General features: G+C 41.9%; 13 protein-coding genes, 3 long non-coding RNA genes and 1 other non-coding gene across 25 annotated transcripts in view; 3 read left to right on the top strand and 14 right to left on the bottom strand.

The window, feature by feature from the left end:
* The window catches only part of LOC123501342 (protein FAM43A-like), a 46,466-nt gene extending 41,392 nt beyond the window's left edge, over window positions 1-5,074 (bottom strand). Inside the window, exon 1 of the mRNA XM_045250128.1 lies at window positions 4,849-5,074. The gene's annotated coding sequence lies outside the window, so the exon portion shown is untranslated. The remainder of the gene's footprint in view (window positions 1-4,848) is intronic.
* Window positions 5,075-11,093: 6,019 nt separating this feature from the next.
* Window positions 11,094-27,708, bottom strand: LOC123501638 (nuclear cap-binding protein subunit 1-like). 3 transcript variants are annotated; one of them, XM_045250588.1, is made up of 17 exons: window positions 27,484-27,708; window positions 27,188-27,373; window positions 25,826-25,914; window positions 24,734-24,919; window positions 24,017-24,197; window positions 23,531-23,745; window positions 22,804-22,967; window positions 22,330-22,455; window positions 21,822-21,993; window positions 21,463-21,530; window positions 20,710-20,847; window positions 20,268-20,371; window positions 18,511-18,746; window positions 16,606-16,796; window positions 15,407-15,644; window positions 14,623-14,736; window positions 11,094-13,206 (listed from the first exon to the last, which is right to left on the bottom strand). In XM_045250588.1, exons 2-17 carry the CDS (start codon window positions 27,222-27,224, stop codon window positions 13,093-13,095), a joined length of 2,373 nt encoding a protein of 790 aa, XP_045106523.1. In that variant the 5' UTR covers window positions 27,225-27,373; window positions 27,484-27,708; the 3' UTR covers window positions 11,094-13,092. The 3 variants fall into 3 exon arrangements, with proteins under 3 accessions (XP_045106523.1, XP_045106524.1, XP_045106522.1); XM_045250589.1 differs by lacking the exon at window positions 27,188-27,373; XM_045250587.1 differs by lacking the exon at window positions 27,484-27,708 and having other exon boundaries at window positions 25,826-25,926; window positions 27,188-27,366.
* A 1,147-nt stretch (window positions 27,709-28,855) lies between these two features.
* On the bottom strand, window positions 28,856-33,836 carry LOC123501642 (ribosome maturation protein SBDS-like). Its single transcript, XM_045250594.1, has 6 exons — window positions 33,585-33,836; window positions 32,730-32,847; window positions 31,924-32,026; window positions 31,233-31,372; window positions 30,456-30,587; window positions 28,856-29,807 (listed from the first exon to the last, which is right to left on the bottom strand). Exons 1-6 carry the CDS (start codon window positions 33,725-33,727, stop codon window positions 29,676-29,678), a joined length of 768 nt encoding a protein of 255 aa, XP_045106529.1. The 5' UTR covers window positions 33,728-33,836; the 3' UTR covers window positions 28,856-29,675.
* Window positions 33,837-34,348: 512 nt separating this feature from the next.
* On the bottom strand, window positions 34,349-37,491 carry LOC123501644. Its single transcript, XM_045250598.1, has 3 exons — window positions 37,044-37,491; window positions 36,550-36,720; window positions 34,349-35,688 (listed from the first exon to the last, which is right to left on the bottom strand). The coding sequence occupies exons 1-3, from the start codon at window positions 37,338-37,340 to the stop codon at window positions 35,596-35,598; spliced, it is 561 nt and encodes a 186-aa protein (XP_045106533.1). The 5' UTR covers window positions 37,341-37,491; the 3' UTR covers window positions 34,349-35,595.
* Window positions 37,492-38,642: 1,151 nt separating this feature from the next.
* Window positions 38,643-39,713, bottom strand: LOC123501645. The gene is made up of 3 exons (XR_006673692.1): window positions 39,467-39,713; window positions 39,265-39,365; window positions 38,643-38,671 (listed from the first exon to the last, which is right to left on the bottom strand). It is a non-coding gene; the product is annotated as an uncharacterized LOC123501645 (long non-coding RNA).
* A 2,950-nt stretch (window positions 39,714-42,663) lies between these two features.
* Window positions 42,664-45,369, bottom strand: LOC123501640. The gene is made up of 3 exons (XM_045250593.1): window positions 44,914-45,369; window positions 44,452-44,622; window positions 42,664-43,907 (listed from the first exon to the last, which is right to left on the bottom strand). Exons 1-3 carry the CDS (start codon window positions 45,208-45,210, stop codon window positions 43,560-43,562), a joined length of 816 nt encoding a protein of 271 aa, XP_045106528.1. The 5' UTR covers window positions 45,211-45,369; the 3' UTR covers window positions 42,664-43,559.
* Window positions 45,370-53,070: 7,701 nt separating this feature from the next.
* Window positions 53,071-60,103, bottom strand: LOC123501637 (histone-lysine N-methyltransferase, H3 lysine-79 specific-like). The gene is made up of 5 exons (XM_045250586.1): window positions 59,976-60,103; window positions 58,888-59,001; window positions 54,805-56,816; window positions 54,321-54,500; window positions 53,071-53,642 (listed from the first exon to the last, which is right to left on the bottom strand). Exons 2-5 carry the CDS (start codon window positions 58,979-58,981, stop codon window positions 53,331-53,333), a joined length of 2,598 nt encoding a protein of 865 aa, XP_045106521.1. The 5' UTR covers window positions 58,982-59,001; window positions 59,976-60,103; the 3' UTR covers window positions 53,071-53,330.
* On the top strand, window positions 56,782-58,683 carry LOC123501647. The gene is made up of 2 exons (XR_006673695.1): window positions 56,782-57,363; window positions 57,503-58,683. It is a non-coding gene; the product is annotated as an uncharacterized LOC123501647 (long non-coding RNA).
* Window positions 60,104-60,720: 617 nt separating the features above from the next.
* Window positions 60,721-68,547, bottom strand: LOC123501473 (probable cardiolipin synthase (CMP-forming)). Its single transcript, XM_045250320.1, has 9 exons — window positions 68,392-68,547; window positions 66,673-66,797; window positions 66,083-66,365; window positions 65,402-65,527; window positions 64,802-64,939; window positions 64,179-64,308; window positions 63,508-63,593; window positions 63,215-63,375; window positions 60,721-62,312 (listed from the first exon to the last, which is right to left on the bottom strand). Exons 1-9 carry the CDS (start codon window positions 68,545-68,547, stop codon window positions 62,213-62,215), a joined length of 1,305 nt encoding a protein of 434 aa, XP_045106255.1. The 3' UTR covers window positions 60,721-62,212.
* On the top strand, window positions 66,676-76,762 carry LOC123501643 (probable glucosamine 6-phosphate N-acetyltransferase). 2 transcript variants are annotated; one of them, XM_045250595.1, is made up of 7 exons: window positions 66,676-67,058; window positions 68,411-68,569; window positions 70,305-70,467; window positions 71,779-71,841; window positions 74,796-74,926; window positions 75,193-75,254; window positions 75,724-76,762. In XM_045250595.1, exons 2-7 carry the CDS (start codon window positions 68,546-68,548, stop codon window positions 75,983-75,985), a joined length of 705 nt encoding a protein of 234 aa, XP_045106530.1. In that variant the 5' UTR covers window positions 66,676-67,058; window positions 68,411-68,545; the 3' UTR covers window positions 75,986-76,762. The 2 variants fall into 2 exon arrangements, with proteins under 2 accessions (XP_045106530.1, XP_045106531.1); XM_045250596.1 differs by lacking the exon at window positions 68,411-68,569.
* Window positions 76,763-79,901: 3,139 nt separating this feature from the next.
* On the bottom strand, window positions 79,902-87,172 carry LOC123501639. Of its 3 annotated transcripts, none has more exons than XM_045250591.1 (16): window positions 86,917-87,172; window positions 85,926-86,127; window positions 85,435-85,586; window positions 85,062-85,291; window positions 84,698-84,826; window positions 84,510-84,612; window positions 84,195-84,289; window positions 83,764-83,870; window positions 83,505-83,607; window positions 83,193-83,370; window positions 82,866-82,963; window positions 82,461-82,694; window positions 82,126-82,229; window positions 81,622-81,847; window positions 81,427-81,536; window positions 79,902-81,191 (listed from the first exon to the last, which is right to left on the bottom strand). In XM_045250591.1, exons 2-16 carry the CDS (start codon window positions 86,090-86,092, stop codon window positions 81,146-81,148), a joined length of 2,082 nt encoding a protein of 693 aa, XP_045106526.1. In that variant the 5' UTR covers window positions 86,093-86,127; window positions 86,917-87,172; the 3' UTR covers window positions 79,902-81,145. The 3 variants fall into 3 exon arrangements, with proteins under 3 accessions (XP_045106526.1, XP_045106525.1, XP_045106527.1); XM_045250590.1 differs by having other exon boundaries at window positions 85,926-86,112; XM_045250592.1 differs by having other exon boundaries at window positions 85,107-85,291; window positions 85,926-86,112; window positions 86,917-87,171.
* On the top strand, window positions 82,694-84,926 carry LOC123501646. 2 transcript variants are annotated; one of them, XR_006673694.1, is made up of 5 exons: window positions 82,694-83,061; window positions 83,205-83,625; window positions 83,728-83,878; window positions 84,120-84,315; window positions 84,453-84,926. It is a non-coding gene; the product is annotated as an uncharacterized LOC123501646 (long non-coding RNA). The 2 variants fall into 2 exon arrangements; XR_006673693.1 differs by having other exon boundaries at window positions 83,205-83,878.
* Window positions 87,173-88,129: 957 nt separating the features above from the next.
* On the bottom strand, window positions 88,130-88,202 carry Trnar-ccg. The gene has a single exon. It is a non-coding gene; the product is annotated as a tRNA-Arg (tRNA).
* A 3,780-nt stretch (window positions 88,203-91,982) lies between these two features.
* Window positions 91,983-97,857, bottom strand: LOC123501497 (chondroitin sulfate synthase 2-like). Its single transcript, XM_045250349.1, has 11 exons — window positions 97,009-97,857; window positions 96,670-96,821; window positions 96,121-96,276; window positions 95,868-96,004; window positions 95,439-95,544; window positions 95,149-95,315; window positions 94,787-94,918; window positions 94,295-94,400; window positions 93,813-94,043; window positions 93,445-93,595; window positions 91,983-93,003 (listed from the first exon to the last, which is right to left on the bottom strand). Exons 1-11 carry the CDS (start codon window positions 97,697-97,699, stop codon window positions 92,696-92,698), a joined length of 2,337 nt encoding a protein of 778 aa, XP_045106284.1. The 5' UTR covers window positions 97,700-97,857; the 3' UTR covers window positions 91,983-92,695.
* Window positions 97,858-98,040: 183 nt separating this feature from the next.
* On the bottom strand, window positions 98,041-102,995 carry LOC123501498 (E3 ubiquitin-protein ligase TRIM9-like). Of its 2 annotated transcripts, none has more exons than XM_045250350.1 (8): window positions 102,639-102,995; window positions 102,373-102,516; window positions 102,125-102,229; window positions 101,407-101,723; window positions 100,773-100,959; window positions 100,487-100,623; window positions 99,966-100,080; window positions 98,041-99,271 (listed from the first exon to the last, which is right to left on the bottom strand). In XM_045250350.1, the coding sequence occupies exons 1-8, from the start codon at window positions 102,693-102,695 to the stop codon at window positions 99,101-99,103; spliced, it is 1,233 nt and encodes a 410-aa protein (XP_045106285.1). In that variant the 5' UTR covers window positions 102,696-102,995; the 3' UTR covers window positions 98,041-99,100. The 2 variants fall into 2 exon arrangements, with proteins under 2 accessions (XP_045106285.1, XP_045106286.1); XM_045250351.1 differs by having other exon boundaries at window positions 101,407-101,711; window positions 102,639-102,994.
* Window positions 102,996-103,650: 655 nt separating this feature from the next.
* On the bottom strand, window positions 103,651-105,726 carry LOC123501499 (oligosaccharyltransferase complex subunit ostc-B-like). The gene is made up of 4 exons (XM_045250352.1): window positions 105,527-105,726; window positions 104,884-104,957; window positions 104,277-104,494; window positions 103,651-103,896 (listed from the first exon to the last, which is right to left on the bottom strand). Exons 1-4 carry the CDS (start codon window positions 105,666-105,668, stop codon window positions 103,878-103,880), a joined length of 453 nt encoding a protein of 150 aa, XP_045106287.1. The 5' UTR covers window positions 105,669-105,726; the 3' UTR covers window positions 103,651-103,877.
* Window positions 105,727-108,294: 2,568 nt separating this feature from the next.
* Window positions 108,295-114,272, bottom strand: LOC123501605 (EGF domain-specific O-linked N-acetylglucosamine transferase-like). Of its 2 annotated transcripts, none has more exons than XM_045250539.1 (13): window positions 114,107-114,272; window positions 112,920-113,096; window positions 112,678-112,771; window positions 112,402-112,514; window positions 112,143-112,291; window positions 111,703-111,869; window positions 111,268-111,365; window positions 111,046-111,142; window positions 110,736-110,815; window positions 110,403-110,612; window positions 109,837-109,970; window positions 109,386-109,488; window positions 108,295-108,721 (listed from the first exon to the last, which is right to left on the bottom strand). In XM_045250539.1, exons 2-13 carry the CDS (start codon window positions 113,088-113,090, stop codon window positions 108,545-108,547), a joined length of 1,593 nt encoding a protein of 530 aa, XP_045106474.1. In that variant the 5' UTR covers window positions 113,091-113,096; window positions 114,107-114,272; the 3' UTR covers window positions 108,295-108,544. The 2 variants fall into 2 exon arrangements, with proteins under 2 accessions (XP_045106474.1, XP_045106475.1); XM_045250540.1 differs by lacking the exon at window positions 114,107-114,272 and adding an exon at window positions 113,609-113,999 and having other exon boundaries at window positions 108,321-108,721.
* Between the last annotated feature and the right edge of the window lie 728 nt (window positions 114,273-115,000).

Genomic DNA, 115,000 nt, shown 5'->3' with positions numbered 1-115,000 from the left:
ACGTGTTCTCAAGGCTCTAATGCTTCTTCCCAACAAAAATAAAAGCTTCTGATTCCCCATAACAAGAAGAAACAGAATTAGAATGCCCTTTTATAACTACAATGCACCCAAAGACACTTACATTCCATCCTTTCCTTGGCTAACTCTCTCAATACCTGCACGAGGACTGGCATTCAACTTAACAGCCAAACTCATATTCTCAACCTCACTCCACTATTTCAAAAGGCTGTACTTAAGTTTACACGTGCTTTTTTAAGGTGTTTTTACGGTTCTAGAGGCAGAATGACAACATTTCTACATTATCAACTGGAGAAACACTCTTGAAAACGCCGCTAATCATCTCTGGCCTTGGAAAATAGCCGCGGTGAGAGAGCAAAGCGTTTTTAAGATGCTTTTACGATTCTAGAGGCAGAATGACGACATTTCTACATTATCAACTGGAGAAACACTCTTGAAAACGCCGCTAATCATTTCTTTGGCCTTGGAAAACAGTCGTGGAGAGAGAGCAAAGCGTTTTTAAGGTGTTTTTACAGTTCTCGGGCAGTGACAAGATTTCTGCATTATCAACAGGAGAAACACTCTTGAAAACGCTGATAATCATCTCTGTGGCCTTGGAAAAGAGTCGTGGAGAGAGAGAGAGAGAGAGAGAGGAAGGGGGGGTTCCAGCACTCCCCCTTGCCATAAGCAGTGTTCCTCGTGTCTTGAAGGTAGAGGGCAGCGTCTCTCGTGCAATAAAGAGTTGGATCCTCTAGGCGTAGGATCTGACTGTCATTTACTGCCAGTATAAAGGTTCAGATCCGCCTTGTTATCTACTGTGTGACATTATCGTGCAGGGTTACAGAGGAGGAGGAGGAGGAGGACGAAGGGTTATGGAGTACAGCTAACTTCTCTCTCTCTCTCTCTCTCTCTCTCTCTCTCTCATACCTTCAATAAATCAAATAAAAGGACAAGATAGTAAAAACTGCTAATAAGAATGACTATTATATATTTTTACACTACACATGTTTCCTTCAGTTGTGTGTGTGTGTGTGTGTGTGTGTGTGTGAGTTACCAGGCGGAGAGGGGAAAAAAAAAAAAGGCGGGATTTCCATTATTCTCTGTAAATCCCCATACTATTTTTATCCCTTTATCTCCTCCCCATCTCCCCATGCACGCACTCCCTCTCCTTCCTTATCTCCCCACCACCCTCACAAACACAGCCTCCCACCCAACACACACACACACATCACCTAATCTCTCTCTCTCTCTCTCTCTCTCTCTCTCTCTCTAACTTTGCTCTACTCCCTTACATTCCTCATTTTCTTTCCCGTAACTTCATCTCCCCACAAACACACACACTAAACTTGGAATAAATTAATTTTCTTCCTAACCTAACCTAACCTAACCCTATGCTAATATAACTTAACCTAACCTACCTTATGATTCCTTCCTTCCTATCTTTCCTTCATTCTCTTACTTCCACCTGTCTCCTCCTCCTTCCATCTTCCTTTCTTTAACTTAACCTTCCGTACACTCCTTATGATTCCTTCTTTCTCATCTTTCCTTCCTTTTCATCCTTCCACCTATATCACACACTCCTCCTCCTCCTCCTCCTCATCTTCCATCTTCTTTCCTTCTCCCTTCCTCCATCTTCCTCTCTCTAACTAAACTTAACCTAACCTAACGTAACCTAACCTTTTTTCTGATTCCTTCTTTCAAATCTTTCCCTTCTCTTATTTCTACCAATCTCACACATCCCTCCTCCTCTTCCTCTTCTTTCCTTCCTCCTCCTTGCTTTTCCTCTCTCTAACCTAACCTAACTTAACCTCCTTATAATTCCTCCATCTATATCACACACCTCTCCTCCTCCCCCACGTCCTCGTCCTCCCCCAGTCAGAGTTGTAATGCGTGGTTATTGAATCAGGAATGGTTGGTGATCTGAAGCCACGCCGCCAATAGGAAGGTTTTATCTGAAGCCTTTAATCCTCCTGCCGGTGTCGTGGTGATAAAGAGTTTAATTTTATGACTCTGTGTGTGTGTGTGTGTGTGTGTGTGTGTGTGTGTGTGTGTGTGTGTGTGTGTGTTACTCCTGTTACTATTTCTTTTTTCTCTATCTTCTTTTTCCTTCTTTTCTATCTATTATCACCTCCTCCTCATTTTCCTCCTGCTCATTCTTCTTCTTCTTCTTCTTCAATTTATCATCATCTTTGTTTTCTCCTCCTTCTCCTCTTACAGTTAATAATCTCTCTCTCTCTCTCTCTCTCTCTCTCTCTCTCTCTCTCTCTCTCTCTCTCTCTCTCTCCGTCGCTTTTATCTCCTCCTCCTCTTTCTCTTTCCTCATCTTCATCTTAATACCATCTCTCTCTCTCTCTCTCTCTCTCTCTCTCTCTCTCTCTCTCTCTCTCCTCCTCCTCCTCTTTCCTCTATTCCACCACCTACCTCTTCTTTCTCTTCTTCCTCCCTTATATTCAATCCTCTCTCTCTCTCTCTCTCTCTCTCTCTCTCTCTCTCTCTCTCTCTCTCTCTCTCTCTCATTCCTCTTCCATCCTCCTAAATCTTCCTCCTCCTTTACCCAATCATAATCTTTCTCCTCCACGTTCATCTTTTTTAAACTCCTCCTCCTCCTCCTCCTCCTCCTCCTCCTCCTCTTCTTCCTCTGTACTCGGTGGCTCAATGGCAAACTTCTCGCCTAATAAAACACACAAGAGCCGAGAGTTCGAGTCCTGCCCATTCCTTTGCTTGCTGTGTGTGTGTGTGTGTGTGTGTGTGTGTGGGAATTCCTTATAATAATGCGGTAAATGGGCTCTGCTGGCTGATAAAAGGCCTTGAGAACTCCACCACCACCACCACCACCACTATCACCGCTACCACGGCCACGACCACCACCATTACCGCTACCACCACCACCACCACCACCACCATCACATCCTTTCCAGGAGTGATATGTTACTTAGAATAGTGAGGTTAGTCATTAGTTAGTCTAGAAATGGTGGGAAAGAAAGAGTAGTAGTAGTAGTAGTGGCGATGATGATGATGATGATGATGATGATGATAGCAGTAGTAGTAATGAGTGAAAAGAAAAGAAAGGAAAGGATGAAGAAAACAGTAATAATAACAATAAAAACGAGAGAGAGAGAGAGAGAGAGAGAGAGAGAGAGAGAGAGAGAGAGAGAGAGAGAGAGAGAAATTATGCTAACCAGGAAACAAACAAGGAAATAAAAAGAAGGAAAGAGGAAAGGACGGAGAGAAAACACACACACACACACACACACACACACACTGCGTAGTGTAGTGGTTAGCACGCTCGACTCACAATCAAGAGGCCCGGGTTCGAGTCCCGGCGCGGCGAGGCAAATGGGCAAGCCTCTTAATGTGTAGGGTCTGTTCACCTAGCAGTAAATAGGTACGGGATGTAACTCGAGGGGTTGTGGCCTCGCTTTCCCGGTGTATGGAGTGTGTTGTGGTCTCAGTCCTACCCGAAGATCGGTCTATGAGCTCTGAGCTCGCTCCGTAATGGGGAAGACTGGCTGGATGACCAGCAGACGACCGAGGTGAATTACACACACACACACACCGTTAACTATTACTACCAGCACCACCACTCCTTCCTTTTTCCTTCTCAAACAAAACAGGATAAAACGAACATGCTGAATTATAGTCATAGATATTTTTATGCACACACGCACGCAAGCATATCGTTCAAAGCTCGTCTGTCCACCACCACCACCTTCACCATTACCACCATCATTACAATACCTCACCCATCCTCTCTCTCTCTCTCTCTCTCTCTCTCTCTCTCTTCATCCCCCTCAAAAAAAAAAAAAAAAAAAAACTGCAGCCCGCCCATCTTTTTACATTTCACTTTCCTTTGAACTCCTGACTGTCTGGTGGTGGTGGTGGTGGTGGTGGTGGTGGTGGTAGTAGTAGTAGTAGTAGTAGTAGTAGTAGTAGTAGTAGTAGATTACAACCAGTAATTAAGACCATCACTACAACTACCAACTACTACTACCACCACCACTACTATTAGTACTACCATCACTACTACCACCACCACCACCACTACTACTACTACTACCACGACTAGTAGGTCAGCGTGTACGTAGAGGACGACAGGATCCAGGAAGTTGTAGTGTGTGTGTGTGTGTGTGTGTGTGTGTGTGTGTGTGCTCTCCTTGTACACATCCACGACACCACGCCCGTCTTAGTAGTAGTAGTAGTAGTAGTAGTAGTAGTAGTAGTAGTAGCAGCAGTAATATCAGTACTAGAAGAAGTAGTAGTAGTAGTAGTAGTAGTAGTAGTAGTAGTAGTAGTAGTAGTAATAGCAGCAGTAGTAGTGTTAAATAGTATCACACGACAATACTTATCATTAATAATTACACCACACCACACACTATCATATTATCTAATTACAAACGCCGCTATAATAATTACATATTATAACGAATTACGCCGTGAAAATTATACAAAAACATTATTACCATTATTCATTCGGATTCAAATGTGGAAGGAAGGAAGGAGGAGGAGGAGGAGGAGGAGGAGGAGGAGGAGGAGGAGGAAGAAGAAGGAAGGAATGAGATAAGGAACACGAAAGAATGAATGAGGAAAAGAAGAAGGTAGAAGGAAAAAGAGAAAGACGAGAAAACAGAATGAAGGAAGAGACGTGGAGAAGAGAGGGCGAAAAGAGGAAGGAGGAGGAACATCAAGGAAATGGAATGGATGAAATAAAAAAGAAACAAAAAAGTGAAAAAAAATGGAAAAGAATGAAAGAAAAGAGGAAAGTGAAGAAATATGAGAATGAAAACAGCAACAACACACATAACGAAGTGAAAGAAACTGTGGGTAAAGTAACACACACACACACACACTCACCTGTCTTCAGCCCAAACAGGTGTAGTTCACGCGTAAACCAACACACACACGCACACACCTGCAGTTAACACACACCCGAGCACCCTTCAGCACCACACCTGCCAACCCACTAGTTAACTTTTCCACAAACTTTCCCGCACTAAAGCAAGGGAGAGTCTGACACAACGGACAAGTAGCGCAGCACACCCTCCCCCACCAGCTGCCAGCGACACACTGACGGCCACACCTGACGAGCTTTCTCCCGCCCGACCCTCACCTGAGACACGCCCGCTCATTGGTCCACCTCGAGGGTCCATGTTACAAAGCTAGGTTCTGATTGGTCCATCACTCTGCCCTCCTCTTCCCCTCCCCTCCGGATATGTCTTAGGGTCTAGGAGGGGGGGAGGGGGAGGAAGGGCTAGGAAGACTTGAAGGGTCTAAACAAGTCTTATTTTTTGAAGGAAACTACCGTAGATTTTGACAAGAGGGGTATTAGATAAGTTAGAAGTCATTGTTCTTTCTTTCTTCTTCTTCTTCTTCTTCTTTCTCTTTTTTCTTTCTTCTCCTCCGTTCTTCTTCTTTCTTTCTTGTAGTGACCTTATGCGCTATTTTTTTTTTTTTCACTATCATCACAACTACAGTACGGTAAATGGTTCACATCTATGTATTTCAAATGTACACTACAGAAAGGAAGGATTCTTTGCAAGCTTGTGACTTAAACATTGTAGAGATAACGTATATTTCTCTTTTTTTTTTTTTTCTTTTCTTTCTTCCTAAGCATCTTCTTGTCTCATGATTATTGGCTTTTTATTATTTTCTATTGTTGTTGTTGTTGTTGTTGTTATCATTAAGGTATTTCATGAACGTGGGATAAAATGAAGATACGAAAAAAAATATATTATCAGAACATCACCGGAATCATGACACTATCCTTGAGAAACACTAACCACATTGCAATCCTTATCTGACTCAAATAATAAACACGAATGGAAAGCAACAAAGATACAGAAACATGACTGACATATCAACAGCATCCTAAACGCATCCTCACAATTCCAATAATGGCTTTTACTCGATCCTATAGCACAAGAGGCAATGGAAGACTGCATGGAGATAGTAAGCTGCGCAGTGTTTTGAAGACGCAGAGGTTGGATACAACTAGATTATTTCTGGCTAAAGTATCAACAGCATCCTAAACACATCCTCACAAATCCTATAATGGCTTCCACTCTATCCTATCACAAGAGGCAATGGAGGACTGGAGATGACAAGAAGCTACGCAGTGTTTTGAAGACGCAGAGATTGGATACAAACTCGACTATATTTCTAGCTAAAGTATAAATGATATCCTTGCAAATCCTGTAATAGTTTTCACGCGAGGCAACGGAGACAGGAGATGATAAGAAGCTACGCAGTGTTTTCAAGACCTAGAGATTGGATACAACTAGACTATTTCTGGCTTTAGTGTCAATAACATCCCAAAAACATTCTCACAAATCCTACAATGGCTTCCACTCAATCTTATCACAAGAGGCAAAGGAAAGTGGAGATGAAAAGAAGCATGCGCAGTGTTTTGAATACGCAGAGACTGGATACAACTAGACTATTTCTAGCTAAAGCATCAATAACATCCCAAAAACATCCTTACAAAACCTAATGGCGTCTACTCGATCTTATCACAAGAGGCAACGGAGAATGGAGATAATAATTGGTGAGCAGTGTTTTCAGGACGCAGAGTCTGGATACAACTAGACTATTTCTGGCTAAAGTGTCAATAACATCCTTACAAATCCTATAATGGCTTCCACTCAATCCTATCACAAAAGGCAATGTAGAGGAGATAATAAGAAGCTGCGCAGTGTTCTGGGGACGCAGAGACTGGATATAACTAGACTATATTTCCACACAAAAGCCTGACACACACGAGTAAGGTTACACATCAATTACGGACAGAAGCAGTGCATGGCTGCGAATTAACATGGCTTCGTTTCGTCATAAGTCAAGGAAACACTCTACAGCTTCTTTCACCTTTCTTCCCCCTCCCTGACGCTGCATGTACGAAAAATAGCGAACACTCCCAAGGCAATGCAGACACTCCAGACACACTAACCTGATAACCGATAAGGCTTCTTAAAAAATTATGCAACGCCTTCATTCTCGAACATTTCAACATTCTATCTGGTTTCCTTCCACTGAACCCAAACAGGCTCTAGTGGAAGTTGTCATGGTTTCCACGGGTGTTTCCATGATGTTAGTGATTTTTTTCTTTTCTTTTTCATGTTAGAAGGGGAAAAGCTGACCAAGGACAACATAAAACGGAAAAAAGGGCCCACTAAGTTGCCAGTCCCCTTGCAGTTTTGTTAAGTGCATACATTGTGTAGACTCAGATGGGCGTTTTAACCCCTTCAGTACCATGTCGCGTTTTCGTATTCCTTCTGGTTACTATATTTGGCGATTTTATATAGCTTTAGAAACTTATGTGGGGATTAAAATAGTGAAGACTCTGGCCATTAATCTTTTGACCTCCATAGACCTTTCCTAATGTAAATAAAATCGTCTAATCGTACACAAATTTCAAGGTAGAAATGCATCTCAGTACTAAAGGGATCAACACGTTTTTTGTTTATGATTAATGGATAGTTTAGTCAAGCTTCTACATTGTGAACAGGTGTTAGAGTGTAATCTATAATCACTTAACAGGAATAAATATGCATTACTATAAATAGGCTGTAGAGGAACAAATCATGAAATTCCAAAATGTTTCCAGAATTTGAGTGATAGTAGGCCTATACCAAAAATCTGCACAAACAGTAGGCTGTAATGAAATATACTGCATTATAGTTTTCAAAGAATGTTTTCACGGTATTGGGTGTGAATTTAATGAGCGTTTTCCGTCACTAGAGGGAAAGACACACTTGAGAGCATGGCAAATAATAAGTGTGGCTTTAAAATAGTTAAAATTAAACGTGATGAGAGATTGATCAAGGGAACAGTGTCAAAATAAGGGGTGAGAGGCGGTGGTGAGGCGAGGCAGGGCGAGGCAGGGTGAGGGCGGCTCGTAATGGAGTCAGCCTTGGCGGGTAATGGATGCAGCCTCGCGTCCTGCCTCTCAGTGTCATAATGCCCCCCTCCCCGACATTGAAGGAAGAGGAGGAGGATCAAAGCCGAGAGGAATATGATTGCGACATGGCATAACATTAAAAAGAAAGAAAAAAAAGAAGAAAATAAATCATTTTTCTCTTTTTCGTATCCTGTATCCTGTATCTACCTACGTTTATAACTATCATAGTATTCATATTTCAGTTTCAATAGTGATGCTTATTTGAAACATTTACTGATCTCCTCACAGCTTCTTTGGAGTTATCAATTAGGTTCACCATCAAGTAGGCTATCGCTGGGACCACGAAAACACCCTTGAAACCCTATTACTACATAACTTCCGCTTGAACTCGGTAAACTTAACCCTTTTAATACTAAGACACATTTTTTACCTAGAGATTTGTGTACGATTAGACCTTTTTTTTTTTTTTTTGCATTAGGAAGGGTCTATGGAGGTCAGAAGATTAATGGCCCGTCTTCACTATTTTTAACCCCCACATAAGTTTCTGAAGGTGTATAAAATCACCAAATAGTAAGCAGAATGAATATGGAAACACGTCATGGTATCTATTGAAGGGGTTAATCCTTGAACTACTACTAAAACCATGAAAATCCTCCTGATAATGTCCACTAAAGAACCTGACAAGAAAAAAAAGAAGTGAGAAAGAAAGAAAGAAGGAAGGAATTAAGGAAGGGAAATAACAAATAGGTAAACCAAACAGTAATATAGAACATGCGTCCACTAGAACCTGGGAAGAAAAACAGTAGGAAACAAAGAAGGAAGGAAGAAAGGAAGGAAAAAAACAAATAGGTGAACCAGACACAGTAATATAGGACATGCGACAACCATAGCCAATACAGAAGACACACGTGATTCATGAGTAACAGAAGCATGTGACTCATCCATGCAGCCAGCGCCCCTTCCTTTCTCGTGGCCACACTGGTGTCACACAGTAACACCGGTGATGGTGTGATAAAATAATGGCTTCCTTGTGTGAGAGAGACGCCAGATTGAATTCCTTATCCTTTCTTTGTTCTCATTCTTTGTCTTCCTTACTCTACCTCTGCGGGCAGGAAAGTCGGGCATAGAAACTGATTTTTTGTTTGTTTTACATTTACCTATTCGGTTTTCACTTTCATTGGTAGCTTCTTCTATTTGTTTGTTCGTTTTTACTTTTTTATTTTCTTTTGGAATCGCAGGATATGTTGACCTTTATATCTTTCTTGTATTCTTTCTTCCTCTCTTTCTTTCTTTCCGGAAGCAGCCAGCAGAATAGGATCTTTATTTTTGTCAAAATTTTTTTCTATCCTCCTCCTTTTCTTTATTTCTTTATTATACACTTATTTCCCGGAGTGGCAGAACTGACTTAACTTTACATTCTTATCTATTTTAATTATTTATGACCTTGGCCTGCCTCCTCGCTTAGACTGAAACTGAATACACGAGAGCAACACACACACACACACACACACACACACAGCATAAGTAGTACGCATAGGCATCCGTTACAAGGATGCCACTGGTGCTAGCATGCTGCGGGGGTGCCAAGTGCAGAGGTAGAATATGGCAGTAGTTAGTTCAGTCATGGCCAAGCGTACTGCGTCACTATAAACAACCAACAAGGAAGCTAGTCATTATTTTCCTTGCTATGTCGTCGTCTAAGATGGTAACACTATGGGTATGTCAGAACTTCAATTAATGGGTTGATTATCTAGCTTCCTTTTGCCATAAAATGACTAAAATCCATCAAATAACTAAATCTTCTGTGTTCACTCCCACTGCTTCGCGCCTTTCCCTCAATCCTAAGCGTCTATCAGATTACCGGGTGTTATTCTAGTTTTCAAGGGTATTTATGTGATTACAGTGATATTTTACGCTTTCTATACTTTTTGGTAAGCTTAAGTGGGTGTTATTGTAGTTTTCAAGGGTATTTACGTGATAGTTTAAAAATTCTTTAAGAGGTAGTCAGGAGTTAAAACTGAAGGACGAAGCAAATACAGCATTCATAAGACGCAGCTAAAGCCTTCATAAGACACAGAGATAGTCAGGGGTGAGAGGAAATGGACTAGGTAACAAAGGTAAGTGTGGTAAGATTCAAGACTTTCAAAACAAACTAAACAGTGGGAAGTGCGGGAGGGAAGGTTATCGTTTATTTATGACCACCACTTCTACTTTTATAGACGTGGTACGAATTCTAGGGCGGTAGCGATGTCAAGGCCACGCGTCCCTCCTCCCTCTGCTACCCTTCCTCTCTCTCTCTCTCTCTCAACTATACTTCCTTGTGTATCCACCTCCTCCTTTTCGAGCTCGTTTCTGATTTTGTTATACCTGATAACTTATTCTATTGTAGTCACCTACCACGTAACAAGACAATATGTATTTGAATTGTCTTTGTTTCCTGAGAGAGAGAGAGAGAGAGAGAGAGAGAGAGAGAGAGAGTTTTACTAGTTAACCTTCATAAATAAAGAAATAACCTCTGCTGTAAAAATGTATGCTCATCTCTCATTCTTATTCTTATTATTTCTACCAATCCCATCTTCTTTTGATCTTGAAATACCCGATATTGTAGTACTTTCTTTAAACACAACTATTCCTGAAATAGCCTTTAGTCTCTGTTCTACACTTGGTGAAATAACACATCCGTTTTTTTTTTTTTTCCTTTTTTCATCAATAAGACGTATATATACACACTTCTATAATGACATTATCATTACAATTTCACTGTAGTATGAGAAAAAAAGAAAACAAAAAGATAAAAAGATATGGTAGGTATATATATTGACTATAATATAAGAACAATGATAATAGTAGAGGCGTAATATAGTGTGAACAGTGCACACTTCATCCTACTCGATCCCCTATAGCACTGCACAACAACACTCCGAGGGTTTCATATATCATACATACACACGAACACCAAAACTGGACTTGAGAGAATCTTGAATAAATTTTAACTTCTCTTTCGTCTAACACAAAATATCCACATAAACATGGCAAAGAAAAATAATAATTGCTGTGGTGATATTAATAGCATGTGTTGTAACATTTCCCAAGACTGTGTACTCTTAAATGTTTAATTTTCATATTTTTTTCTAAGACTACAGATTAACAGTTTCTTCTCAGATGTATATATTTTTTCATTGTTGGTGCAGGATTCTTGCTTGACAAAAAAAAAAAAAAAAAAAAAAAAAAAAAAAACTTGAAAACCCTCCCACATCCTTCATTAAAGTCTGTTAAAACTTTAGGATATTTGTTAAACTATTCCTGGAATCGTGCAAACTATCTTGAAAACCCTCAGACAACATCTTTATTGATTCTTAACCGCCTTCCTCACTTTGTCTACTTTCAACCAGGCAAGGGAGCTCCACTGTAATCTGGTAGCTAGACTATTAACACTTACACAAATATTACACAAAATTAAATAGATATTGTGGAAAAAACACTAACACAGGCTGAATATAATGATATGTGTGTGTGTGTGTGTGTGTGTGTGTGTGTGTGTGTGTGTGTGTGTGTGTGTGTGTGTGTGTGTGTGTGTGTGTGTGTGTGTGTGTGTGTGTGTGTGTGTGTGCTAAGTGACATTGTGATCATACACATACATAATCTTGCTTTTCATTTCCAGTGGTCCAGTTTCTCCCTTATCTAATGTACATGCAGTTCTCAATTCTGTCACATCTCATTGCAGTATATTCCAATTATGACTTTTTCATGACAACCTGCAAACATTTATTATTACTCAACATCTTAGTGTTTGTGTGTGTGTGTCTGTATGTATGTATGTAAGTAAGTGTGTGTGTGTGCATGGCCATGAATGATGCATCAGTAGCAAGGCTCAGTCCATGTCCTGCAGTCACAATGAAGTCTGATTCACTACAACACAGCCGTCATCCTGCACACCAGACACCTCTCAGGCAGGCATTCCACCACACTCCTCTCACTACAATACTGATGACACAGGATGGTTTATTTATAGGCCTGTGTTTCACCCTCACTGCTGCTACTGCCCATAACTGCATCAAAATTCCTTCTTCACTATTTACTGCTCCTATAAGTCACACCTCATCACCTTACAACTACAACCCAATGCTAAAAAGTGACACCAGAAAAGTATTGAATTGCATCTCATTTATAGGACAACTGACGAACACACATACAGACGCACCGCTCCAAACACATCACAACTGCACCTGCTTGGCCTGAGTGATGTGACTGGGGACACAAGATAGACAGTGAGACAAAACCAGTATAATAAAGTCAGGAGGATACAATGACAGGTCTTAGGATGGAGAACTGTGAGTATAGGATGGAAAGTAGTATCAATACATATCTACAGCGAGCCTGAATAGAGTGAGGGTGAGACTGAGAGATGGATAAAGTTTAGTAAATAGATGATGATGCAAGAATAAGAGGACGTGTAGTGGAGATACAGATTATGTAACTCCTTCACTGTTTCTTGATAAATGCTTCCTATTTCACAAACCACTCTGAGGCAAACCTATACCCATTAGTCAACATTATATACTGGCTATACACTAGAAAAATCTACTCTTTTTAACACCTTCCTTCTTTTTGTGGAACTTTATTCTAGTGTTGTAAATTGCTGCATATCAAAGTAAAAGGGTATTAAATGAGAACAGTTGCAGGAGGACAGGAATAAGGTGAGATATGTCAGGATTAAAAACATTGGGGGATTCACAGCATTGAGAGAGACAGTGAGTGGTGAGTGGTGAGAGATGATGGGATGTAGATGCAGGTCAAGAAGTGTTGAAGCAAAGGCATCAAGATGAAAAATAGATAAAGAATAAGATCAAAACAGGTAGTTATTCAGAGCTTTGAGAAATGCCAAGTGAAAGATGACTGAGTAGAGATGCAGAAAGGGAAAGTGTCAAGATGAGAAATAGATGAGGGGTAAGATTAAAACAGGTGGTTATTCAGAGCTTTGAGAGATGTCATGTGAAAGATGACTGAGTAGAGATACAGAGGAGACCAGGGATACCACATGTAAAACAAGAGTGTCCTAATAGTGAATGAGTGAGTGAGAATGAGAAATGAAACACATATACACAAATCAAATATAAGGTTACATAAGGAGAGGATCAAAATGAGAGACTCCACAATGAAACAAGAGATGGGGGGGATCCAGTGAGTGGAGGGTGGGTGGCGTCTTAGGAGCGGAGGGCCACAAATTGGTTGAAGGCGTCCAGGATGTGAGGCTCCAAGTCCTGGGTGAAGAGCAGCGTGCTGAGGGTCTGGCTGTACCTCTCCACTTGTGTGTTGTGCTGCGGTGGAGTAGGAAATGAGAGTAAGGTGAGGTGAAGCTGTCAGATGCTCGATAGCCTTAGCTCATCACGACTCAGCATGCAGGCTTGTCTCATTCAGTATGTATATTTGCAAGACAAGAAAAATGAGCATCAAGGAGAACAGACCATAAGAAAGACTCATCAACCAGCCAACAAATCAGCGTAAAACAAAAAGGCAATGATTGGACGCACGTTTGTTTTCTAGGAATATGATCTTTACTTACCTGACCAACCAACAACCACACAAGCATTCACTAACAGCCTTTCCTTAATCCTTCTCACCTTACCTTATCTAACCTAACACCAAACCTATAAACACAAACACTCCATGGCCTGTATTCTGAAATGCTTTGCTCTCTCACCATCACTGCTTTCTAAAGGCTCCAGTTGAAGATACTCGTGTTTTTAAGGATATCTTTGTGGTTCTGGTGATGGATTGGCAAGACTTCTAGTTTATTAAAAGGAAAAACTGTCTTGAAAACCCAGCTAGTTGTCTCTGTGGCCTTGGAAAATTGTTGTGGTGAGAGGGGGAACGCATTTCTGAATATCGGCGCATAATACAGCCAAGAACCACTACACGCCACCTAAGCTGATCTACATCACCTTCTTACTAACCTAACCACCACAAATGCAAGCACTGCCCCCACCCCCCATGGCAGAGGGTGAAGGATATGCAAGAGTAGCGACCACATCTTGTAAACAAATCCATCTTACACCTCACGTCCAGTACAAGGTTGTGGAATAATGTCAAGACTGAATTTCTAACAGCGCTGCCTTGCATACTAAACTCAAGAAGGCTCACACACAACAGGTGGCAATAAAGCATAGTCCTTATATCAAACGTTTCCAGGAAGTGGTGATGAGCAGTGGCCTTAAGTACCATCATCATCCATAGTATAAATTGTGATGTGCAAGAAATAGATATGAATTCCTTCTCATCCCTGTTTTTTCTTTCTCATAGTAACTACACAAATATACATTCCTCCTCCTCCTCCTCCTCTTTCTTTCTCACAGCTACCACACACAAGCTTCCCTTCATCTAATTGTCTTTCTTTGTATTCTCAATATTCTCCTCCTTTATTTTCTTTCCTCCCCACAAAAAAACAAATCGCCTAAAGTTAAGATGGCCCTATTTCCTTTTTCCTTTAAACACACTAATTAGAAAGCATCTTCAATCATTCTTCTCAATTCACACATCTATAAAAATCAGAACCTAACCTTAACCCAGTAAAGACAATCCTAATCAAAAAGCATTTTCAATCATTCTCCTCAATTCACACATCTACATTGTCCAAACCTAACCTCAACTTAAAGAACACAAAGATTAAAGAGGCAAGCAAAAGGTAAGACACAAAGTACAAGCAGTGAGTAAGCAGGGAGGCCGTCAGTACTCACCATCATGAAGATCTGGTGCAGGCGTCCAATGGTCCACCTGTACCAGTGTGTGTTAAAGTCCCGGCCATCTGTGTCGCAGCGGACCAAGTGCTCGGACAGTATCATGATGAACCTCTGTCGGGGATTGTGAGGGAAGGTTGTGAGTGGTGTGGCATGGCGGTGATGGTAAGGGATGAGGGACAGGAAGCAAGAATAATGACTGGTAAAAATAGTACAAGAGAAGGAAAAAAGTGATGAGAAATGAATGAATTGGAAAAGAATGAATGGAAATATATGATAGGTAGTAGGGTGGTGAGAGTAAGGGATGATAGGAAAGGAAAGAAGGAAGAGTAATGAATGAAATGTAAAACAATAGAAGATGAAGACTAGTAAAAAGGAGGATTAGAAATGAATGAATGGAGGATATAACAAGCTTAATTCAATACTGTGGTGGCACAAACAGGTAAAACAAACACACACGTACACACGCTCAAGAACAAAAACACAAAAGATTGATAAAAAGTGTCAAAACAAGCTTAACTCAATATTGGGACAGTATAAATAGATAAAACACAAACACATACGCATACACACACCTCCATCTAACCCCCTTCTCCCTCCCTCTCTCTATCCATTCATGACAATATAGAAAATGCAACACACATGCACACAAACACACCTGGAAGATAATCAGGAAAAAGGTTCTTCTGATCAGCATACACACACTTCCATCTAACCCCTCTCACACTCTCTCTCTCACTCTCTATCCATTCATAACAGTATATACAGATCAACACACACACACCTGGAAGATAATCAGGAAAAGGTTCTTCTGATCAGCCTGTGCAGTCTCCAGTTTCTCCTCCATACGTTCAATCTCCTCCTCGCTGGGACGGGGCCGCTGCTCCTCGTCATCGGAAGAAGAGTCGTCCGATTCATTGCCCGTCCTCCTCTCCCGCGCCTCATTCACCTCCCGCTGCAGCTTGGCCACGTGCTTGTTCATCTTGCGGATTGTGCCGTGAAGGATCTCCCAAATGTAGTTCCTGTGTGAGATGTTGTGTTGTGTTGGTTTAATATGTTTGTCATGTCCACCTTACTATATGCAAGTGTGTGTGTGTGTGTGTGTTTTCTTTATGGAAGAGGGGAAGCTGGCCAAGGGTAACAAAAAATATAACAAAAAAGGCCCACTTGATAACCAGTTCCCAAAACAATTACTAGAGTTTGCCAAAAGTCTGGGGCAAATGTCTTGCAACCTCCCTCTTTAAAGAAGTAAAGTCGTAGGACGATGGAAATACAGAAGCAGGCAGGGAGTTCCACAGCTTACCAGAGAAAGGTGTTGGCTTAATTTGTCTACCATGTCCAGGTTAGAGAGAAAGAGGGGGTGTAGGAAGTGAGTGGGGAGAAGAGGGGAGTAGGTAGGTGAGGGATTTGAGTGGAAGAAAGTTTGCTAGAGAGAGAATTGAAGGTAGAAACACGTAGGGACACTAAGAAATGTTTAGTCTCACTCATGTCCCAGCCATTACAGATACTAGGTGTTGTCTTGTGTTACTTTCATTTGCCTCACTCATGTCTTGGTTACTACTGATAGGTGGTGGTGTATAGTTTAGATTTTGTGTCACTTGTCTCTCTTTCTCTAGGACTGTGTGGGTTATTATGGGATTACATGCACAGATGACTCCCTCCTTGGGGGGGGGGAGAGAGAGAGAGAGAGAGAGAGAGAGAGAGAGAGAGAGAGAGAGAGAGAGAGAGAGAGAGAGAGAGAGAGAGAGAGAGAGAGAGAGAGAGAGAGAGAGAGAGAGAGAGAGAGAGAGAGAGAGAGAACAGCTTTCCTACACTTACTTTTACTTAGAGCTACATGTCAACATCCCTCATTGTGTTTCTCTAGCAGTCACTTCTAACACTTCTCTTCATTTACACAGGAAAGGAAAAATTACAGGTGTTTCTTACTTTGTGAATTCCAAAGTCATTTACACAGGAAGGGAAAAAGTTGCAAGTGCCTCTTACTTTGTGAACTCAGAGGTCATTTCCTTGCTGAAGATCCAATTGGCCATGGTGGCACAGCTGACGATCTGTGTGCGCAGGAACTTGTCGCACAGCATCACCACCATCTGCTGGTGTGTGGACCACACGTCATGCATCTCCCGCAGCACTATCAGCTGACCCTCCTCGTTGTTACCCACGATGCTCTCAAACACCTGCAGGCAACACGGCAGAGCATGGAGGTGTGAAATGGAAGCATACACATGTCATCAGGGGGAAAATAATACAAATAGAAGCATACACATGTCATCAGAAGCCAAATAATATAAATAAAAACATACACATTGTCACCAGGCAAGCAATACATATAGAAGCATAAATCTGTCATCACAAGACAAGTAATACGATAAGATTAATCAAGAAAAAATTACTGAAAACCCACATCCTCATTAATACATGGATAAATTAAATACAAAATGAGAGAAAATGAACACACACAAAAAAAAAAAAAAAAAAAAAAAAAAAAAACTTGAAAAAACAATACATACACCAAACACATGTTACAAAAAACACAACAGAAGCAAGAAATACAACTACCACCACCACCACCACCATCATCACACCTACTATAGTCTGTTCACTTTAGTCTGAGTCGTGAAGCCGAGCCTCATTTGAAAGGAGGCCGCTGATTGGCTGGCCCCCTCTCTCACTCACCTTGTGTTGAAAGGCTGCGTCACGAATGCTTTGTGGTACATGCTTTTGTTTTATGCGTTATATTTCATCTTATACACATAACAGACAGTTTCTGTTGGTACCGTTACACTCAACAGTAAATGCAGAAGCTTTGATACTCGGGGAAAAACAATTAATAAGCAACTATAAAGAAGTTTTAGCGAGTTGAAGTGGAAAACTTTTCGCGACATCTTTATAACACGGTTTACTTATCATCATATCCTTTGGACATATTTAAAGGAATGCTGTTATAAATTATTGCATTTCATAAAAGAATGTCTCCTGAACGGTATGCAACTTCCAAATTATAGTTAAAAGATAATGTAAGCGAAATAGAGAATTATTTATGGGAAAGTATGACTCGCGAGGAAGGGCGCGGTGGAGTGCCACCAGTGAAGACACACTGTTGGTTCACCTTGATCCAGTTATAACTGGATTACGCTCCCACCGCGACCACTCCTCCGTGCCCTTCCTCGCGAGTCATACTTTCCCATAAATAATCCTCCATTTCGCTTACATTATCTTCTAACTATAATTTGATAGTTGCATTCCCTTCAGGAGACATCCCTTGATGAAATGCAATAGTTTAAAGCAGCATTCCTTATAATATATACACAGAAAATGATGATAAATAAACTGTGTTATAAAGTTATCGCAATGCAGCCTTCACTTCAACTCGTCAAAACTTCTTTATAGTTGCTTATTAATTGTTTTTCCCCGAGTATCAAAGCTTCTGCATTTACTGTTGAGTGTAACGGTACCAACAGAAACTGTCTGTTATGTGTATAAGATGAAATATAACGCATAAAACAAAAGCATGTACCACAAAGCATTCGTGTCGCAGCCTTTCAACACAAGGTGAGTGAGAGAGGGGGCCAGCCAATCAGCGGCCTCCTTTCAAATGAGGCTCGGCTTCACGGCTCAGACTTAGGTGAACAGACTATAGTACACTTCCTGGCCTCTTCCTAACTCCTCACAACAAAACAAAGCAAAAATTTCTTAACAAAAAATATAAATAAATAAATAAATAAATAAATACAACCACCATCACCACCACTATTAGCACACTTCTGGCCTCTTCACAACTCCTCACAACAAAACAAAACAAAACTCTTCACAACAAAAATAAATAAATAAATGAATACAAATAATGATAATAAATAAAAGCCTAAATACCTAAATAAGAACATCACTCACCTTCAGGAACTTGGAAATACCAGCAAAGGCGTGGGAGAAACTCTTTGAGCCGAGATGCAGGATTGTCTGTAAGAACACCTGGATCTGGAGCGGGTTGTGTGTCGGCTCAGAGTCCTCGTTCTCCCTCAGCGGATTGGGCAGCTCAGCCAAAGTCTGCAGTACCTCGGCCGTTGACCCCTTTGCCCTCACCACCGACTCCAGCCGCTGTGCCGTGTCCAGGCCGGGCAAGTCTGCGTCTGTGTGTGTGTATGTTGGTGAATTAATGCATTAGTGATGTGAGGTATTGGTGTGTTTGTTAGTGTGTGTCTGTGTGTGTATTGGTGAATTAGTGCATTAGTGACTTGAGGTATTGGTGATGTTTGTTAGGTTACATTCATGTGTGTATATTAGTGAATTAGTAGATTAGTGACATGAGGTACTGGTAATATGTTTGTTAGTGTGTGTGTGTGTGTGTGTGTGTGTGTGTGTGTGTGTGTGTGTGTGTGTGTGTGTGTGTGTGTGTGTGTGTGTGTATTTACCTAGTTGTAGTTTTACAGCGCCTGGCCTTTATGCTCATGTGGCCCCGTCTCCATATCTACACTTATCCAATCTTACTTTAAAAGTATGCACACTCGTTGCAGACACTACTTCTTCATTTAAACTGTTCCACGTCTCAATACATCTTTGCAGCAAACTATATTTTTTAACATCTCTCAGACATCTTCCCTTTCTCAGCTTTTTACTATGCGATCTTGTGCTTCGAATGTCATATTCTTCTCTCAGGATCAGTTTCTCATTATCCACTTGGTCCATTCCGTTGATCAATTCATAAACTTGTATCAGATCTTCTCTCTCCCTTCTTTGTTCCAGGGTTGGCAGATCCATAGCCTTTAGTCTCTTCTCATATGTCATCCCTTCAAATTCTGGAACCATTCTTGTAGCCATTTTTTGTAGTCTCTCTAACTTCCTTGTGTTTCTTTTTATGAGGGGTCCACACTACTGCATATTCCAATCTGGGTCTTATTATAGTACTTATCAATTTCTTCATCATTTCTTTGTCCATGTAGTGAAATGCTACTCCAATATTCCTTAGCAAATTATATGTTTCTCTAAAAATTCTATCAATATGGCTTACTGGTTGATTGTTTTCTTCCATCGTCACTCCTAAGTCCTTTTCCTTTTTTACTTTCTCCAGTTTTACTCCATCTCCCATCTTATAGACTCCCATGGGTCATCTTTCACTCTTTCCCATTTCCATGACATGGCTTTTGTCCACATTGAATTCCATTTCCCACTTTTTACTCCATTCCCAGATCTTAATTAGGTCTTCTTGCAGTATTTCACAATTCTCTTTTTGCTTTATAACTCTGCACAGTTTCATATCATCTGCAAACAGATTTATGTAGCTGTTCACTCCTAGCATGTCGTTAATATAAATAAGGAAAAGTATTGGTGCCAATACTGACCCCTGTGGCACTCTGCTTTCTACTGCTCTCCACTTGGACTTCATATCTTTAACTACCGTCCTTATTTCTGTCCCCCTCAAATAATTTTCAATCCATCTCAGTGTGTGTGTGTGTGTGTGTGTGTGTGTGTGTGTGTGTGTGTGTGTGTGTGTGTGTGTGTGTGTGTGTGTGTGTGTGTGTGTGTGTGTGTGTGTGTGTGTGTGTGTGTGTGTGTGCGTGTGTGTGAATTAGTCCATTAGAGACCCTATTTTGTACCTCTCCCTACTTTCCTCAATAAACTTTATGACACTTATGAAACCAGGACTCCCTTACCAGCTGTGTCAATGGAGAACTTGTACACCGGCTCTGGCTTGAGGGGCACAAAGCAATCAAACTGTTCTGGCACCACCTCAGCTATCCTCTGGCGGTACGACAGCCTGCAGGATGGATATCGGGGTAAAAAAAAATGTATAATCTGTGAAGTTGTCTGTATGTAAACTTAATTGAACTCTTTCACTTCAATATGCAACAAGGGAAGGGAAGAGGAGAGGAGACGAGAAGAGAAGAGAAGAGAAGAGAAGAGAAGAGAAGAGAAGAGAAGAGGAGAGGAGAGGAGAGGAGACAAGAGAATTGAAGAGAAAAGGAGAGAAGAGAAAAAGAGAGAGAAAAAAAACTAAGACTGCAGGAGTTCCAACAGAAAGAAAAACAAATAAAAAAATTATAGAACAAAAAACCCAAAGACATTAAGAGTTAATAATAATCACCATCAGCTTACCTCATGGCCTTCAGCAGCACCTCAATGATGAACTTGGCCCTGGGGTGCATTGGGTCCAGCTGTGCTGCCTCCAGCCAGTCATCCCACGACCACTTGAATTGGAAGTTGCTCAAGTGGTACCCAAACCAGTTCACAAACCTGCCAAACACCAATACAGCCCGTAACATTAGACACTTTCATGGGGACACCTACAACTGGTTCTCTTCCTCCTCCTTTAATGATATTGTTACACCCTTCCTCCTCCCACTCCTCACTCCACAATACTTATTAACCTTAAAACTAGAACCACAAATACACCCTTGAAAACTTATAATTTATACAAATACATCCTTAAAACTGTTAACTTCCACAAAAACACCCTTGAAAACTGATAACTTACATAAAAACACCCTGGAAAACTTAATACCTTCAACAAAAATACCCTTAAAAACTGGTACCTTCTACTAAAACATCCTTGAAATCCGGTAATGTCCACAAAAACACCCTTGAAAATTGGTAACATCGACAAAAACACCCCTGAAAAATTTGGTAACATCCACAAAAAACGCCCTTAAAAATATGGTAACATCCACAAAAAAATCCTTGAAAACTGGTAATGTCCACAAAAACACCCTTGAAAAACTGACAACTCCCACCAGCACTAATTAACATGATGAAACACAACACATCAATTAATACACTCAAAGACAAGACCAATCCTTCAGCCTCTCACCACCACCACCACCATAACAGGTAAAGGTCCTCAACACTCACCTATCAAAGCAGCAAACATTCATGGTGTCTATACGGTCAAACAGCAACTCTACAGCCTGTGCTAACACCTGTAGGAGAGAAACACACATTACCATCACAATAAGAGATAAAAAGACAACACACATACTGTCACGTGACTTGATTTCACATAAGATGGAGGTTTCAAGACATTTATCCCTTTCTTTTAGCTTTCTCAAACCTGCAAGGGTAAATAAGTGGGCCTTTTTTTACCATCTGATTTTGTCTTTTGTTAGTTATCCTCTTACATAAAAAATAAATAAAAATAAACAGAAAAAAGGGCAAGAAAACAGACAGAACAAGCAAGAATATAAAAGAGAAGTCCAGGCAAGACAAGGTACCTGTGGCATTGTGGCAGGTTGTAGCTTGCACAGTTCAATGAGGAGGGAACCATAGCAGATCTCCAGGTAGCGAGGCACAGGGAGGTGGAAGAGCTCTGCCATCACCACCTCCACTATCATGTACTCCAGCGGGATCTTGTGTTTCAGGGGGAAGTCCAGCAGAACAGCGGCACTGTGGGTTGTGGTGAGGGTGAGTTTTAAAGGAAACACCACACACTCTCATCCTCTTCAAAACATCAGCCCTCACACACACACACACACACACACCATCATACTGTAGCCCTCACAAAAAACACTAGCACACACTCTCGCAAACCAATCACCAACACACACACCAAACACACTATTATTCTCTGCAAAACAACACCACACACACACCAATTATACTGTAATCATCACTAAAACACCAGTACACAATCTCTGGCACACCCAAAACACACTTCCCTTCAAATCATAGTGGTGATGGCCAATACAGAGATGAGTATTGAAAGAAGAGCCAAACACTCACCACTGCTTCCTCTCCAGATGGTACTCCTTGATAATGTTATGCAGGTGCTCCTCTATCAGGTAGCGCTCAATGGAGTGGGCACCGGGCAGCACAGGACCCTCGGGACAGTCTGTGTAGTCAAACAGCCTGCCGGGGAAACACATAAAGGAGACATCATTTAATGCATGGAGAATACTGCCTTGTGATGTGGGAAGGGTTGTTTGAAATTACAACTTGGTTACATATTAAGAAATGCTTTGCTCTTTCACCATGACTATTTTCAAGGGCTACCGAGATGAATAGCAAGGTTTTCTACAGTGTTTCTCCTGTTGATAATGTAGAAGTCTTGTCAATCTACCTCTAGAACCATAAAAACATCTAAAAAAAAAATTCAAGTAAATTTAGATAAAGCCTTTTAAAACTGTATAGGTGAAGCGCAGAAATGTTTGAGAATATGAGCCTTAGATGTATAATGAATGAACAACTAACACACACCTGAACACCACCCAGGGGAAGGTGTAGGTGTTGTCCGAGTGGTGTGGCGGCAGGGTGATCTGTGGGATGTTGTGCTGCAGAGCTTCACACAGGATGGAGTCGAAGGCTACATAGGGCCTGGCAATGTGCTTCTCTTGCCAGTTGTCTGATCGCAGTTTGCAGATCTGATTGAAGAAGGGAAGATGAAAACATGGGACTTAATGAGGCTGAAGATGGAAGGAGGCAGATTTGATGTGCAGACTGAAGAACAAAAATACAGGACTTAATAAGGCTGAAGATGGAAACAGAAAGCAGATTTGATGGGTAGAGTAAAGATGGAAGCAAGAAAATGGGAGCAGTGAAGATGATTGATAAAGGTTGTAATAAGAAGAAAGAACAAAACAAAGGCTGTAATAAGAACAGACTCCCATGGACAAACACTACAGATAAAGGACAAAACAAGAACTAACACTACCACTAACAAACACTACACTACAGATAAAGCACACACAAGAAAACCACCAGACAAACATTACCGACAAAGCACAAACAAGAACTAACACCACCAATGACAAAGACTATGCTACAGATAAAGGACAAATGAGAAAACCATCATAAACACTAACGACAAAGCAAAAACAAGAACTAACACCACCAATGACAAATGCTACAGATAAAGAACAAATAAGAACACTACCAGACAAACACCACCGACAAAGCACTAACAAGAACTAACACCGCCACTGACCTGCGCCCACAAACAGTCCAGATATTCCTCCTGTGGATGTGGCCGGTCAGAGCGCCACACCCTGAGTCCCGGCATGTGCTTGCGGCTGCGTTTCCTGACGTAGATCTCGATGTGCTTCAGAAGGCGCTCTAGATCCTGCTCCTTCTTCTCGTACAGCTCCCTCCCCACCCAGGGTAGGCAGCTCAGCACAGCATATACGTAGGTGTCACTGCGCACTGACACACACACACACACACACAGATATTATTCACTCTCCCTTTTTCAGACTAGAAATTCAAGTTTTTATTGATGATATAAAGAGTAAATTGGCAGTAATGTATGAAAGAGAATCAATGAAGAGAGAGAGAGAGAGAGAGAGAGAGAGAGAGAGAGAGAGAGAGAGAGAGAGAGAGAGAGAGAGAGAGAGAGAGAGAGAGAGAGAGAGAGAGAGAGAGAGAGAGAGAGAGAGAGAGAGAGAGAGAGAGAGAGAGAGAGAGAGAGACTTACCTTGGGGCGAGTTGTCATCCCGAGCGGTGTCAAGGAAAGTGTGGAGGAGCTGGAGGAGGGAGTTGGTGGAGATGACGTGACAGTTGACCAGGTCGGCAAAGAATCGAAGGACGTAACGAGCGGTCTTCCACATGCACGCCTTGACAGCCTCCTTCAGTTTGCGGGCCATCATGTCCACGAACTGAGAGGTAAGGAAGAGGGAGCAAGAAAGATTAAAGAACGTGGTGAGAGGTGAGGAAAGGGAAATATTATACAGTGAGAGGTGAGGGAGAGGAAAATATTACAGTGTAGTTCAAAGTATTGAGTAAAAAGCATTGACACAAATAAAAAAAAACATAAAGTCAGTTTTTGTGGCATGAAGAATAAGAAGCTTTGGGAAAATTAGAGAAAAAAAAAAAAAAAAAAAAAAAAAAAAGAAAAAAAAACTTGAGTGTTCAGAAAGTACAGAGAAAGAGCAATGTTTTGTTTTATGTAAGAGGGAGAAACAACCAAGGGCAACAAAAACTAGCGTTGGATAAAAATGCCCCATGATGATAATAGGAGCCATCAACTTTATTTTATCTATCTATTTATTACTATTACTTCTTTTGCTATTTGGAAAAAAGAACCAACATTACAAACAACATAAAGCTTCCTAATATTCAACAGAACAAGAAAAAGAACAAAAGAATCACCACCACTGCAACCACCACCACAGTGACAAGCCGACCACCTCACCTCGCCACCAAAGTTGTAGTTCTTGGCGTTGAGGAGGCCGACAAGGGTGGTGTAGATGGTGGTCTTCTCGGGCATCTTCACAGCACAGTCACTTAGGATCTTGAGAATCTTGCCCTTGTAGTTGTTGATGTCGGCCTCCAACACGCTGGCCAGCCCCTCCAAGTTGCTCTCCAAGGATGAGGTGCTCTGAGGGGGATGAAAATGGTGTGTTAGTGGTGTGTGAGTGTGTTAATGGTGTTGGTGGTGATGTGTGAGTGTATTGGTGGTGATGTGTGAGTGTGTTGGTGGTGTGAGTATGCTGGTGGTGGTGTGAGTGCATTGGTGGTGATGTAAGTGTGTTGATGGTGATGTAAGTATGTTGGTGGTGGCGTAAATGTGTTGGTGTGTTAATGCTTTCACTGGAACATGAAACCATCAAGAGCACCAGAAGCAATGTGTGAAGCCTTTATAAGCATCGATAAGTAAAAAAATCTCTTGAGGTGCTCTGCCAGGGGCTTCGTTTCACTTTTATGCTTGAATCTCTTATTCATCTTCACCAAAAACCCCCACATTTACTTACCCTTCACTTTACAACACACGTACAAAAAAAACTGATCTGCATCTTTTCCCTCGCTAAAAACTCACTTCCACACTAAAGTTTCCTCTTATCGTCATCAAAAACCTCACATTTACTCACCTACACCACCACACACACACAAGAGAAAACTCATATCCTGTATTTTCTCTTGTTAAAAACTCACTTCTACGCTAAAATTTCCTCTTATCTTCACTAAAAAGCTAACACTTACTCACCTTCACTTTTCTACACACACACAAAAATAAAACTCATCAGTATTTTTCCCTTGTTAAAAACTCACACACTAAAATTTCCTCTTAGGGTCACCAAAAAGCCTCACACTTACTCACCCTACACTATTTCCTCACCCATAAATCTCACCTCACCATTTCATTCACCAAATCTTAATGCCATCCCCGGTAAAGAAGATTAAATTAAAAACAAACTAATAACACAGAAAAATAAATGAGGGTAGCTGTTAATCCCATCCCTTTCAGTTTACCTTCCCTCATGGTCTCCTTTCCCCAGCTACTCACCTTCTCTCCAACCCTGATGATGAGGGACTCCAGACGGTCCTCAATCTCCACGGCATCAGTGCGGCGCCTCTTACGGGCACTGCCGGAGTCTGCGGGTGAAGCTAGTGATGTCAGGGCAGGAACGGAGAAAAGCAAGTTAATAATGATGTAAATTTGATAAGGTAGAAAAGTGTTAAGAAAAATAGCTGATAGTGGTGATTATATGTGACATGAGACCATGAAACAGGTAACATCAGGTCAGGAATAGAAGAAAGTAAGTTAAACACGCTCCTACGCTCTCTTAACGCAACACCCTATGCTTCTGGTATCATATCGTTACGTAATCTGTCCTCCGCCAACGTGTTTCCATTCCACAACACACAATCATGCTTAGTAATGTTAGCTGCAATTGATGATGATATATATGTGATGCAAGACCAGAAAGCAAGTGACGTCAAGGCAGGAACAAAGGAAAGCAAGTCAATTATGATGTAAATTTGATGAGGGCTGGAAGTGTTAAGGAAAATAGCTGGTAATGATATATATGTGAAGTGAGACCATGAAGCAAGTGACATCAGGCCAGGAAAGAAGAAAAATAGGTTAATAATGATGTAAATTTGATGTAAGGGCAAGAAATATGAAGAAAATAGCTGATAATGATAATATATATGTGACGTGAGACCAGGAAGGCAAACAAAGTAATAATGATGTAAATTTGATATGAGAGCAAGAAATGTGAAGGAAAATAGGAGATAATGATGATAAGTATGTGATGTGAGACCAGGAAGGATAGGTACTAAGCTGATAATGATGTAAAATTTAATGTGTGGTCAAAAAATGTTAAGGAAAATAAGTGAAAATGATAATATATATGAGATGTGAGAGCAGGAAGGGAGAAGGTCAAGTAAGTTAGAAAGTAAGCTGATAATGAGGTGAACTTGACATGAAGCCAAGAAATGTTAAGGAAATACATAGAAAGGAGAGAAGAAAAAAAAAAAAGGATAGGAAAGGGAAAGTGCATAATGAAGGGAAAATGAAGGAATCTGACAAAACAAAATCAAACAAAATAATAATAATGATAAAATAACCTTATGAGTCAGTATATCCTTTACTATTAGTTAGCCAGCCACACACGTCACTCCTTCACTACCCTTAGCCAGCCACAGCCCGCTACGTGAGTAAATACAGCTGGTACACTGAAAAAACGTCACTCCTTCGCTAACCTAAGCCACCCACAGCCCGCCAGGTGAGTAAATACAGCAGGTACACCAAAAATATATTAGGCGAATTTCTCCCCTCTGGTTCACCCCCGCCGCTGCCTGGCCTATTCATTCTATTTCATCCAGAACACTAAGGTTATATCTGATCATCATGTCCTCTCACCATACTCCGACATCTCATCGAACTTCCGGCGACTCATGGTGGCGGCCTCCTCCTCAGGTCAGCAAGGAACGTAACAAAATGAAATGCTGAGACGCCACGCCACGACAGACACACACTGAGCAGGGGACGTCACTTCGGCGCCAGGGCCAGGCTGGTTCGGCTCACACTCAGTGTTGCCAGATTTTTCTAATGAAAAGTAGCAGAAGTACGCTTGAAAAGTAGCAGATTTCACAACGGTGTAGCCCAATACAAAAAACTACTACCTAATTACTTTAACTTTTATATTTTGTACTTACCACTATCCGCTCACATTTCCTTCCATGGGGTTTGGGAGGGGGAGAGTGGAGTCCTCTTTCACGATGTACGATTTTTTTTTTCATAAGTTTTCTCTGGCTTGTTTTTTTTCTATAAATTATTTACATTCTTATCTAAATTGAACCAAAATATTTTTCACTTCTTCCAACCATTTTTCAAAGACAGGGTTCTTCAACCAAGCATTCTGAAAAGCTTTATCGTATTTTGACCATTTTTCCATTTTTTATGAACTGAAGAATGAAAATTTCACAAAAAGAAAGGAGGGCAAGCACCGAGCACCCTTTGACAAACGATACATCATTCATAAGTAATACGCGTTGCAGGGGGCGAGCGGCCGAGCTAGGCGAGACACGTCACGTACACGAACAAGAAACGATGTCATCAGCTACCTACTCACCACAACAAAATAATCAAAAGCACCATAACTACTCCGTTCTAAATGTTTCAGTTATTATTATCACTATTGTTATTATTCTTATTTTCATTATGGTATTATCGTCATTATTATTGTAAAAATTTAGACAAATTACAAAAGTAGCCTAATAGAGTCATCAAGCAGCCCAAACATATCATAGAGTAGCCCAAAAAATCGCAAGTAGCGAATTATGAATTTAAGTAGCACATACCATTCAAAAGTAGCCCAATTCGCTACTTTTCGCCCAATCTGGCAACACTGCTCACACTCATAATTGCCAACTTTCACTTATATACTGCTTGCCATTAGGTCACATCTATTAATTAACTAATTTATATATTTATCTATTTACTTATTTTATGTATGAGGGGAGGACTTACCAATGGCAAAAAAAAAAAAAAATAAATAAAAAGGCACACTCATCTGAATTTTATCTAGCAATGTTTAACCCTTCAGTATCATGACGTGTTCCCATTTTCATTCTGCTTATATTATTTGGCTATTTCATACAGCTTCAGAAACTCATGTGGGGGATTAAAATTGTGAAGAGTATGGCCATCAATCTTCTGACCTCCATAGACCCTTTTAATGTCAATAAAATGGTCTAATCATACACAAATCTCTGGGTAAAAAATATGTCCCATTATTGAAGGGTTGAATAAAGTATCACCTCTCACGTTGCTTGAAGGCTGGCAACTTTTATGTCAAACAAGAAACTCCTACTGCCGTTTATAATGCTGTTATAACCGATTACATTGCTGCTTATATGTATTGTTGCTACTAGAATAATGATGTTAGTTGTTCGTCACTTCAGAGAGAGCCTTTTGAATGTAGAAATTTCATCAGTTTGTGCCAAGAACCATGAAAACATCCTTAAAATCCGCTGGTCTGTTTTTCAATTGTCAAGTGGGTAAAATATTAGGTGAGTAACATACATATTATAAGCATTATGTCTTTAGTTAATATTCAACAATATACACTTTTGTTAGTCAATACAGTAATATATATTTTCAATTAATCAGAACACACAACTCCCACATACAATCCTTTTTGTATCGCAGTGTAAAAAAAAAAAGTGCTCTTTTGTGGTGATATCTATACACTAACTTCCTTAATAGAAAGAAAAGAACACATTTTTATTTCAAATTCATTATTGGGACAGTTTGGTGAATTGCTTAAACCAAATATCACATTACACCAATTATTCATTACTTGTAAATTCCTGTAATATGTTTTTTTTTTTACCCTATAGTAATACATATATTATGACCCTGTATACAACTCACTCTGTAAAAAGAAATACACTAGGCAAGAAGTCAGTCAAATAACAAAGCATAGCAAGACACACACAGCTTCCTCTGAGACTGTATGAGTGGGAAGAAGGAGTCTGCTCATGTGGATGTGGTGTTCAGGAACTTTAACTCTTCTTCTCTCCTTCTCACTCTCTCTCTGACTAATACATGTGTCAATAAGCTGTACCTTTCAGTGCATAACGTTAAAGTTGTTTCACATACTATCATAATTGGTGAAAGGGAAAAGACAAGTGCACGCGCATGCACACACACACACACACATTGACATTTGTGAGGCATGAGGCAATACAAATTTGGGCATGAGTACATATCACACTGGCACCACTTGATACTGGAGTGGCAAACAGCACACATCACACCTCGCTACCCATAAAGCTGCACAGGCACTCCTTGATTTCCTGGTGCCCTGCTTGGCTAGTATGGCACTCTGCAAGCACCTGATGGGTTAGGTGAGGGCCGAGTCACCAGTGTCTGTCATCTCCTTCAAGGTCAGCACTTCGATGGTTGCACGGCCTTTGGTGGGACCAATGATGGCCTCCTCCAGGGTGCGGAAGTGGCCAGGATCAATGAGACCCACCTGTGAAGAAAAGCCAAATGAGAAAAGGTCTTGTGAAGAGTAGCAAAGTGAGAAAAGCCCTGTGAATGAGTAAGCAAGTAAGAAAAGGTCCTGTGAAGAGAAGACAAGTAAGAAAAAGTCTGTGAATGAGTAAGCAAGTAAGAAAAGGTCCTGTGAAGAGAAGACAAGTAAAAAAAGTCTGTGAATGAGTAAGCAAGTAAGAAAAGGTCCTGTGAGGAATAGCCAAGTGAAAGAAAGTCCTGTGAGGAGAATCTAAGTGAGAAAAGGTCCTGTAAAAAGAAGGTAAGAGAGGAAAAAAAGAAGGCAAGTGAGGAAAGATCCTGTGAAGAGTAGGAAAGTGAGAAAACATCTGTGAAGAGTAAGTAAAGTAAGAAAAAGGCCTCTAACCAAAGGCCCTTTATTCTGAATAACACAGGCTGAAATCTACCAACAGTCATTTAAGTGGCATGAAGAAAACCTGGCTGTAATAATTTCAGACATTATATATTCTATGTATCTTCTGTATTTATCATTCTTATACACGCACTATGGGTAGAGGATAACAATATCTAGTAGTAAGAATAATAAAAACACAGTAGCGATATTAATACCTTGTTGTTACGCAAGACAAAGGCAACAGTGACAGTAAAGGCAGACAAGAGCACTCACCAAGTTAAGGTCTGGCTCAAATGCTTCCGATTCTATGGTGATGTACTGTGACACTTTCTCCCTCAGCTTCTTGGCCTCCTTGGCGGGAATGGTCATGCGAACCTTCATCTGGGCGCGTTGGATCGGGATTACCTAAGGAGGGGCAGAGGGGGAAGGCCAGTGAGTGAGGTAGTGGGTAACAAGGGTAGGTTAGGCCTAACTTAATATATTACACATCAAGTCAAGATAGTCAAAAAGGCTCAAGAGGACTTTTAGTCTTGAATACCTTGCCAGTACACGCCAGCCATTCCATTCCATCCACCCCAGCCCATGCCACACCACCATGCCACCACACTGCCACACTGTTACACCAACACACCCATACCCCAACCCTCCCCTCCCCAATTAAACCTGCAAAATCACCACACCACACCACCACACTGCTACACCAAAACATATCCACATCAACACCCCAATCCTCCCCATGCCAAATCACCACACCATCACACTGCCACACCAACACACTATCACAACAATGCTTGCATTCTCAAACACCTCTCTGCCTCACCTCCACTATTTAAAATCAAATACTTTATTTAAATTTATACGAGTTTTTCAAGGTACTTTTTACGGTTCTAGAGGCAGAATGATAACATTTCTACATTATTAAATGAAGAAACACTCTTGAAAATCCTGCTAATCATCACTGTGGCCCTTAAAAATAGTTGTGGTGAGAGAACAAAGTGTTTCTGAATACAGGTCCAACTCTCTCCATGCCACAAAGCCACACCAACACACCGGGGCAAGCTGCTTGATGACGTCCAGTGCCTGTTGTTTGTTGTTGCGTTTTGGGTTGAGGGAGAAGTGGATGTCTCGCATGGCACTCTCAATCATGGACACTGTGTAAGGCGTCTTGGTCTCTGGATTGATGCACTTGTCTGAAGGAAGAACAGGAATATGAGGATGATGAGAAGGAAGAGGAGAAGGGGGACTTCCCTGTAAAACTTCTTCTTCCTCCTCCTCATTAGAGACAACAGAGGGAAAGGTAAATTAATGAGGTATATTGTAAAACTTCCTCCCCCCCCTCTCTCTCTCTCTCCAGACACAACAAAGACAGAGGTAAATTATTGACATATACTGCAAAACTTTCTTCTCTCTCTCACCAGACAAAACAGAGAGTAAAATTTTTGAGTTATTCCTTAAAACTTCTTCCTAACCAAAGACAATAAAGGGATTAGAGGCACAAGTAAATTATTGAGGTATACTGTATAAAGGTTGAGTGAAATTATTGAGGTATACTGAACAGAAGGTGAGGTAAAACATTGAGGTATATATTATAGAGAGGAGAGGAAAATTTTTGAGGTATACTATATAGAGGGTGAGGTAAAATATTCTGTATAGAGAGAGGAAGTGAAATGATTGAGGTATATTGTATAGAGGGAGAGATAAATTAGTGAGATATTCTTCCAAACTTCCTCTTCTTCCTCACCAGACACAATAGAGGCAATCTCCTTCACTGAGGCTTCCTGGTTGGCATGGCGCTCCTTGTCCGACACCTGCAGCTCTCCCTTCTCCAGGATCTCCAGGCATATCTGAAAACAAAACACATCATCACCACCACAATCACCATCCTCCTCCTTCTCCTTCTCCTTCTTCTCTTCCTTCTCATTCTCTAGTTCCTCTTCTTCACCTTTTCCTCCTCCTTCATATCTTTCTCCTCCTTCTCATCTTTCTATTCGTCATCCTTGCCATTTAACTGCCTTCCTTTCACTGTCATATGCAACACCTCACTGCACTAAAAGAAACAACAAAATCTTCACAAACACTGCCAAAATAGAAATAAATCAAAACAAAAACTTCATTACCATCACCATCATCTTCATTTAACTCCCTTCAAGACATTTATTCCATCATTCTTTTGGCTAACTCTCTCTCTTGAACCTGCTTGGGACCTGGCATCTCAGTAGACTTTTTTGTTTAATTTTTTTTGGTTGCCCTTTACAGATTTACCCTTCTTACATATATGTATTCTGGAATTCCCTACCTACTTCTGTATTTCTAACTTCCTATGACTTGAATTTATTTAAGAGAGAGGTTTCAAGACATTTGGCTAACACTTTCAGACTTGTAAGTTGTAACCAAGAGGGCCTATTTTTTAATTATTTTTTTGTTTTGTGTGTGTTGCACTTGGCCAGTTTTCCTCTCTTACACATATCACACACAGACAAAAAAAAAGAAAGAAAGAAAGAAAGATAAAAAAGAAAGACAGGGTAGAGTGGCAGCCAGGAAACTCACTGCCCGCTGGTCTTCTGTCTTGAAACACTTGAGCAGCTCCTCCTTCTTGGCCACCTGCCCCTTTGAGACATTGGTGAACACTGTCTCACTCTGCAGCACCTCATCCAAGTCCTTCTCCCTGCAATGGTGTGTCTGTGTTAACGACTGGTGGAGACTGACTGTGCTATGATATTAAGAGTTGGTACAGATTGACTATGCTTTGTCAAGAATTGGTGGTGATTGACAATGCTTTGGTATTAAGAATTGGTGGAGATTGACTATGTATATATTAACCCCTTCAATACTGGGACACATTTTTACCTTGAGATTTGTGGACGATTAGACTATTTTATTGACATTAGGAATGGTCTACGAAGGTCAAAAGATTAATGGCCACGGATTTCACTATTGTAATCGACACATAAGTTTCTGGAGCTGTAACAAATTATTAAATAATAAGCAGAATGAATATAGAAATGCACCACGGTACTCAAGGGGTTAAGAGATGGTGGAGATTGACTATCGTATGGTTTAAGAATTGGTAAAGACTGACTATGCTGTGATTTTAGGATGAAGTGAGGAAATGTTTGTGGGTTCCTCTGAAAAAGCTTCCTACTTCCATACTACTCTTCTTATCTCTATATTCAAGATTTTAATTAACTTTTATTTATTTTACTATTGCAGCTAACTGGATGACTTAACGTAATGGACCTAGTAACACACACATACAAATTTTCCTCGAACACTGTTAACTGAGCTACAAAAACACAACCCAACAAATCAAACATAAACTACAATGAACTAAATGACAATTAAGCCACGAACCAACACACACACACACACACACACACAGGGAAAACAGCAGCAAATACTCACACTTTCTGTCGCCAGCTGAGAACTTTATTTTTGTAGCAAGCAATTTCGAACCTTTTGCCTGCCTTTTTCACCCTCACCACTGCTATATTGGTGAGGCGAATCTGGTTAGTGGGTGTGAAGATCTTCCCGCCGCTCCTACTCATGGCTGTCACTCAATGGCAAGGCTGCTGTGAGAAATGAACACACGTGATGCAACAAAACAATTAGACGCACACACGCACTGCTTCTTGACAACTCAGAGATGTACTAGTTCGGCGTATAGCAGTTTTCGGGTCAACTTTTGATATAATTTAAGTTACTTAGCAGGTAATGACAATTATCTGATGCTTAGCTAAAGCGATGTTTGTTAATCACCTCCGTCTGGTTTGATCAAAGAACAGCTTTCTTTCAAACAAATTGGTTTATTGTTACTTCGGTCGTCGCACCTAATTAAGTTTCCGAAGAAGACACGCGTTACCTTTATTTTTTCTTTGATTGTAAATGAACACATGGAATAAGCGTCACATTTATTTATAGCCTATAAGGCTTTAGGTAGTGTGCTGGTAAATGTTGGAGAGTGGTGACACTGTTGCCACTCCTCATCTTCGAGACTAACAAAGAAAACAGCAGGAATTACATTTGTTTGGCTGACTGAGATAAAAGTCACCTGGGCCTTCATTACCTTCCCAAAACCTGATTCTTCGTATGAATCAGATTTACTGTATCATTGGTCTTCATCTATGCTTTGGACAAACTACTGTTGCAAAGGTAAAGAAAACAACAACTATCACCTGTATCCAGAAATGGATTAATCCATTTTGTATTCATATTTTTATGGGGTCACAGGGCGATTAATTAATGTATTAATCAAGAGAGAGAGAGTTCGCTTAGTGTTGTAAAGGTTTGATTTTTCTTCGGTAAGTTAGTAATAAGGACTGAGAGTGAATGAGTGCAGAGCGTTTGTGTCATGTGAAGGGGAAATATTGACTACGGTAGTTGGTTTAATTTTGTGGTGGTTGTAAAACAAATACCAGAAACATTATTATTATCATTATTTGTCCCGTATTTATTGGATGTATAAATGTATATATGGAAATGAAATCAGGAATTCAAAATTATCGCGACCAAATATTGAATCAAATACATGTTAGATGAGGTTTTTTTGGGATTATGTTGTAGGTGAACAGAATGCGTCATATCGTCTCTTTCCCTTCCAGTCCATACTTCGTTCCAAGTTCTTTCTTCACCTCCACTTAAAAGCAGAAGCAGAAACATCTCCAGTCATCATCACTGTTCCAACTTAAACTGTGCTTCGTTTATTTATTTTTTTTCTTCTTCTTTTATAGATCGAGATGGTAACCCTATTAACATTATCTACACACACACACACACACACACACACACACACACACACACATAATACTGAAAGTACTCTTTAAAAGTGGTACATTATAATTTTAATCACAAAGCGAGTAATGAAGGCAATAATATAGCATTTACCACCACTCGACCACCACTACTTCCCAAACTAGAGATAATGAAAAAAAAAAAAATAAATAAAATAATGATAATAAATAAGAAAATTAAATAAAACAAAAAACAAAAATAATAATGGCAGGAAGCAGGAATGAGGTAGACATGTTCATAGGTAATACACTCATGTTTCCCTTCACACACACACACACACACACACACACACACACACACACACACACACACACACACCTTTCAAGTTTCATCTAATATAGGGATCAATTCGACGCAGACGAGTTTGACGCAGCGAGTTTGACGCGGCGACGGCTGACGGAGAATAGGAAGGGAAGACCCACTGTCCAGATATACCAGATATACCTGGACCGTGGGAAGACCTATTAGTCCGTGTTCCGAGAGGTATGAGATGCCCTGGAATCCATGTAGAAGGAAGCTTGAGGGTGGCCTTGAAAAAACATGGGGCAGTACAGGAACACCACGGGAAGGAATGGAGACGGCGGGGTGCTGGGGACGGACGCCTAGGATGGTGGTGGGCCTGCGACTACGGCTGGTGGGATGGGCCACTTTGCTGACGGTCCATCTGGAAGGCTGGGTTATTCTGCCCACCTTCTTCCAGCATATCATAATTCATCGTCTGTCGAAGGATATTTTAATTGGTGTTTAGAAAGGAAGGACTGGTTGTGAGGAGACTGAAGAAAAGAATATAAAGAATGAATGTGTGGGAAGATCAATCATGTGTACCTACGTGCAATGTGGTTGAGTGAAAATGAGTAAACGAAATGAGGATGATGTTTGTAAAGGATGGTATGATAGTATTGTCATAAAGCTCAATGAATTATATTTACGTTAATTAAGCAGAAAACACATGAACTAGGTAGGGATGCAATAAGTACGCACGGAAGTACGTAGATAGTCCTGTTATAATAATAATGATGATGATGATAATAATAATAATAATTATTATTATAATAATAATAATAATAATAATAATAATAATAATGATAATAATAATAATTATCATTATTATTATTATTATTATTATTATTATTATTATTATTATTATCATTATCATTATTGTTATTATTATTATTATTATTATTAAAATTATAATTATTATTATTATCATTATTATTATATTCTCTGATTTCTATATGGTATATGGATAACATCTTCGAGGGAACACAAGAAGTATAGGTTATGTATTCGTCATGGGTTATAAACATTTTGAACAAGTTTAAGCAAACACAATAAACTTAAAACAAAATACTAGTCTATTGCCTACATGTGGGTTTGAACTAAGCAGGCAGGAAAATAAATGATAAATAGAAATGCGTAGTACAATGAACAAAAACAGGCGGAATGACGGATCGACAAAAGAGAAGATGGTAGGCTACGTAAAAAAAAAAAAAAAAAAAAAAAAAAAAAAAAGATAAATTAAATAAATTAAAAAAGAAATAAGAAAAAAAAAAAATACTTGTAAATGTTTTTCCCTCACCTTTGGTTTCTTCTGGCGTTGCTGGTGTTTCCTGTAGCCCATGTAGCCACCTACAGCTACCAGCACTACTACAATCAGGCCACCAATCACGCCCAGCACAATCGCTACTACATTACTGTCTGCTGGCCCGTCAATTTTGTCCGTCACTGTGTCCAAGGCAGAGTCAATCTCCTGTAGTACATACAAATTGTTAATTAAGGTGTTATCAGTTGGATCTTACATATTCTTACTTATCTAATCGTGTATATCTCAATCTTTTTCTTGACTTGTTACACATTTTTGATGGTGTTACGCAATAGTGACTGAAAATGTTTAAAGACTAATTAGGAACAGGATTCACTATACTGAAGACTTAATCTGTCCAGGAATTCCAAGAAATATGTTCCTCATTGTACTTGTGAAGTGCAATAATTTGTTGAGAGAGAGAGAGAGAGAGAGAGAGAGAGAGAGAGAGAGAGAGAGAGAGAGAGAGAGAGAGAGAAATAAAAACTCACCTTCTTAACATCCTCTGTCTTCTTTTTCATTTCCTCTTTGTTAATTTGGTATTCATCAATAAGTTCTGGGTTCTTCTCCACTTCGTTGACCACTTCCTGAAGTTTCTCGGACTGGTCAGTGAGGGTGTCCAGCGTTTCCTCGGTAACGTCGCCATCATTGATCTGCTTTGTCACTTCCTCTATTGTAGCCATGACTTCTTTTATTCTGACGCAAAGGTCATTTGGATCAGGGTTATCCTCATTCAATGGCTTGCAAATGTCGTCTTCACTTGACAGCAGCTTTCTTTGTGGGGACATGTGGCTCTTTGAACCCGCGGAGGATGGTGTGGCGGTGGTGGTGGTGGTGTCAGTGGGTGGTTTAATGGTGGTGGTGTCAGTGGGTGGTTTAATGGTGGTGGTGTCAGTGGGTGGTTTAATGGTGGTGGTGTCAGTGGGTGGTTTAATGGTGGTGGTGTCAGTGGGTGGTTTAATGGTGGTGGTGTCAGTGGGTGGTTTAATGGTGGTGGTGTCAGTGGGTGGGTTAATGGTGATGGTGTCAGTGGGTGGTTTAATGGTGGTGGTGTCAGTGGGTGGTTTAATGGTGGTGGTGTCAGTGGGTGGTTTAATGGTGGTGGTGTCAGTGGGTGGTTTAATGGTGGTGGTGTCAGTGGGTGGGTTAATGGTGGTGGTGTCAGTGGGTGGTTTAATGGTGGTGGTGTCAGTGGGTGGTTTAATGGTGGTGGTGTCAGTGGGTGGTTTAATGGTGGTGGTGTCAGTGGGTGGTGTGATGGTGGTGGTGTCAGTGGGTGGGTTAATGGTGGTGGTGTCAGTGGGTGGTTTAATGGTGGTGGTGTCAGTGGGTGGTTTAATGGTGGTGGTGTCAGTGGGTGGTTTAATGGTGGTGGTGTCAGTGGGTGGTTTAATGGTGGTGGTGTCAGTGGGTGGTTTAATGGTGGTGGTGTCAGTGGGTGGTTTAATGGTGGTGGTGTCAGTGGGTGGTTTAATGGTGGTGGTGTCAGTGGGTGGTGTGATGGTGGTGGTGTCAGTGGGTGGGTTAATGGTGGTGGTGTCAGTGGGTGGGTTAATGGTGGTGGTGTCAGTGGGTGGTGTGATGGTGGTGGTGTCAGTGGGTGGTTTAATGGTGGTGGTGTCAGTGGGTGGTTTAATGGTGGTGGTGTCAGTGGGTGGTGTGATGGTGGTGGTGTCAGTGGGTGGTTTAATGGTGGTGGTGTCAGTGGGTGGTTTAATGGTGGTGGTGTCAGTGGGTGGGTTAATGGTGGTGGTGTCAGTGGGTGGTTTAATGGTGGTGGTGTCAGTGGGTGGGTTAATGGTGGTGGTGTCAGTGGGTGGTTTAATGGTGGTGGTGTCAGTGGGTGGGTTAATGGTGGTGGTGTCAGTGGGTGGGTTAATGGTGGTGGTGTCAGTGGGTGGTTTAATGGTGGTGGTGTCAGTGGGTGGTTTAATGGTGGTGGTGTCAGTGGGTGGTTTGATGGTGGTGGTGGTGGTGGTGTCAGTAGGTGGTTTAATGGTGGTGGTGGTGGTGGTGGTGGTGGTGGGTGATGGAGCGAATTCCAATAAATTTAGAAGTTTATTGAGTGTGTTCTGGATTTCTTTCAGTTCTGTTTTCACCTTTTGCAGTAGCTCTTCATCTGTGTTAGAGAGAGAGAGAGAGAGAGAGAGAGAGAGAGAGAGAGAGAGAGAGAGAGAGAGTCATCATTGTGGTAAGAGGTAATAAAAGTATCTCAATATGCATACATTTACACAGGTACAACAAAGCATTCTTACATCCTCCCCTCTATGACAGTACTAGTGTTTTGATAACTATCTGTATTCAATCACCACATTCTGGGCCACATTGTATAAGTGTTTTATAAGTATCAGTTTGGGGCTTTAGTTACTTATAAAGATTTTTTTTACTCACATTAGCTGTTTATGTATTGCTGTGAGGTTGTACAATATCACTTTATAAGAGTAAATTAACTTGACACATCAGCTCCACCATAAATGTTTGTGAGTCTTCACTGTTCAATAATAACAACTTCCCAGGCAGCACACTTTTTATGGGCTATCTTGCACAAATACAAGTCTCTGAAGCTCCTATGGACTATTTCATTTTAAGTTTTCTCAACCTTTTTCAGAAAAAAAACTATCTCCTAACATGTAAACTCACATCTCAGTTCCTTTCACCCACTGTCTCTGACATGCTCTGAAAAGGAGTTCAATAAAATCACTAGTGACTTACAGGTATCCTGAGCTTTGGCTGGAACATTGGTGCAAGACAGTGCCAACATTGCCACCACCATGGCCACCTTCATCCTTTTTGACCAGATTCCTTCCATTTTCCTGAAAGACACTTGGGTTAACACTTTCTCAATAAATATGGCATTCCATTTTCACAATTTGCAGGTTGCTAAGCTTTCTGTAAACAGGCAGAGTTCCTTTACCTCACTTCCTCTTTCCTACACCAAGGCTGAAGCCAGCTCCACTGCTGGCCACTGAGTCTGCTGCCTGTGTGAAGCCTGGGTGTGTAGTGGATTTGGGCAAGGGTGTATCGCAGCGATATACGAAGGTGATAATTCCCTTGATCTTGCTCCACTCTTATCTGTCTTATAAACACTGAGTTTCATAATGGCATGAGAACTAGCATTGTAATGATATCCAGTTGTTCAAGCTAAGTGGTGACGTCACATTCCACGAATCTTATAAAAGAAAATAATAAAAGAAAAAAAAAATGGTATATACACATGTACACCAGACCATTCATTCATTCATGTATTAGTTTATAATCAGTTTAGAAACATGGAGTTTGCTAGACTTCGTAGCATTACTCCTTGGAGCAACAGGATATACATAAAGATCAGATCATAACCTACCTTGTACGTACTTTAGGTAGTGAACCGAACATAAATTATCCTTTCACTGGAGGCAGCATGTGCCATGTTATGCTGGCTCCATCCAGAAGGTCGTGTGTTTTACTTGGTTTATGACAGCCTTGGAGTTTGTGCCACTTTTTGTGGTTGTACTGCACATGGTCTCCTCCGCAACACACATACTTGTCGTGTCTTCTGCCGTACATCACCTCCAGGTCTTCTTGCGTTTTGCCACTGGTGTTCCTCCAATTACGTATTTCCTATGAGTACGTCATACACAATTCAATCTTCAGTTAGTTTTTAAGGGTTTTTAAGCAGATATCCCAAAGGTACTACTTACATCTTCTGGTCAGGTTAGAGTCCACCTTCTAAATCAGAGACATGAATCGAATGTACACACAGGGCATAGAGAGTGTTGCCTCATAATGATCTGCTCTGTAGGAGAGTGCACAGTTTGATGTGTGTTTTTCCTGGTAAAATGAGCAAGAAGGACTTGGATGGACATATAATTACTTTTTAAATATTATGGGAAAAGATAATCATAAATTTCGTATAAAATACAGGAATTTCTCGATTTATGCATGGGATACGTTCCTGAAGGGATTGTGTAATGTGAAAATCGTATAAAGTGAACATGATTACTGAATTCAATTTTACACTGTTAGAGGTTCACCTGTATATATATATATATATATATATATATATATATATATATATATATATATATATATATATATATATATATATATATTTATTTATTTACACACACACACACACACACACACACACACACTCTACTGGCAGCTGTAGGTAACATATTGGAATAGTACATAAACAGTTTGTGATTTACTGTGTGAGATCCGGTATTTGCTTTTATAAAAACGTTTTGCCTGTGATATTGATATTTGCGGTGCTTGCATATGCATGATTGTTTGGTTATTGTATGGGCGTTAATTCTTTTAAAATGGTGGGGCGATAATGAGGGAGGGGACGAGCTTGAGGGAATTTACTTCAAGTGGGAGAGCATAGTGAGTGAAATTCGTTAGTTTCTGAGACATGCAGTATATGTTAGGCATATTATAATCTACTTGTGCTATTTGAAATTTAACAATGTTTCTTGTACTCTGTTTTTCTGCCTGTGCTAACATCAACTAAAAGTAGTATCGAATAACTGAAATTAATGTGTATGTTAAGAAGACTTACTACGAATTGTCTCTCGCCATCTTCATATTTTTTCTCTTCTTTTCTTCAAACTAGTTACTTCTGTGTAAATCTTGTTTCTTGCTGTATCATAGACACATACTCTACATATAGTGCTATATTTGTGTCAGAGATGAAAAGTTTAATATGTGCTCAGTATAAATGATAAATGCGCAAGAGTCGGGGGTAAACATTTACATTTAATTTTCACGATGTGAAGGATAAAAGAAGGGATTTTTTTTTCTCTCAAGTCTGTAAATGCAATTCATGCTGTATCCATTCAATTATATCAATATTTTATGATCACATGATATTAGGATGGTTTAAGAAGAAGAAAAAAAACTTTTACGGAGGATATTTTGTGGATGACTCTACCCGATATTTTGGGTTGACTTGCATAACTCCGCCAACTAAATAGGCTCCACCCACTGGCTTCACCCTCCACTGAAGAACGGTATGCATGACAGTCTCTTTCCTTATCTTTCCTCCAAGGTGCCTTTCCATTAAAAGAAGTCCATAGGGTAATGACGGCTCGACCATGGGTGGGCCATTCACCGCAGCTTAAGTGAAGTAGATGAAAATTCAAAATCAAAATAGCCCTGTGGCTGGAATACCTTGTATAGTTAGACCGTGGTCCTGTGGTTGTATGTTGTCATTTGTCATCGTACTGTTTTATTGATGTACTTTCGAGTAATATTTTATCTTAATCATGTGGGTCGTGTGCCTACCGTGCTAATTTCGTACTGGAATTGTGAAAAATGGTCGATAACAACATGGTATATTGTTAGATGGTTATTGTCATATGCTCGTTATAGTCTACTCTATTTAATGGCTCATAAGACGCACCCAGTTTTGGCAAACATTGAAAAAGAAAATAAATAAATAAGAAATAAATAAATGAGTGGATTAAATTTCTGAATACGAAATGAAGGATTTCACCTAACATTTGAAGACTCTCACATGCATTTAGATCATTATTAGATCCCAATATTTTGCACTCAAAAACTTTGATATTTGTTAATAGCGTATACGTACCAATCCTGTTGTGAAATAAAAACATTTCCAATAAGTATGACTTATTATATATTGTTACCTTGAAAGAAAGTTGTTTTGTGGTGTGGTACCAGTCATCACTGTTTATATATGCCGGAAGATGTCTGGGGGATTGATTTTCGAGCCTTTTTTTTTTGCCATAACTTGCCACCAATCACTGCCTCGATGCTGAACCTTGATTGGCCTCATATGATGCAGGCTGATTTCCTAAGTTTTTTTTTTTTTTTTTTTTTTTTAGAAAAAGATCGTCTTACAAGGCATTAAATATGGTAATTGTTTTATAGCTATCGTGTAACTGTCTGGTGGCTGTTGTGAGCTGTGGGATTAATTGGTTATCGTGTGAAAAGTGCAAGTCATGCTCAATCGTGCGGCGTTCGCCTCTCATCGTGCTGCGTGAGACACAATTAAGCTTTAGTGAGAGCGATTGAGTGAGAAAGTGTGTGGAGAGCGTGCTGTGGGACGGGGAAATATTAGTCATAGGTAGTTGGTTTAGGTTTGTGATGGTTGAAAAGCAAATACCAGAAACATTATTTTTATTGATAGTACACAATGTGCATTCAATACTAGCAAAATAATAGCGCAGTTACCGTATGGATAGATGAGCAAAATATATTTGAAGAACAGATGATAGAAGTTTAATTGCCAAAAGTTTGCATTGTACAGTACATGAACAACAAACAGGCAGGAGGAGAAGGAGAGCAGTGATACATAACTTAATTACAGTGTCCAGAGTATTGCAATGAATAAAATGTTGTATGAAGTTTGAACCACTAAACTGAACGTCATTTGTTCCGTATTTATTGGTTGTATAATTGTATATGTGCAAATGAAATCGGTAATTCAAAATCATCGTGCCCAAATATTGAATTAAGTATATGTTCACAAAATAATGAGATCGTTTGGGATCATGCTGCAGGTGAACAGTATGCATCATATCGTCTAGCTCTTTCCCTTCAGTCCATAGCTAGACCTCTCCCCAAGTTCTTTCTTCACCTCCACTTCAAAAGCAGAAGCAGAAACACCTCCAGTCGTCATCACTGTTCCAACTTAAACTACATGCACTTCGTTTATTTCTTTTCTTCTTTTTTTTTTTTTTCTTAATTTTTTTGAGATAGATCCAGTTGGCAACACTATTGACATTATCTACACACACACACACACACACATCTCATAATACTGATAGAAGTACCCCTTAAAAGTGATACATTATTCTCAACACAAAGCGAGTAATGAAGACAATAATAGCATTTACCACCACTCAACCACCACTACTTCCCAAACTGGAGATAACAAAAAATACAAATGATAATAATGGCAGGAAGTAGTCTAGGAGGAGTCAGGTAGACATGCTGAAAGGTAATACACTCACATTTCCTCTCTTCATGAACGAACACACACACACACCTTTCATCTACTAGGGATCAATTCGATACAGACCCTTAGGCCGTGAACTTGACGGAGGATAGGAAGACCTGTCCGTGTTGTGAGAGGTGTGGGATGCCCTTGAACCCATATAGGAGGGACGAGAAGCGGAGTCTGAGATGTATCCTGTTTCCTCTCCGTAGCTTGAGGGTGGCCTTGAACACACACGGGGCAGTACAGGAACGCCACGGGAAGGAATGGAGACAGGGCGGGGTGCTGGGGACGGCTGGGATGGTGGCGGGCCTGGCTGTGGTTGGTGGGATGGGCCACTTTGCTGACGGTCCATCTGGAAGGCTGGGTTATTCTGCCCACCTTCTTCCAGCATATCATAATTCATCATCTGTCGAAGGATATTTTAATTGGTGTTTAGAAAGGAAGGACTGGTTGTGAGGAGACTGAAGAAAAATATGTAAAGAATGTGGGAAGATCAATCATGTGTACGTGCAATGTGGTTTTGTGAAAATGAGTCAACGAAATGAGGATGATGTTTGTAACGGGACAGGAACTAGGTAGGGATGCAATTAGTACACACAAAAGTACGTAGATAGTCCTATATATTATTATTATTATCATTATTATATTCTTTGATTTCTATATGGTATATGGATAACATCTTCGAGGGAACACAAGAAGTATAGGTTATGTATTCGTCATGGGTTATAAACATTTTGAACAAGTTTAATTAAACACAATAAACTTAAAACAAAATACTAGTCTATTGCCTACATGTGGATTTGAACTAAGCAGGCAGGAAAATAAAAATAATAAATAGAAATGCATAGTACAATGAACAAAAGCAGGTGGAATGACGGATCGACAAAAAGAGAGGAAAAGTTGGTAGGCTACGTAAAAAAAAACGAATCTTGTAAATGTTTTTTCCTCACCTTCTTTGGTCTCTTCTGGCGCTGCTGGTGTTTCCTGTAGCCTATGTAACCACCTGCAGCCACCAGCATTACTACAATCAGGCCACCAATCACCCCCACCACTATCACCGCTACATTGCTCCCTGGCCCGTCAATCTTGTCCGTCACTGTGTCCAAGGCAGAGTCAACCTCCTGTAGTACATACAGATTGTTAATTAAGGTGTTATCAATTGGATCTTACATATTCTTACTTATCTAATCGTGTATATCTCAATCTTTTTCTTGACTTGTTACACATTTTTGATGGTGTTACGCAATAGTGACTGAAAATGTTTAAAGACTAATTAGGAACAGGATTCACTATACTGAAGACTTAATCTGTCCAGGAATTCCAAGAAATATGTTCCTCATTGTACTTGTGAAGTGCAATAATTTGTTGAGAGAGAGAGAGAGAGAGAGAGAGAGAGAGAGATAAAAACTCACCTTCTTAACATCCTCTGTCTTCTTTTTCATTTCCTCTTTGTTAATTTGGTATTCATCAATAAGTTCTGGGTTCTTCTCCACTTCGTTGACCACTTCCTGAAGTTTCTCGGACTGGTCAGTGAGGGTGTCCAGCGTTTCCTCGGTAACGTCGCCATCATTGATCTGCTTTGTCACTTCCTCTATTGTAGCCATGACTTCTTTTATTCTGACGCAAAGGTCATTTGGATCAGGGTTATCCTCATTCAATGGCTTGCAAATGTCGTCTTCACTTGACAGCAGCTTTCTTTGTGGGGACATGTGGCTCTTTGAACCCGCGGAGGATGGTGTGGCGGTGGTGGTGGTGGTGTCAGTGGGTGGTTTAATGGTGGTGGTGTCAGTGGGTGGTTTAATGGTGGTGGTGTCAGTGGGTGGTTTAATGGTGGTGGTGTCAGTGGGTGGTTTAATGGTGGTGGTGTCAGTGGGTGGGTTAATGGTGGTGGTGTCAGTGGGTGGTTTAATGGTGGTGGTGTCAGTGGGTGGTTTAATGGTGGTGGTGTCAGTGGGTGGTTTAATGGTGGTGGTGTCAGTGGGTGGTTTAATGGTGGTGGTGTCAGTGGGTGGTTTAATGGTGGTGGTGTCAGTGGGTGGTTTAATGGTGGTGGTGTCAGTGGGTGGTTAATGGTGGTGGTGTCAGTGGGTGGTTTAATGGTGGTGGTGTCAGTGGGTGGTTTAATGGTGGTGGTGTCAGTGGGTGGTTTAATGGTGGTGGTGTCAGTGGGTGGTTTAATGGTGGTGGTGTCAGTGGGTGGTTTAATGGTGGTGGTGTCAGTGGGTGGTTTAATGGTGGTGGTGTCAGTGGGTGGTTTAATGGTGGTGGTGTCAGTGGGTGGTTTAATGGTGGTGGTGTCAGTGGGTGGTTTAATGGTGGTGGTGTCAGTGGGTGGTTTAATGGTGGTGGTGTCAGTGGGTGGTTTAATGGTGGTGGTGTCAGTGGGTGGTTTAATGGTGGTGGTGGGTGGTTTAATGGTGGTGGTGTCAGTGGGTGGTTTAATGGTGGTGGTGTCAGTGGGTGGTTTAATGGTGGTGGTGTCAGTGGGTGGTTTAATGGTGGTGGTGTCAGTGGGTGGTTTAATGGTGGTGGTGTCAGTGGGTGGTTTAATGGTGGTGGTGTCAGTGGGTGGTTTAATGGTGGTGGTGTCAGTGGGTGGGTTAATGGTGGTGGTGTCAGTGGGTGGTTTAATGGTGGTGGTGTCAGTGGGTGGTTTAATGGTGGTGGTGTCAGTGGGTGGTTTAATGGTGGTGGTGTCAGTGGGTGGTTTAATGGTGGTGGTGTCAGTGGGTGGTTTAATGGTGGTGGTGTCAGTGGGTGGTTTAATGGTGGTGGTGTCAGTGGGTGGTTTAATGGTGGTGGTGTCAGTGGGTGGTTTAATGGTGGTGGTGTCAGTGGGTGGTTTAATGGTGGTGGTGTCAGTGGGTGGTTTAATGGTGGTGGTGTCAGTGGGTGGTTTAATGGTGGTGGTGTCAGTGGGTGGTTTAATGGTGGTGGTGTCAGTGGGTGGTTTAATGGTGGTGGTGTCAGTGGGTGGTTTAATGGTGGTGGTGTCAGTGGGTGGTTTAATGGTGGTGGTGTCAGTGGGTGGTTTAATGGTGGTGGTGTCAGTGGGTGGTTTAATGGTGGTGGTGTCAGTGGGTGGTTTAATGGTGGTGGTGTCAGTGGGTGGTTTAATGGTGGTGGTGTCAGTGGGTGGTTTAATGGTGGTGGTGTCAGTGGGTGGTTTAATGGTGGTGGTGTCAGTGGGTGGTTTAATGGTGGTGGTGTCAGTGGGTGGTTTAATGGTGGTGGTGTCAGTGGGTGGTTTAATGGTGGTGGTGTCAGTGGGTGGTTTAATGGTGGTGGTGTCAGTGGGTGGTTTAATGGTGGTGGTGTCAGTGGGTGGTTTAATGGTGGTGGTGTCAGTGGGTGGTTTAATGGTGGTGGTGTCAGTGGGTGGTTTAATGGTGGTGGTGTCAGTGGGTGGTTTAATGGTGGTGGTGTCAGTGGGTGGTTTAATGGTGGTGGTGTCAGTGGGTGGTTTAATGGTGGTGGTGTCAGTGGGTGGTTTAATGGTGGTGGTGTCAGTGGGTGGTTTAATGGTGGTGGTGTCAGTGGGTGGTTTAATGGTGGTGGTGTCAGTGGGTGGTTGGTGGTGTCAGTGGGTGGGGTGGTGGTGTCAGTGGGTGGTTTAATGGTGGTGGTGTCAGTGGGTGGTTTAATGGTGGTGGTGTCAGTGGGTGGTTTAATGGTGGTGGTGTCAGTGGGTGGGTTAATGGTGGTGGTGTCAGTGGGTGGTTTGGTGGTGGTGTCAGTGGGTGGTTTAATGGTGGTGGTGTCAGTGGGTGGTTTAATGGTGGTGGTGTCAGTGGGTGGTTTAATGGTGGTGGTGTCAGTGGGTGGTTTAATGGTGGTGGTGTCGGTGGGTGGTTTAATGGTGGTGGTGTCAGTGGGTGGGTTAATGGTGGTGGTGTCAGTGGGTGGTTTAATGGTGGTGGTGTCAGTGGGTGGGTTAATGGTGGTGGTGTCAGTGGGTGGGTTAATGGTGGTGGTGTCAGTGGGTGGTTTAATGGTGGTGGTGTCAGTGGGTGGGTTAATGGTGGTGGTGTCAGTGGGTGGTTTAATGGTGGTGGTGTCAGTGGATGGGTTAATGGTGGTGGTGTCAGTGGGTGGTTTAATGGTGGTGGTGTCAGTGGGTGGTGGTGGTGGTGTCAGTGGTGGTGGTGTCAGTGGGTGGTGTGATGGGTTAATGGTGGTGGTGTCAGTGGGTGGGTTAATGGTGGTGGTGTCAGTGGGTGGTTTAATGGTGGTGGTGTCAGTGGATGGGTTAATGGTGGTGGTGTCAGTGGATGGGTTAATGGTGGTGGTGTCAGTGGATGGGTTAATGGTGGTGGTGTCAGTGGATGGGTTAATGGTGGTGGTGTCAGTGGATGGGTTAATGGTGGTGGTGTCAGTGGATGGGTTAATGTGGTGGTGTCAGTGGATGGGTTAATGGTGGTGGTGTCAGTGGATGGGTTAATGGTGGTGGTGTCAGTGGATGGGTTAATGGTGGTGGTGTCAGTGGATGGGTTAATGGTGGTGGTGTCAGTGGATGGGTTAATGGTGGTGGTGTCAGTGGATGGGTTAATGGTGGTGGTGTCAGTGGATGGGTTAATGGTGGTGGTGTCAGTGGATGGGTTAATGGTGGTGGTGTCAGTGGGTGGTTTAATGGTGGTGGTGTCAGTGGGTGGTTTGATGGTGGTGGTGGTGGTGGTGTCAGTAGGTGGTTTAATGGTGGTGGTGGTGGTGGTGGTGGTGGGTGATGGATGGATTCAATAAATTTAGAAGTTTATTGAGTGTGTTCTGGATTTCTTTCAGTTCTGTTTTCACCTTTGCAGTAGCTCTTCATCTGTGTTAGAGAGAGAGAGAGAGAGAGAGAGAGAGAGAGAGAGAGAGAGAGAGAGAGAGAGAGAGAGAGAGTCATCATTGTGGTAAGAGGTAATAAAAGTATCTCAATATGCATACATTTACACAGGTACAACAAAGCATTCTTACATCCTCCCCTCTATGACAGTACTAGTGTTTTGATAACTATCTGTATTCAATCACCACATTCTGGGCCACATTGTATAAGTGTTTTTTTCAGAAAAAAAACTATCTCCTAACATGTAAACTCACATCTCAGTTCCTTTCACCCACTGTCTCTGACATGCTCTGAAAAGGAGTTCAATAAAATCACTAGTGACTTACAGGTATCCTGAGCTTTGGCTGGAACATTGGTGCAAGACAGTGCCAACATTGCCACCACCATGGCCACCTTCATCCTTTTTGACCAGATTCCTTCCATTTTCCTGAAAGACACCTGGGTTAACACTTTCTCAATAAATATGGCATTCCATTTTCACAATTTGCAGGTTGCTAAGCTTTCTGTAAACAGGCAGAGTTCCTTTACCTCACTTCCTCTTTCCTACACCAAGGCTGAAGCCAGCTCCACTGCTGGCCACTGAGTTTACTGCCTGTGTGAAGCCTGGGTGTGTAGTGGATTTGGGCAAGGGTGTACCGCAGCGATATAGGAAGGTGATAACAACTCCCTTTATCCTGCTCCACTCTTATCTGTCTTATAAACACTGAGTTTCATAATGGCATGAGAACTAGCATTGTAATGATATCCAGTTGTTCAAGCTAAGTGGTGACGTCATATTCCACGAATCTTATAAAGAAAAGAATAAAAGAAAAAAAAAAAAAAATGGTATATACACATGTACACCAGACCATTCATTCATTCATGTATTAGTTTATAATCAGTTTAGAAACATGGAGTTTGCTAGACTTCGTAGCATTACTCCTTGGAGCAACAGGATATACATAAAGATCAGATCATAACCTACCTTGTACGTACTTTAGGTAGTGAACCGAACATAAATTATCCTTTCACTGGAGGCAGCATGTGCCATGTTATGCTGGCTCCATCCAGAAGGTCGTGTGTTTTACTTGGTTTATGACAGCCTTGGAGTTTGTGCCACTTTTTGTGGTTGTACTGCACATGGTCTCCTCCGCAACACACATACTTGTCGTGTCTTCTGCCGTAAATCACCTCCAGGTCTTCTTGCGTTTTGCCACTGGTGTTCCTCCAATTATGTATTTCCTATGAGTACGTCATACACAATTCAATCTTCAGTTAGTTTTTAAGGGTTTTTAAGCGTATATCCCAAAGGTACTACTTACATCTTCTGGTCAGGTTAGAGTCCACCTTCTAAATCAGAGATATGAATTGAATGTACACACAGGGCATAGAGAGTGTTGCCTCATAATGATCTGCTCTGTAGGAGAGTGCACAGTTTGATGTGTGTTTTTCCTGGTAAAATGATCAAGAAGGACTTGGATGGACATGTAATTGTTTTTTTAATATTATGGGAAAAGATAATCTTGAATTTCCTGTGAATTATATGATATAGACACCTAAAAGTTACATTCAATAGCTTGTAATATTATGCAAGCCCTTAAAACTATCCTACATATTTTTCTTAGCATAGCCAAGCTTCTGTGAATCAGGAAGATATAGTATCCCTTCAGATATTACAAAACACTGAGAAATATATGTAATAATAATGGATCACACTACAATATACGTGCCAGCATTAGTCACTGGTTCACTAGCTCACTGTGTGTTTCTGAGATTGCAAAAGAATTCCTTTATGTGCGTCAATGGTTTATCACTAAGCTCTTATCAGGAGACGAACTTATCATGGCGTCACATGAATAATCTCACTTTACTCCTTTATTAACATAGTGCATCAATAATCCGAGAATCTTTAGTTGCAGGAAGTGAAAAGAAATGAAATTACGTTGTTGCCTCCATGTAGAGAATGACTAGCGGTTGATCTCTGCACAAAGAAATATCCATGCATGTTTTGTGATCTTATGTAAGTTCATTGTCATTAAAATACAAGTGGTGATGTTACTTTGTGTGGTGGGAGCAGTGGTGGTGGTGGTGGTGGTGGTGGTGGTGGTGGCAGCAGTGGTGGTGGTGAAAGTGGAGGTGGTGTATGGGAAAGAAGATGTAGTAGATTAGGGCTACAGGCTTTCCAGCAGTGTGGCTAATCTTACGAGTATCTTATCAGACAGACCACAACAGAATTACAAGCAGCATGACAGTTGTGTATGTGTGTCACATGGATAACCTCTTTTGATAAACATATTTGTGTACAACTGTGTGTGTGTGTGTGTGTGTGTGTGTGTGTGTGTGTGACACACACACACACACACACACACACACACACACACACACACACACACACACAGACAAGATCTGGGAGTGGAGCAGAGAATGGCAAATGGAATTTAATATCAAGAAGTGTGGAGTGATGAATTTTGGTAAGAGCAGTATGAGACCAGTGTTCAGATATAAGATGGGGGATGAGGAATTAGAAATAAGGACTGAAGAGAGAGATCTGGGAATAACTGTGACGGAGGGGCTCTCATCAGAGGTTCATGTAAAGAGGAAATCTGGTGAAGCGTACAATTTAGTAAGGAACATAAAAACTGCATTCTGCTACATGGATGAGGAGATGACCAAGAAGTTGATTGTTACAATGATTAGACCCAGGTTGGAGTATGCAGCGGTGATTTGGTCTCCAAGAATGGCAAGGGATAAGAGGAAGCTGGAACGCATGCAGAGGGCTGCGACGAAGCTGCCCAAAACCTTGGTGAATCTGTCTTATGAGCAGAGACTGGAAAAATTGAGTCTGCTGACACTGGAAAAAAGAAGGGAGAGAGGAGACCTTATCACTATGTATAGGATTCTGTCTGACATTGAGAAGTTGGACCGTGATGATCTGGTGGTGAGGGATATGAGAAGTGGGAGGAAGCATGGGAAAAAAGTGAAGATGAGTGTGTGTACAAAGGACATAAAGAAGTACAGTTTTCCACAAAGAATTGTAGGGATCTGGAATGCACTGGAGAAAGAAGTGGTTGAAGCAAAAACAATTAATGGATTTAAGGAAAAGTTAGATAAGAGTAGATAATATCTACTCTTATCTAACTTTTCCTTAAATCCGTGAATTGATTATAGAGACAGGACAGCACGAGTTTGAACTCCTCCTCCCGTAAACAACAACTAGGTAAATACACACACACACACACACACACACACACACATAATTTGCTAAGGAATACTGGAGTAGCATTTCACTACATGGACAAAGAAATGAAGAAATTGATAAGTACTATAATAAGACCCAGATTGGAATATGCAGTAGTGTGGACCCCTCATAAAAAGAAACACATAAGAAAGTTGGAGAGACTACAAAAAATGGCTACAAGAATGGTTCCAGAATTTGAAGGGATGACATATGAGGAGAGACTAAAGGCTATGGATCTGCCAACCCTGGAACAAAGAAGGGAGAGGAGATCTGATACAAGTTTATAAATTGATCAACGGAATGGACCAAGTGGATAATGAGAAACTGATCCTGAGAGAAGAATATGACATTCGAAGCACAAGATCACATAGTAAAAAGCTGAGAAAAGGAAAATGTCTCAGAGATGTTAAAAAATATAGTTTCCCACAAAGATGTATTGAGACGTGGAACAGTTTAAATGAAGAAGTAGTGTCTGCAATGAGTGTGCATACTTTTAAAGTAAGATTGGATAAGTGTAGATATGGAGACAGGGCCACACGAGCATAAAGCCCAGGCCCTGTAAAACTACAACTAGATAAACTAGGTAAATACACACACACACACACACACACACACACACACACACACACACACACACACACACACTCACACACACACACACACAGTTTGAGTGAGGAAGTGGTGTCAGCAAAGAGTGTGGATAGCTTTAAAGAAAAATTGGATAAGTGTAGATATGGAGATGGGGCCACATGAGTGTAAAGCCTAGGCCCTGTAAAACTACAACTAGGTAAATACAACTAGGTAAATACACACACATACACATAAAGTCTTAAAAAAAAACACATCTACAATAGCATATACTGTATAATTTCAACAAATACAGTTATATCATTGAATAAAGACACAATGTAATGCTGTAGAAGAAAAGAGAAGAAAAGGAAAGAGTAAAAAGTCGTCCACCAGATCATATTACACTATCTTAGGTCCACACAAGCTGAGTGGACACAAACACCTCAGAACAATTAATCTTTTCACTGCTAGATATTTTTTTCAGTGATTATCCTTTACTTTTTTTGTCTATGTTTTTTGCACAATGGTTCTTGTGTACACAGAGCTGCTGGTTGATCCAAGGCACACCTCACCACTGACATCTTGCCTTAGCTTCTTTAAACAGGCTCCACCAGAACTCGTTTGGGTGTTCAAGATCAGCAGTAAGGACAAGACATCACATTTTTATCTCATTGTAGGGACAAAGATCTGTGGCAAGAGGGTTTCTAATGCATTCTATTGCTTTTACGTATCTTGTATGACACACAACATAAAGCGAATGAATGGATAATTAACAACAGCAATGATTATAACAAAGACCTTACCATGACCCCCCCTGAGAGAATTCTGAGAAACTCCTTGGAGATTAGATTAGATTAGACTAAGGAAAGGAAGAGAAGCAAAAGGAGAGAGAGAGAGAGAGAGAGAGAGAGAGAGAGAGAGAGAGAGAGAGAGAGAGAGAGAGAGAGAGAGAGAGAGAGAGAGAGAGAGAGAGAGAGAGAGAGAGAGAGAGAGAGAGAGAGAGAGAGAGAGAGAGAGAGAAGGAAGTAGGAGACACATTTCATGGTCATTTATTAGAGAGAAAATCAATAAGAGCTCAATATGGAGAAAGACTACCACTCATTACAAAACAAAGCAACTAAACAGGAGATATGCAGGTAAACATATACAATTTACACCCAGGATAGACTGAACAATTACACCACACACACACACACACACACACACACACTGTAATCCTACCCTTTATGGTTCTGCATGTTGGGATCTGAATGAACAAAGTGACCCTTTACACCATGCTTGACAGTGGTAATTAAGTGTGCATCAGCTGCTGTGTGTGTTATTGCAGCAGAGTCACAGGTAGAGGAGAGAGTACAGCTTCCCTTGGGCAATCTCTGGGCTTCTTGAGTTCTCCCACAGCTCAAGTCTTGGCCAGAAAAGGAGCATGGGTTGGATTCTGAATGTAGTGTGTGAGGCTCGTCCTCCCTCATGCCAGGGTTTGTGTGGCCAGAGTTTAGGAAGCTTTGGATTGGTATGTGCTCAGTGTGTATCTGGTGAAGGAAGAAACTTGTGAGGTGCATTTATTGATCTCTCTGTATGTCAGTGTGATTGAGTCAAGTTTGTGATGTCTTCCTTGGTACTGGTAAATGAGTGTGTCTTTATCTTTCAGGTTTGTTGCTTCCACATAATAATTCTTTCGGTAATGTACTCACTGGTTCATTGCTGTATGTATTTGCACTTTTCCATATCCTCATTTTGCTTCTACTACTACTACTACTACTACTACTACTATTACTATTACCATCACCACTTAATACTCATGTTGGTGATGAAGAGTGATAATGATGGTGATAAATGATAGTGATAGTGTTAATACTCTTGTCGTGTGTGTGTGTGTGTGTGTGTGTGTGTGTGTGTGTGTGTGTGTGTGTGTGTGTGTGTGTGTGTGTGTGTGTGTGTGTGTGTGTGTGTGTGTGTGTGTGTGTGTGTGTGTGTGTGTGTGTGTGTGTGTGTGTGTGTGTGTGCTGTTGTTGCTGCTGCACCTGGTAAACTTTGTTCTTAGAGAAGCAGAGAAAAATAGACACAAAAGTAATTAATCATACAATGAAGACATAAAATGATTAATAATAGATCAAATGATAGATAATAAATAAAATAATAAATGAAATAATAAAACACACACACACACACACACACACACACACACACACACACACACAGAGGCTTACTTTCCGGCACACTTCTTCTCGGTGCACTTGGCGGTGACGAGCCAAGACAAGAGCTAAAGTAACCAGCATACACAGGAGCACCAAGCCCCCCCCGACTCCCAGGGCCACCAGCATCACCAGGGTCGGCCCTCCACCCCTGGCAAGCCTGGTCTCACTCTGCTCCCTGGCCCTCACCACCATCTGGCCAGGGAAGGGTGAGGTGCAGCATTCAGTACAGTCTCTCATCCTTACTACAGGACAATCTAACTACTGCCTTTCTATTCTGCAACTGTTGTGTTCTTTTGTATAATTTTACTATGGATCTAAAACAAATTTCCATTTGACTTTACCAGTCTGCTCTCTTCATGAAATTCCCTTTCCATTATGTTAATATTTTTTCATCCTTCTCTATTCTACATTCCTATCAAAACTTTTCTTTTTTCTTTACCAATGCTAGTCATGACACCACCTTCACTAAACACCAATGAGCAAAACAAAGGCTCACCTTCTCCAGCTGATGAAGGTACGACACAAACACCTTCTGCTGCACCATGGAGGGGAAGGTCACATCTGCCTCAGCCTCCTCCACCACCTTGCCCAGCGTCTCTCTTCTCACCTGAAGTGTGTGGACACCTTCCCTCGTCACTCCCTCCTGTGTCATCTCCCGCATCATGTCCTTGATACCCACCAAAACACTGAAAACCTGGGCACAGAGACCCTGCATGGATTTGGCTGTTGTCTTGGCACAGAAGTGGGGAGGAGGCTCTGTGGTGGTGGCAGGAAGCATCTGAAGAACATGACGGGCATTCCGTATCTTTGAAACACTGTCAAGCATTTTTTCTTTTGTTTTTATCCTTCTGCGTTTCTTGATTTCATAGTTGGTGGCAGTGTTTGGAGTGTGGTGGTTGTTGTCGTCATTATTTGTCTCCTCTGATGGGTTGGTGTCCATTGAGTCTCTGTCCAGTTCAATTTTATCCTTCCTGATCTGTTGTGATTCTGTCTCTGTGTAATCATTGTCTTTCTCTTTCACTTGTGTCTTTTTTTGCATTAGGGATGTTCTCTCTGAAATGTCCTTATGTTTCAGCTTTCCTCTTATTTTTTTCTTGATATCTAGTGAGTCATCATCATCTTGGTGGTTATATAGTGATGCTTTCTTCCTTTTCTTCTTATGCTTGAGTTTTGCTTCATCTTTCATCTCTGTTCCACTTTTTTCTCCTGCATTCTGTGTCTTCATCTCAAACAATGCCTTATCATTCCCCAAGCCCTCATTTGTACTCTTATCAGTTTCATTAGATTCGTCACTACTCTCTGACTCCTCTTCTTGTTCTTCTTCTGTCACTATCTCATCTTCATGTCCTCCTTTCATATGTAAGCTCACTTTCTTAGCATTCACTTCTTTTCTATCAAGCACATTCTTTTCACCATTCTTCCTCCTATTATTAACAAACCTATCTCTGCTTTGTTCATCCATATCACTGGCTGTTATTTCATCATCATTTATATCTCCTTGCTGCTCTTTCTCTTCTTCTTCCTCCCTGTTCCCTGGTTCACTCATTCCTCCTAGGCTATCCTCTTCATCACCCAAGATATTCTGAAAGTACTTGCTCCTATATTCACTTGCATTTCTTGAGTCAGACTGTGGAATATTGTAATGAAAGGGGATTGCTTCCTTGCTGGTTATCCTTGTCTCATCACCTTCTGTTGCATCTTCTAGACCCCTTGATGTATTAGGTGAGGACTGGGAGGCAGAGGCAGGAGGTGAGTGACTGAATAATGGGTATGTGGGTGAGTTGTGAGTTTCATTGGCTGAGATGGGTGAGTGAGTCTGTGAATGCAATATTGGTCCAGCAAGAGATGTCAGAGTGGGTGTGTAAGTTTGTGGATGTGCAAGTCTGGTGGAAGAAGGAGAGGCTGTGGAGATGGGTGAGTTAGTGTGTGGATGCATGGCAAGGGAAGAGGAAGCAGTTGAGGTGACAGCACGAGATGATTGGGGGAGTTTACTGGAGACAGAAGAGAAGGAGAAGGTCATGGATTCACCTAGCATGGGTGTAATGGTAGAAGGTTCAGTGGATGCTGAGATGAGGGCAAGCAGTGTTGAGTTGATGGAAGGCATTGATGATGATAAGCTGATAGGATTCACAAGTAGTATGGAGGCAGGAGGAGGGATGAGTAGTGAAGACGCAGTGCCTGTAAATGAAACTTTCGGTGTCGTTGTAGTGAAGATCAGAGGGACTGGTTCAGAAGGAAGAGATGATGATGTGGAGGAGGTGGAAGGCAAAGGAGTGGATTTGGAGGAAACATAAGGGACAGAGGAATGATTAGAAAAGAGTGGATGGACTTTTATAGGGTATGGGATGTGTCTGACAGTGGAGTGTGGGAAGGCGGTGATGGTGGTGGTAGTGGTGGTAGTGGATAGTCCGTGTGTTTCAGCAGCGTGGAGGAGGCGGGCCAGGTACTCCATGATGATCTTGTACTCCACTATGGCATCTCTGAGAAGCTTCTTGGTGGCATGTGGACCTTTGGGGGTGATGAATTAGAACCCATATCATTGTCATCAATTCTTGCACTCACTGCTACTCACTCATTACTATAGTGTGTCTACTCTAAAGTGGCTCCTGGGTTTTGGTTGGAAAGGTGTCTCAGGGAAAGCGTGGCTGTCAGATCTTGAGGGAAACCATGAGCTGTCCTTGTAATAAGTGCATTGATCAACAGAAAACAGGTATTATTCACATCAATAAGCTACGTGTTTAAAATCCAGAGCCATTTTACAGTAGACAGACTATAACACACAGCAGGATAAAGGTTCCTCTTCATCTGCTTACTTAAAACCATCTCCTTTGCTTAACTGGCTTTTATCACTGAATTCCTTCTTTATTCTTTCCTAGAACTCATTCACACACAAAACATGGTGATCAGGAACAGGGTAATATGACACATAAAACTTCTTAATTACTGATTGCAACACCCTCAATGTTCATATTTTTCTTTAGGTCCTGAACTCTATCTGGTGCAGTATCAGTCACGTCACAGGACCGGCAATGATAGAGACAAGTGGTGGTGACAGGTGAGCCTTATCAGCAAAAACATTTGATTTACAGACACTTGAGAGTGGAGAGGAGTGCGGTGCAAACAAAGATTAATAAGAGTGCAAAATGGCAACTTGATACATGGCCAATTCATAATCTGAGTGTGCTCATCGACAGGTACTCCACTGCAAGGTGTGAATGGAACGGATAAGATCTTGCAAGAACACCAAATGAATGGAATACTATATCATGAATGTGGAATGCTGATAATGAACAGGATGTGGGGAAATACACCATGACTCAAGACCTCAATGATGCAGTGATGAGTGTGCGGTACTTTGGCTCATATTGTCATCCACTTCTGTGCTTCACCTCCACTATTTCAAAAGGCTTTATCTAAATTTACACAAGTTTTTTTTAACCCCTTCAGTATCGTGCCACGCTTTCATATACATTCTGGTTAATATTTAGCGATTTTATACGATTTCAAAAACTTATGTGGGGATTAGAATAGTAAAAACTCTGGCCATTAATCTTTTGACCTCCTCCATACACCCTTGCCAATGCAAATATAATCATCCAATCATACCCAAAAATCATGGTAAAGTGTGTCTCAGTACTGAAGGGGTTAAGGTATTTTTACAGATCTAGAGGCAGAGTGACAAGTTTTCTGCAATATTAAGTTGAGAAACAATCTTGAAAACCCCGCTAATCATCTCTGTGGCCTTGGAAAATAGTCGTGGTGAGACAGCAAAACACTTTTAAATGTAGACCTTTGTCTCACCGACTGTGTGGGACTGCTGACCTGGTACACAAAGAGATGGTACAGATTACAATCATAATGCCTTTAATTTCATCACCAGTAATTAAAACTTATCTGGAAGTAATGAGGTACTGGGTGACATAGTGAGAATCGGATAATTTTCCTGTCAAGAAGCCATGTACATTTTGAAAGAAACTAGAATAATATGCTGGATCTAATCTTAATCTCAGTGACAACACACCCTAATATCCTGATTGAGAGGTGGATGTCTGCCCTGTCACCCCATCACCTACCCTATCACGTGACCAATGAACCGCTAGTTACATCTGCCTTTGACTGACGTGAACATTACTACTGGGCAGATAAGGTGATAACGCTCTGTGCCATGTAACTACCTCACCACAATCTGCTGGCTGAGATAAGAGTGGCGCAGACACAAGATATGAGTGTAACAAGGAGAAAGAGAGTAGGTAATAGCTTTTACTGTGGAGCAAATGTGTGTTTTGGTATCAAGTATTAATATGCTGAGCTTTTCACACCTAATACAGAGAGAGAGAGAGAGAGAGAGAGAGAGAGAGAGAGAGAGAGAGAGAGAGAGAGAGAGAGAGAGAGAGAGAGAGAGAGAGAGAGAGAGAGAGAGAGAGAGAGAGAGAGAGAGAAGAGAGAGAGAAAGAGAGAAAAAGACAAAGACTACACAAAATAAACTTCTAATATCTCAAAAAAAAAAAAAAAAAAAATTAAACAAAACAAAAATAGGAAAAAAGAATAAAAAAAAATTTAGGGCAGCCAGAGTTCTTACGATTGCTTGGTGCCCCATGACAACAGGCAGTGGTGAGCAGCAGGAGCACCGTCAGCACCAGGCGACTTGTGAGATGCGGCCAAGAAATCTTCATGCTCTCTGTACTGTAAAAAGCTGTCAGAAGAACAAAGAGATGTGTGTGTGTGTGTGAGTAGCATTATGAGAACATCTTTGAATAACTTCCACTACACCATTAGAATCACAAAAATACTATCTTCAGAACACTAAGATCTTTAATTTCCGTTGTAACATTAGAATCATAAAACTATCTTCAAAACACTAAGATCTTTCATTATTTCATGTTCAAAGTGTAGAATTGTTAATCTGTCTCTGGAATCATGAAAACACCTTGTAAACACTAAATTCATTGCTCCAAGTTCTGAGTGAAGTATCATTGTTACTCCAGCACAACAATCACAAAAAAACATCATGAAAACCCCAATAACTTTTGCTAGAATCTCCCAAAAACCACAGAACCTTCATGAAACATCCACTGGTCATGAAAACTCTCCTTGAATGTCTTTACAGTATAGAAATCACAATAGTCATAAAAACCCTACTTGAAATCACAGCTGGAATCATAAAAACCACCTCGAAAATCCCAAACTGCTTTTATATCCTTTCAAACTAAGCTGGAGATAAGATATTGCAACATTTGAACGCACACACGTACAACTACACAAATACAGTATAATAAACACAATACATCGAACTTACTAAAGGTCATGTGTTGCACCACTACCTCAAGGATATGACAATATTTCCTAGAGATAGACAAAATATCACAAATCCGTCATAAAGATGAGAGAGAGAGAGAGAGAGAGAGAGAGAGAGAGAGAGAGAGAGAGAGAGAGGGTAAACAAATAGACAAACTCAATCAAAAGCCAAGGAAAAGTAGAGTAGACAAAAACTGAACAAAGAAAATAAAAAGAAAATGAAAGAGGAAAGAGAGAGAGAGAGAGAGAGAGAGAGAGAGAGAGAGAGAGAGAGAGAGAGAGAGAGAGACCTCCATACAAAAACTAATAACCTCTGTGGCCTTCTAAAAACAATGACACTGAAAACTCAAACCACAAATCTGAATCTCTTACCATGAAGGTGTAGAATTCCACAACCTGCCTTGCCTCACACCACCATGGACACCAGGGCCTGTGCTGCACCGCCTCACACTGCTGCCTGTGGACATGCCCTCACCTTACCTCAATACAAAAAGAACAGTGTATCAACAGATCATGCCACTAACTGTAAACGCTCGGGGCTCCTGGACTCACCCACGCCTGCTGTGATGGGTGGTGAAGGATGAAGGGAGGTGGTGAAGGAAGGCGGGAAAGAAGGGAGGGAAGTTGAGGTTACTACATCCTTGTATAAATGTTAGTGGTAAATGGTACTGGTGTGGAGTAACTTTGTGGTATTGTCATGTCTCTGGTCTGGTTCTAACAGTAACAGACTGCAAATTATATGAAGAGAAATATCAATAATGCAAGGAGTGAAGGAAGGGAGGGATGATGGGATTACTACATCCTTGTATAAATGCTAGTGGTAAATAGTAATGGTGTGGAGTAACTGTGGTTTTCTCACATATCTGCTTTGGTTCTAACTGTAAAACATACTGCAAATCACATATATAAAGAGAAATATCCATAATGCAAACACAACATTGGTAAGAGATACACTCACAAGAATTCCTCTCTGATTCAAAGAATAACAGACTGCAATTCATGCATGAAAAAAAAAAAAAAAAAAAAAAAAAAATAGAAACAACATGACTTTGGTAAAGAATAATCACATGAATTTCTCTCAACAACAGGCTAAGAATTACACATAAAGACAAATATATATTTTTTTGTCAATTATTTTTTATTAAATAATTATTGGAAATCTGTTACAATACAAATGTATGTACACACCCACACAGCCAATGATCATTCTGTACTGCTATATACACAAATTACATTATGTACACTCACACCCACACACACAATGGATGCTAACAACTCTCCACCTTACCTAAATGGCTTAAAAAAAGGCACAAACTTCTAAGACACACACACACACACACACACACACACACACACACACACACACACACACAGGGCAAACCTAACAACTCACAGTCAAAAACTACAACAGTATCTCAGTGTTTACATTTCCTTGATCCCCACAGTGGCCTGCCAGACACAACATTCCTGACACTCACACCTCCCACTCCTATACTTCCTCAGACACCCATTGGTCCTTTACTCATACTGATACTTGATTCACCAGATGTCATTCTTCTCCTCTTGGTCTTCTCTCATATCAGCAGAGAAATAAATAGAAACAACAATCATTTTCCCCACCACATATACATTTCTTCCCTACATAATCTGCAATAACAATAACATCACAAAATATACTCACTACAAATTCTATATAAATCTTGGCAGTTGTGTCATTATAACTTGCAAGGAAACAGAGACAAGATTGAAATACTAAGATACATTGGGAAGCATCTCTACAACTCTGGGAGATAAGTGGAAAGGGCCAAGCAAGATATTAGAAGCTGAATGAAAGACAAGTGTGTATGTGATTAAACTGACTCTAACAGACCATATAGCAAGTTTACCCTTAGTATTAAATGTATGTCTGGGGGGGCTGAAGCTACCTTATGTGGGATTGCTGGCCTGGTACATAAGTAGGTAAAGATCTGAATGTACGTAATGTGTGAAGATTGAGATTTCTGTAGTAGTAGTAGTGTAGATGTTCCTGAGGTTGTCTTGTCAAATATTTTTTTAGTTCAGAAATGTCATAAATAAGGTTTTCTCCCACAAGGCTTGTTTTGTGTAGGTTGAGAGGCCAAAGACTTCAGCTGATCAAGAGTAAAGTTGGAAGGTAAAGAGGAGTTATTCTTCCATACTGTCTGCAGTGTTAGTATAAAGTTGTTGGTTCTCCTTGGTCCTCTCCCAGACACAGGACACACACACACCACTTTCATATGGGTAAGAGGGAGGCGTCATGAAAATTCCTGCAGCACACGGTAACGGAAACGCGTCACAATTGTTATGTTTGCAAAAATATTCTACATTTACGTCACGGCAGTATTTGTATAAGAAACTGTTTAACTTCCTGTTTGCTGGGCTGATTTGCATATATCTGAATGACACACGCACACACATTCACAACACTTTTACCTTTAATTAACATCTGTACCTTCTATCGCATTGTATGACACAGCCACCATCATACTAGTGAGTGGCAAAATGCTGTAATTCTCTCTAAGCTACAAATTATTTTCAGGTATAAATTCGGATACCTACATCCCACACACACACACACACATACACACACACTACTCAGCTGGCTTGTCCATTGTCCTGAGGAACTTGTAGGTGTCCCTGGAGAAGATGTAGCTGAGTCCTGAGCTGAGTGTTGTAGCTGCTGTCAACCACCTGCCAGAGGAACACACTAATTATAATCAACCTCTCTATTTATTTCTTAAGCAAAAGAGTCACAAGGGCAATAAAGAGAGTGAAAAGAAAGGCTCACTAAGGTGCTAGTTTCAAGGTTAAAAATTATCATATAAAATTTAAGGAGAATTGTCTTGAAAGGTCCTCTCTGGTGCCACAAAGGAGTGACCACAAAGAACCTACACCTTACCCAATACTAATTTTACAAACCTACGATATAGTTGACCTCTACCTCTTTAACCCCTTGAGTGCCATGATGCATTCCCATATTCATTCTACTTAGTATTTGGTGATTTTATATAGCTTCAGAACCTCATGTGGGGAGTGAAAGACTGAAGACTGTGGCCATTAATCTTCTGACCTCCACAGACCCTTCCTAATGTCAATTAAATGGTCTAATTGTACACAAATCTTAAAGTAAAAATGTGTCCCAGTATTGAAGGGGTTAAGACATGATCCCACTCACTACCGACTGCAAGAGATGAGGGAGCAAGGAAAGTCTGATTACACAACTACACATCTATCTATCTATACACCAGGCTGGCCATCACACATCAGGTAGCCCAGAGAAACCACACACACACACACACACACACACACACACACACACACACACACACACACACACACACACACACACACACACACAGCATCAATTACTTTTATCCTTGTGAGTCTATGGTGGAAAAGGACAGTCTAGTAATCATGGACAGCTATACTACATCACATGAGCTTATACTGTTGACCAGAAGAAAACATCAACAGTAATACTACCAGGCTGGCACAATAAGAAAACAACAGTAATACTAGCAGGCTGGCCACAAGAAAACATCAACAGTACTACTATCGGGCTGGCCACAAGAAAACCAGAACAATAATACTACCAGAGTGCTTTGAAGGCAATGTGGTCAGTGAGGGTAAAGATGGGAACAGCCAGCGCGGCAGTGATGAGGCTCAGCTGGACGGCAGTGTTGAACTTGCTGATGGCTGTCGGGGCGAGGCGAGCCGTGGCGTGTGAGGCGTCAAAGTAGCGGAAGAGTGTGCGCTGCGACAACAAACAAGACGTCAATTTTCCCTGTCTGTGTGTTGGGTGGCCTACCTGTGCTTGTAGCCCTCATAAAATTTGTACATTAAAAAAACATGAAGAAGAAGAAGAAGAAGAAGCCCCTCTTCTCACCGGGGGAGGAAGACTCTTGTAGCGCACGTAGGACGCCCCGCCAACGATGAGCACATCACGGTAGATGATGAGGCCTGTGAGTGGCACTGTAAGGGAGAGAGTGTGTCTGAGATGATGGAGATGAGAAGAAGAAAAAGAGAAGGGGGGGTGATATGATGAGTGCTTTGAGTGGCACTGAGGAAGAGACTGTGAGAGTAAAGGAAATTATGGAGAAGGAGGAAAGAAAAGAAGTGAAGGTGTGTGTGTGTGTGTAAGTGTAATTCACCTTGGTCACCTACTGGTCACCCAGCCAGCCTTCCCCATTACAATCTTCAGGTAGGACTGAGATCACAACACACAACACACACCGGGAAAGTGAGGTCACAACCCCTCGAGTTACATCCCGTACCTACTTGCTGCTAAGTGAACAGGGGCCATACATAAGAGGCTTGCCAATTTGCCTCGCTGCTTCCCAGGACTCGAACCCGGACCCTCTTGGTTGTGAGCCGAGCGTACTAACCACTACACTACGTGGTGTGTGTGTGTGTGTGTGTGTGTTTACAATACCTCACCGTGAGAGAGATGTGATGGCCGATGTGAGGTGGTTAGGGGAAAGAAAACAAATAATACATACACGTGGATACACAATCTAAAAATGGATAGATAGACATCAGCAACACTGCAAGACTCACAGGGAATGAGATCGACGTAGGTGAGGGACAGGAAGAGCATGGCCACCAGCACCTTGTCAGCCAGCGGGTCCAGGAAGCTGCCCAAGTTTGACGCCTGGCTGGGGAAGGTCCGGGCGATCCATCCGTCCAGCTGTAGGTTGACAATCGATTGACTTATTTTGCCGCAGTGATAATGTCATATGGTATTGTGCTTATGTACCTTTTTTTCTTATATAATCAAAGGTAAGACAAAAATGCAGCACACTGTCAGATATTCATAAAGCCATTCCCAGAAGTATTTTGTCACCTGGTTCATAAATTACTCTCAGCTTGACTTCTAAAGGCACACGTTTCAAAAGAAGTGAATGCATACCACTGCAGTAAAAAGGTCAAGACAAATACAGTTGCCACCACAATTCCAACAGGTGTTTTTCACTATTAACATCTTAACATAAATCAAATACAGCATCAAATAATAAATCAACTTGTTCCTACATTCGAATAATGAAAAAAATATATAAAATCACCGACAATACAAGGCCAAACTACTAAGCCATTCATCTTCCTCTCTATCATTTCTTACTGAATTACACACTAAGCCTGCACCAGAGACACCTTCAGCACGGAGAGGCAAAGCAACGCACCAGGTCAGTAGCGCCAGCCATGAGGAAGAGCCCCAGCGCCCAGTGGTGTTCAGCAGCCAGCACCAGGTAGCACAAGTATGGTGAGAGGGCAATGCGACTCACACACAGCAGGTTTGGCACAGTCCAGATGTTTTCACGCTGCAAAGGGATTGGCTCTAATGAATGGGATGTGTAAGATTACGATACTTGTATGAAAATGAAAGAAAAGTTACTTCCTTTCTTCTTAAGTAGCATATTATTTTTTTTTCCTTATTTTTTATTGCTGTTGGCCAAATTTCTTATTACACAAATTAGAATGAAATAAAATGTATTCTATTAGTGCGACATCTTATGACTGAATATATAACACCACCCCTTCCTCTCTTTTTCCTTCTTTTTGTTGCTGCTGACCAAATCCCTATAGACAACTTAAAAAAGAAAAAAGCATATATTTTATTAGTGTCGCATTTTATAAATGTATAGCACCACCTATTCCTCTCTTTTTTCATATTTTGTTGCTTTTGACTAAATCCCTATTAGATAAATTAAATAGAAAAAAGCATATATTTTACCACTATAACATCTTGTAACTGAATGCACAGCATCACATCTCCCTCTCACCTGCACAATCTCATCCATCTTCTCCTTCACCTTGGCTCGGGTCTCCTTGAAGTCCTCCAGCAAGTCCTGTCCCGCCTCCTTGATCTTGGTGGACTCCTTCACCTTCACCTGCCATGATGCTAGGCTCTGTGGGGCAACACTCAACTCAGTTACTAACCACACACTGACTTACTACTCACTATTATCACAACACTAAGCTTTAACCCCTTCAATACCATGACATGTTTCCATATTCATTCTGCTTACTATTTGGTGATTTTCTATAGCTTAAGAAACCTGTGTGTGGGTTAAAATAGTGAAGATAGCGGCCATTAATATTCTGACCTCCATAGACCATTCCTAATCCTAGTAAAATAGTCTAATCATACACAAATCCCAAGGTAAAAATGCGTCCGAGTACTGAAGGAGTTACAAATGACATGAGTGATTCATATGCAAAGGTAAATCTAGTTGTGTTTGTTAGAGTTGCAAGGCATTCAGGCACTGGTGTGGATGTGTAGTGACTCCACAGTGACACACACCACAGATCCCACACAGCAGATAAGGAACGAGGAAGGCTTCACTAATTAGCCTCTGAAGAACCCCACACACCACGCCATGTTTAGCTGGTGACAGACGCGACACAAGGCCTGCAGTGTGAAGGTGTGAGTGTGAGATTGTGACACGACTCTAGTGACCTACCGTGGCCTTGTCGTGGTCCTCTGAGGTCACCAGCCAGCGTGACACACAGCGCCGAGGGTCTTGAGGCAAGCATGAGGCCCCGCTGCCCACTGCTTGCCCGCCACCCACACCCGCCCACCCGCCACCCACCCACGCCCTACACGCCTGCACACCCGCGCCAGGGCTCAGGCTGCCACTGTGTCTGTTCGGCTGGAGGATTCTGTAGATGTTCTGCACAGTAGCAAGGCGAATGTAGCGGGCGCCGACAAGCTCCTGCCGCAGAATGGCAGAGGCCATCTTCACTCTAGAGACCCATGTTTGTTTACTTCCTCAATTATCTCCTACTCGTCTTTTTATATATTCAATTTGAAACAATACATTATATTCAAACTTTAGAATACTTTAATATCTAAATTATCATGTAATGTAGTTTATCTTTCCAGGTACTTGTTGTTTGTGTTTCCATCTCCAACTGAAGCTATCATGAAAATAAAACTAAAAAATATTTTTCATAAATTTATCATGAAATAAAATCAGGTGGACACAATAATTTAATGGCAGTAAGGTAGATGCACAGACGATATGAGTAAATAGTTTATAGCCCCGCGGACTGTTTGAGCAGTGAGCAGTGAGTAAAGCGATAGGGCCACAGGCTGTGCTGTATGGTGTGCGGGGCTGCGGGCAGTGTGATAGGCTGGCGGGGATTAAACGATGCAGAAGAAGTGTCACGCATGCCCTGTAGAATGTGGTATTAATCTGAACACATCGTAAAGGGAACAGGTGGAGGATGACATCGTGCAGGGGGTAAGAAAAAGAATACTAGCCAGCAGATGACGGGAGGGGATGGAGCAAACACTGACAACGTGTCCGGTATCGATTTAGCATCAGCTGAGCCCCGCCACGCCACACTGACGGTTCACCTGTAGGCCGCCCACTCCAGCCCCGCCTCGCCCCGCCGCCCCCAAGGTCACCCAGGGCTGGTTGTCACACCTTGCAGGCAAGTATTTCATTAGGTTTCGTGTTCTTCAGTGAGTCTTGGGAAGTGTCACTGATGTTTGATGGTGTTTTTCTTCGTTTCTCTTCAGAAGGTTGAGTTTGAGTGGAGTGGAAAGATGTTGATAGTTTGTAATATGCTTCGGGCGTCAGTCATGTACCTATGTTGTGGCTTAATAACCTAAAGAGTAGTACATTTAAAGGAATACTAGCCTCAATAAGGATCTTGATGAATATAGTTAAAATACTTTGACCAGGTTTTTATAGACACTGGTAAAATGTAGGTGTGGATTTCTTGCAATAAAAAAAAAAAAAAGCGGAGATCTATAGATGTTTTATAAAAGGGGTACAAATATAATAAAGCAAATAATTAACACACGAATACAGAATGATACGAATGAAATACAAATTTTAGGAAGTACAGCTGTATGATACGCGCAATTATGAACTTAAACGAGAAGACATGGTAGAAATAGTAACATATGAGGTAGACGTATGAGAATTATATCTTCTAGAGAGAGAGAGAGAGAGAGAGAGAGAGAGTGAACCAAGAGACAGGATAAGTAGTTCTATATTAACAGTTCACAGACAGTAGTACATGTTAGAGAACTTCACTATATTAGGAGAACTGGTGCCCTTTTGGATATTATATAATTAGAACGAGAGAGAGAGAGAGAGAGAGAGAGAGAGAGAGAGAGAGAGAGAGAGAGAGAGTCAAGTCAGGAAGTTCACTCACATCCTCGAACTATAAAATAAGAAAATAAACGAGTAAATAAGATAATAATAATAATAATAATAATAAATCAAATGAGAGCGAGACAGATCAAACTTCCATCTCAGAAAAGTGTTTGTCTCGACTATCTGTCCTGTCTCACCTGTCTCACCTGTCTGCAATCTTTAAGCCTAACATTCGAAGGCCACACAGTAATAACAGGTGGGAATACGCGCTCACCTGTCCGCCATAGTCACAGGTGCAGGAAGGATAGGCAAGGAAGTTTGAGGTTTGAGAGTTTCGCGTGATCAGTCTGGGTACTCAGTTTAGCGCGCGACAGGCGGAAATACAGGCTTACTGCAAGCTAACGGAACTCAAGGCCGTGCGATGCTGACATTAAGGTAAGGAACACGTACTAAAATTGGCCTCTGAATTGCATCTCTTCACTAGTTACATCTTTCAGTCAACGCATCACGTCCTCAGAACCTTGTGGTGTTTGTATCCACACTCACGTCTTTAATTCCTCGCCTTAACAGTGGGGAATTAGGTTTAATATAACGAAAGGTAGACGAGTTAGGCTTTTAAATCCCTTACTGGCACCTTACTTTCGCTGGCTCAGACGTACCTTCCCCGTGGCTGTACAGGTGAGGTGAGGTAGGTGAGGCGAGAGCACCGTACTACAGCCACCAGCAGTAGTGAGCCAGACGCGTGGTGTGGTGAAGCCAGGGACTACAAGACGAACGGCTGTGTTGACATCGTTCCTTCCTCCTTCAGACAACATGGGTGCGCCTGATGTGACTGTGGTGAGTGTTATGTGGTGTTATGGTGTGTGCTTGTGGGTGAATGTTAGTGTTTTGTTAGCGTGTATAGGTTTCTTTTGGTTGACTTGGTGTAGTTTGGAATGTGTTTGTGTGCTTTATATTGTTATAGGTAGATGTGAAAATCGTTGCTTTACTTTCCCTCTCCTTTTCCTTATGTGTTTCTGTTTGGTTGACTTTCTGTTGCTTCGTCTTGTGTTCCCTTGTTGTTGTTGTTGTTGTAGAGATGGATATAGTGAGTTGTTAGTGTTTTCTTATAATGTCTTGTGTTTGGGTTAGTTAGCTTCACGCGGTTGTTGTGTTGAGGTGAATAGTGTCTTGTTCTTTAAGATAAGTTCAGTACACGTGTCTGGTGGACTCTTCATCGTTGTGACTGGCGACTGTGTTTTGTTTGTGTGTGTTTCGCGGTTCATTTCAGCTTCCTCTCGTGTTGTGTGTTTTGTTTTGCTATATATGCTTTGGAATTCTTGTTTGATTTACTGTACGCATGTAGAGATTTATTCATCTATTTTATTTATTATTTTTTTATATTGATATATCTTGGTTTTAAATTTCCTGCAACTTATGTGTTCCGTTTAGAATTTAGGCACATCATCTCTTATTCCGCTGTTTTGCGCAATATAGAACATTACTAATTCATTGCTTGTATTACGTATATCTTCACTTCGTTCTGAATAGTAATAATTAGTAAAACAATTAAACTATCTGTTGCTCTCTCTCTCTCTCTCTCTCTCTCTCTCTCTCTCTCTCTCTCTCTCTCTCTCTCTCTCTCTCTCTCTCATAACCACTGACCCACATTCCTTGCAAGGCCTTGAAAGCTTAAATTCCGGCGTGGCAGTGACTTAGGCAGGCAAGTACACAGTTGGTTATCTCTGCGTCACCTGTCACCTCTATCAGTATGGCTGTGGAGGCGCAGGTGGAAATTGCGATGTTTATTCCGTATTTCCGTATCGTGATCTGAAGGGCGTCGCGCATGTCAGTTATCGACGCTCATTTTCTATTGCTTGCTTACCTTGCTCGCCTCTTGTATTGAGACTTGAATTGCTAGTAGATGTATTGGTTATATTCCTGCTCTAAAAACTCGGGTCTCTCATCACGGCTGCTTTTCAAAGGGAGATTATTGGCCGGGTTCTCAAAACTGTTTCTCCTTTTAATAATGTAGGAATCTTGTTTATCTGTCAGTAGAACGATTAAAAAACACGTTTTTTATATTCATTCTGGTTACTATTTGGTGATTTTATACAGCTTCAGGAACTTATGTGGAGATTGAAATAGTGAAGACTGGCTATTAATCTTTTGACTTCCATAGACCTATCCTAATATCAATAAATTCGTCTAATCACACTCAAAATTCATGGTAAAAATGCCTCCCAGTGCTGAAGAGCTTAAAACAGTGCCCTTAACCTCAACCTGATGTAGTAGTATATTGCTCATTATATATTCAAGCATGATAACCTCCCTAGTATGTTTAAGCCCCGTATTCAGAAACGCTTTGCTCTCTCTCTCACCTTGACTATTTTCCAAGGCCACAGAGATGATCAGCGGGGTTTTCAAGAGGGTTTCTCCAGTTAATAATATAGAAATCTTGTCACTCTGCCTCTGGAACCTTAAAAACACCTGAAAAACACTTGTCAATTTAAATAAAGTCTTTTGAAATAGTAGGTTAAGCACAGTAGTGTTTGAAAATACGAGCTCAAATATAGGATAATCTTTCCCTCAGGTGTGTGTGGGCCCTGAGACGTCCGAGATGCCGCTGTACGACCCCAAGCTACTGGAGGGGCTGGACTGGAGCACCGTGACACACATGAAGGGCGGCGTCACCTCCCTGTCGCCTGGGCCCGGGCTGAGGGTGAGGCCGCTCTGCAAGGGGGACTACGACAGAGGTGAGGTTACTGAAGGAGAATGAAAAAAAAAAAAAAAAAAACGAGAGTGAAGTTAGCGAAAAGACTGGCGAGTTTGCTGAAGTGGAATGAATAAAACCGCGAGTGAAAACGAGAATGAAATTAGCAAAAAGGCGAACTTGCTGATGTAGAATGGAACACGAATGAAGTTAGCGAAATAATAGGCAAACTTGCTGAAGTAGAATGAAAAAAGAGAGTGAAGTTAATGAAAAGATAGGTGAATTTACTTGCTGATGTAGAATGAAAAACTAGAATGAAGTTAGCGAAAAAATAGGTGACGTTACTGAAGTAGAATGAAAGAAAAAAAAACTAGAATGAAGTTAGCAAAAAGAGAGATGATGCTGTTGAAGGAGAGTGAAAAGCTAGAATGAAGTTGGCAGAAAGATTGGCGAAAAGAACAGCAATCACTTAGACTAGAGCCTCTTAGAAGTGAGAGAAAAATATTAATGATAAAATTAGGTGACCAACAAGTAAATAGATAAATGAAATGGCTAAATCGGTTATAGAAAATGATAAGTTGAAAGGTAAGAGAAGAGAAGGGGGAGGGAAATATGGAGTAAGGAAGATGATGGAGGAATAGGAGGAAGGGAGAGGAGATAAATGGAGAAAAGCATTAAAACCCTCTATCTTCAACCACCACCTCCTCCTCCTCCTCCTCCTCCTCCTCCTCCTCCTCCTCCTCCTCCTCCTCCTCCTCCTCCTCCTCCTCCTCCTCCTCCTCCTCCTTCTCCAAGCTTTCCCCGAGAGAGAGAGAGAGAGAGAGAGAGAGACGTGGTAGCAGAGAAATTTAGAAAGACAAGACTAGGAAGAGAAATTGCGAAGGGAAAATATTGCCAAGTACTCTTTTTGATGACGGACTCAAAGTTTGTTATTATTTATTTATTTATTTATTTATTTTATTTATTTTTTTTTTTTTGCTTTTTCCCTGTAGCTTAGTGCACTTCTGACTTAAAAGAGTAAGAGTGAGAGGGTTTACGCGATTTCCTCTATGTAAGTTGTCTCTCTCTCTCTCTCTCTCTCTCTCTCTCTCTCTCTCTCTCTCTCTCTCTCTCTCGTAATTCGGTGTTTCTCCAGGATAAAAAAAAAGTATAAAAGGCCTTAACATTTCCTCTCTCTCTCTCTCTCTCTCTCTCTCTCTCTCTCTCTCTCTCTCTCTCTCTCTCTCTCTCTCTAGTAGCTCAGTGCCTCTCCAACGTGAAAAATAAGAATAAGGGCTTTAAATTTCTCTCTCTCTCTCTCTCTCTCTCTCTCTCTCTCTCTCTCTCTCTAACAGTCGCCCCTCGTCACTTCCAGGTTTCCTTCAGCTCCTGGCTCAGCTCACCAAGGTCGGGGACATCAGCAGGGAGCAGTTTGAAGGTATGTGCCCCGCGTACTCCCTCTCGTCCTCTTTTTTTTTTTTTTTTTCCCTCATGCTGACCTTTTGTAGCAGTGAACTTGTCTCCTTCCTGTCCGCGTGTTACGTAAGAACTTAAGGAGTCTCACCTTACTTTACCTCGCTTTTAAACTTCCTTGTGGTACCGTTTGTTCTCTTCCCTCCCCTCCTTCCCCATTGGTTTTGCCTCTTCTTGGTTATTCTCGTCTCTCTCTCTCTCTCTCTCTCTCTCTCTCTCTCTCTCTCTCTCTCTCTCTCTCTCTCTGCTGTGTTTGATAGTGTTTTGTTTTCTTATCAGGCTGCTATGCGTCTCGAGAGGTGAGGAGTGTGGTAAGCCTGGGCAGGCTGGTTTTGCATGGAACAGACTTGGGCTATGTGACGCAATCTTCAGATAACCACACCCCGCGCACCCCAGTCAGCCGCTCTCTCTCTCTCTCTCTCTCTCTCTCTCTCTCTCTCTCTCATTCCATACCCACTTTTCCACTTCTACTCTTATGAATTTCTCCACACATCCTCGCTCATCTTATCCACTCCATGACCACTTCCCACTCACCCACACCACCAGAACACCTCTCACGTAAACTCAAACCTCTCCCCATTCACTTCCCACTCTCATCATGTTCCACTCCACTCACCACGCATCTTATCCACTCCATGCTCTCTCTCACTCATCCTACTCACTCTCTCTCTTTATTTAACCTTCCCTTCAAACTTTAGGCCTATGGTAGTAGTGTATCTGGTTAGCTGTGATGCTGTGACCTTTCAGAAGAGATATTCAGGTGTTTATAAATGGGAACGTGCGTGTAACTGTACTATAGGTATGATGCGTTATGTGTATGTGTGTGTGTGTGTGTGTGTGTGTGTAGTGAGCAAATTTGTATGGTTCATTTGTATGTATATTTAACTTTTTTTTTCTGTGTGTGTGTGTGTGTGTGTGATGTAACGAGAAGGCAAGAGAGGAACTGCTTTCGGGTCAGAGAGAGAGAGAGAGAGAGAGAGAGAGAGAGAGAGAGAGAGAGATGCCAGGAAGTGTATGGAGGAGGCACGAGAGAGAGAGAGAGAGAGAGAGAGAGAGAGAGAGAGAGAGAGAGAGAGATCACTAGACGGTCGCCAAGGTAGACTGGTTTCTTAGGTTTAGCGACTCACTGCCGCCTCACACACACACACACACACACACACACACACACACACACACACACACACACACACACACACACACACACACACACAAATTCGTCAAACTCTTTCCCTGGTATGCAATCTCTCTCTCTCTCTCTCTCTCTCTCTCTCTCTCTCTCTCTCTCTCTCTCTCAGGTTCAAGGCGTGTCAACAGTCAATGCTCGTCACTAACTAAACGTACGGGATCGCTTATGAATTTAATCTCTTGACATGATAAGGATTGAAAAAAAACTTATATAATTAATCTCGCGGAGTGACAGAGACGAGAAAACTAGTGAATTTGATCCCTCGTAATGCTATGGGTGTGTCATAACGTGTCACGGGTGATGGATGTTGCCACTTGCCATGTTTTGCCCATAAGTGTGATTACTTCGATCAGTCTTGATTTGTGGAGAGGCATGACGCAATAACCACACACATTCCTGCTGGCGACGAGAAGAGAGAGAGAGAGAGAGAGAGAGAGTATGGAAAAACAGGATAAAATAGACAAGGCTTCTCCTCCACCTGCTGGTTTCAGTCTTCATCCACCACCACCACTTTTCTACTACTACTACTACTAATTTTCTCAAGCCTAAGCCATGGAAACAGTTCGAACAAGTAGGCTAAAAGTGAAGGTTTTTTAAGCAAGAGAGAGAGAGAGAGAGAGTCGACAGCCTCCCACACATGACCACAACAATTACCTCATGTAACAGGTAGTTGAGCTCGGAAACTTTTTTCCCAGTAAATATTTTCTTTGAAACCTTTAGTTCAGGAGAGTCGTATCAAAACAGTAACAGCACATTCTTGAAACACGCAACACTCTAGAATAACATAACGTTTTACTATGATGGTATTTGAAGGCACTAAAATGCATTGGTAACATGTTCAAATTTTACAGAGATGTTCCTAATATAAAAACAGCTACAGTACATTATTGAAACACGCAACACTCTAGAGTCTAGAATAACATGACGTTTTACTATAAGGGTATTTGAAGTAACTAAAATGCATTGGTAGCATGTTCTAATATCTTACAGAGAGGTTCGCAATATGAAAACAGTTACAGTACATTCTTGAAACGCAACACTCTAGAACAGTGGTTCTTAACCTGGGGTACCTGTACCCCCTAAGGAGTACGAAACCTTATACCTAGGGGTACGAGACATGGTAGCCAGTGCAATGGTACCATATATTTACCATGAGAAAGCAAAACATATTTTTCTAATTTTTCTCTTACTTTAATTGTCTCCATTTTTTAAAGTTAGTGCTGTAAACACTATCACTAATCCTTTTCATATGTTTGTGTAGTATTTGTATTGGAGGGGGTACGAGAAATTTTTCTGAGATATCAAGGGGTACGGCCACTGGAAAAGATTAAGAACCACTGCTCTAGAATAACATAACGTTTTACTATTGGGCTATTTGAAGGCACTAAAATGCATTGGTAGCATGTTCTTATATCTTACAGAGAGGTTCACAATACTTAAGAGACTAGAAAATCACATAACATTGTACTGTTAGGCTATTACGGTATTTTAACCAGAACGCGTTTTTCATATTATTCATTCTGGTTACTATTTGGCGATTTTATACAGCTTCAAAAACTTATGTAAGGGATTGAAATAGTGAAGATTCTGACCATTAATCTTCTAACCTCCATATACCCTTCCTGATGTCAGTAAAATGGTCTAATCGTACATAAATCTGAAGGTAAAAATGTGCCCCAGTGTTGAAGGGTTTAAGATACTGCATGCATTGGTAACATGTTCTATTCTTGCAGAGCGGTTCGAGGCAATGCAGCGTTGTCCAGGCCACTACTACGTGACAGTGGTGGAGGACATGGACCAGGGGAAGGTGATCGCCTCGGCCACCCTCGCCTGTGAACTCAAATTTATTCGCGCTTGTGCTACGGTGAGGCTAGGCGGGCTCTCTCTCTCTCTCTCTCTCTCTCTCTCTCTCTCTCTCTCTCTCTCTCCTGTCACCTTGTCTTTCACTGGACAATTATTAACACTCGCTATCTTGTGCCACCTGATAACACTAAGATAAGTCTTCTACTGTGACGCAATACTCTCTCTCTCTCTCTCTCTCTCTCTCTCTCTTTTGTGGTTATGCTTATAAAAGAATGGCCTAACCAGTATAAGACAGCCATAACACTGTATTCCTCTTGACCCACGCAGAGAGGCAGGCTGGAGGACGTGGTGGTGAGTGACCAGTACCGCGGGAGGCAGCTGGGCAAACTGTGAGTAATGCAAACAAGCGCAGTGTCTATACTCTATCTGCGACGTCTTGCCCTCGTCATTAGTGTCTTGCCTCTTCCATTATTCGTGTTTTTTCTAGTGGGTTGTCTTTACTATCTGAATACTACCTCTTTCTTTTACTCCTTTATTGTATTCTCTTAGTTTTCCAAGTGGTCTTACTCTCCTACCATCTTCAGTTTTATTCACCGGCGTTTTCTGTCCAGCTTCGTGTCTCCTCGTTCTTTGAGTATGGTCAGGCTGTCTCGGTGTGTTTCTTTTCCCCATTCCATCGCTGCAGAGACGATACGAAGATAAATATGTGTAGTGAATGAAAAATAAATAAATGATTAGATATATATGTGAATGAGTAAACAAAAATAAATACAAACTACAAATACGATAACAAAATTCGTAACAAATCTTGCATCACAATCCAATCTGCTCATGTTCTATTGCCTTGCTCCCTCACAGCATCGTCACCACCATCAACCTCTTGGCGCGTCACGTGGGCTGCTACAAGCTTGGCCTGGACTGCACGGACGCCATGAAGAAGTTCTACTCCTCTCTAGGCTACTCCAGTGAGCCAGGCAACGATAATACCATGATCATCCGCTTCTCCGCTCCATCCCCTGCTGCTAATGGCATTCCCACTGATGCCTCCTGCTCTAATGGCGCCCCTGCTACTGCTCCTGCTGCTGCTGCTACTACTGCTGCTGCTACTTCGAATCTCTGAGGGTTGTGAAGAGGTGTAGGTGTTCAAATATGCAATGAATTGTGTTAGTGTTGTTCTTTTCATATTCCGTATTCTGAAACGCTTTCTTGCCACCCTTTCACTAATTTCAAAAGATTTTAGTTAAAGGTACTTTTTTGTTACAGATTAACGATTATTCATAATAAACAGAAGGGACACTCTTAAGAATCCAACCAATAATCTCTATGGCCATTGAACATGAAGCGAGAAAGCGATGCGTTTCAGAATATGGGATGTGATGCGAGGAATGATTCATGGGTTAGGGTGCAATACTGTATGCGTGCTGTGACCGCATTCTCAAACGTTTCTCTACCTCTTCTCTTTCTCTTAACGGGTCCTAGTGGGAATTTAGATTTTCAGGGGTGTTTTTCACGATTTCAGTAATAGTTTTAGGATATGGGAAATCTGCTGGGGCCTAATCTATGGTCTGATAATACGTAATCCTGATGAGGGAGCGAAGCGTTTCGAAATGCTGGCTTTGGTGTGAATGGAAGAGAGAGAGTGTAGGGGGGGGAGGGGTTACTTGAAAGTTCTTTCATCTTTTATCATGTATCTTCCTTCCAGCAGTTTCTACATCCTTAAAACCTTTCAATGTTTTCTCCTCTGTATTATAATGGACGTCTCAGTATGTACTTACGTCCTCCTCGTGTGTGTGTGTGTGTGTGTGTGTGTACATAAACCTGTGATTTCATGTACATATACATACTTAATATTATTTTTTTTCTTTTCCTCTTTTTGAAGTAAAAACGTATCAAACGATTATGAGTTTCATTTACATCTGTTTTGCGTTGTTTTAAACATTTGCTTGTACAGTAATATTCCGAAAAAATGCTTGAAGTTGTAAAAGGAAAGCCAAGGGAAGATGGACAGGCTGGGCGAAAGAAAAGTTTGGTAAAGAAGAGAAGCACAATTAATATCGCGGTTGTATAGCGGATCCTGCAAACTAAAACTATAATCATGCTTCAGAAATGTCAAGGATAGTTTAAGGCATCACAGTTTCCAGCCTTAATAGAATAATAAACTTACTGATTATAACGAGGATAAAAAATCAGTTTCAACCTTAATGAGTTTGAATTTAGCGCTTTAATTGGTGATAGGCGACAACCTTGCTAAATACAATTATAATGTCTTATAATTTAATTTTGCATGTTTATATTTATTTTTCATTGTTTTAGCATAATATGAGGATTGTTAGCGCACTTGTTATTGAAAGGAGAAGAGTGTTTGTGGTTTTGTGGATGCGTGGCAGGTTTGTGGTTGGTCACTGACACGAGGCGGCCAACGAGACGGGCCACGTTAGGAGGCTGTGCTACGTGTGCCACTGACTTAACCCGGAATTTAGCTGAACCAGATGGTGACACTGGCTGAGACTACTTCAGTATGTTGGTGCAAGGTTGGTGTCTGTCAGGTGGCGACTCTCATCACGATCCTGGTGAGTGAGGAACCCGCCATATTGTTACACTGCCCTGTTCCCTTTTCCACAGACGCCATCTTGCAGTCCACGGTTACATTGATATAGGTAAGCCTGTGATTTGTAGTGCTGTTATATGCTGCTGTACCGTCGCGTCTGTGTACCATTCATGTTTGTGAGAAAATAGCCAAACCACGCCGCTGCAGCTGATGTGTGCCTGGGTTTGGGACTATTAATGATAAACTAAGCTATCGTTCATCTCTTGAAGATAAACTAGCCTGATATCTTGTAATTTAACTTAACTCCGATAAATTTGCAGTTTCAACCAATATACCTTATCTTATATTTCTTTTTTCTCTGTCTAACAAGCTTGGGGACCTCCTTGGGAAAGCGGGATTTTACTCGTAGGGTGGGGAAACCAAACCTAACCTAACCTTATCTAAATTCTGTCCTGAAGTTATTATTGATTTTTAAGGTAAAATGGGATTAGAAGTGCTCGTAGAAGTGTGACCTACGTAGACCGTGAGAATGTGTATAGTTACGTGTGGTGTATTGGTTGAAATTGCAATAATATTCTTACTCCCCATGAGGTAATTGTACTATGAATACCTGTCCTGTTAGTTTTCTTGTATGAGGAAAGTCACCAACACAAGACACCAACAAACTAAAGGTACAATAAAAGAGGTGGTCACATGAGGTATCTATCATGACCAAACCTATTCTCGCTACCGCTGCCTCTAAGTTTCAACTGTTTTTATCATAGATTTTTTCTTAATATATCCTTCTTTATTAACATTTGACACCAAAACACTACAAAGATGAGCAAAGTAGAAGATTCAAGGAAAAAATATAAGCTGTGACAATCTCTCTCTCTCTCTCTCTCTCTCTCTCTCTCTCTCTCTCTCTCTCTCTCTCTCTCTCTCTCTGGGACATCAGGTTTCAATTATGAAGTTTATGGTGGGGCATGTGAGCAAGGATTGAGGACAGCTAGGCAGGCTGGGTGGTCTCCACAGCCAGCTGGAAAACTGTTTATCAATACCGTTCACATACTGCTTCTTCCTAATCTGCTTTGCATGTCCTCTTGTTCTTCCAGCTTCTTTTACCAGCACCAGGTCTTGCTTGTTTATCTTTTCAATGCCATTAACTATTTTATACATTGTTATTATGTCTCCTCTTTATCTTCTATCTTGTAAGGTTGGCAGTTCCATTTCCTTCAGCCTTTCTTCATATGTTATGTCATTTAGTTCTGCCACCATCTTTGAAACTATCCTCTGAATCTGTTCTAATCTTTTTATGTCCTTTTTCAAGCCCAGTGACCACACCACTGCTGCATGTTCCAGTTATGGATGTATCATACTTTTATAACTTTTTTTCATCATATCCTTATCCATGTATTGAAATGCCACTCAAATATTAGTCAACATTTTATACATTGTCCCAAATATTTTACTTGTGTGTGCCTTTTGGTGCTCAGAGTTTCTTCTTTCTTCTTTAGTCTTCATTATTTGTTCCTCTCCCATCAAATAGTTCCATACTTCTCTTACTCTTGCCTAATTCTATTATGTGTCATTTCTTGGCATTGAATTCTAACTTCACTTTTTACTCCACTCATAAATTTGTTTATATCTTCCTGTAGTAACAAACAGTCTTCTTGGGTCTTAATTATTCTTAACAATTTTGCATCTTTAGCAAACAAATTAATATAACTAGTCACTCCATACTGTATGTTGTCTATATATACCTAGAACATAATGGGGACTAACACGGACTCCTGTGGCGCTTCCCTTTACTCCAGGATGAGTATGTATCCCTCATCACAGTTCTCATCTCTCTATCCTTCAAGTAATCCCTTATCCAATCTAATATTTTTCCTCTCAGTCTTCCTATATTTTCCGACTTCCAAAGTAGTCTGCTATGTGGGACTTTTATCAAAAACTTTTTTTTTATGTCCAGGTACTCATTGTCCACCCATCCATCTCTGCTCTCTAGTCCTTCTACTACTCAAGTAGAAACTCAGTAAATTTGACACACATGATCATCCTGTCCTGACCTCAAATTGTCTATTCGATATAACTTGTTGTTCCAGATATTTATTCTTTGATAACAATTTCACATATCTTGCCCGCAACACTTGTAAGTGACATTGGTATGTAATTTAATGGCTTAGTTGACTTTCCTCCTTTGAATATTGGGATTATGTTGGCTTTTTTCCATTCCAGTGGTACTCTCCCTTCCTTTAATGAGCTGGGAACCATTTCCCAAATTGGTTCTAACAATTGATTTTTACATTCCTTTAGTGCCAAGCCTGACACACCATCTGGTCCCATTATCATGTGGCTTTGTCATTACAGTTCAGGTACATTTCTTGTCTGTCACCTTTTGTGGCCTGTTCGGGATACCTACTGTATTTCTAGAAGAAAACAGCAATATTTCAAATTCATTCAGATGAGGGTATGTATGAATCATCCCTTGAAAGAAATGAGATAATGTATTTTTATATTTTATTGACATAACATTGCAACATACACACCAAGATAATGCCAACCTGCTATCTCTCTGTAATCTGAAACTGAGAGAGGAATACACCATCAGTGCAGTTTGGTTAAAATTCCTGCCTTGGACAAATACTGATATTACAGCTAGTTTGTGATTGCATTATTGTTATAGTCATTAACATACTACCCTGGATTATGACCCATGGCTTATATATTTACCTCTCTATTTACAGAACACACCTCGCACCAATAACAGAGAAACTGGGTGACTGCATTCAAGCTGCATGATGAAATGGGAGAAATAAGTATGAAAATGGACCAAGTTATGGCACAGCAACAGGTTCTTGTATAGCTGGTTATGTTCTCCAGCATGGCCTCCCCCTCCAAAAAACAGCCGTGAGTCAGAACCAAAATCACAACCCCTAGGAAGCAAAGGAAAAGTAACACTGCAAAGCTGCTCTGACCCTCAAACCCTGAAGAGGAGTGGCATGTTTGGGAGAGGCGTTGCTACCCAGGTACAGCACTGGATACATAGAAAGCACACCATTCCAGGTATATCTACACTTGAGTCTTTTCTTTTGCTTATAAATGGTACACTTTCCTTCCATGATCGAGACACTCCAGTGGGGTGGATGAAGCAGCAGCGGAATGATCATTTAGTGCTGCCTCCACAACCATTCCTTCCCTTAAGACCTCAAGACAGTCATACACCACTTCCTGAGAAGGTAAAGCATCTAGTGATAACCTTCTTTCTTTGACAGATTTACTGCACTGAACAAAAGAAGAAGAACCAGGAGCCATCACATGGGAACACTTCCTGTATAGCAACTCTCCAAAAATAGAAAATAGCAAGTAGTAGCTCAGGTGTAAGAACTAGTGAACTTGGACTTGCATGCTGATCATCACAGATACAAGGTTATATGTAGTAGGTAGAAGGCTCAAGTACATGGTATGCATTACAGTAGTTTCCTTAGGTACCACAAAACTTGTAGGATGGAGTTTTTCCATGTAGCTGTTGTCCAGTCTCTAATTGATAAAGAAATTATAATGTAGTGTTCATTGTAAGTTAAATTTATGTAGTAGAGGCAGGATTTCATAGCAGGTTCAAGGATTCACAGCCATAGTGTTAAGATATCCACATTGCTGTAGTGGTGTTGCCTCCAGCCAGCCAGCTGTTCCAGCACAGCCAGAGTGGGCAGAGGTGAAGCAGCAGTAAGTCCTGTCATCTCCACAGCATCACAGGGGACCAGTGAAGGCGTTGGCATCCAGAGCTCTCAGATAACTGTAAAGAAATAAGATTAGCCCTCTCCATATATAAAAGAAAAGGAAAATAATTACAGCTGCTTCCATTCATTCATTACAATTTAGATGTATATGGAATGGACTAAAAGTGATGATAAGGAGAGGAGTTTCCATCAACAGAAAGCAAAACAAGATAGTTATACGAGTTAGAGCCACACAAGTATAGTTCAGACAGTATATACTACGGCTATTCAAACACACACATTATGCCTCACCTTGGGTTGTGTTCCTCCACCCGTCCCCTCAGAATGTTGGGTCCGAGCAGCTGAGCAAGTTGACTGAGACACTGGCTGGCAGCAGAGGAGGTCAGGGCATTCTCACACTCCTGCAAGAACACAATGCATATGTTCATCATGATCTCTAACCTTATTTCTAAATTTTACTTAAGTTGACATTAGTAGTGTTGTTACCAAGGCATAAAAGATGGAGTCCAGGAAGAGGTGGAGGTGTGTTTTGAAGACCCGCTTGCTGAGACCACGGGCAAGGTGTGGCAGCGTCTTGCAGAGCGTTTCCAGCAGCGTGACATGGCTGGTGTAGTGCTTGTGCCGCACAGCCTCGGCCATCGTGGGCAGGCAAGCCGTCACCTCTGCTGCAGCCTCAGGCACTCCTGCTAACTCCCCCGCCAGATAAATGCACCTGTGTCAGGCAAGATGTTGCTTCAGTGTTTGTCTCAAAGTAACTTTGCTGTCTCATTATACTTCAGTTATTTTATGAAAGAAAAATATAGATTTGTCTTACAAATTGTATGGTGATTTGATGTATTAAATTGATAGTTTACAGTGTTAGGGATAGGGTCACTGTGGGCTGCTCACGTGACTGAGGGGAAAGGTGAAATTGCCATATTGTGAAGAAAGTCACAACCTTCCCAGCAACAGCAGCAAGGAAGTGTGCAGCCAAACACTGTTCTCACTCACCCGTCAGCCCTCTCCCACAGCTGTGGTGGGCGGCGGAACCTGCAGTCGGAGCAGCCGCCACCTCCTCTTCCCATCTTGGGTGCCAGCGACCCACAGGAGTACATCTGAAAGTAACAGCAGGTACTTTAATGTAGTGCAGTAATACTAACACCTCAGAAATACATCATAAGCAGGTAGACTACATTTTATTCTCAGTGTCTGGAGACATCAGCCTGGAAAATGACAGGCTGAAGGATGCTGTGCTGGTGTGGTGAGTGTTAAAGTACTGGAGTCACTAATAATCCTGGCAGTGTACATTAATCAAGCAAACAGGACACCAGGCAGCCTCATCTCACCTGCTTGTTGGAGTGCAGGTCCATGTCATTATCTCGCTTCCTCTTCACCACTCCATAGGTGCTGAGGCCACCCTCCAAGCTGCCATACCGCTCACTTTCTGATGGCTGCTCCTCTATGCCCTTCAGCCCGCCATGCAGTCTCTCCACCACCAGGGGCAGTGAATCCTTCCCATACGCCCGCACCACATTGGCGATGGCTACTGCAGCCCCCTGGCGCACTGACGGGATGTTGTCCTGCAGGATGTTGTGTTCAAGATAAGTAATTCATTGTTCCTCTGCACTGCATTACTGCTCTAGGTGAACAATGAAGCACTTGTTGAATTAACTTGCAATCATATTCCTCTTACACACTTTTAAACACTGCCTATCAGCCATCACAACTCAATGGCATCCTGTTCCCCTCACCTCCAGGTTGGTGAAGAAGAGTGGGTACAGCTCCTCCATGGAACCCAGAGCCTCCTCCGGGAAACACAGGATGAAATTGCCACACGCCACACAAGCAGCTGATGGAGGAGAGCTTGTTACTGATTACAGATCAATAAAAGCTAAAATTCAAAACTGGACAAGATATAATTTGAAGAAAACACTGCCACTGGATAAGGTAGATGAATGTTTATAGTAATTAAGGCTAAATGTTGCTGAGAATAGAGATTTAAATAAAGAAGAGTGGTGAATATTTGAGGATTGATAACATAGTATGATCTAGTGAGACAGTATAAAGAGCTTTCTCACCATCCCGCACAGGCCAGGAGTCATCAGTGAAGCAGACTGTAAGGGCATGCAGGAGGCGAGGGACATGTTGCCTCACTGCGTCTGTGGTGAGCTTGAGGGCAAGTTCAGCAATACAGGCACAAGCAGCTTCCCGCACTGCATGGTTGTCTGCACCTGTTGCCTCAATGTAGTAACTCACCTGAGGGAAGAACAGTAGCAAGTGAATTTAAGTGCAATGATCCAAACTACAACTACAAGGGAAGATCTGAGCAAGAGTAGCATGATGTCAATAAAAACTGATATATAAATGGAAGATAACAAGCATTCTCTTACCACAGAATCAATGTACTTCTCCACCAGTGTCTTGCCCTCAGCACCAGTCACCTGCCGCCACGTCTCTTGGGAGTACAGACGAACACCTTCTGCTACGTAGTACCTGATGGATGTCATTAAGGTAAGGTACACATTACATAGCTGCAAGATGCACTTCTCTTCCTTGAATATATGAGTTTATTATACCCCTACCTTACTAATCTGTCAACCTCCTTTCTGGGAGTTTTGTGTGTGTGTGTGTGTGCGTGCGCGTGCCCACCTGTTGAGGCAGAGACGAGGCAGCAGTGTTGGGTAGAAGCGCTCACGGGCTGCAGATGGCAGCGAGATCAAGAACTTGCGTGTGGCCACTGAAGATGCTAAACGGACCTGGGCAGGTGAGAGGGAAGATATTGGTTGCCTGCTACACACATTATTAGCAGCAATTAGTGAGTATGGAGTGAATAAAGGACCATTTGATACTTGACTGATTTTTGCTCTCTCTCTCTCTCTCTCTCTCTCTCTCTCTCTCTCTCTCTCTCTCTCTCTCTCTCTCTCTCTGTGTGTGTGTTTACAGACCCCACAGGATGTCCCACTCTCTCTCTCTCTCTCTCTCTCTCTCTGTGTGTGTGTTTACAGACCCCACAGGATGTCCCAACCCCCCTCCCATGTCACTCACCACAGCCTTCAACCATAAAAGCCACTCCCACTCACCTGACTCCAGTTGTCAGCAAGGCCTTTTCCAAGATGCTGTGTCAGCTGATCACCAAACGTAAACATGGGGTTGCTCTCCAGCAGTTCAGCACCCTCTGTGGAGAGCCAAAAGCACATCCTGGTATTGGTATATGTCATGCTTATGTAGATCACACTTTGCTGTATCATTAATTAGTTCTTTTTAGTACATTTATAATTAAAGGAACAAATGCTAAACATAGCAGGGCTTCTTGCTAAATTTCATCTTTCTAACTGCAGCAGCAACTACAAGGCACCTGATACAAGAGAGGCAGGTGCCACATGGCTGTCACTCACCCTCAGCTCCACAGGACACCAGTGCTCCACACACACTGAAGCCCGTCTCCCTCACAAAGCGGTTGGTGTGGGTCAGAGCTTGAAATATGAGGTCCAGCAATTCCTGAGGGTCAAGAAGAGGATAAGGAAGCAAGTCTGTTGAAAAAAGGATTAAGAGAAAGCACATTTATTTAATTCTCTCTTCTTACCTGGTTGATGAAGGAAAGGAACTTATGTCCTGTCCCAATAATCATGTGCTCCAGACACTTCATGCTGGTCTCAAGATTCCTCCAGCCAGCCGTGTCATGGAAGATTTGTGCTGCATCTCCACTGTTTCTCTGCAATTGTTATTGAGGCACATCATTATTCACATGCGCACATAAGCACAAACACACTGGGATTGCTCAAAATAAGGATTAAATAAAGTTGCTTACTATGTCCTATACTTTCACTATCACTACAACAACTAGTTACTGGTGGCTCTCCACTTCTTACAGTGATCTTGACTCTGTGTACACAGTTATAACCAAGAAAACAACAAGACAGTGTTTGCAGCCACTGTACTACTACTACCAACTCATCTCTGCACATCTCTCCTGCCCCTTCCCAGCTGCTCACCCTCTCCCTAGTGCCGGCCGAGAGCTTCTCCATCAGTATGCGGGTATTCTCGTGCTCGCTGCGGGAAGCCTCGTCATCCGTCACCTCTCTCTCCAGGTTGCTGCGTATGAGCTGCAAGACGGTGCTGGAGCTGGTGGTGTAGGTGGCCCCACCATCCTGCTGGCAGAGGGCCCCCAGCACCTCTCCTGAAGGGATGAGGAGTGATGAGTGTATGTTAGAAGAGAGTGAACAAACATTTCAAGTATGATGTAAAGCACTATAGTATGTACATGTTATTTACCAAGAGGCCTTCCAATCTATTACTATATATGGTGATACAAACGCTCACCTGCAGCTCCCCTGACCCTCACTTCCTGGTGTGTGAGAAGCCTGAGTGCTGCCTGCCTGATCTCAGCCAGCATGGGGCTCTCAGGGTCTGCAGTGCTCACCATCATCATGGCTCTCATGCCCAGCAGGCCCCCGTGCTTACTCTCCCAAGGACTACATGGGAAGGAGGCAACATTACTTGTAGTAACAAAATGGGTTACGTGTACAGTATTCTGATCAACTTTTGTTGTTCCAATGGTGAAAAAGTAGGGGTGGAGGATAGTCAGATGGTGAAGGTACACAGAAAAGAAAAGCAATGAAAAACAAAGAAACAAGGATTGAGAATAGGAATCTTGTCTAAAGAAAATCTTTGTTTTCTTATTATCAATCAACTATAGACATTATTTTGAAATAATGTCACTAAGAATTTTTTGTTATATGAAGTGATGACTGGCCAGGGAGAAAAGACTCTTGTGAAGGTAAGACATCATCTGTCACCAGCTGTGTGCTGACCTGGTGGAGTCAGTGAGGATGTCCAGGATGGCGGTGTGAAGGCTTTGCACTAGCTCGGGGGAGTATGTCTTCACCTTCAGGTTAAGGTCAGCCACTGCTCTGTCCCGCTCCAGCTTCTGCCCGGCACAGAGGCCACCCACCACACGTTCCACCTCCATGTCACACATCCTGCTGCCACAATCTGTGTCTGTGCCACAAGTAACTAATGGGTTAATGTTTACTATCGGTCCTTGTCAGTAGCACATTATACAAGTGCATGTTGTGGTGGTATATTCTACTTCATAGGATGTTCTTTGGCATGCTTGGCTATTAGTGACTCATACTGATGCTTTTGAAAACCAACACATTATGCCAAAAACAGAGTTAGATTAGGTCCAATTAGCTTAGGTTATATTGGTTTAGGATTAGGTTAACTCAGATCATGCTTGTTTTGGTTTGGTTCAAGTGTTATCAACCTGGGGTTAGTGAAACCCCAGAGATCTACAAGATTTCCAGAGGTACTTAGATGCCTAATCCAATAATACCCTTTGCAGTACCATTGCATATTGAGTTAGTCACTGAATTAACATTTTGTTTGATATCAGATTACTGGGGGTTCGGGTAGATGGTTTCATAATGACAATAAGGTTGAGAAATTAAGAAGACAAACAGCCATATTTGGCAAAAGGAAGGATAAATATTTTTCCATTAAGGCTAGCAATGCTTCACACCACACCACGGGTAACACACTACACTGACGCATGATGAAACAGCAGATTAGCAAATAATGATGCAAGGTGTCAGTGATGTTACAGTTCAATTAACATCATTCACTGCTAATCCCTTTCCACTGTATATGAGAGAGAGAGCATCATAGTTTACCTATTTAGTGTCTGGAAGGTGGTAGAACATTTATACTTCACCAACATCCTATTCTAGTGGTGTCAGTAACAGGTGATAGTGGCACAATCAACAGTAGCAGCACCAACACAATGAATAACTGTATTCATACCTTTCTGCGTGACGAGTGCTGTACACCACCACCACCACGAGGACTACTCAACCCACGGGCGTCACAGCGTTACCAGCAGCCTTACACACACTCCTTCAGGTCCTGCGGGGTGCCTGTGGTTGAGTGTCAGCAGCGAGAGTGTCAGGGAGGGCCATAGCGAGGCACCACACAGCTCCTCTCACCAAGCTCTTCAATGTAAACAAACCATAACGTCACGACACTCATTCACTCGCTCATCCCATCCCTGATTCTCTATTTTCTTCCTTTCCTCCTGTACTTTCATTCATAACCCGCAATAATTTCTTTGCATGGACACATATGAAAAATATATATATATTTTTGTTTAATCTTCATTGTTTTTTTTTTTCTCACTTCTATTGTCCTTGGATAATGCGCATGGATACACGAGGAAAACAACTATTATTATTTTTTTCTTCTTAGGTTAAAATATTCAACAAAATCATTTTGAAATGTTGAAGATGGTTGTACAAACGGCTGTCTATTGTTTGATCAATATTGTAACAAATAAGCCATGGAATATGCCCATGTATTTGTTTAAATACCCACAACACTATCCTACACAGGTTTATGTAGTTGGTTGATGGATAAGAACAATGAAGAGGTTATAAGATTATTTTTCGCTTTCTTCCTTCTGTTTACTAAGCAATAATACACTTCCTATGTCTGCATGTCCCCATTGGGAAAAAAAAAAAAAAGTTATCATAACAGCACGTTGGTGGTGTTAAGATCGACCCTTTCCTCCTCTTTGTTTGGTGTCAGGCACTATAAAGTACATTTGTACTGCATCTATAAATAAGACATTTGGCCACACAACATTCATTAACTGGCATCATTACACAACCTGTTATATAAACATACATAAAAATACGTTTTTTTTTTTTTTTTTTCAATTAAGTATTTTTTTCACCACCTCTGTAATCAGCACCGATGCAGTACAGTTACTCACATGACATCAGTTCGGACACACTTATAATAAACATCTAATGCCTAGTAATATAGCTTGCAGAGATACAAACATTACGTAAATAACACGTGACTTTGAAAACCCGCGGCAACTCTTTACGTAAGAGGCAGCAAAACAAGCAAGCAAGGAAGAGGCGAGCATTCCCCATGAGTGAGCCATTAAAGAGGACATCACCGCGGCCCAGGGCGCCGCCACACTCAGCAATGCCAAACCTAAAACCTTGCCACTCGACTCTGGAGGGACTCGAACCCTCAATCTTTGGCTCCGGAGGCCAACGCCTTATCCATTAGGCCACAGAGCCCTTCTATTCTACTCATGACTGAAATGAATTGGTCTTTTTTTTTTTTTTATTAATTATATTATAATAGGTATTAGTGATGGTGTTGAGTGAGCGTGATCGTCCCCTGCTTCTTTGACAATCATGACAATGCTTGTCAATCCAGAATTATTATTATACTTGTCTCATTACATTGCATATTGTTGCAAGTCTCTTGTACCACAACAATTCAATGCTACCTAGTATATATAATGCTTTGGGTGAAATATTACTACAATAATAGTTATTATTGATTGTGGAACAGTAGTGTGCTCACTCACCGTCAGTGTCATTACCTACTTAATTGAATCGCGACGTATTCAACTGCATCAAATATATACGTGATCAATGTCTCTTACTGCAATACAATGACATGGCGCCTACTAGTCCATGTACCACTGCGTGATCAATGCAGCTAATGCATGTTCTCAATGCACAACTCGACGCACACTATTGCTACTGTCACGCCAGTCATACAGTCATGGCATGCCTCTCGCGCTGGCTCTACTGTCCAGTGTCCATCACTTCCTATCACTATTCTAATTCTATTTCTGTATCACCATGCTCTTCCTGCCTGGAATATGATGCATATTAGACAAGGTGGTATATGATCCACTAATTAATCGTTGTAATATAATGAAAATCTGATATATGTATATATTTTTTTTTGTTCTGCATAACATTCACAAATAGAGCATATCTTTAATGTACCTTACAAATAATGATCTTTCATTTTTATTTCAGTTTCATAATGACATATACATCTATTCTAACAATAGTGATTATGTAATGTAAGATTTAATCCCATCAAATTAATGGAGTGCAAATTTATAAACAGTCTCAATGACACAAATACACTACTTCTGATAATAACACGTGCATAATATGTTATCCCAGTGACAAATCCATGCACATTACATTTACTTAATATTACAGCTAATATAAGTATACATTAGATACACATATACCAAGTGTTGACTGTGGGAAATAAAATACCAAAACTATCGAAAATACTTTACTCCTAATAATAATAACAAAATTACATGAAGCTCTTTTCTCTATAGCACCTGTACCAACTATGACTAATCACTGACTGACAGGTGTGACTCAGATGAACACAGTGACCTTAACTCATACATCTGACTCACTCATATTGCTGTCTTCCTACCTAGACAAACACAAACACACACACACACACACACACACACACACAGTCTCAGGCCTATCCGAAGATTGGAAATATGTAATGAGCTCTGAGCTCGTTCTGTAGGGAAACGTCTGGCTGTCTCGTCAGAGACTGCAGCAGATCAAACAGTGAAACACACACACCCACCACCAGTCCACCCTCGACCTTATCATGACAGACCTGAGCCAGCAGTACTCGCCTCCCAAGCCACTTCCCCCAATGGGACGCAGCACCCACCTCTCCATCCTGTGGACACCCACCCCCACCACCTCGGTTCCCAGGTCAACTGTCACCAGATCCCATAGGCCCATGCCTGACTCCGCCATGAGGGAATTTGGGCAGTGGCTGACACATCACCCGTGGACCGAGGTACTGGAGGAGGAAGACGTCCACACAAAATGGCGGAACTACTTCACCACCACAACGGAAGCGTTCCACCACTACTTTCCCACCAAGGACATCACAGTGGACCCATCTGATGCCCCTTGGATGACGCCCTGCATCAAACGACTCCTTCGTCAGCGTGACAGGGCTTTCCACTCTAGCCCTGACCAGTACAGGAGTTTAAGGAACAGAGTTATCAGGGAAATTAAAAAAAGCCAAGGCAAGCTACTACCCAGACAAAATTCACCATCTCAAGCTTACTAACAACAGACAGTGGTACGACAAGATTAAGTCTTTGTGTGGTTTACAAAAACAAGCCTCTTCTCTTCCCTGTGTTTCACACCTTTCACCTGACAGCGCGGCCGAAGAGATTAACGGTCACTTCGCTGCGATCTGTCAGACACTCCCTCCCCTTCACTCCACTACTCTCCCAGCCTACCTCCCCTCCACCCCCTGTCCAGGAGGTTGATGTTTACAGGAAGCTTCTTAAATTTAAACTAAACAGATCCACCACTCCCACTGACCTCCCCATCAAAATTTACAGAGAATTTGCCCCAGAACTTGCCACACCCCTTTGCTCTATCATCAATGCCTCCCTTTCTCAACATTCCTGCCCCGATGACTGGAAGACATCTTACGTCACCCCCCCCTCCCCAAAATTTCTAATCCACAGTCACTGAATGATCTAAGACCAGTCGCCATCACCCCTATACCCAGCCTTATCTGTGAAGATTTTGTGTTCGACTGGGCCTATAACAAAATTTGTAACTCTATTGACACACAACAATTTGGCAATATTAAATCCACCTCCACATCTCACTACCTTGTCAGCTTCCTGGAATTCGTCCACAGCCACCTGGACAAACGCAACACTTCTCTAGCTATTGCTTTTGTGGACTTCAGAAAGGCCTTTGATCTTGTTGATCACACTGTTGTGATAAATAAAGCCATCACTCTGGGTCTCTCTCCCTACCTGATAGCGTGGCTGGCAGACTTCCTCACGGGAAGGCGTCAGGCCGTTCGTTATCAGGGCTCTGTCTCCTCTTTCCAACAGCTCACATGCGAGGTCCCTCAGGGGACCAAGATGGGTCCACTGTGTTTCCTCATCCTCATCAACGATGCTCTCGTCCACAGACAGGTAAAGCATCACCACCAACACTGCTACTACTTCCTCCCACTGACTGACTGACAAACTGACTGACCAGCTTGACCTAACCTCTTAACTGCTGACTTAATCTTAGCTACCTATACTGCTAGTCTACATAAGCCTGGCCTCCTGCTGCTGCTGCTTATCACTACTCACTCACTGCTGACTTTGTGATATACTGACACTAGTTGATGAGTGACTAAATTAAATACTAGTTAATAGCTGCTTCTGTCCATTTAATGACTCAAACAGCTGCCTCTAACCGACTGACTAAATCTCTCTTTCTCTCTCTCTCTCTCTCTCATGCACACACAAAAGCAAGGCACAGACTATAAAAATATAATGATGTGTATGTATGTATGAATGTATATGCGACTAGAATCTACAACAACGACAACACTAATACATTTATACATCCCAGCCTCTGTGTACTGTTTTGGCAACATTGTATCGGTAAGGAACAACACTTACTGCACCAACTACAATTACTACTACAACTAAGACTACTGCTACAACTACTACTGCTTTGGCTCAACATAGAACAAATTAAAAAAGTGAAGAGAAAGAAGCAGAAATAGCAAAGAAAAGAAAGAGTAGAGGAATGCAAGATGAAATATAAAAGGAACAAAAGAATAAGAGTAAAGAAATAGAGAATGACACACCGAGATATTAAAAAGAAAAAAAAAAAAAAAAAGGAACAATGAAAGGGATGTGTATGAGAAAGTCTTCAGTAACTAGAGAGACGTTAAACTAAATAAAAACAGTAAGATAAAGCATAATACATAGTAACTGAGTAGAGAGCATGAGTGAACGAGGCAGTAACAAGCACGAACAAGTAGTAACATGAGTGAATAACACTATGATATGGCTGTGTCAAGGACCGTCCATAAAAACTTATGTAGTATATATATAAAAAAAAAAATTATGCAGACATTAAAACACAGAATTTTTAACATCAGCGAAATACAACAGTGACACGTGACATAAGACAATTGTACAGTTTGCCCTTAAAATTCCAGTGGCCTCTAGGAACTTCTTAAAAACTGTCAAGAGTATATTGGACTTTTTGCAATTTTCACAAACAACAACAATAATAATAACAGTGAAGACATCAGTTAACTTCTATATTCTCACATAAGTGTCTTGAGTGGCAGCAACTGAACCACAACACAAAACAATCGTGTATCACAGCACAGGGAAGACTTAATTGCAGTGACCTTTTCTGGCAGCTTCAAATACACCAAGTAACAACACCTTCCCCTAGGTAACAAGAACACCTCCCCAGCAGCATAGCAGGGGAGGGAGGCTTGTTGTCACTGTCACCTTGTTCATTGTCCTAACTTTGTGTATATAAAAATAGAGATATACGACTATATCTATCATGGTGAATTGTGATGTAAAGTAAGACGTACAGCTTCAGAAAATAGTGTAGGAAAATATGGAGACTAGAAATAGATATGAGAGACGCATTACTTCAGGAAGGATATGAGAAGGTGGAAATAGACATGAATGGAAGGAAATATGTAGAAGAAAGGGGAGTTATATATAACAGTAACACAGGAAGGTAAATGAATAGAATAAATAAAAGAAAACTTAAATAAACCATATGAGATATATAATAAATAAACATAAGAACCAACAATTAAAAACAAAATGAAATAAAAAAACACAAAACAAAATATGAACTCCCTACAAAAAAATTACCAACTAACACCCCAATTTGCACCACTGCCAACACCAATACTACCAACAACAACCCCACTACACCTTCTGCCCACCTTCAATATAATCCAGCACCAACTTACTCAGCTCACTGCGTAGACCGTACGACTGCCCCTCCTGCAGACGACAAAGACCGTTTAGGCGCTCACTCTGGTTGGCAGCTCTCTTGGCACAACCTACCTCTCTGTACCCGAGCTTCAGTCCTGCCTCGGGGGCCCTCAGCACATGAAGGTCAGACCCACGCACAAACAGACCATACAGCCCAAACTCCTGCTCCTGTGGCCGGTCCAGTCTAAGCTCCTTCTCGTTGCGAATGATTGGTATGCTCTCGGCCATTGCTCGTCTCGCTGTGGTCAGGGAGGAGTAGGAGTGTGTAGTTAGTGTTTGTTGCAGTGCATTTACAGCTGGTGGTGTTTGAGAGTGACATGGTGAATAGAGTTGTGTTAACAGGTGTATGGGTGTATGAATGGATGGATAGATCAGTAATTTCTATGTGGATGGATGGATGGATGGACAGTGGATGGGGATAATTTGTATGTGGATGAATGGAGGAATATGACTTTGATTTGAGTAAGTGGATGACTTATACATGAATAAAGAAATATATAAACTTTTAGAGCATAGACAAAACAACAAGGAGATTAGAAACCAATATAAAAAATGGAATAAACACACACACACACACAGACACACACACACACACACACAAAATCAAATAAGTCAAATATATAAATAAATGACACACACACACACACTAAAACGAACAGCAAATCACAGCCTCCACTCACCAGCCAAGAAGTCACCAATGTAGAAGCTGATATGGTCAAAGTTATAGGCGTCAAATCTCCCATTGTTCTTGTTGACGTCCATCTTGGCATAGCTCTCTGTGTCACTCACTGTGTCCGGGTGGTACTGGGTGAAGGGAACTGGAGAGAACACCTGGTGGGGGAGGAGGTGAAGGTTGGTGATGGAGGAGGGGAAGGTTGCAGTAGAGGAGGACTGGGTAAAGGATTAGAATTATGGGTCTTTGTTTTAATCACCACAATCTTCCTAATACATGAGAAACACACACACCAGCATTTCTTAATAACTACGACACACTGCAATATACCTTTCTATAACATACACACACACACACACACACACACACACACACCTGCCAATTCAGTATAGTGTTCATTCTGACTCGGTTGAGAAAGTCGGTGGTGATGTGAGCTGAATGGCGTGTCACCAGCACCAGCGTGTCTTCCTGCATCTTCCTCAGCACCAGGTCAGCGATGGCCAGTTCTGAGGGGAGGCTGGCGAGGGTGTGCACAATGGACCAGCCCACTTTTGAGCCAGCCTCGTGGTGTTCCTGGGTATACTGCAGAGCCAGGTCCTTCAGAGACTGTGTGGGGGAGGAAGAAGGCATGAGAAGCTAAGAATTGGAGAGTAAAAGAGAAGCTACATGAGAAATTGGGTTAAGAAATGGAGAAATAGGTAATGAGGGATGAGGAACAGCTATGAAAAGATATGTTAAATAGAAAATTGAATAAAGAAACTGCTACGTCCTTCAGCTGCTGTGTGGATAAAGGAAGGGATGATAATGAAAGCAGCAGTATGATAATGAAATGCAATGAAACAGAGACTCACTCATACCTTGAAAACATCCTTGTCATCACCAGCAGAGGAGACGCCGGGCTTGTAGAGCAGCGCCAACATGAGGAATGTGTGTTCCCCCTTTACCATGCACTCTGCCTCATACCTGCACACACACACCACCACATTAACACACACTCCTTCAACACACTTCCTTTGAGACACTTCTAGCTTTTGACACTCTCCACACTCCACTTTCCTAATCAACAAACATTCTATAATACAAACAATGAATAACATTAGCAATAGTAACATACCTGCACACACACACCACCACATTAACACACACTACTTGAACACACCTCCTTTATAACACTCCTAACTTCTGACACACTCCACACTTCACCTTCCTAATCAACAAACCTTATATAATACAAATAATACAAACAATAAACAATAGTAACAAATAAAAAAGCCTACACATAATAATGCACACCACAGACTAATTCTACTGCACCACACACCACACTATTTAGAGGAGAATATCCCTACCTTTGAACAAACTGTGTGGCCTCGACAATCTCTGACTGGTCGACGGGAAGCACAAGGGTGAGCCGGTTGTTCTCTGTCACGTACGGCATTGGAATGATCTCTGGTTCGGTGAGTAGCCTGCTGCCCTGTAACCTGCACCACACCACAGCCACAGATGGAAAGCAAAGGGACATTTATAACACTGGTTTCTTTCCTGCTTATGTTCTGAGTGAGTTAGATGTAAAAGTGTATCTGTGTGTGTAAGAAATATCCACACTAGGACCAGCACTCTCATGGAACTTTCTTTTCCACTAGTTTTGTTGCCCTTAGCCAGTCCCTCTCTCATATAAAGGAAGAAAAAGAAAAGAAAACTCCAGACTCACTTCCTGGTAACACGAAGGCCTGAGGTGTTGTCTCTGAACACCAGTGAGAGGATGTAGTCCACCCCTCTGGTTGGGTCAGTGCGCCGGTGTCCATACTCCAGCTCCTTGTACTCCAGCTGCCCCTTGGCCTTGGCGTGCATGTGGGCCACGCTGGCATTCACCACACTCTGAGGAAGGCAATGGTGGTGGGCCAGTTCAAAGGTCATGCTACTCTTCCTTATAGTACAAAAACTAAATAAATAACAATAGTAATAACAACAAAGAACTCTGCTTCAATCTCTGCTTCTTACCATGATGTCCAACAAGTCGACACCAATGAGAGGTTTAGTGTTGTGGAAATCATCAGGCAGGAAGAAGTGAGTGGCATTGAAGGTGTCCCACTGTATCACATCAAACCTGTCCAACAAGAAGAGTTAGAGACATAGAGAGACAGGAACATAATGCAAGTAGTATCCAGACTATAAATGAATAGAATAGGAGGAGTGCAGTGAATTAAGAAAGGCAAAGAGTGTGAATTAAAGAAAGGTGATCTGGAAAGGAGAAAAAGAAGACTAGAAAAGACCAGATGATTCAAATAAGGCAACTCCATGAGAGAGAGAGAGAGAGAGAGAGAGAGAGAGAGAGAGAGAGAGAGAGAGAGAGAGAGAGAGAGAGAGAGAGAGAGAGAGAGAGAGAGAGAGAGAGAGAGAGAGAGAGAGATTTATCCCATGCCTCATTACCTGGTGGCTGGGTGGTGTGGCGGCACAGACCCCACAGGCCAGGTCTCCTCCCTCCTGATGGCTGGTGCATTGGGCTTGGTGGCTTCAATCTCCCGTCGGTACTCCAGGATGGTGTGGTTCAGATGGCGCAGGTCATTCTGGTGGGTGAGGGTGAGACATGAGAGGTGAACTGGTAAGTGATGGGGACTATTAAGCAAAGATGGGTTTGATGGAGCAGGAATAGCATAACTGAGACAAAACACTAATAGTTTACCTGCAGGAAGTATATATGGATGGAGAACATGTCACTGGCCTCAGGTACATTGGTGACAGTGATGGACTCCTGCACGAGGGAGCTTCCCCCAACCAGCTGCAAGTGAGACACCACTTCTACGTCCTCCCTGAGTCTGTAGCTGTTGTAATGCTGGCCCTGGTGAGCACAGTGACATTCAAGCATGGTCTGACACAACTCATATAAAGCAATTAAAAAAATATTATCAACATGCAGATGACAAACAATAGCAATCAATATTTGTGTAATTTGATTGAGATATGTGACTTGTGGTTCTTGGTGGTGCAATCAAGATGCAATATATGGAGACAAGATTGATCGAGATTCGTGACTTCACTGAACAAGATAATAGTGTGAAGGTGTCAGAGGAAAGCAACATTCAGGAGGGATACATTATTCCATTTCTTATCTCCTTACAATTTACAGATGTGATTCTAATATTTTATTACACAAAAAGATCTAAAATCAAGAATCTTCAAAGAACCTGCTAAGTTTCTCTAAGCAACCATAGTAACACTGTGCCTCCCTCACCTGCAGGCTAGACACACAGGGCTGGTCCACAGCATGTAGGATGCAGCGCCCCAGGTTGTCTGTGTCGCTGTCAGAGTAAGTGTTGCGGGTGCACCAGCTGAGCTGTCCTGCCACTCGGCGCAACACGGAGTGACTCAACACAATGCCGGCATCTGGCAGGGGGACACCAGCCTGTCACTCCACTTTCAATAGAGAGAGAGAGAGAGAGAGAGAGAGAGAGAGAGAGAGAGAGAGAGAGAGAGAGAGAGAGAGAGAGAGATAGGGGGGGGGGTGGCACACAATGGAGAGACTATGTAGAATCATGCACTGTAATTGGTGAATCATTTACACATGACCTACCTAGGGAGCAGTAGAGAGCACCAGGGTGGTCCAGGAGGTGGCCCATATGCACTGCCCTGCTGATGCTGAGTCGCTGCACCATCCTCACCAGCTGCCTCCCATGAACATACGTGCGATCAGACACCAGGAAGAAATAGTCATATTCATTGAGATAGTTTTCGTTGAGATAGGAGAGGATGCGGAACACCTTTATCAGTGGCTTCTCATCCTTGAACCCCACGATAGGAATGTTGAGTCCCATCTTCTTGGTGCCAAAACCATCGATGAAGAAGATGAGTTTATCCACATAGTGACTCAAGGTGCGGTTTATGGAAACACCAAAGGAACTAGCCGTCTCCTTGCTCGACACCACCGCCACCAGTAGCTTCTCCCTGATCCCCAGTTCCGTGGCATAGTAGCGGGGTCTTAGTAACTTCTCGGGCTTCTCAGGCTTGGCTAGTTCCTCCTTGCTGTAGCTCTTGAGGATAATACGCGGTTCATAGTCTTCCTCCTCTGCCGGGCCGCTACTTCTCAGGTCCCGCAAATTGCCAACTCTCACCCCGCCAAGTAATTCATGAGACAGGCCCCCAGAGCAGTCCTCCTCTAGGTATGGGGTGAGGATGAGGCTGAGGGAGATGCCCACACATAGGCCGATGATAAGAGAGGTGCTTTGTCGGCCGTGCACCAAGAGGGACCTCACACCGAAGCTCATCACGTTTAGAACCTTATCTCGGGGGTTATCTGGTGATGGAGGGCTTATTCCTCTCTTATCTTCTTTCCGAGACTTCCAGTGAGTAAATTAAAGGGTAAAGCACCACAGATTACGAAGTTTCCGTTTCCTCACCCAGCATCAAGAAGTGGGAGTGAAGAGTAAACAACCCGCCCGTTACTTTCACCGTGGATAACCCAGTTTTAAATGTCACATTATATCAGCCTTCCAGTCACAAATAACCATTTATTTTCATACTTTATTGTGCAATATTTACATTATCATTAATAATCATCACACTTACAGTAGATATAACTAATATAACATAATTACCACTTTGAAAATAACTAAAAAAAAAAAAAAAAAAGACATGCATGAAAGTGAAATGGATGATGCCAGCAGCCGTAATATCAAATCTCCCTCCGGCCTTGGTACGTACACACAACATACATTATACCATAGTTTTTAGCTCTCCTTCACATGCTCTAATTACCGCCCCCCCCCCTCCCCATGAAGGTCACACGCATCTGCCACCTCCTGCTATACATACATCATACAAGCAAGGGAAGGGAGGTGAGCTTGTGAAGGAAGTAACTAACACACACACACACACACACACACATATCAAGAGAGGAGGAAGAGGAGAAAGAGAGAGAGAACGAACGTATGAGCATACTGGAGCTCGGACTCCCAACAGGGATTCATAAATAATAGAAATATACAGTGCACACCAAGGCCAGAGAATGATTACTCTCTCGGTGTGTGCGTGCGTGTTTCACGGACGCAAGGAGGCAAAGAACGTTTGGAGAGCGACGCGCCTTCGATCCCTAGCAGTGCCTCATAAACCCCTCGTGCATGTGCATCCCGCTGAGCCACGTCCCCGCCAGCCTCCCAGCAAGCGCCCTGCCACGTGTATTGCCGCCCCAGTGAAGCGCCTTGCCACGTGTATTGCCGTCCCCGCCCCACACCTCCCGCCCGCCGCCACCTTGACAACACAAGAAGTACGCAAGGAGGACGACGAGCGTCTTGGAGAGTGGAGCAGCGCGGACCGCCAAGGGGACTTCATAAAGCGGGGTTGCTGAAACATTCACTGTCACGCCTCGGCTGGCTGGTTTCTCTCTCTCTCTCTCTCTCTCTCTCTCTCTCTCAGTTGCAGGTTTTGCGGTAAACTCTCCCCTTTTCTTTTGTTGATGAGTATTTTGTTTTCAGGTCAATTCTCTGGCGATGAATTATCAAGGAAGTTGCTTATATATGCATGTATATCTCCCTCCCTCTCTCCCCCCCTCCTCCTCCTCTCTCTCTCTCTCTCTCAATGTCATAATTAACTCAGTTTTCTCTCTGATCTGAGAGAGTCTAACGTAGTTACCAGTTTCAAAGGCCACGTTAACCTGCCTGGTCTGATCGTCAGACGTTGGCGTGGCCATCAGCTATGGTGAGGACGATGGCGTAGTTTGGGTTGGTGGTGCGAATGAAGATCTGCTGCTGTGGCACCTTGAAGGTCAACATCACCTCATTATCGCCCTCCATAAAGTTTTCCTCGGATACTTTCTTCGCCAGCTGCTCCAGCTGCGTCACCTGAATGATGTGCATATCTCCATCATGAACTCGAATATGCATTATCTTCGCTCTAGCCTTACGTATTATAGGGACTGTCTTATTGTCTTATTCCTTGATATCTATGGTCTCAGTGTTCTGCATGGCACATTTACTGTATGTCTAAATACAGTACACCACCTTCATGAATAGTGAATATCTTTATATGGTGATTTATGTTACTTAGATATATGTCTTTATTATATTTTCCTCACTTCCTGCTTTATCCTTGTCATAATTAGATATTATAAATAATGCAAAGATAAAAACAAGAGAAATAATATATAAATGGATAAATCAACTTGTAGCAGTCAATGCAATAATAGTCATACAATACAAATTCCCATATACATACAGCAAACTTAATTTTTTTTTAAGATATACACATTATGAACCAGTACCAAAGGCCACATGTACACTTCCTGGCTGAGAGATAACTATCGATATGATAAGAGATAAGTGCAAAGCTTTTGAACATGAACATGTACATATTAGGGCCACTAGGCAAACCTCAAGGTGTCTATTACTACACTGATAAGTCAGGTATAATACTCATATTCTTGATTAGCAGGGGAAACAATTTGCACTGTTATAACTAACATTTTCAGTGGACATGAAACTCTCTCTCTCTCTCTCTCTCTCTCTCTCTCTCTCTCTCTCTCTCTCTCTCTCTCACCTTTCCCATGAGTTCCTCTCCAATCTCCCTCGGGCAGGCTGTGGCTGAGATGGGAGGCTGACTCTTTAACTCCTCTTTGTAATCCTCCACCTTCTTGTTCATCTCCCACATAAACCTGGTGCCAGATTATCATTAGTTGCTACCGATTAAATTAAAATAGACATAATATGACAACCTACGTCAGTGGTACAAGAAGGTAGTAGTATAGAGAGAGAGAACTAATGAAAAAAGGCAGGACAGACAGAGAAGTATAAAATAAGAAGGAAAAAAAAAGACCAAAAAAAAAAAAAAAAAAAAAAAACAGGGCTGCCATTAACAGCAAGAATTAAGAAAAGATGACATGGAAGACAAAAATAATAAAAAGGAGACAAGGCAGAGAGGGTGTGGAAAATAGAAAGGTAGCACAAAATAGACTAATATTGGAAAGTGGAAGAAATTTTGTTTTGTTAGTAGAAATCAATCAATCTCTCTCTCTCTCTCTCAACATGTGAAGGAGAGCATTACTGTCTCTTCTCACTCACTTGGTAGCTTTATTGAGAGCATAATAGATACCCTTCATTGCTACCCTGACTTCCTCAATGTAAGTGGTGTGTTGGGTCAGCTGGTCCTCCAATGCCATCTGTAAGCTCTCCAGGGTGGCTTTCTGAGTCTCCAGCCACTGAGGAATATGAAAGAACACAGACTTCTTTATCTTAAACTGCTTCATGCTCTTTTCTGGGTTATTTTCAAAGGCTTATGTTTTCAAGGGTTTTTCTTGCTATTGATGCTGTAAAGAAAAAAAAAAGTCACTCAAAAACAAACCATTACCTCTGAGAATAGCAGGAGTTTGTGTTGACTGCAAGTATCAGTGGCCACTTGCTTGCAGTCTTCACACCAGTACTCCTCGTTTGGTGCAGAGGGGTGTGGGTACTGGCTGCTGGTTGGAGCTGGGAAGGGACTGATGGGTGACAGAAGGGATAGCCGAGCCAGATCTCTCATGTGAGCCAGTACATACCTGATGGGAGAAATGAGAAGGTAGAGTAGGTGTGCTTCAGGTGAGGATAAGTGAGAAGCTGGTGGGAGAATGGGAAGGAGTGAAGTGAGCAATGTTGATACCTGGAGGAAGAATAGGAAGGTAAGTGTGGTTTAGATGAAGATAAGGAGCTAAAAGAAAGAGGTAAATGATGAGGGTACAATCAGAAATGATGAGGATGAGGATGGAGAGATAAAAGAGGAGGACCAGATGAGGAATATGTGATGAGGAATAATCAAATGCTGAATGAATATAAAAGATAGAAAATAAATGAGAGATGAGTATTAGACAGAAAAGCTCTAAGAAGAAAAGCATATACAGAAAAGGTACAATGAGATACAAAATTCATTATAAAACAAAAGAAAAATAGCTAAAATAATGAAGAAGCTAAGGAGGCAAAAAACAAGATAGAACACTGCAAAATCTCACCTATTTGTTTGTAGCTTACTAGTGCTGACTTCAGAGCGACACAGGGGGCACTGCACAATGACATCCCTTGGTATATGTGGCTCAGGGGCTTGGGCTGCACCTCCTGGCTTTGGGGGCAGCGGGGGGCTCACCTCAGGCCGCTTCACGGTGCTGAGCCTTGGTTTGTGTGGCAGGGATGGGTGTGGGCTGGGTGGAGTCAATGTTGGAGGTGATGGATCATGTGAGTTCCGTGATGCTGGTGGTGGTGTTGTTGGTGATATTGGTCCCTGGCCGGCCACACGTCTCAGTGGTGGGTGGTGACCATGCTGTTGGTTGGTCTGTGTCACATTGGTCAAGTTGAGTTTGTGTCTCCCATCACTCCTTAACCATGCTCTGTTCTTTAGCATGGTCATGTTCTCTATATAATCTAGTCATTTCCCCATAACATCTCTCTTGCCCACCTGACTCTACCTTTCTCCCAGTCTCTCTTCTCTTTCCCAGTGGTGCTACATGATCTCTGCAGTAATGAGTGTGTGAGGTCCCCTGCCATTCCTACACCAACCTCAGTTCTTTACCACATTCAACACAAGTATTGCTATCAGATTGATTATTTTGCTGGAGCCTGTTAAATGATAAAAAAGAAAATTCTAGTGGATTCTTTTGGAACATAATCTATGATACCAATGCGTGAAGGAAATGTATTGAAATGAACAAGACAGACAGTTTTCCCTCGTCTTACCAAGCTTTCTCTGCCATTCATGTATGTCAGATCAGGCTGGGAGGCAAATCTGGAGAAGGCAAGGCGGAAACTAGACTCTGGTCCTGCTCGGGGTGTAGTGTTGTCCTGTAAGAGATTAGAATCATAACACACACTAAGTGCAATACAAATTTATGTGACTCCTACTTTACTTTGTTGTTAGCAAACCTGACTTGGCATCTTATTGTGAGAGCTTTGAACAGGCATATGCTAGCTGCCCAGTTAAGTACCAGGAATGGGTTGGTCTGCTCAGCAACGGTAGAAGTGAGGTTGGCAATGCAGGAGGCGCATAGTGTGTGGAGGCATGGCATCATCTTGGGAGTGTTCAGACCCTCGTTGTATGTCTCCAGGCACACAGGGCAGTCCAGTGCCTCCTGCAGAGAGAGAGAGAGAGAGAGAGAGAGAGAGTTATAGCACAGTGGTCTCTTCTTTGTTTCCTTCACCAAAGTTGTCAATTCAGCAGGAGGTGCGAGTGCATGCTGGTTCCTTCACTCACCTTGTCATTCTCCATGGTATTGTGGTCCAATGTGGGACAAGTCTCTTCCTGTTCCATTACTCCTCCAAAGACTGGTTGTTCATGCACTGAATGCTGAGTTGTCAAACGTGCAGAACCTCCACCTCTTTTGTGACTTATCTCCTCCAGTCAATGAACCCTTTACTGTGAATCCTGTATGTGCCTTTTCACTTGGACACCTTACAGAGCAAGTCAACTTATTGTATGCATGCAGAACTTTTCTGTCTTCTAAAATTGTTTTGTATTGTCATCAATAAACAGCTTTACTGAAAATTCTCTCCATGCCTCTTCATCTGTACGTCTCGCACACAGCCGGCCAAGATATGTTCTGTTCCTGTACATATCACAATGTTATCTTATCAAGGATGAGCTGATAAAAATTTTCCATGCATGATACACACTGCTCATCACTCTCTCATAACAATTATAACCCTCCACAAATTTATATGAAAAGTGATTCATAAATAAAACTGCCCATTACAAAATAGTTGCTGGATAAATATAATGATAAATAATGAGGCAAACCAATCATTCAGTTACTTATCACCAAACTGTTTTTGCATGACCTACTACTGTGTTGCCTTCAAAATTAATCCATGCAAGAGCAAAGAGATGGGTCACAAAAAAAATTATTGAGTGAACAATGATAAATGTAAAAGCTACACAATGCACTGCTGGTCACAGATAAGTACACTGTTACACACACTCTCACTTCCCAGTATATTACATATAACTACCCTATCCATACTACTTTTCATTTATCTCTGTCTATTGGCTCAACATTAACTACTTGATGATGTGATCTGTAGTGTGTAAATGACATCAATCTTACACATTGATAATATTATGTTCTGTACACAATGACTTTTTTTTCTTGGAAGAATACAAGCTGACAATCGAGTCCAGTAATTGATTGCTAACCCTGGCAAATTATACTCACACACATATGAAACGGTCAAATGGTTTACAAGGGAAGGTCATACATACACAGTGGTTTAATTCCCCTTTTATTATCACAAACAGTTAGCACAATAGAACCCCACTGCACCTCAACAAATCACATCTTTTCAGTCCTGTATTATTTGTAAAGAAAAAGAGAGCAAAAAAGAATGGAAAACAGGTGGTGGTAGATAGCAACCATGAAAACAAAATAACTAAACTGATCTGGTCTGCCACAGATGCATGGAAGAGAAGTGATGGTGGCTTGTTCTCATCCACTTCTCAGCTCATAAGGTATCCTCTGAAAAAGAGATTAAAATAAGTGGAACAAGTGAATGAGTAATAAATAGGAGTCCAATTAATTTAAGTTAGACAATAAAAGAAAGCATATGAAGTACCTTTCCTTGGGCTTTCTTTAACACATATATATATATATATATATATATATATATATATATATATATATATATATATATATATATATATATAAAGGAGATTAACACATCTAATAACTTAATCTTTTCCAAAACTTGTTCTGCAGGCAGTGAAGAAAGAAAGAGGATATAAGGGGAAAATGAGAGAGAGAGAGAGAGAGAGAGAGAGAGAGAGAGAGAGAGAGAGAGAGAGAGAGAGAGAGAGAGAGAGAGAGAGAGAGAGAGAGAGAGAGAGAACCACACTCACGGCAGCTTAATTTTCATGAAGGCGTAGCAAGCGATGGCAGAGATGATGATGCAGGCGAACCCAATGATGATAAGGAGGATGCGGTTCAGCTTTGGCGTGGAGGGTGAGTGTGTCTGGTCCAGCACGATAAAGCCGATGCCACCCAGGGCAAACATGAAGGAGGACGCCAGACCCTCCATGATGTACTGGCCATTCACACGGTAGGCCATGAAGGCGACCTGGAAGTGGGAGGTAGTGATTAAGAAGTGGAAATACATTTGTTTTTTCTCTTTTTTTTATGTAAGAGGAGAAAGCTGGGCAAGAACAATAAAACACAAAAAAGAAAAGGCCCACTTAGTTGCCAGTCCCTTTGCAGTTTGAAAAGAGTTAGCTAATAGAAAGGGAGAAATGCCTAGAAACCTTCCTCTTAAATGAAGTAGTTGTAGGAAGTTGGAAATAGAGAAGCAGGGCCAGGGAGTTCCAGTAGTGGATTCTGATAAAAATAGGGATCAAAGGAAGGGATATGCAAGGTTCAGTGGAGGAAAGGAGATGAGAAGAGGAAGATAAATGACTGACAAAGTGGTTCATGGATACATTACAAGACATACAGGCGCTTCAGAGTACTCACTGGGCGGGAATGTCCATGTTCATCTGTGGTGGAGCCAACGCTGGGAGGCTCCACGATCACGTCATAGATGATGCCTGGGGGAGCAGCAGGGAGGGAGCAGGTTAGTGTTGGCTGGAGCAGGAAAAGGTCAACAGTTGGGAAAGATACAGCAGTAATGATGAAAACATTCAGTACCAGAACAATATAGAAAAAAATGTATTGTGGAAATAATGTTTGCGTGTTAATTTTATGATTCTACTCCTGGGTAAAATTATCATTAGTTTTCGAGTCTACATCGAAGATATCAAGTCTGATACTACTCCCGGGCAAAATAATTATTAGTTTTCGATTCTAAACAGTGAAGGAACCAGCAGGGATACCAAAGAGTTCAATTAATACCAACTTACATTAATTATCCCTCAGATGGAAACATTAATTCAGTATCATCCAAAGCTACAATTCCACCAAATTGACAAACATTTGTATGTATGAAGGGGGGATGACGTGCGGGGCGCCGGGTGTGAGGTAATAAATGATGCACTACATTTTACCTCATGCATTGTAACTCTACCCAATCCTATCTAAAGCCTGCAGGTGTCAGATGTACTGCGCCGTGTGTGTGTGATGACAGGTGTGCCCGGCGCCTCTCACACTGGCCACTCACCGCCGGTCACCAGAAAGTAGGAGAGAAGGATGAAGGCGAACACCGTCATGGGGGAGGGCACTGTGACCCATGATGGCTTCTTCAGCTTGAGCCGCGGCAACTCAAGCACGACGAAGGGAAGGCCGTACACAAAATCAAGCATCTTGACTTCCTCCTCCTCCTCTGCAGCCTCAACAAGGACCCGCCCAGGACTCTCGCATCATTCCCTCCCATTGGTTGGCAGTCTTGTTCATTATGAGTCAAGGCTTACGATTGGTCGCCAGCTGGCCAATGGGGGGTATCAACGCGTCTCCCTGCAAGGATCATGCGTCTAATTGTTTTTATTGTTTATTTTTTGGGTTATTGTGATTTATGGCTGCGTTTACATGGAGCGAGACACATCAAGTTATTCATGCAATTTATTCTAACACATCTCCGTTTACAGTTACAGCGACTGCGTCAAGACGCCAACCCCAGACCACTGTAACGAAAACCTTCAGGCTTTATGGAAATGATAAGTCAAGTGTTAGCATAAATTACAGCGAGGCAAATAATTATCATGACTCTTTACAGGAGAGAGAGAGAGAGAGAGAGAGAGAGAGAGAGAGAGAGAGAGAGTAGTAGTAGTAGTAGGTATATTCGCTGACAGTCGAGTGTCGCTTCAACTACAGCCTTCTGCCTATGAAATGTGCGACACTTTTTCCTTGGATAGCACGTAACTTGCCAGCTAACTCCGCTGGTAATGGGCAGAACTTCTAAGAAATAATAAACTCTTAGAACTGAAAAGGCACCTTACTATTCACTTTATAGAAACACCTCAATCCATCCAAAGGCAATAACATAATAAAACAACTGATGAGTCTGCAGCCCTGAGTTAAGGGCTGTTTTTATTACCTTATGGAAGCACAATCACCCACACTCCACCATAGGCTCAGTTCTTGTCACACCTCCCATACATCACTCAATAAACTATACAGGGCCTCATTCTGAAATCCTTCGTTCTTTTACCAAGACTCTTTCAAAAGGCCACAGCAATGGTTAGACAAATGATTAATCTTTTAGACAACTGGCATTCAAGTGGGCTTTTTTTTTTTTTTCTTGGCCAGCTTCCCCTCTTCCATAAAAATATAAATAAATAGGAAAAAAATAATAAATAAAAACCCAGTAACTTCCTAGGGTCCATCTTGAGTACAGAATCTTTGTAAAAACTGTCACCAGACATAAAAACAGCCTTGAAAACTCTCGTTACTTCCACTATAGCGCCAGTGACAAGCAGCTGAGATGAGATGAGATGCTGGAATGTTTAGGTTCACACAGCCACAATCCAGAGAAGAGTCACAAGGTATAAATATACTGACATAAAATCAAATGGTAGCGACAGTAAATACACACACAGTTTGATAAAAGAATACAGTCCCTGATGAAGGTCATGTCATTTCTCTGTATCTTCCTTCCTTATCACCAACATACCAACTTCCACATTATCATCACCACCACCACAAAGTCCTGCCACAGACTTTCACCAATCAGACATTACAAACAAGTAACAACTCTCTCTCGACACCATCCCAGGAACATGATTTAGTTTGCTACAAAAGATAATAATTCCCCAACACACATTTAGTCTTGCATTAGAGGAATCATCAATAATTTAGTTGAGATAAAATACATGTAGAATATTAGTTTCTAACACACAATCTGAGGTAAAATATATTGTGTGTATCTATTAACAAATATTTTTAGGAGACAGATCACCTATTTGTGTTTCAATGATTATACTATTTTGTTTATCCAAATTGTGTTTCATCCTTAGTGTAAAACAATATATAATTTGCATTTCACAGTGTTCTGCTTCAATATAAATGTCTCATTTTAACTGTAAAAAAAAAAAAATAAATAAATAAATAAAATAAAATAAAAAAAAAAATAAATAAAATAAAATAAAATGAAAAAAAATAAATAAAATAAATAAAAATAAATAAATAAAAATAAAATAAATAAATAGATAAATTGTATTGTTGGTGCTTAAAGGTTTGATTCAGTGGAAACAGTTCTTGAAAATTGCTACAAAAATATTCTGAATATTATTGCACTTCACAACATTCTTCAATATAATTTCTTTATATTTCTGCCTCAAAGGAAAGGCTATTACTCCATTTCATATAATTTTCCTACACTATTTGTTTTATTCTTACACATAAGAACACTGGATAACACTTCACTTCACAATTATAGTTCTATATGATTCTAACTAGAAAAAAGAAACTGAATCTTGCATCTCAGAGTATTTTCTATGGTACAATTCTATCTTGCTATGAGAAGCTTAAGTACCTCACTACACCTCACAACACTCACCACCACCACAACATTACCTCACCCTTATATCCACAACACATGTACCACACCACTTCACAGCACTCTTCCTGTGTTTATAAAGTACCACATCACTGCACATCACATCACAGCTTTCTGGACGACCACTAAGTACATGCACACACACAACCAGACGTGTTTCTCCTTAAGTAATCATTTTGTAAAGCTTCTGTTGTGCATCACTTCCCATCACACTGTTTGAGTTAAGTACGGCGCCATATTTTGCCATGGCAGTGAGTAAATCAGGTAAGTACATTGAGAGAGAGAGAGAGAGAGAGAGAGAGAGAGAGAGAGAGAGAGAGAGAGAGAGAGAGAGAGAGAGAGAGAGAGAGAGAGAGAGAGAGAGAGAGAGAGAGAGAGAGAGAGAGAGAGAGAGAGAGAGAGAGAATCAAAAGGCAAAACATTAAAAAAAACCCCACACAACACTGATAACAAAATACAATAAAAGTTAAATAAGAGAAAACTACAATAATACACAGGACAATAAATAAATACAAAATAATCATAAAAAAAAGAGACAAAAAAGACACAAAGAAAACACAGACGGAGATAAAGACAAGACGAGACAAACTCATCTTATCAATCCATTACTAAAACACAAATCACAACCCAGCGCACACACACACACACACACACACTACCCCTTACCTCCCCTTCCCTTTCCCCTCATAACTCCTGACGGCCAAGTGGAGGCGGTGAGAGGGTGATGGGTGGGTGAAGGTTCCTCCAGCTCTCGTGAGACATGACGTGGGCTGCTCCTTCACTCACCAACGCCAGAAACTCATCCACGTTGAATTTGTAGTTGGTGAATTTTTTGTGGGCACCACCGTCTGGATGGTGACCCTGTGGAGTAGAGGGAAGGAAAGGAGTGAATGGCAAGGGTACAGAAGAGGAAGGTGAATGACATGGATGGATTTTGAAAAGGATGGAGAATGTAAGAAAGGAACAAGAAAGAGAAGGAAGAAGGAAGCATAAACAGATGAAAATTGGGAAGGATAGGAAAGGAAGTATGTATGGAATAAAGGGATGAGTAAAGGAAGACAAGAAAAGAAGAAAGAGATAAGATATAAAAGAGGAAGACAGATGAAGAAATGATTAGCTTAACAAGTCGATAAATATACAAGTTAACTATTAAACTATCTTTTCTTCTCCTTTTTTGCAAGAATCACACACACACACACACACACACAGTATAGTGGCATGGAATAGCCTGAATGAAGATGTAGTGTCAGCAAGGAGTGTGCATAGCTTTAAAGTAAAGTTGGACAAAAATGTAGATATGGAGACAGGGTCACACGAGCGTAACGCCTGGGCACCGTAAAACTACAACTAGGTAAATACACACACACACACACACACACACACACACACACACACACACACACACACACACACACACACACACACACTACCTTTAACATTCACATTTCTGTCAACTTTCCTATGAACATAACATCAGAGACTAAGGAGACTGCAAAGACATACCACAGTGACCACCTGCACCCACCTCATCCTCAGGGGTCAGCTTGGAGAGATCACGCCAGGTTAGATACTTGAGCCCCCTTAGACGAGCCAGGTCCTGATAGCAGTTGGCGTCTCCACAGTTATACCTGGAAACCAAAGAGTAACAGGACACAGGTAAGGTAAGGGTAACTAACTGTTGATAAATGACAAGTATGTAGAATGGAACCTCACCTCACAATTTAACCTCTTCAGTACCATGATGCATTTCCATATTCTTTCTATTTACTATTTGGTGATTTTATACAGCTTCAGAAATTTATGTGGGGATTAAAATAGTGGAGACTGCGGCCATTAATCTTCTGACCTCCATAGACCTTTCCTAATGTCAATAAAATTATCTAACAGTCCACAAATCTCAAAGCAAAAAATGTGTCCTAGTATTGAAGTGGTTAGGAGAAACCAGGGTAAGAATGGGTGAAGACAGGATGACTCACAGTTCAAAGATGACAGCCCAGTCTGGCAAGAAGAGGAGATGGGTGAGTCCCGCTCCATGCATGCCAATGAAGATGTCAGTCCATTGGTCGTTTTGAAGCTGCAGCCGGAAGTCCATCTTGTGAGAGTACTCTGCCTGTGTGGGGAGATTTATAGTGAGAGGGAGAAGTATTGATGGTGGTGGTGGTGGTGGTGGAAAGGTGAATATAAGGAAACAAGAAAGAAAGAAGATGGAAAAGAAATGAGAGGATATGGAAAAAAAAGTAAGAAAGAAGAAAAGCTAGGAGTAAACATAAGAGATCGAGAGAGAAAAGGGAGAGCCAGTAAGAGAAGATAAGGAGAGAAATGGCAGTGAGAAGAATAACAAGAATACAACAAATAAATAAAGGAAACAAACAACATAAACAGGAAAAAAAACAAAATAAATAAACAAACAAACAAACAAATACAGAGATAAAAAGAAATGAGGAACACTCCCACAAAAGGACACTGAAACACACACACACACACACACACACACACACACACACACACACACACACACACACACACACACACACACACACACCTTGCGAACAACATAAGTCATGTTCTTCTCGAGTGCCTTGATCAGCTGCCTCTCATTCAGGATGCGTCTGTACTTAGTGTCCCGGGAGAGGAGGGTGATGTGGACTCTTCGGTCAGGGCCTCGTGCCTGCCCACCCTCCGTCACCCTCAGTCTGTGCAGCAGGTGTTGGGAGAAGGCGTGGAACAGACCGCTGCCCTCACACCCCCACACCTAAACCAGAGGGAGAGAGAAAGAGAGAGAGAGTGTGAAGGGGTTGAAGTCATGTTGCAGTTTGAATCAAGTGTTTTAGAATCTTAATTTATCACACACATGAAGTCAAAAGAGTGTACGCACAATGGGAGTGTTGTAGTAGAGTCCGAAGATCATGCGTGGCAGCAGCGGGAACACCACCTGCTTGAAACACACACGCTTCCCTGCGGTACCAGGACACAGACACTTAACGCCACAACAAACCAGTAGTGGAAACATGACCAAATATCCCAAGTACTATACAGCATCAAATGGGAAAAAAAAAAAAAAAAAAAAACTCAAAACTAGAAAGAAACAAAAACTGAGAGAGAGAGAGAGAGAGAGAGAGAGAGAGAGAGAGAGAGAGAGAGAGAGAGAGAGAGAGAGAGAGAGAGAGAGAGAGAGAGAGACATACCTGCTACATCGTTAAGGTTCCACAGACGGTTCTTGGTGAAGGCTTCAAAGGCAGCCCTGAAGTTACTCCAGTAGACCAGAGTCTCCCAAATAATGATCTGTGGAGGACATATGTAACACAGGAATCAATACACTCACAGTTAAGGAGACACATCAAGGGGAGGCAATAAAGAATGGATAAACTGAAGGTAAGGCTGGGAGACACATGACCTGGAAGACTGACCTGGCTGTCCAAGGAAAAGGTGGAGTGGTGGGTGGTGTTGAGGTGCTGTGAGGCGTACAGGTTGAGGAAGTCACAGAAGTGGTGGTACATGTTGACGGCTGAAAGGCAAAGGTTAGGCCATGACACACCAACGCATTACTACATCTATACCATAAAATAATATAACAACACTCATTTGTGACACTGGCTTTTACGAAGGCAATAAATTCCAAACTTTCTGCTTTACCACAAGTGTTTATACCAATTAATAGATTCTAGGCAGATCAGAGGGCTTACTAGTGAAGCAAAATACTCAACACACATAAAAATACATCAAGTGACACCATAACAGTGGGAGCTGAAGACAAGGCTTATCCCACAACCACTACTGGACTGGACTGGCCACTACCAGGGAGTTTGTTGCTACTAGGCTATTGAACTGACCACAGCACTTACTGGCATCAATTTTCATGAGATAAGTTGGAGTCTCTATCCACAAGTCACACATTGCTGCTCCTCTCCACACTCGCTGGTCCAGTTCCACAAAGTGTCGCAGCTCGGGACCCCAGGACTGCAGGGCGCTAATCTGGTCTGAGTTGGACTTCAGGCGATTCTCATCAAGGCTGATGTGGGAAAGTGAAATGCTTCTTTATAATTTCCACATATATATGGATTAAATTATTCAGCTACAAGGGACTGTAATTTTTATATCTAACTATGACATCTATAAAGAGCTGACTCTTTTTAAGGACTCCAGTAACTAAAATATCCCAAAAAAGCAATACATTAAAAACAACACACATTCAGGAACTAAATTATATATTGAGTGACAAATGAGAAGACACTTCCATTCTACTTCACAGTTCCCCAATCTTCACCCTCCAGCCATTCCTCACCTGCAGTGGCCCCCAACTTGACCATGGTCCAGCACATCTATGTGGTAATGTACAGGCTCCTTGCGGTGCTTCAGCGGCCGGAAGTCTATGTAGATGTTGCTCCCTTGGCAGAACCTGAGGTGGTCACTACACTCCAGCCACGAGTCCCCCTGCAAGGCACACGCTGGTATGAGTTAGTGAAAGGCAGACAATATTGAGTTATGGGACTGTATTCAGACACAGTTCAGCACCACAGCAAAGTCAGATGTGTTTCCCTCACCGGGTGCTGTGGAGTGCAGTACATCTTCATCTCACTCAGCTGCTCCTGCACAAAACCAAAGTCTGCCTGCCTGAAGAAGGTGGACAGCTGCTCCTCCTTTGTACTCACCCATCCTGAGGTGAAGAAACACTTAGCAATGTCATGAGAGAGAGAGAGAGAGAGAGAGAGAGAGAGAGAGAGAGAGAGAGAGAGAGAGAGAGAGAGAGAGAGAGAGAGAGAGAGAGAGAGAGAGAGAGAGAGAGAGAGAGAGAGAGAGAGAGAATAAGAAGTACTCACCACGAGCATCCCCAGGGCAAGAAAGGTTGCTGTAGGTTTGAGTGGCCTGACAGCCTCTCTCATATCCCCAACAGACTGGCTGGTCAAGATATTTCTGTGGAAAAGAGGCAGTTGTGGGATGGGAGGAATAAGAAGTTGAAGGATGACAAAAGTAAGCAAGCTACCTAGTTCTGTGTTTTCTGTATCATATCCTGGTTATCTTCACCTTGACTCATCATCACCACACACCTGCCTTGCCTCACCTTGAATGGACAGGTGCGGCTGGCTCGGCACTCCTCAGCCAGGCCACGGTCGTTAGCCAGTACATACGGCATGTGGTCTGGGTGAAGGTTGAGCTGATCCCACCGGTTGCCAAGCAGTCCTGGCGCCAGCACCACCACTGCCACACACACCCACACACACTCCATCCTCATATTGCTCTGGGAAAGATATAGATACAAACTTGAATTATAAAACAGAATTAATCACAGCATTCTTCATACACCTGAATCTTCTTTGTGTAATATTATCTTTCACCTGTGACTTTGATTCTCAAATGACAAACAGTGAAGCAGAGCAGATATCAGGAAAACCATGACAAGCTTGTTGCCACACCACATCCCTCACTGACAGGCTGGTGTTGCTGGTGTGGCAAAACAGGGAAACTGCTTGATAGTCACAACACATTACTTCACTTTATTTGGTTGAGTTTTGTCTAGTTTGGTTAAACATTGAGAAGAAACCTTGTGAAACTTGCACCACTCAGCACAACACTCCCTTTCCAGTCTGGTAGTAAAGCACACAACATTTTCCAATCTTATCACAAATATATCACTCTGAGGTAACCACGTTCAGAACTATTAGGGTTGATACACACACTGTAATGGAACACTACTACTGCTTTCTGCTCAACAAATGAAGTGGTGGAAGCCAATATAACAACTCGTCTTACAGTTAGAAATAGTGGTTCAGTGCTTCAGTGGTCAGAGGGGTCTTGACAGGAGAGATGATTGTGGGCGGAGGTCAGCAGGTAAGCGGGGCAACAAGTGTCCGTGACTCACACTGGTTTATGGACACGTGCCAACTTGTGTCACTGGTGCATCTTTGCCATGACACCCTTGATTCACACACTGCTATGTCTCTAACCGGCTTTGGCTTTGTATCACTGATGCCGCAATTCAGGAGCTGGCAGCTTGGCGGGTTAGCGCGGCAACGTGTGGGCTGCCCCTGGGAGAGTGCCATGAAAGAGTACGGGTTAGACAGCCCACGTGTACCTAACCAGCCACTCCCATAGTCCCGTTTAGGCCGTGTTCGGTGAGAGCAGCGGATGTGTGGGCGACGGTACATAACCCATGGCCTGGAGGAGGAGGCAGACTCACTACTCACACAGACAACCGCTCCTCTGTGCTTACCTACCCTATCGTCCCGCTCATTTCATTCACTCACTCACCTCTCAGCTTTCTTCCTCGCCCCACTGACCGACAGGCACTTCACGCCCCTAGCACAGCACCCAGGGGCAGGCCATGCGGTGTGACATCCCCAGCGGCACAAACTCAGCGCCAATGCTCAGGTACAGGTGGTCTCCATGTGGGAAGTCTAGTAGCTTGTCACCAGTGTTGCCATTCGCCGCCGCCCGTAGCACACCCCTATTTCCATCACTAAAACTACCCCGTGCCATCCACCCAGCACCACCTATCACAGGGCCCTAACACTCCATAATCCACTGGAAATACTGGTAGGAAAGGAAGGTAATCAAAGGATGCATTGTGGGTGAATTAAGATGATGTTTATCGGCCAATCAGCATCTCTGTCAGTGTGAGGATCGCTTCGCCTCCCAGTCAGTCCGTAGTGCGTCGTGACTGACCAACCCTCATCGCTACTCAAGGCCACAGACCTCAACACCTGCTCATGCTTCCGGTCTCGTTATTCTTGTCCTTCCCCACCAGCTCCTGTTTCCATAGTCACCACAAAGGCCACACCCTCAAATAGTTATGGGTCATATATCCGCTACTTCTAAGATCCAGCTCTAGTAGAAGTTGTTGAACTCTTCAAGGGTGTCTTCAGAGAAGAGAGGATGTTTCTTTCCTCTCAGTTCAATGTTTTAGCCGTTGCGAAAGGTTTAACTCTAATAATCCAAAAACAGACAGAAAAAAAGGACGCTATAAATGAAATACACATATGCAAACAGAGCCATGACGGAGAAAACTCAAATTAACAGACAGACAAATAATCTGTATAACTCAAACCTACATCTATAAAGACAAAAACAGACAGATTATAACTCACATCTAAATCAACATTAAAACACAGACAAACGGATAAAAAGAACCCAGGCCGAGACCAT

This window comes from Portunus trituberculatus, chromosome 9, assembly GCF_017591435.1.
Source record: "Portunus trituberculatus isolate SZX2019 chromosome 9, ASM1759143v1, whole genome shotgun sequence".
NCBI lineage: Eukaryota > Metazoa > Arthropoda > Malacostraca > Decapoda > Portunidae > Portunus > Portunus trituberculatus.
The sequence above is the reverse complement of the archived record's forward strand: the minus strand, read 5'-3'. Positions and strand labels throughout refer to the sequence as shown.

What these genes read in the sequence shown, in the direction of transcription:
- LOC123501638 (XM_045250587.1), bottom strand. Translation starts at nt 27,224, where the DNA reads ATGAGTCGCCGGAAGTTCGATGAGATGTCGGAGTATG. An exon ending in ACTACAACTTTGGTGGCGAG is followed by an intron (nt 24,198 to 24,733) that starts GTGAGGTGGTCG and finishes CTTACCTCTCAG; the next exon opens with TTCGTGGACATGATGGCCCG. An exon ending in TTCCCCTGGGTGGTGTTCAG is followed by an intron (nt 22,456 to 22,803) that starts GTGTGTGTTAGT and finishes TTTCCCCGGCAG; the next exon opens with GCTGTTTGACTACACAGACT.
- LOC123501642 (XM_045250594.1), bottom strand. Translation starts at nt 33,727, where the DNA reads ATGAGTAGGAGCGGCGGGAAGATCTTCACACCCACTAACCAGATTCGC. An exon ending in CTCAGCTGGCGACAGAAAGT is followed by an intron (nt 32,848 to 33,584) that starts GTGAGTATTTGC and finishes ACACCATTGCAG; the next exon opens with GGAGAAGGACTTGGATGAGG. An exon ending in TCATCAAGCAGCTTGCCCCG is followed by an intron (nt 30,588 to 31,232) that starts GTGTGTTGGTGT and finishes GCCCCTCCTTAG; the next exon opens with GTAATCCCGATCCAACGCGC.
- LOC123501644 (XM_045250598.1), bottom strand. Translation starts at nt 37,340, where the DNA reads ATGTCCCCACAAAGAAAGCTGCTGTCAAGTGAAGACGACATTTGCAAG. An exon ending in AGACAGAGGATGTTAAGAAG is followed by an intron (nt 36,721 to 37,043) that starts GTGAGTTTTTAT and finishes TATGTACTACAG; the next exon opens with GAGATTGACTCTGCCTTGGA. An exon ending in AACGCCAGAAGAAACCAAAG is followed by an intron (nt 35,689 to 36,549) that starts GTGAGGGAAAAA and finishes ATCCTTCGACAG; the next exon opens with ACGATGAATTATGATATGCT.
- LOC123501640 (XM_045250593.1), bottom strand. Translation starts at nt 45,210, where the DNA reads ATGTCCCCACAAAGAAAGCTGCTGTCAAGTGAAGACGACATTTGCAAG. An exon ending in AGACAGAGGATGTTAAGAAG is followed by an intron (nt 44,623 to 44,913) that starts GTGAGTTTTTAT and finishes TATGTACTACAG; the next exon opens with GAGGTTGACTCTGCCTTGGA. An exon ending in GCCAGAAGAGACCAAAGAAG is followed by an intron (nt 43,908 to 44,451) that starts GTGAGGAAAAAA and finishes ATCCTTCGACAG; the next exon opens with ATGATGAATTATGATATGCT.
- LOC123501637 (XM_045250586.1), bottom strand. Translation starts at nt 58,981, where the DNA reads ATGAAGATTTCTTGGCCGCATCTCACAAGTCGCCTGGTGCTGACGGTG. An exon ending in TCATGGGGCACCAAGCAATC is followed by an intron (nt 56,817 to 58,887) that starts GTAAGAACTCTG and finishes TCACCCCCAAAG; the next exon opens with GTCCACATGCCACCAAGAAG. An exon ending in GAGAAGAAGTGTGCCGGAAA is followed by an intron (nt 53,643 to 54,320) that starts GTAAGCCTCTGT and finishes TTCCTTCACCAG; the next exon opens with ATACACACTGAGCACATACC.
- LOC123501643 (XM_045250595.1), top strand. Translation starts at nt 68,546, where the DNA reads ATGGGTGCGCCTGATGTGACTGTG. An exon ending in CAAGGGGGACTACGACAGAG is followed by an intron (nt 70,468 to 71,778) that starts GTGAGGTTACTG and finishes CGTCACTTCCAG; the next exon opens with GTTTCCTTCAGCTCCTGGCT. An exon ending in GGGAGGCAGCTGGGCAAACT is followed by an intron (nt 75,255 to 75,723) that starts GTGAGTAATGCA and finishes GCTCCCTCACAG; the next exon opens with CATCGTCACCACCATCAACC.
- LOC123501473 (XM_045250320.1), bottom strand. Translation starts at nt 68,547, where the DNA reads ATGTTGTCTGAAGGAGGAAGGAACGATGTCAACACAGCCGTTCGTCTT. An exon ending in TGGCTGGCGCTACTGACCTG is followed by an intron (nt 64,309 to 64,801) that starts GTGCGTTGCTTT and finishes GTCAACCTACAG; the next exon opens with CTGGACGGATGGATCGCCCG. An exon ending in CTACGTCGATCTCATTCCCT is followed by an intron (nt 63,594 to 64,178) that starts GTGAGTCTTGCA and finishes TCTCCCTTACAG; the next exon opens with TGCCACTCACAGGCCTCATC.
- LOC123501639 (XM_045250591.1), bottom strand. Translation starts at nt 86,092, where the DNA reads ATGTGTGACATGGAGGTGGAACGTGTGGTGGGTGGCCTCTGTGCCGGG. An exon ending in GAGGGTCAGGGGAGCTGCAG is followed by an intron (nt 85,292 to 85,434) that starts GTGAGCGTTTGT and finishes TCATCCCTTCAG; the next exon opens with GAGAGGTGCTGGGGGCCCTC. An exon ending in CTCCTGGCCTGTGCGGGATG is followed by an intron (nt 82,964 to 83,192) that starts GTGAGAAAGCTC and finishes CTCCTCCATCAG; the next exon opens with CTGCTTGTGTGGCGTGTGGC.
- LOC123501497 (XM_045250349.1), bottom strand. Translation starts at nt 97,699, where the DNA reads ATGAGCTTCGGTGTGAGGTCCCTCTTGGTGCACGGCCGACAAAGCACC. An exon ending in TGCTCTCTACTGCTCCCTAG is followed by an intron (nt 96,822 to 97,008) that starts GTAGGTCATGTG and finishes TCCCCCTGCCAG; the next exon opens with ATGCCGGCATTGTGTTGAGT. An exon ending in GGCCTTCGTGTTACCAGGAA is followed by an intron (nt 94,919 to 95,148) that starts GTGAGTCTGGAG and finishes GGTGTGGTGCAG; the next exon opens with GTTACAGGGCAGCAGGCTAC.
- LOC123501498 (XM_045250350.1), bottom strand. Translation starts at nt 102,695, where the DNA reads ATGGAACAGGAAGAGACTTGTCCCACATTGGACCACAATACCATGGAG. An exon ending in TGAATGGCAGAGAAAGCTTG is followed by an intron (nt 101,724 to 102,124) that starts GTAAGACGAGGG and finishes AATGTGACACAG; the next exon opens with ACCAACCAACAGCATGGTCA. An exon ending in GAGAGGAACTCATGGGAAAG is followed by an intron (nt 99,272 to 99,965) that starts GTGAGAGAGAGA and finishes CACATCATTCAG; the next exon opens with GTGACGCAGCTGGAGCAGCT.
- LOC123501499 (XM_045250352.1), bottom strand. Translation starts at nt 105,668, where the DNA reads ATGCTTGATTTTGTGTACGGCCTTCCCTTCGTCGTGCTTGAGTTGCCG. An exon ending in CTACTTTCTGGTGACCGGCG is followed by an intron (nt 104,958 to 105,526) that starts GTGAGTGGCCAG and finishes CTGCTCCCCCAG; the next exon opens with GCATCATCTATGACGTGATC. An exon ending in AACATGGACATTCCCGCCCA is followed by an intron (nt 104,495 to 104,883) that starts GTGAGTACTCTG and finishes TCCCACTTCCAG; the next exon opens with GTCGCCTTCATGGCCTACCG.
- LOC123501605 (XM_045250539.1), bottom strand. Translation starts at nt 113,090, where the DNA reads ATGAGGATGGAGTGTGTGTGGGTGTGTGTGGCAGTGGTGGTGCTGGCG. An exon ending in ACTGCACTCCACAGCACCCG is followed by an intron (nt 112,292 to 112,401) that starts GTGAGGGAAACA and finishes TGTGCCTTGCAG; the next exon opens with GGGGACTCGTGGCTGGAGTG. An exon ending in GAACCTTAACGATGTAGCAG is followed by an intron (nt 110,816 to 111,045) that starts GTATGTCTCTCT and finishes CTGGTACCGCAG; the next exon opens with GGAAGCGTGTGTGTTTCAAG.